The sequence below is a fragment of the Anser anser genome (assembly GCF_964211835.1).
Source record: "Anser anser genome assembly, chromosome: 2".
NCBI lineage: Eukaryota > Metazoa > Chordata > Aves > Anseriformes > Anatidae > Anser > Anser anser.
This window is the reverse complement of record NC_139721.1, coordinates 15,045,410-15,189,588: the sequence shown is the minus strand read 5'-3', so window position 1 is coordinate 15,189,588 and position 144,179 is coordinate 15,045,410. Positions and strand designations below refer to the sequence as shown.

At 41.3% G+C, this 144,179-nt stretch overlaps 1 protein-coding gene across 1 annotated transcript; it reads right to left on the bottom strand.

Annotated features, from left to right (window-relative positions):
- Window positions 1-50,610: 50,610 nt before the first annotated feature.
- EIF3H (eukaryotic translation initiation factor 3 subunit H) lies at window positions 50,611-136,136 on the bottom strand. Its single transcript, XM_083823822.1, has 8 exons — window positions 135,979-136,136; window positions 113,804-113,960; window positions 67,377-67,544; window positions 65,792-65,891; window positions 64,254-64,403; window positions 56,212-56,332; window positions 53,383-53,515; window positions 50,611-50,873 (listed from the first exon to the last, which is right to left on the bottom strand). Exons 1-8 carry the CDS (start codon window positions 136,096-136,098, stop codon window positions 50,776-50,778), a joined length of 1,047 nt encoding a protein of 348 aa, XP_083679948.1. The 5' UTR covers window positions 136,099-136,136; the 3' UTR covers window positions 50,611-50,775.
- Between the last annotated feature and the right edge of the window lie 8,043 nt (window positions 136,137-144,179).

Sequence of the window (144,179 nt, the reverse complement as noted above, 5' to 3'; positions counted from 1 at the left end):
CAAAGATTTTTTGCTGTGATGGTCTCAAGCAGAAGAGTCAAAGCCATGACTGTGGTCAAATCCAGTGTGCAGCGTTCAATGGGGGAAAAGAAGACAAAAAAATATCTTTTTTCCCTCATACCATGAGATTTTCTTCAGTCAGAAATGTCAGTAAACTATTTATTTGAAAGTAAATCCTTTCTTAGACACAGTACAAAATTTCTGTTAACACCTTCTCAAAAATCTGCCTCAAGTGTGTGCCTCTGAGCACCTTTCTAAGTGAATAACACTACTGCTTGTCAGCCGTTGCCAAAGGTGCCAGTGTCTGCATTGCAGCAGGTAAGGATCCGTCTTATTGATGTACTCATCAACATTTGGGGGGGAGCGGAGCATGTGTCCTGACATTTGCCTATACACATACTCTGGGAACTCCACCACCTCAAGCTTCTCTAACATTTCCTCCATGTTTTTCAGAGCCCCAGCTTTGCCCAGGACGGGATGTCCTGGACTGTTGTGGGACTTCCTGACCTCAGCTGGTTTCCACAAAGTGTCAGCAGTCAATGGAGTCAGTATTTCCACAGCAGAGCAGCACCAGCTTCTCAGCAAACACATCTGGTCCCATGCTTGTGGCAGTGGCAATGGTGTATGCTTCCAGAGAAGTTGCTTTCATCATTTCAAAGTTTTTCATCCATGTATCATAATAGATGTGTCTCCATTGCATGGCAGATGTTTTTCCCACTTTGTGTTGCAATCCTAGTTATCCAGCCCAACAGACCTGCTGGGACACAGCACATGTCTCTCTTTCCTTTCTCAGGCAGATGGGTTACCCTCCGATAGAGAGGTGGTGCTTTGCGCGATCCCATTGCAACATGCATGCCACCAGGGTGAGACTGGAGGGTGCAGCTGCACCCTGGACCTGGGAGATCAGACGTATCCATGCTATTTCCATGAGCCTAGAAGCGATGTCAACTGGGGATGTCTCAGTCACATCCAGTTCTGCACAGTAAAGAGAGAGAGAGGCAGAGAAAATTGCACAATGGCAAAGATGTCCCCAAGCACCCACAAACCCTTCATGCAACAGTACCTCCCATAAAGCAATATGCTATATACCAGAGCGTATGGCATCTAATATTGCCATGAAAGTCCCTGGAATATGGATATGTATTGTAGTCCATCTTCATTTAGTTTGCCAGTGATGAAGATGCACAGTGTCCTCACATATGCATGCTGACAGCTCAGTGCTAATGGCAGTGACACATTTTTGGATGAAATCGTGAGATATAAATGTATTCGAATTATCAGTTTTTACATCACACTGCCTTGAGCCTTGGGGATTCTGGGTGCATCTCTCCAGATTTCTTTAAGCTGAGAGGGGAGAGCTTCCCAGGCCCCTCTGTACCGTCTCAGTCCTACAGCCAGACGCAGACTGGCTCGACCCATGCTCCGTCCCACAGCTGCCCCAGTTACACCGCTAGGAACGACCATCTACCAGGAGGGAATTGCCAGAGCATGGCATGCACAAGCCATGCCTCCTGCATCTGGGGCGGTGGGAGCCAGTGCTGGGGAACGTACGTCTGGAAAGCAGGAGGGGTGCCTACATGGCACGGCGCAGCGCTGTGCAGGCAGCCCAGCGAGGTCCTACGCGTGTAAACTTAAACACATACCAGCAGTGGATGGCTTCAGAGAGCAATCACTTATTCTTTTGAAAGTACCCTACCAACTTGTTTTAATTGTGGAGAAATAATCAGAGGGAACGAGTTTGAGAGAGTTAGTCTATTAATCATTTATTGTGTTATTTTTATATGGCATTGTGCTGCTGCTATGATATGTTAAATATTGCAGCTTGATGTGTGGTCCCCAGGCCCAAGGAGTCCTATAAATTAGATGGATTTTTCTAAAGTTCTCTCAGTGAGAAAAGTTCCAGAAAAAGTGAGAATAGCTCCATATTGTTCTATCTCCTTAGATGCAAAATAACCCTGGTTGACTGTGTATTATCCTAACTACGCAATATTCCCATGGGAATTGTATCCACCGAAGTCCTCTTTTTTTTCTTTTTTTTTTTTTTAATTGCGTTTTGAGCAGGAAAACTAATCTGCATGGCTATTGTGAGGTACAGCATCAAAATAAAAGAAAAGCTTCTCAGGCCATTGGAAAAATCTGTTACAACCAGAGCAAAAATTAACTTTGTCTTTCCCAGAGTGAGGTCTGAGAAAAGCTAGTAATGTTCCTGGCCTCAACCTCCTTTATTAATGAGTTGGAATCAATGTCAGACAGCTTTTTTTTTTTTTTCCTACAAAACATACGAGTGGAGAATCCTTCATCCACCCAGGTGGGTCAGGAGAGCTCCAACCTTCTGTGCACTTCAGACATGTCATCTGAGGGACCCCAAGCCCTGCCATTGCTTTTGCAGAGCTTATAAACGTCTGACCTGCTGCATAGGTATCCATCTCCAGCCAAAGTCATGAAAGATCAAGTTTCCTCCTGTCCAATCTGGGGACTAATTTTGGCCCAAGGAAGCCATTCTCTGTGCAAAATGATTATGTCACTGTCCTGACAGCAGCAAATGCAGCTGTACGCCTGAAACAGCTGCTGCTGGAGTGGGGTGAAAAATAGGTTTGCTATTTGCTGAGAAACGGAGCTTTCCCCATGTCTTTTTCTCTTTAGTTTTTATCCAGAACAACATCAGGTCCCAATGTATTAACAAATCAAAACTGATTGCACTCAGCACCTCTCAGGAAAGCCCCAAGTTACAGGAAACACCCTTGGAAGGGATGTCAGAATTACCAAGCCTCATATGAACGGGTAATACTGGAACTTGCAAAAAGATTAACAAAAATCAGTTTCCGTATATAAAAATAAACCTGCTTCACTCCAGAGTCCATGAAAAAAAAAAAAAAAAAAAAGGTACATGGAACTCTGTATAAAGTTTGTAGGGTTTCCTGCCCTATAAATCAGTAATATATTTTTTTCTTAAAAATAAAAAAAAAAAAATGAAGGAAAAAATGAAAAAATAAAGAAAAGAAAAAGAAAAGAAAATCTGGGCTTGCAATCTTTATGCCAAGTTTCCACTCATACAATCGGAAGAATCAGAGTTTGAAGGAGTATAATGAAGTATAATTTGGTGCCGTAAATTATCAATATTAAAAATATTATGAGAAATAGCTGCTACAAATACTATCACAGGAATGGGATGATTCTAGTGGCTTTTTCTCTGGTAAATCTCTCGGTTGATTTACAGTGAAAGATTTGCCTGAAAATGGGCCGACACTGCAAGATTTTGATGGCTGCTTTTAGTTGTATGGAAAGAAAATGAATGAATATGATCCAACTTTCATCGAAGTCAATGGAAAACTCCTATTTGAGGAACAGGCTTACTGTGGCCAAAGAGTAAAGCCTAAAATCCATCAGTACAATCATTCAAAGAGCATCTTCAGCCAAATTGAATAGATGTAACTTGGGAAAAAACTTGGTTATTATTCTCTACAGAGGTGTGTCATGTTCTCATTAGTCAAAGTTTCAAGATGACCATAGTGGGTTTTTTTTGGATGAGACCACAATGGGTGCCTTTCAGTCACTTGAACCCATCTTGTGATGCTTGTTAAGGTCTGAATTGGAGCATCCCTGAGCACACCCACAAAAAATACTGTGCAGTGCTTCCTGATTGCTCCTCAGAAAATAAGTAAACAATAAATAAAAGGAAAAATAAAAAATCGTCTAGATTTACATGAGGGCATGTTCCTGACTGGAGCATTGCTATGCTATTAGACAAAACTGATATAATGGCTTGTGTGTACAGCAGAAGTTGTCACACTCGAGTCCCCCTGCCTGGCCTTGGAGCTGGCAGGATGCTTGCCAGCTCCATGCAGACACTGCACAGCCCCGTCAGTGCAGCATGGCTCTCCCGCTAATGTTTCCTGCCTCTCCACGGGGTTTAATGCACTACACACGAGGCAGATGCGCAGACTGCCTGGGTTCTGGCACTTAGCAGGGCTTGACATGCATTTTAACTTAACACATGACTCCCAGGGCAAGCAGAACATATGGCTTCCCAAGACGGGTTATATCTATCAACTCAGAGCATGGGTAGAGCAAGCTCAGGTCTTGCTGCATTAACTAGGCTGCAGGGCCAAGCCCATGAGGTAGTGAGGATTAAGGCTGTCTGAGCTGCTGCTTCAGCGCAAGCATTGCCATACTCTGCTAAAGGAAGGGACCATTGGAAACCTGGATACCTGCTCAGGTTTGCTTAGGTGTCTTGAGGTGGCTCTATTTGATGCTGGTTGGTGAAAAGCGTTAATTACCACCTAGAGTCAGAGTTGTCAAAGGCTTGTTCATTTCAGTCCTTCTTCCCTCTGCCACCCATGTGCTCCCCACACCTGGAGCTGAACAAAGAATGAATCGTAATTTCTAGTCTATGCTAGAAACGTGTTTCCCCTCTCAGAGGGCTGAGGACATATTCTTTCTTTATTGGTTCCCTTTGGTAGACAGAGGTTAGAGACATGGTAGGAAATTAAACCATGCCACGATGCATTCCTGGGTATACAACTCTGCCATTGCTGCTGTTGCTTTGCTGGAATGGTCTCTGGCATGGATACGGGCTGGGGCAAGGAGCATTTTCCCAAGCCATTCCTAGGCATGGTTCAGAGAGGCCAGAGATCAGGAGCCATTCTCAACTAGCAGTTTGCATTCAACCTTTCTGTTTTGGAGGCTACGAGCTGAAAGACATGGACAAAAGCCCCTTGTACCAGTTGGCATCTGAGAACAGTGCCAGAACTGTCTAATTTATTGTTGCAGATGTAGCCAGAGCATCCATGTGAAGTAGGGAAGCTAACTTTATAGCCATGCTGTTGTGCAGAAGGCAAATGAGGTTAGATAATGGAGGGCTACACTCAGATAGTTAGCAGTAGTGTTGACCTTTGGCAAGACAATTGCAGTAGCATCTCAAGTCAAAAGTGAAGTGATGTTCAGGTCTCTGCGCCCAGCTGTGCCAGATCCTAGCTCTCCATACTGGTGAGGGAGACAAACCTGCTCACCGCTCTCCGAATGGGGCTCTAGCTGTCTTGGGCAAAATGAAACGGAAAGTCTGCAAAAAATCTAGTGGAACCTGAACTCAGATCTTTTTTAAGACCTTTCTTCACTCTGGTGCTTGATGTACAACATCAACCACCCAAGACCTCAAACTCCCAGAGCGGCCCCACATCTGCAGGTTTTATTGACTACAGCTGCCTTTGTGAAAATCAGACTCCAATGCCCTACATGGAATTTGCCAAAAATAATGAAGAAAATGCTAGCAGCTACTTCCAAAAATTTGAGGGGAGACTTAAGTTCAACTTCCCACAGGAACTTTATGACAGAAACAGAGATAAAAGCTGCTTCTAGATCACAGCCAATTACCTTAACCACAAGACTATCCCACTTCTTCCTGCTTCATGCATGACACAGGTCTGCTTCGTTCTCTATCCATCACAGATACACTGGAAGAATCGGGGTTCTGTGGAAAAATGGAGTAAGATAAAATAAATAGAGTGCCACATCCTGTGTGTACTGAAGGTCAGGCAGTGAAAGGTCTGTAGTCAATGTATCAGCTTTGTCCGGCCTAGAGGAAAAGCCACGCAAAGTTTACATTTAATTAGCATGGCCTAATTCAGGCCAAGACAATACATCCTACCTCCACATGAAGAAATGGGATGAATTTAAGTCCATCTCTCCCAGTTCACGTTAACTACAGCATGACCACTTTTCTAATCCAGTCAGGGCTCCTGTTCCCTGCAAAGCAATGAAGGACTCTCTGCCTCTTGGTGCATGAGCCGCTCTCAATTTAATGCAAATAGAAACCGGCGGTATTAGAATAGAGTATTAGTACTGCTTCAGCAGAGCACGTCTGTCAGTTCTCCAGCTGCACTCATACTGATGCGCATGTTGATGGAAATGGAGATATTAATGTTGCAGACAATGAAAAGAGAAAAAAAGACAGTAGCAAAACAAAGCAAACAGGGATTATTGACTTAATTTTGACCTCAGTTTCACCTACAGAAAAAGAGTGATGCCAAAGCAGGTCGTTAGAGTTGCTACGGTGATGGAAGGCTATCACCAAAAGGCTCTGTTAAAAACACACCACTGCCCCAAGGTAAGGGCACCTTCTCCGCAATATTGTGCCTGCAATAAAATCTGAGCTGGGACATTCAGCAGATTAAACTGTCTATAATGCAATGTAGGGGGATTAGCCAGCATGGCCCTGCAGGTAGCCATGGGGTCAGTTATGCCCACAGGACTTTTCCCACCCCACTGCCACCTTTTGCAAGAGACCCCATGAACACACTGCTGGCACCCGTGTGTCTCCACTGCCGTGCCCAGCCAGGCCGTTGTTGCCCATGCAGGTGAGAAGGGACCGAGAGTTAGAGCAGCATAATCCCCAGAGGATCCCCAGTGTTGGCTCTGGGCCCTGTGGTTGGCTAGTCTACCACAATAAGCCCATACATATGCCCTGTGCCCTTCCTGATCTACCAGCCACAGCTGCATGGCACTGCTGAGAGCCCTGTCCCACCTCTTGCCTTCACACACACCATCAGGTCTTTAGCTCTGCACAGGAGCTACCTTGGGAGAAACATTGGATTAGCCCAGCTGAAGTCTGCAGCCAGCTGTTAATACGGCATTGGTATGAAAATAAATAAATAATCTGAGCTTGCATTAACCCACCTGTACACTCTGCAGGTGCTAAAAGGGACCAGAAACCTAGGACCTGCCTCACCTATGGCCAACATGTGCCAAGAACAGAAGGGCAGTGAGGGCTTTGACTTTGAGGGTATGTTTTAAAAACCAGTCACAGGTGACAGGCAGTTTACCTTTTGAGTGGCCTCCATACGATGGTTGGGTTATTGGCTGGGTTCTAGGAGCCCCTCCTCAAAAACACAGATGGAATTGCAGGCCTGATCTTCATCTATGCTTATATAAACATGAATACTTGTACATATATATTTGCATGTGTGAATGGCCTGCTAAGTCTGTACAATAGATATTTGGTAACCAAATTGTTTATACCTGAAGTGTTTTCACTGCTTTGGCTTCTCTGCTACACAGACCACACAACCTTCCAGGCTGGAACCTCTCTGGGGCACTGCTCCTTTACTTTAGCATCCTAGAGAGATAGGGATTTGCAACGTTTAGTAACATAAGCACAAGAAACAGCATTTTCTTTTGAGATCATACTTAGTTTCCTATCATATTTTGCATGAACAATGGGAAAAATTTAGAAGAAAAGCTGTTTCAGACAGATTTGTCAACCACACAAAGTTCAAAGCTCTAGTTATCTCTTGTATTAAAATGTTCTGTTGTTCCCTAAGGAAGAATTTTTCATTTCTGATAGGGCCCTTGTCAAATAAAAATTGCCAGTGAGGGTAAGCCTTTGAAAAAGTATGTTTTATTCATTAATTATTTTCTCTCATAACCTCTCTAAGGAAAATCAAAGAGAGAAAATCTGTGTTATGAAACTGCAATTTTGCTCTTTCTAACTAAAGTAAAAATGTTGTTACACAGCACATTTCTTCTTCCTACACCAAACCAGTCTTTATCTTGAAGGAAACAAAGTAACTCGTAGAAGATACCATGCCTCAAAACTATATTTTTCCAAAAGTATTTTCCTTATTTATCTGATTAAAGGATCATGTGTACAGTAATGCCTACCCCACGATTCACATTAAGTTAGTTTTAAAATAATTTGCCATTTACATATGTTTTCACTAGATTGAAAATTAAAAACCCACATTTTATGTAATTCCAGAAATAAACAATAGAAAGAGTCACATATATCTCCCGGGTTTAGTTCAGCAGGCCTCTGCTAGATCCTTGTGCCTCGGAAAGTGATATGTTTTCAATGGTGAAGGGTTAAAAGAGGATACCAAACTATCTTCTGGAAATCATTAACTTACAAAGCCCCAAGAAGATAAAAGTTTCCATTTTCTAAAATGTAAATCTAAAACATATTCATTAGTATTGCAAAACAAACATGCAAATCTTCACCACTTGAAAAGCTCAGCTAAATATGTACAAGGGCAATACCCAAAAATACATCTGGTCCTTGGTTAGAAAACTTGCCTTTTTGGTTTTATCTAAAGAGCTTGTCTGTCTTCCATGGTTGGCTTCTTGGATTATTGCAATTCATAATAAGCCTTTTAGCTAAGGATGAAATAAACAAAGATAAAGTCTACGTCCTAGTTTTAAATGGTCCAGATGGGATGATTTTTCCATATGTTTAGCACACCAAATGTTTATTAATCATTACGAGCAGAACTCAGAAAATTGCAACAGTTTATTAAAGAGGGCAGGGGATAACATTTACAGTTTGTATAATTTCTGCCCACCTTCCTAATCCTCCATTAGCGCGGGGTTTCACTTAGTACTCACTCAGGTTTGAGGGGGGGGTGAGCATGTGCGTGTGCGTGTGCAGTTGTTGTTACAAGGCAGGGAATTTCGGTTAACTGATCAAGAGAAGGTTTTGTGCCCTAATTTGGATACAATATCAGTCATGAGGAATGTGTTACATCATAACAATGACAGTGTGGGTAAAACTGGCAGTACTTGACTCGTTCCTCATCAGAGTGATTTACTTAGTGTCTGGCAATCTGTTTTTCACATGATGTTTGTTTCCCATAAACAGTTTCAACATGGGAGAGTATGGTGTCAAGATAACAGTCATATCATCCGTCATCGCAGAACATCTACGTGGGCTGCCAAGAAAATGAGACTCTTTTATCTCTGGCTTCTCTAAGTGCTTGCGTTTTAGCGATTGTTTCTCATAACGTGCTTGATTGTTTTCTGAAACCTGACCGTCAGCAGCTCCATTATGTTGTCACCTCAACCTAAAGTGAATTGAAGGCTCTCAAAGAAGCAGGGCTGCCCGGAGAAACCAGGGGAAGGCAGTGGAGGGAGTGTCTTCCAGAGGCACTGGGGAAGTGTTGCTTAGAAAGTAGCACAACAATAGAGAGGCTGGAAACAAAACCTCAGGCGGACAGTGAAGAATCTGTGAGAGGTGCATTGCACCACGCTGCTTCTCTGTGACCTTTTGAATCAAAACGTTTGGGGTATTAGTCAGATAGGATGTGAAATTTTCCATGGCATTAGGTATTCCTTGCACTTAAAAACATTCTACATTTGTTAGAAGCAGGATGAATGTGACTTTAAATAGCAAGTAGGCAGCTAACGACTGCATCTCAAGGCATGTTTTGATGGAACATAGCCATGACTTGAACTATAAACAAGACAAATTAAGGGCACAAGCCTACTATTTCAATGAAATAACTCACCCTTTTATTGGGAATAATTTACATAAGCTTTGAGGGAGATTTGTCTCATCCAAGCAGAACTGACACATAGCTAGATATAGAAGACGCAATGTGTACTTCTGGTTTTAAAGAAAGGTATGTTGATCCCTGCACAAGGCTATGAAAATGAGTCTCCTGAAAACAGAGAGATGTCAGTAAACTCAACACCTGATGAACACACATCCGTTCAGGACAATTAGCCTGCTCAGATCTCAGTTTCCGACTTAACAAAGGGAACCGCTGACTGAAAACGGGATTTCAGTGTTTCTGAAAACATTACTGCTTGTGGACCACATAGCCACTGTGGCCCAAGGCAGGAAGTGAACTGAGTCATATCCCTTTCAGTCCTTTTTCCTTAAGATGCTGATTTCCACTACACCTCTCTGCTGCAACAGTGGAACATGGCTGGCATGTCATTTTTAAGAAAGAGCAAGCCTTTAAAGCATCCAGTCATGTCCTGGCACCTGCAGGAGAGCTGGCTGGATAAGAACCTCTGAGTGGATCTTAATCTTGGCAAAAGAAAAAATAAAACTTTGGACAAAATCAGCGCAGCTCTGGTATGAAATCTCCACCCCATATGCCAGATGAAATGGAAAGTCCTCAGGACAGCCTATTCAGAATTGTCTGTTCAGGCCCGAGGAAAGCAGCAGCTGCAGTTGTCCAAAAGAGAAGCTTTTGGCTTGGCTTCTGATTCATTTCTATAACCTCTACTTCTGGGGCTTAGAAATATCTTGGCATCTTCTGGCTCCTCAATGTCCAAGAAGAACAGGACCTAATTTCCTATCCCAAAACATAGAACTGCTGATACAAATCTCAAGAAAAAAATTACTATCATCTCTGGCATTGAAGCCAGGGATGAAGTTCCTGTCAGCAAACAAAAATATGGCCATGATCGAGGTTTTCTCCAGGCCGTTATCTAACAATTGTATATAAATTATTGCATATAAATATTATGGTCAGCTTGCAAAACCCTCTGTTCTTTGACCCCTAGCATCAATATATGCAGACCCCAGATGACATGGCACCTCAGTGGGTGTGCTATGTTGAGGTCCTGCCACCAAAGGTAGGACCACAAAGGGTGCAAGTAGAGAAGAGTGAAAGCTCCAGAGCAGGCCTGGCCACTTCACCTGTCGGTGACTGGTGGCACAGCATTGCCACCCTGTGCACAAGCCTGCACCACTGTGAACATTTGGCATATTTGCTAGCAATTTACCAGTTTGTGCCTCCTGGGGCAGAGCTGGGCTGTTTGGGATGCAAGAGCTGCATGCTTTGCTGCTGCCACAGAGGAGGCAGAGGACCACATGCAGATCACCCCTTGCCCTACACTATCCTCATCCCACCATCCCCCTCATTCATCTCATGAGTTCTCCCACCTCCATCCTCACTCCAGTCATCCCTCACACCCTCAGCCCTAAAAGCTTTGGATCTTCATCTTCCTTTCTCTACCCCATAATTTTCCAACCCAGCTCTTGCACCAACCCCTTCATCTGTTCCTGTCCAAGAGGCTCAGTATTGCTCCACCTGGAGTTAAGGGCAGGTTGTTTTCTCCTTCTCATCCATATTAATCCTCGGTGCCAGCAGTAGGAAGAGCAAGGCCCAAGGGAGAATATCTCCATGTTTTCAGCTCCAAATATCACAGTAGCCCCTGGAGATAACAGGAGTAGTAGCTTGGGAAGTCCTACTCCATCCAGGAATGGAATATGCCCAATACATAATTTACATAGTGAAACAATCCTAGTTTGAAATTTCATTATAATCTACAAGGCCAAGTGCAACAACATTTGCAAAGAAGCCAAGATTCGAGTGAAACTGGACCAATTTACCATCTGGGGTGGAAAACTCATTTTTTTCTGCTGTTTTGCTCTGCATCGTGGGATTTCTTTGAAGCCAAAACAGAAGGTAAACTCATATGATAAGGACCCTCATCAGTTGAAACATAAGAAAAATTTGCATGATCTTATAGAGATTATCTACAGCTCAGTGTCTCTCTCCATTTCCGGAAAGAACTTTTGCAGTTGAAGACAGAATAGGTGAAGGCAGAGGAATGTATTAATTCTGACGTATTTTACAAAGAACTCATACATGGGATGCAGCAAACTGGCCACTGAGTAACATGTGTGCACAAAATTTTCATTAATAAAAGCAAAATGTTACAAAAGAACAGAATACCCAATCATTTGGGGATTTTGTCATTCCTTCCTGTGATTCTCTATAACAGCATGTTACAATTATTTGTCAAGACCTCCTAATTTTTCCCAGAGATGAAACCTCTGAGCCCCAGGCAAGTCTTGGCATTGCAGGCAGTGCAGAGATCCACCAAGCCTTTGGACGCGGTTGCCTCCTTACAATTTCACCTGGATGCCAGCAGAGAACCAGCTGCTGCTCTTCAGTCAGCCGTGAAAAACAGGAATGTCAGAGGAGCCACAGAGCCACCTTCCTCTCCGCACACCAGTCTTAAACTGAAATAGTTGTTTCCAGGGAAAGATGAAGAAATATCTCCAGCTGTTTCTGGTGAAAACTATCTCAAAGTAGTGATTTTGTAAGGCCCGTTTCCAGTCCCTGTTGCATAGTGTCACTAGTGCCGTCAGCCTGAGAGCTTATAAACCTTCAGTGAGGGCTCCCCAAAAGCACAATGTGAAAAGCCTTGTGCTTTTAATTCCTTTTATGTGATTTACAGTACTGCAAGCATGGTGCTTTCTGTTCACATTCCCCAGCCTTTCCCCACATGCAGGCGTGAGATGATCCCTGTGCCACGGGACTCCAGAAAAGCCAAGGATCAAATGCTGTGTAGACTTGACACGATGCTTCTTGTCTCTGTTGCCCCTCAGATCCTGATATGAATCGGGCATTTAAATCAACTGACGTGATACCCCCTATCCTGGGTGTGAATAATTTCATTGCCACTTAAACTCCCTGGCTATCAAAAATCTTGTATTCGCTCAAAAGTCCCGCTGCTTCAGGATCTCTGTGTGCCTTTTTCCTAACCCCAGCTAGCATCCCAAAATTGTCATCACCTGGGCTATGTCCCTTGCGGTGGCCAGTTTAATGGGAATGCTCTGAGCATACACCTGAGCTTGAGGCAGCATGCTGTTTTTGGCATCACACCAGAACAAAAGAGGAAGAGGAGAGTTGTGGAATTTTTTATTTTTTTTTCAATAACTGTCTTGTTAAAAGAGACCTGAGCTGCACAGAGGAACAAAAGCAGCTCAGGTTGAGCTGACTTGAGCCATCCGATTTTACATGCATCGAAGTGTTACTTTTTAATCAACAGCAAGGACTTATTCCCACATTGGGAACGATTTCACATAACCAAACCATACTCCTTCTGCCTCAGACTCACAACATACAAAAAATGTATCGCTGAAACAGAAGAATGACTAATACAGGGATGTAAGTAATTTGTGTGCAAATAGCATGCAAAGAGCAGGACTGAGACTGCGTCTGAAGCCAAGTGTTCCATAAGTCAAGTCATACGGAGTGGGAAGTGATAAAGGGTGTGACCCATGAGAGAAAAGTCTAAATTAATTAGGAGGATCTCCTGCTGAATGATATATTGAAGACTTGACATTTAAAAAGGGGGAATGATGTTTCAAGTTTCAAGTTCAGTGTTTCAAGTACCACTACTGTGCGAGGGGTGCTTGCAGCCTGTTTGCTCCGAACACACTTTTCGAACACCCATGTCAGATCAATCTCAGCTTTGATCATTTTTGCAGAAACACCCTTTTGCTTTATATCAAATTTGGAAATTGACAGTCTTGGCCTTCATTTCCTGGTATGAGTCTCCTGACGACAGACATCATCATGGCAACACCCCTGTCTTAATACTCCTGGGGCTGTGACTAACGAAATGGAGGAGAGTAATAGATTTTTTAGGCCAAATAAATTATTAAGATCACCTACCCTGACCTCCTCTGTGCTGCATGCCACAGAGTCCAAGCAGGGACTGAGCCCAGCACAAGAACATCTCTTTCGGAAGGAGTAAGTGGTGAGTTTCCACCAGAGATGCCCCAGCACTGGCCACGGAGGCACTTGGCCACGTTCCCTCCCCTGCAGTTGCCCCCAGGGACGTGGTGGGCAGGAGTTGGGAGCGGCTGCAAAGAGCAGCAGTGAAGCACCAGCGTCAGTGGGTGACACACATGTTGGTGCACAACAGGTTGGTTGGGATGTAGTTATTATCGGGCAATAAAGGCAGTCTCTGGTGAAAGGTCAGATGCTGTGGCTCTGCAGGACAGATGTCTTCCAAATGGTGCATCCACGTCAGATGTGCACCTCGGGTAATTGCAAATCTGTGATCCTTGAATGCTACAAATGGTGCTCGGAGCCCAGAGTTGCTCTGTGCCAGTAATGGGGGCTGACAAAGAAAATCTGGACTCAGGAAAGAAAATCACAGAGGAGAACCAAGAGAGATCCTTCTTTACTTACATTAATCCATGTTACAAGATGACATTATTATTTTTCATTCTTCAGAAAGACTTTTAGGATACAAACCTTAAAAAGAGAATCAAAGTCACCTATGACATGGTGGCCCTTAGTACAATACCCTCTTGTGTCCCAGAAACATTGCACGGCTTTTCTAACTGCTAATATTTCTCTTGAAGCACTGGAAATCATGAATGAAAAATGAGATGGAAGTATGAAACATTGTTGTCAGATGCGTGGTGTTTGCAGTCACATCTGATCCATTTGCTGAGCACAGACTGCCTGAACAGCTCTCAGCACTGGTAGGAGGTTGGACCTTTAGAGATGGCTGAAGATCTGCTTCTGGCACTGATTCCAGACACTGTGTATTGTACTGAGCAGGATACAGATCAGGATGCTGTAGGTGAAGGAGACTGTGATCTTTCCTAAGAGACTTGATCTGGATTTCAGGAAACCACCATCATCACTTTCCTTAAAAAATATATAAAAAGAAAAAGAAGGAAAAAACAAAAGTAAATACTAAAGGCTGTTTAAAACCCTAGTCATTACCAGAATAGAAGCATAATCTTTAAAATTACAAATATGTACATAATTGCTCAGACCTGATTATAGCTTTCTGTGTTTGCCTGGCTACAGATCTGACAACTCTGGGAGACCTTGGGCACTCAGATTGCTTTTTTTTTAATCAAATCACTGAGTTAAGTGTCTACATATAAACTCCTTGGAGCCTAAGTTTAGTGACCTATTTTTGAAAATCTTGTTCTATTTGCACCCAAACAAAATTACCATCAGTGTAGCAGTAAAAGCTGTTATAGTTGGCCCAAACAGAGAAAAACACGAATTCTCTTCACAGCTACTCAGTGGCGATGAACCGCCCCGAGCCGAGCAGCCTGTAGGAGATGCTCTTCTGAAGTCAGAGAGGCAGGCGTTTCCCTCATTTTGTTACTAACCAGCTGATGCTACCTTATGTGGGCTGGCTGCTGCCTCTTTTTCTTCCTCAGTGTGGCACCTACCATCTCTCTTTTCATGTCTTCAGCTATCGCCGGACTCGGAGCATCCTAAGGTGAGGTGGGATCTCCACCTGTGATCTTCAGATAAAAGTTCCTCAACAGAGGCGAAGAGGACCCCAGAGGCTTTCAGAGTCCTGGGCAGCTCATTACAAAAGTTTCTCTCTGCCCTCTCCAGGACTTTCCAGAGGGCTGCTCTGAAGGTGGCAGAGCCAGCATCTGCAGCCTCCCCAACCGCACGAGGTCCGGGGGTCCATGAGCTATTCCTGCTTAATCCTCACTGAAGGGGGAAGAACAATTTTAGTGCATAGTAAAGCATTTGTTTAATTCCTCTTAGGTGCATGGTGCATTTTAATGAATAAAATATTGGATTACCTCATATAAACAAAGTTTAACACGATCATGAATCGAGGCCTGAGAGTACTCTCTGCAAGCTCTGAAATTGCCTTTGGGAAACTGGCAATGTTTGGCATTTCCTGACTGTATATATTTTATGGAGTATATTATTCACAAACATAAAATGTGCATTAAATAAATGTAAAACTGTGTCCAAAGCAGTGGGGTCATTAAAGATCCCATGGCACTTTATACTTATTGTGGGTGTTAGCCCTGGTCTTCTGGCCAAAATCAATTTGGCCATTACAGGCTGTTTAACTAAATTCCCAAGCAGTTTCAGTCAGATGCCATATTCCTCACTTCCTCCTGAGACCATTGAGTAGCAGCATTGTGTGCTGCTCAACTGTTTCTGTGTTTCATCTTTTAAATTGCTGTAGTGACCATGTCAGAAATGGGTGCTTAAAAGCTAGGAAAGATTAGCGGACACTTGGAAGGTTTTATTTGTTTTGGGTGTGGCTTTTTTGTTTGTTTTTGTTTTTTAATTATTATTTATCTAGTTTAAAAGTAAAACCAAATAGAGTGAAGACATCCCCAAAATAAGGATCCAACTACTCTGCAGCCACATTGGAAAAATATGGTTACAAAATGTTCTTCAGCCTTGACCCAGTTACAACCTGAATTTAATTTGCTGCCTACATTGCCTATGGCTGTAATACATCTCAGGAGCATGTTATTCACATGATAGGGTCCAATCCAACACCCATTCCTTTCTGTGAGAGTCAGGCTGCCGCTGCTAATAAGGATGGCATAATTCTCTCCTCGTCGTTATGGCTGCTATCGTGTGCCAGAGTTTACATGTTCCCTTTAGGCACGTGCTTTTAAAGAAAGAGTTTATTGTGCACTTCAGTGGAATCTGGAGCTGAAGCACAGAAGCCATATGTCAGGGTCTAGCTGTTTTTATATGGAGGTTTGCCATAGTTACAGCTGTAGGTAATTATTACAAATAATAATGACTAACATTTATGTAACAGCTTTCTCCAAGCATCTCAAATCACTCAGTAAGCCTTATATATTGATTACAAATCCTGAGCCAAATTCTGCTTTCATTCATATATGTGCAACACTGATGGAAATCTCCACTGGGATTTATTTACGTAGCTGAGGGCAGAAGTTGGTCCTGTGCATACATGTATGTACGCGTGTAACATATAAATTGGTTCACTTACTGGCTGAAATTGGAGAACGATACATTTTAAGCAACATTCAGCAAAAGAAAAAACAAGTTGGTATTAATAAACATTTTCCATAGAAGAGTTTTCTTTCAAAAATTGGGCTTCGTTTTAATCAAAAATGTCACTGGGACAAATAAGCCAATCTACAAAGAAACCAGAAAAAGTTCAGCTTGCCTTCTTGAATTTTTCTGAAAAACGAAACATCTCCACCATACCAAAACAAGATATTTCCATATTACCGAAACAAAACACTTATACTATAATTCAAAAAAAAAAAAATCATTTCCTATTCTAACTTTTATATTTTCCCCTGAATAGATGACCTGTGAGAAAATGGAGAACTAACTTTCTCATTGACAACAAAAACAATCTAGAAGAGTAAAATTTCCCATGAAAAGAAATTCAGTTTTCCAACCAGACCTACTCAGCAAAGAGATCGGGACAAAGATAATGAGCCTGAAGCCTTTGTTCTCTGCTGTTTACATAACCCAGGAGGAATGGACAGAGAAGATTTTGCATCGTCTTTGAACTCCCCACCTCTTTTAACCTTAGTTTAGCAAAAGTTTGCACTTGCGGGTTGCTCTAATACCTGCTGGCTGGTAGGAGAGAGGAAAACCAACTGTTTTGAAGTGAAGCTCCTATACAGGAGAATTTTGGATGAGCAGAGCATAATCACCATAATTATGAGGTAATCAAGAAGCTGGAATAAGCAGTGCAGCTACTGAGAAAAGTCCAGCAGTGAAAATTTTCCCCAGCATTACAAGAGGCTTTCAGTTCCAGGATAAACCGGGGAGAAGAGAGTCAGGACCTGAATATATGACACTGTTTCCTCCCACATGTGTTTTTGGAGATTTCCCATAGATGCATTGAGCAGGCCCAAGTCTGCTTAATGGAAAGAAAAAGATGAGTGCTTGAGGCAACATGGCAGCAGACAAGCGTGACAAATCTCAAGATTCTGGACAGCTTCAGAAACCAAAACCAAACAACACAAATCTGCGAGACAAAAAGTGCAGAGTATTTACTCTGATACAATGATAAGAACATTTGGATTCCGAAACAACAGCCGCCTTCTGCAATATCTATTAAAATGAATGGCACTAAATTATTTATTTTAGAAATTAAAAAACACCCTAGTGAATTATTCATCTCTTTCTGTGACTTGAGAGGAGATGGTATGGTACAGCACAGCTTGTTATAATACACAGCAGCATTTTGATTTGCAGATTTAAAGAATTTCAGATTGCTTAGAGATACATGAGGCTCCATGGTGGTATGTAACATAATTTCTCACACAGTCTACCCATTGGAACAACTCTTGCCTTAGAGGAGGTAAGTGGTAATGTGAAACATGTTGTTTCCTATTGTGAAGTTTTAAAGAAATGCATTAACCACAAATACTTAGACTTTTCCCTTCATTAATATTGTAGTTCAATATATGCTACTAACGGGCAATTCTGGGACAGCTCAGACAGCCTGGCTGATACATAATAAAAACAAGGGCCCTTGCTAACTCAAGCATTGAAGTTTTTCAGCAGAATAATTCCAGTGATTTCAGAAGAATTCCTCCTCACTTACTGAGGTACATGTGACAAGAAAGTCAAGCTCAAAGCAATTGTATTGACAGTTTGACAAACCTCACTTTAATCTCCACAGAGAAACAAAATACTTGAGATTTCCATTTAAAACATATCTGTTTTGATGAAATATAAAAGAATATGCTTTAACAAGTTGCTGTACAATTTTCAGTCAACACAAAAGAACAGATCACATTTTAGAGAGGTATTGTGAAATATTTTTAATGAAACTTGCACAAAAGTCCTCCCTCTGAGAAAACTCAACCTACCAGACTAATACATCAATAGAAAAGGAAAATGAGACATGAAAACAAACTCTGGTTAGATGACGATAGGAAATGTTAGCTGGCCTAGAGGAAAGGAAAGGTTTGGAATTTAATGCAAAATTTAACTCTACATTTTACACAGGCAATTTTCAATGCTTCTTTAGTTGCAAACTCTACGGATGTGAAGAGTATTTGTTGAGGAGCTGGGTGTAAAATAAATGATTCTAGGAAAGCTCTCAAATGTTTGACAGGCCTGAAAAATCAAGTCAATTATTAAGGACTATAAAGAGAGGCCTATCTCCAAGTTTGATTTTTTTCCAACATCCTTGATCTCAAATCATCCATGAAAAAATAAATTTTCTTCCTGTAGCATTTTTGCTTGTCCAGCTAATGTCTGAGTCATCAGCTGCCTTTGTGATGGGAGAACATATGCAAGGAATTTTATGCTGCCATGTCCTCATTTGAGTTTTTTTCATGAAAGTAGTCTGCCATAGGAAGGGATGAGGTGGGAATGGTGCAGGGGTCTCAAGCCTTGTACTAATCATCTGCAAGAGCATGTCAGGTACTGATCTGGATCAGGACTTGCTGTCAGGTTGGGCTGAGCACCTTTGCTCCCACATGACCACCATGCACAGGGCAAAGACCCTTCATTCTGCAGAGCCTCAGATCCCCAGCCATGAAATGAAGATAGAAAACCTTCCCTTATTACTGGCCTAGTCCTCTCCTTCCAGTTTTAATATAAAATATTTTGTGGGAATTGATTCCTACAGAATAACTGAGCTGCACTTCACACAGTGAAGTCCCCAGTCTCCAGTGGTGCCTCTTGTAATACAAATAAACTATAGTGATAAATATGTCTCCTGAGGAACAAGTTTCCCTGAGCCAATGGAGCTCTGAGCAGCCCCTTAGGCAAATTCACCCTTTCATGCTTAGCATTTAAAACTCATTTTATGAGCTGGTTATAAGCTTATAATGTTTAATCTTTGCCTAATACTTTTTATGGGGTCCTTGTGGATGAAGGGTACACTTAGAGGAAAAGTCAGGCTATGTGAAAACTGCTGAATGCAAGAGCTAGGAGGACTGGTTAGATGAGAATTTGGGAATAATCCTGCAGGTCCTTAACACCAGAACTTGAAAATGAGGGAATTAAGACTTTTTATGGCTATTCTACATTTTTTTTCCAGCTCCTGTTTTGGGCCATGAATGTTTCCCTATAGCCAAGGCAGATATGCTAATGACTGGATGGTCCATTCAGGTATTATATTGTTTCATAATGAAAGCAACATTAACTTGCCTTATCGAAGCTTTAACTTTGTTAAGTAAGGATATTCAGCCCTTAAAACTCCCACTGACTGTTCCTAGAGGGACCCACACAGGAGGCTGACCTTTAGTCCTATTGCATCATTTGCAAGGTGACTGTGTTCACCTCTTTGTAGTGGCTGGTTCTCACGGGAAGCATCACTATAATGCTTACCCACTATGAAAAGCTACTTGTTTTAGCTCAAAGAAAAAAGTTTGTCCTTTCTGCAGTGGTGGGGTGCGACCCCGGCTCAGTCCCTACTGATGACCCACAGCAGGATCACTCCACTCATCTGCAGAAAGGTCCTTTCTTCCCCCCCCCACTCCCCCCATCCAGTCCTTTCTGGATTGCCTCTGTGAGCTTGTAATGGGTAAGACCCCCAGGAAAAAAGCAGAGCTCATGTTCTTACAAAAAGGAAGGCACTGCTGACTTCCAGAGACTTTGCATCACGGCCTCTGCACTCCTGCCCTTCACTTCTATTCATTGCTCCCTGTATGTAAATGCATTTGTTCCCGCATGCTGGGTGGCATACAGTGCATGCACCCATGGGCATCCTCTACACACCTTCACAGAAAAGCAATCACTTGCTGCTTTCTGCACCTACACAACCATCTTCCTGCAACACCACCTCTTCACAGCACTTTGTAAACACCAATAAATCCATGTGGCAGACTCTGCCAACCCACCAAAGACTGAGAGCTCACAAAACGGAGCTCTGTGAGATGAGCCTTCTCAGAGGACTCCAAGCCTTCTATAAATCCATTATCACCACCCAGGGAAAGCCCTCTGGCTTCTCCAGCATTACTCTGAGCTAACATCGGAGCCTGCAGTCCCAGCCACAGCTCTCACACATAAGGGGAACCAAGGCATTCAGCCACATGAACCCAAATCCCTCATCCATCAAGGCTTTCTGTTAAATGTTGCTGCTTCTGGTGATCACATAAACACTGCAAGACCCTCTACTCTTTGTTCTGTCCAAGTAGAGCCCACTGACAGAAAAGAAGAAAAAAAATATATATACATATACTTTTGGAAACACGAGCTGAATCTGGCTCTCTTTTATGGAAAACAACACATTTCAGTGCCTCTGGCTCTTCGTGTATCAAGCTCATCTAATGTTTTGATCACAAATATATATCTGCCTTCGTTTTTAACTCATTTATGCTGACTGCTCCCCATAGCCATTTGCAGCAGTGTGGAAGTGTCCATGTGAATAGGAAATCTTAACTTTTACTCTTACAGGTCTCAGTGTTCTCTTAGTTCACACCCAAATGACACCTGTGATGGACAAAAAAATGATGCACCAGCATAGGTCTGCTACAGTGACTGAGCAGAAAGCCTCTGGATACTCACTCAAGATGTCTACCTGGGTGAAAATAAGCAGGAATTACTTGGTAGATTCAGATCAAATGCTGCAAAAAATGCAGAGATTATTTACACAGCGAAGAAAAACTTTGGCTCATACAGTACTTTTAAGCAATTTTCCTCATACCATAGTCACAGGTTTGCAATAGACAGTAATTATTCCAGTCTTTAATACAGACTTTATTCCCCCTCCTTTTTCTCCTCCCACAGAGAAAAAAAATATATATAGGTAGTAATTTTCTTTCATTGGCCAACACATGGCTGTGTGTGAAGAATACTCTCTGGATATCCAGCACGATGTAGGCTTTGATGGATGGAAATAAAAGATCATTCTCTGCAAGCTGGAGCTGAAATGTTAGCCTTTGAGAGCAAAGGTTATTTTATCAGGAAATAAATCAGAGCCCTCTTTCATTACTGTTTTTTTCCGAGCTCATCTCAGTGATGACTAGGGTGTGTGTTCAGACCACAGGAATCTGAAGAACCACCCAGTCGCTTCATCAGTCCTAGAAGACGACAGGACTCAGAGTCAAAGCAGCACCATCCTGGATTTTTATTTTTTTTTCTCCTTCGGTCTTATTCCTGTTTGTTTGTTTGGATGTTCTCATTTATAGGCTGGTGGTTACAGTTCATTTTGTGGATCCCGAGCCAAGAAGTGCTGGGTTTTGCTCCCAGCAGCCGGTCCCCTGTGCCGCTGCGCCGCGAGATGCCATCCCGGAGCTCTTCCTGATGGGTCCCCAGGGAGCCACTGGCCCCCAGGCATCCGAGGCCCTTTCTGCAGATTAATATTCACGGCTCTCCAGTGCTTGTCTTCAAAGGAGAGGCTCTGCCCTATTGTCTGACACAGCTTCTCCCCTTGGCGTGCAGCTCGCTCATGTGTGACACAGAGATAGCGTGCAGGCCGCAGAGGTGGCTGCCCCACCAGCAGTAGGCCCTGGGGACGTGGCTTCGGAGCCTGCAGGCCCCCACAGAAGGAGAAGACATGCTTTAGGCCTTTCCTCCTCATGGGAGGAGGAAGGACACCAGTGGGAGAGGAAATGGGAAAGAGGGCACAGCAGGGAGACATCGCTCCCGGTCTGTGTGTCTAAAGCTGGGGAAAGGGAGGGCCCAAAGACAACAACGAGTGAGGAGAGGAAAAGGGAAGAGTGTGGGGAGGAACACATGGATGGCAGAGGTGCCACCACGACCAGCCAGCTCCTACACTGACGTCTCGGAGGGTGGTGGGACATTGGCACAAGCACCCTCTGGCAGCCAGCAGGACAAAACAGCACAGGGGTGGCCTTAGAGGGATAGGATCTGGGTACGTGAGCAAGCAAGGAGGGTAAATAAAGGGCTTGGCCAGGGAGCCAGGCCCATGCAGCTTCCACAGCCCGTGGCCTGTAGCGCTTTCCTACCTCAAAACCTGAAATAAACTTGGACACCACACCTTCAAGAAAAGATACAGCTATTTATAAACATTCCAGCTATGCCTTTGATGCTATTTCAAAACCCTAAGATATAATTTAGTTTAAAAAAAAAAAAAAAAAAAAAAAGAAAGTATGAGAGAAGAGGGGAAAAAAGAGTTTAAAAACAGCAATAAGGTCCTACCATCACATTTCACTGCTGACCTACAGGCCTCACTCAGCCCCAGTTTCTCAGCAATCAGATTTTTTAATTCACTGATTTATCGCTGAATTTTTATACAATTAAATGTGTATTTTTTCAACTATAAATTTTACACTTATCAGCTCTTAAACATGCATCCCCCTTGCCCTTTTGGGAAAGAGAATAGATATCACCATTTTACACATGGCAAAACTGAAGCATCAACACCCTAGATGACATGTCAAGTCTGCCAAGGCAAGCCAATGTCAGAGATAAGACAAGAGCACATGACTGCTTCATTTTCAGGTCTGATGCTAAATGTCAAGCTTTTCGTTTTAATCTATTTTACTGCAACCTGGCAATGATTGTAAGTCTGACTGGAGAAATAAGATCTTCAAATTGAATGTCTCTCAGTGAGCTCTCTGTGACTCCTACATTTATCTCACACCAATATCCTGCCAGAGATGGAGCTTTTGCCTGATCTTGACAAGACTGTAGATTAAATAATGTCTTAATTATCAGACATATCTATCTTTTTGTAGGTCTCCTTGTTACATCACAGAGGTCACAAAGGAGCTGCAACATCCAAGTTTTAGAAGTGCCATTTATCGAGATCCATGCAATGATATTAGCCACAAAAGAAGGCTCCTTTGGATGAGCTATGAAGAATTTGTGCTGGTGCAAATGGGTCATCACATTAGGACCTCTTCTGTTTACCCATATTTTGCACAGCTTGTAGACATTCTGTTTGGTAAAGTCCTCTGACTACCTCCTTATACACGAATACACATAGGAACTCATTAGCACCCTTCCTGTCATAAGCAATACTCGGTATTTGAAAGCTCTCTGAAGTGACACACTGCAGCTATCCAAATGTCATTAAAGAAAGGATAGCAACAACTTTGAAACTCACTGGCTTAAAAATTACAGAAGATGGATGCACATGCTCTGAGTATTCCCATCTGTCCTGAAAACTCTCTGATTAAATTTCTCTGGTGCAGCAAACAACCTGTTTGGGACAGATCTTCCCCAGCCTCTTTGGGTGAGGTGAGAGGAGAATCTGAACCAGCATGTCATTGTCCTGAGGAAACACATCAGATCTGGTACATTTTAGAAGATGGCATTTTAACCACAGCTTTGACCTTTTCTGGTCCTGGCCTTGTGCCTGCTATATCAATCACATGCTATGAGAACAGCAGCTGGGTTTATCACAGCATACATTTTCCTCTATCTAATTACAGTCCTGCAGCCTAAATTATCTGCACAGCTTTGTTTGAAGTTTATAATGCATGCTTTTGAGCGTCCCTTAAATTCCCGCCGGTCTTGGAAACCTTCCTCTGATTGCTCTGGAAGGCTTCTGGAGCACCCATGATACTGAGCAGGAAACAACAAAATCAGCATCCTCAGTGAAGTGTAAGAGATAGAGACTAATATGCCAAAACTCAGCAGTTGCATCTATGTGATGCATGTTACATTATGTTACATTTATACCCATTCACTCCAGAAGTACAGTCTCAACAATTCTTTTCCTTTAAGGCCTGTATACTGCACAGCTGATACAAAATATAATCTTCTAGGCATCAGAGCCCTGGGAAATGCAGATGTGGCTCCCCAGCTTCACAGAGGGTCCTCCATCCATCCCGTGCTCCTGCATGAGGCTGCCTCCGTACCTGCCAAGTTTAACATTTATGATAGACTGAGTGCATTTGTAACTGTGGGATGGAGGGGTGGGAAGAGACACCAAAATACACTGTGAGCAGACATCTCTTAAACACCATTTTCAAAATGCCTCAAGGATTATTCACCTCATTTTAAATACACACTGTATTTTAGACCTGCTTAAATATATCTTTCACTGAGGACTGGACAAGTTCCAACAAAGTCATCCATGTAGTTGAGGTAAATGATACGCAATTTATGACCGTCTGTTATTTTATTAAATAAGGAGGAAAAAAAAAACTGTCATTGATAGAAAAAAAAATCTTCCCAGAAGAAAACACGTATTTACTTAATATTATGGCTGCAATACAAGTAAAGAGAAGCCAAGAGATTCAAAGTGAAGGTTACCCTTTATGCTTTTGCCCCAGCAGCTATATGAGGTAAGAGCCGAGTGCCAGCCATAACTTGCATTTCTTGTCCAGTGCTGGTTAATGTACCAATTTGTTCATTATGGAAACAGGCTTCCTCTGTTCAGCCCAACCCTTTCCTGCTTTTGCATTGCCCACAATAAGCACCCAGCAGTATCATTTCCTGGCTCTTTTATCTATCACCCTTTTTAAGCATATTCCTGCAGATTTGGACAACTCTGGGCACCAGTTCCATCCCCTGACATCTCTGGACTCAGGTCCCTGGGCTCAGTGACCTTCTTAGTCCACAGTCCTGGCCCTACAGACATTAATGTGAAGCCCTACCCTGTCCTGAACCAGTGATGGGCTTTCCTGGCCATTTTACCTAGGGCCCAGCAGGAATGAGAGCAATATATGGCCATACTGGTGCCAGCACTACAGCATTTTTCCTGTTTGCTCTGATTTCTCTCTTCCCCCATAACCCAGATGAAGCTCAGGACTTCACTGGTCCTGCCCAACCTGAACACTTATCAAAGCAGCAGCTTGCAAGCCCCCATCCACGAACTCAACTATTATTTACCATAATATTTGATAGTATATGATATTGCATGTAATTAGCACCTGGGCCATGGACCAGGACCCTGCTGTGCTAGGTGCCATGCAACCTCTGAAATGGGGGATGATTCCTACTCTGACAAGCATACTGGGAGGAAAGGCTGGCCGTGCAGCTGCAAATTAACATTGCTCATTGCCCTCAACCAGTATCACCACATACCAGCAAATACCATTTCCCGATATATTTTCCAGAGCCCTGTCCAGGGAATTTGTTCTCACAGCAGCACAAGGGGAGGTGAGAAGGGTATGTGCAGGGGGTGAGAGGAGGTGCCCCCGTTAAGGGTTTGTGGGAGTAATGGCTTGCACTTGAATTCAGTGCATGCTGGCTGACAGGCAAGAGGATTAAAGGGTTGCATACCAAGTGGAATTAAGAAGTGCTAGTTTTCCTAGCTCCTATAATTTGTAAAGAACGGAAAGAAAAAAAAAAATCTCGTGGAATTAATCTATTTCTTATGCTCATTCCAGCTGTGTTTAATTTACCCTCTGCTATTTCTCCCCTCTGATCGAGGAATGCTGTATCCTTACATTCATATTTCCCCTCAAAATCCCCGCGTTGAGCAGAGCTTTTCTTAATTGCTTTAATATGCTGTGTTCTGGGACAGGAGAAGCTGATCCGGAGCGACAAGGTCTGCCTCTGCCCTGCTCCCTGGCCAGCACTGGGCTCCTCGTCCTCTCCCCTCGCCGTCCCGCTCGACATAGTGCTGCACGTGTGGAGAAGAAGCGATGCCCAACTCTTGACACGGCCACACCAAGCAGCCTGCAGCAAAGACAGAATGCTCCCCTCCGCCTGGCTCGCTTTTGCTCGTGGATTAAAAGGCAAGCGAGAGGCCTCCGGGCAGCCCACCACTGATGTAGCAACCTAAATGCCAGATGGACCAAGCCTGGAAGAGCAGGGATGGGGGCAATGCTGAGCCAGAGAGGCAAGGGAATTGCGAAAGAGAGAAGCCAGGGAAGAGGTTTTTTTTCATTTGTGTGTGTGTGTGTTCGCCATGACGCAGCTTGCAGTGGGTTTCTGGCTGGAGCCCCTCGGGTAAGCTGGGTTCTGCACCCTGCATGGCCTTGCATGTGTCCCAAGGGCTGCCAAAGGAGCATCAGTTGCAGCCCGAGCACTGGCCACTAGCACTGATGTCACAGGGAGACCTCCCTGCAAATCAAACAAGGCTCTGCCGCCATCGGTTAGTGCTAGGTGGAGAAATGAAGCTTGTATCCAAGCCCAGAAACAGGGCAAGGACAACTCCTCCACTGCTTCCATCAGCCAGCTGCCTACCAACCCATCCTGCAGATGGGGTTTTGCAAGTCCACTGCTCCCCAACAGCCCCCGCGTGCTGTCACCCATGGTTTGATTTTTTTTCTCATGGGCCAAACATCTGGCTGCGTAACAGGATCCTGTACCTCATCTGCTGTGTTACTCCCTCCAGCGGGATGGGGTGTCCGTGCAGGGGGGCACAGACCTCACCCAAGGACGAGCCACCAAGGGGTGATGTATCTGTCCCTCCCCATAATGACCGGGCTAAACATAACACAGCACTTTGCCAAAATAATCACTCCCACTGTAGCCACGCTCTCACAGTCTGTGCAAGTCATTAGGCCTAACTTATGTGGCAGAACTGCGCAGCAAAATGGGAATTGTGTAGCAATTTATGGGGGCTAGGATGAATATTCTGGCCAACAACTTCCTCCTCAGGAAGCTTCCCTGCAGATATTTCTCCCTCTGCCCCAGTTCTGTCCCTGCCTATGCTCCTATCCCTGCTCAGCCTTACTCGTGTGCCTCTTGCTAGAAGTCTGCAGAGAGAGGGGCTAGAGAGTCTGCAGGTTTTGGGGTACATTGCTCCCACATTTGGGAGCAGCTCCAGGGAAGCTTTGGGGCACAACATGTGGCATGACTCATTTATTTTTTTCCCCTTAGTTTCCCATTCTGGCCTATTCCAGAGAAAGCCGAACAACTGTAAATAGACCAAACTCTTGGAAGGGAAGAAAAATAAAGAAGAAAGGCAGGCGAGTGAGATGATGACGTGAAGTTATGCGGCGCAACCGGGAAGCTGACAAAGAGGTAAATTATGTGGCCTTCTGCAGGGACGGCTCAGAGCAGCGTGCACACAGCGCCCTGCCTTCAGCTTTGAGATGGCCAGCACGGAGGAGACCCGTTGTCTGCAGCGAGTTGGACTGTCTCCAGGATGCCAGGGGACACCGGCACCACCGTGCCCACTAACAGGCCGACCTGGGGTTTCCTCCTCTTGCAGCCACAGGTATGCTTCACCACCGTCTGGCTGGCTGCTGCTATTTATGCCACGATTTTCTAAAAATGTGCCTCGGCCTAGAAGCACAGACTGCTGCCAACCTCCTTCTTTAATAAAAGTAACAACAGCAAGGTATTGAAAATCACAGGGCATTTAGAAATATACAGACTCCTTTATGGGTGAAATAATCTAATAGACAAGCTGTTGTTAATTTACAGCCTCAATTTTCAGACACACTTCTTGAGTCAAAAGTACTTCCTGCTCCATAATTCCTACAGGGACACAGGTGGCCCAAATTGCAGTATACATCTACTGTACATTAAAATGTATTTCGGACTTAGCTTAAACATTTCTGAAATCTCAAGTTTATGTCTAGACTATTTTAATCAGCTAAATGTCATAATAAGCCATATGTTGGGCTTGATAGGTTACATATACCAGCCCCGCTCATAAAGTATCAAAAGGTGTTTTTAAAAAGGAGTCTGTGTTTGTTTTACCAGGAAAATGGTGCTTTTAGTCAGTCGTATCAAACCTACTGGCAAAGTGCATGGGCTCTGACGTAACTACTGGGAATGAGGGAGCCGGCGCGGCCGTGGCGCGGGGGAACAGAGATGGCTCAGTGCGTGCCACCGCTCTGCTGGCCAGAAGCCGCTTTCCACCACCCTCCAACAACGTTCCCTGGGCTGAAGCAGATGTCTGATGGCCGTGCAAGAGCGGAGGACACTGGCAGGTTCCTGAGCACCCTTCACATCAGGACTTCATGGTGCAGGAGAGGGCTTGCTGGGAGAGAGCAGCGCTGACACAGTCTCCGAGTTACACCAAGAGGGCTTTCGCCCAGAGAGCTCTGCCACCACCAAATTAAATTAAGTTAATTAAGCATAACAGTGCAAAATCAGTCATGCCTTTTCTGGTAGAAAATAGCAAAAATCAAAAGTCTCCCGAGCATTGTTAAGGCACAAGCCGAAACGCCCAGCCTGGGAAGCGCCCCGTGACCCAGGGACGCCTCGTGCCAGGAGGACGGTTCCCCACCTCGTCGGCTGAAAGGGATCCTCTGTTTGCTCCAAGCCACGGAGGGCCTATGGCACACAGACACGTAGCCTGGACTGCCTCCAGCAGCGAGCAGGGATATACATGCACATGAATTCATCACACTGTCGTACGAGATTATTTCCTTATGCAGAGCTGGCTCCCTTCTGGACGCAGAAATTCCCTCTGCTTCCAGCCACTGCCACCAGGAGGTCTTGCAGCCCCTACTCGGGCACCCTGGCCACCAGAAATACTTGGCAGCTGTGGCCTGCATCCTCCTCATCCCATTCCCTGGACAGTCTCAGCTCAGAGCACTTCTTACCTGAAAAACCACATGTGGCCCCAGAAGAAATACGTGCGCCTGGTCCAGTGTAGGAAGTCCCAGGAGTTTTACGGCCAGGCACTTACCCTTGGAAGCTCCCCAGAGACTCAAGGTACATATAGCAGAGCTTAAAGAGTGTTTTAATTATAGACTTTTCCTTAGGAAAAACAGTCCATTCAGCGCACAGGGATCCCCAGGGGCAACACTTGAACTGTGACTAAAAGTAGGTATCCTTCTGGTCACCGTATCGTAACTCCGTGGGATGAGCGATTTGAGGTACCAGTCAGAGTAACCCACAAGCTGTACTTTAATCCCCCCCCACAGCCCCCACTTCTTTGGCTCCTGGGTAATTTCACCAGTCCCTTTCCAAACGCTTTTATTCTTCCTCCTTTTAACAAGCCTCAAGGGCAGAGGGTGAGAGAGAAGCTGTCGGGCTCACACTCTGCAAATAAAGCATACTGCCTCTGCAGAGTGCGAAATACAGTCCAGCGAGGTGAAACCATGAAGCAGCACAGCCTGCCCATGGTATCAGGTAAGAATACTGGCTTTTTTAAAAATATATTTTCCTGTCAGTGTCTCCACCACAAAACATAAATCCTTACGTGATCCCTTTTTTTTTCAGGATCCCCCTGTTTGCCAGCAGTAAACATCTGAGAGCTGTTTTTATTTCCAAAGCAGTTTATTGCTGTGCAAATACCATAATTTTCAGTTTCTACAAACAAAGAGAGATCCTCATCCACCCAGTTCGTTACTATACTTGCTGGGCAGAGGGATGTAGTAAAAGTCATGATTCCCCTCTATTTCCAAACTGGAATTCCAGTTTTTAACTCTTTCCCTGCCTATGCAGGCTTACGGTTATTCTCCCTAAGCCTGACTAGTCTATTTGAACGCCAGTCTGAAAATCCATCCCGCGTTCCCCTTTTCCTGTTTACCATCTGCAGACACCAGGGGAAGGAGCAGCTAGACGGTTACTGACCTACATCATCAACCCACAGAAATTGATATGTCTTCACTGAAGGTGCCACGCTAAAGACATGAATTATCTGCGTTTATGGCCCTAAGCCCAAAACAACAATTCGTCCATGTTCAGGAGCCAAAAATGGCAACTTCACTTTCTTGGTTCCCAATTTCACGTGCACAGATCCAAGACTCTATTGCTGCAGTGTAGGTTGGCCCAGCATCTTCCAGTCTGTCTGTATATGCCTGGCCTTGAGGAGCAAGCTCATAACCCCAACAAGCATCCTAATGGTGTGTACCACAGCAGAAAGGGGCAAATCCAGATGGATTTGGGTGGCTTTCCAAGTAATTATTGGTAAAGATGGATCGGCTCCTGTAATGCAAGCAAATAGCATAATTCCACAATTCCAGATTACTTTGATTCCTAGTCTGGGTGACCACATACCAAGAAAGGAGAGCAGGAGGAATAAGTTGGGAAGAGGAAACTATCAAATGAATCAATTTTCTCAAACACATGGTTCGTCTGGGCTGGGGACTTCTACTTTACTGTAGAAGCAAAAGGCGATGTCAGAACAAGGATAAGGAAAGGGGTAGGGATCAAAATGCCATAATTTCATCAATAAATAGGGGCCAAATTCTGTTGTTATATCAGCGTATGTACTTAGCGGTGCCACCGCAGTCACTATGATTATGGGTGAGTTTTCAGTCCCTTCTACCTGCTAATGCTCTTTCTTGCTTAAACAGTTCACCGTGGCACAGAGGTGAAGGTTGGTCCAGGAGGGATCAAAACCACTTAATTAAGGCTTCTCAAATGCTTAACATAACAGTCTGCCAAAGCTCCTTATATATTAATTATGGAAATGAAGTGCTTAAGAGACCTCTGGGGGTGAATCCTGGCTATATCCATAACAAGGACCTAGCAAGAGTTTCCAGGTCCCAGGTCCAGATGTGTATCTCAGCCACAACCTTTTCTTTCTGCAGAAAGGAAATCCGGGTGTGGAGGCTGGGAACAGCAGTACCCCATCTCACCTAGCTGAAGGGAAAATCAATGCTGTGAGGTACCTGCTCTACCTGCCCAAATGCAACTCTGTGGGGAAACCAGACACTTGTTTAGAGAAACCCAGATCCATTTAGCTATACATCCATCTTTCCTGTCACTTAGATGTACCACTTTGCTTCCAGATGAAGGGATTTGAGCGCAGATGTTGCCTTGAAGATCAAACCTGGAGTGCGGTCTTGCACCTGAACAGACAAAGGACACTTCTCAGTTCAATCCTACAGCTACACTGAGACATTTTCTCCTTAAACATTTTAATGCACGTTCTTGACAGAAAATATTTTAATAAACAGATACATTTCTTTTATCATTGAAATGACCTACATGTTGTATTTGTTGGTTGGTTTGTTGTGGTTTTGTGCTTTTGGGTTGTTTTTCTTCAAATCAAATCCTTGTGCAAAGTATTCTCATTTTTAATTTATTTCTCATAACAAGCTTTTTTCTAAAAGTAGCTCTGCTTTCATTTTTTGAGGGTCTTTTGAGATTTCCTTTTTTAAACTTCCATCTAAGATGATATTTTTAACAAGCAGCAATTATAAAACACAATACCTGATAGCTTCCCAGACAGATAGATCACAAGAGAATGTAATTGGAGGTGGGTAGGAAATTACACTCCTACCATTCACAGATGCCTCTGTTCCTTAGACAGAGACATGTCTTCTGATCCTTGAGAGCTCTTTAATCTAACAAGCACACGGGGAAGAAAATATCCTGCTTATTTCAACGTTGAATGTTTTTGACTACGACTCTGTCAATCAGCACAACCCATTTCAATTAGGTTTTACATAGTGGATTTTGACAAATCACCGTCTGTTAGAACAAAGTTGCTATTGGAACACGTTGCTAAATGGTGTGATGCATTTTCCATTATTTATGCAGTCCTGACTCAAAGTCTCTATCTGTCTAAAATATGTGCTGCAGTTTCACCATAAATTGTTACGTTGGGAGCAGTTTTCATAGTACAAAATCTATGGCTTGTGCAATACTAGTCAAAACAGGAGTAAATATTGCAGGAAAAAAGCTTCAGCCCCCCACCCCCCAGCTCTGAAGCAACTTGGGACCACAAACAGCAACCATTTTGTGGTAAGTTTTATGTTCCTAAATATCAAGAAAGGACACGAGGCTGCTGCATCGTTCAGGCATTTCTGGACATGCTGAAGCCATGGCTGACCTGGGAGTAATCTCTAGAGTTTCTGGACAATTTCTTGCTCCAGAAACAACCTGTTAAGCCACACGATGAAAGGCAAGGCTCACCCCCCCACACACAGAAGAGCACTGGGGAGCCCCAGAGCCCCTGTCAGAGACAGGAGCCCCCACCCCGGCCTCCTCAGCCTGCCCCAGGAGAGCACCAGGCCCACAGACCAGGTGAGACCCAGCCCTTGGGGGACCCCCTGGGGGCCCTGCTGTGGGAGATGGGGCTTATTACGGGATACCAAGAAAGAGGATCCTGGGATTGAATGCAGTACTTATTATGGGATGCTTAGGGAAGGAATCAAAGGCTGGGAAAGGATTTGTGTGCCTGTGGAGAGCAGGCATTCAGTCTTGCTGGGGGACAGGGAGCCGCAGCAACCTCCCCTCTACGGGGCTACCGGTTTTGGCAACTTCTAGTGTAAGCTTTGTGGATATTTCCAGGCAAAGTTTGAAATTAAGCATCCATTAGTCTTAAATGAATTGTCAAATGTCAAACTGAAATAAAACATGAGCTGCAGTGACCATTAGCATAGGAAACAGGGGGAAAGTAAATAACAATACCAGATCCTCTCTGTAAAGCCACACCACCTCCGTTTCCAGCTCAGCCTTGAGCTCTTCTAGCAGCAACAAAGATAGCCGTGGTATGGAAAATGATGGAGGGAAAGCCAAAAAGCAGGGGAGGGGACATCCTGGGAGGTCTGACGGCTGTCAGCTCTGTCAGGGCAGAGGACAATTAGATCGATGTAAGGCATATTTGTAAAATACGTCCCGTCTGAGCAGACCAGCCTTACGAGGACCTGGCGCCCTCCCAAGCTGCTGACACCCGCTGACCCAGAACAGAGGCGATCAGGGAGCCCGACACGGGTCGGGTCGGATGGCAGCGCTCCTCCCGACGGCCCTCGTCACCAGCACCAAGCCCGTCCAAGAAGCAGCGTTTATAAAAACACCACTCACAAAATTAGAAGAAAAGGGGGAGGAGGAGGAGGAGGACTGACAACGTCAGTATAACAACAGGCAGCACTGCCAGCGCCGATCAGGAGCATTCTGCATTTGTCACGTTGGTTGGCTTGTTTGTCTTCATAATAATACCCTGTGGGTTTCTCCTTGTTCACCTTTTGGATCTTGTGCCTTGAAGTTTTTCTTTCAGGCTTTTCTTCAACAAACACTAAGTGATGCTTAGAAAATTACTTTCTTTAATACAAATTGAAACCTGAGATTTTTTTCTGTGCTCGCAGGAAATGACACTTAAAGAAAATAATCGGCACCAAGAGCCACGAAAAAATCATTGCACCACTGCTTTTCCACGCTGATAAGGTCACTACAGAAGAGTTCACATTTCTATGGGGCAGGTACATATGTTCCTCCTCCTCATCTTCTCCTTTGGCCAAAGAATATCCTAATTGCTCATCTGTGAGGGCAGATCTAGTTTTCCTTAGCTATGAGACAGGGTGTGAAGAGAGCAAAGAGGCCGAGCGTCTGCAGCAGCTCGGCTGCAAGTGGTGTACTTGGCAGGGCAGAAGGTATTGCTGCTCCTCGAGTAGACTTGCTGTTGCTATAACCAGGAATGGGCTGTGAAGTGCCTAAGGCAAAATAGCAGGATCCCTCTATTTTAAGGAATGCGTGTGTACACTGAGTATATAAACCAGATATGACATCCAAAGCGGCAGACAAAATTAAAAGAAAATGAAAAGAATGCTATTTATGACTGAAAAAATCACTTTAAGATTAGGAACAAGCAAAAGAGAGACAGAGAACTCTATAATCCTGTTGCCTTGTCTCTTCCAGTGTTTTGCAACAGCAACAAAAACAGCCACGACAACAGTGTTTAAAATGCAGCACATGCCCCAAATGTTTTTACAGTGGCTGTTCACAGGCAGGGTTAAGCTTTACTGCAGAGTAGCCAGATTTATCACTTCAGCCCGTTACCCACAAAACAAGCTGTATTTACCCAGAAGATCAAGCACTGCAGCCTATCAGTCACTTCTGAAAAAAACTGGCCTGAGCAAACAGGTTGAAAGCCCAGCTGCTAAACGTCACCTGCTCGCTAATTACCCTTTTCACACACAGTAATTGATTTGCCTTGTCATTATCATATCATTACCCGCCTTCCCTGGGCTCCTTGCACCGCCTGTTTCTCCGGGGACAGCCCCAGATGGAGGTGGAGGAGCAAGAAGCCGTGGCTGCTTGAGACCACCAGGGCTCAGCCTGAAACCATCCCGAGGGGTGGGTGACTCCTCACTGAGATAAGTATTAGCACAGCATGGGCTGGTGACCACCAAGAAGCTCCCACCGAGCCTCAATCATTTGACACAACAGAAATAGGTGTCCCCAGGAAGGACCCCAGCTGATTAGCACATGAGGCAGCAGCACACGGCTCTCTTCCTCAGGACAAAGTCCCACAGAGGTGCTTGCCAGCCTCCTGTGGGATTTTCAACTCGCCTAGGACTTCGTGCTTGTTGTGAAGCAGCGAGCTCAGTAAACCAAAACCACCCTGAGCTGGCCTTAAAGCTCCCCTGCAACTTTATTTCTATGTTCAGATGGGCTGAGAAGAGAGCATCCATCTTCCAATTTCCCATCTTCAGCCATTTTGAATCTGACCCTTATTATATTTTTAAAAGTTTAAAAAAAAAAAAAATCCTCCATTTAAAATACAGAGATTATTACAGATACTGGGAAGTCTCTAACATTTGACCTGAAATGCACACATTACATTAAACTCTTGGATGCAATGCCTGAACTAATGTAGATCATTGCAAAGAAATAACTGCTAAATTTAAGCCTCTACGAAGAAACTATTGAGTGAAGCTGGATAGTTGCAAAACAAGGCATGTAAGACTAGATAGGAACACAGATTCTACTTCAGTCATTTATCGGTATCAAAGTACTCGAGACAGGCGATTATTTCAGTGAATATATGTAACAGCACATAAATCCTTCATCTGTAATGCCTCCAGTGCAGCCCATGTGAGCTAATGAGAGTCATCCAGCCAGCACTGCTCCGTGGGGCCCATGGGCAACAGGCAATCCATAAGATACCAGAAGGTGGTCTGTGAACTGATTGCAGAAAAATAATTAAGAAACTAAACCAAAACACACACACACCATCCCACGCAGTTGGCAGGCACTTGTGTCAGTGCCTGCCCACAGGCACAGCTCGCTCTCTGGCTGCTTGTGCTCAGATCAAAAAGGCTTGTTGGTCCTTTGATTTTGAAAGATTGAGAAACACTCATTTAGCTTCTGTGAGAGAGGGCAGAGCTGTCACTTCAGCTCCCAAAGTCTGCATCTTCTCCCACTGCACGCTACTTCCTCCCCACTGTCCATCCCTCACGCAGAAGCTACCAGCAGGGATCTCCCTGGCTGGCAGCAGAAAAAAGGTTCAGGCTGGAAAATCTGCATCTTGAGTCAAACTCCCTTAAAAAACTCTTCCCCACCCTGCTCCCAAATCCTTTAGTGGGCAGCGTCAGTAGGGTTCAGGACCAGACTCCACTGAGCTGAGCAGCCCGATGGGCAGTGTTACTGCTCCAGAAGTGATGCTGCTGCGTTCACCTCCCGCAGGATCAGCCCAATCCCTGTCCTCTGCCTGGCGAGGAATGCCCTGGCTTCCCTGGGAAAACAGAGTTAAGAGCTGGGAGACTGCAGCCAGGGGCACCAGGCTTGTCCAGTAGTTAACTACGAGGTGAAAGGATCCCATTATGTATAAATTTGGCACGCTGACATCACCAAATGAAAACAAATATGCAGAAATTATAACATGTATTTTTAAATATTACAAACCCCAAGGGTTTTCCAGGGAACAATTACCGTGACCTACTGCAAGTTATTGGGCACGCATGTTTAGCTGATTGATAGATTTTATTAGTAAAGTAGAGTTTTCTGTTTCAAGATCTGTTCCAGTCTGCAGTTAGGGATGCGAGAATGTTGTTTCCTCCTGATAAAGAAGCCATCTCAGATATAAGAATGCAGGTCAGGGTAGTTGTTTTTAAAACAACCCTTTATTTGAAGAGATGTGCTTTTTTCCCCGATGCTTGTGTGCAGAACTAGGACCAGCAAGCTCCCTGTTTCTCCTTGTTTGGGGATAACACCAAAAATTGCCTGAAAGTTTTTCCTAAGAGCCAAGAAAGTCAGCCAGTAATCATGTGGGGCTGTGTGGCCAAAGGTACATAAACTGACTTCACATGGGACCCACAGTAGATCAGGTTGCATTGGGCGGAATGAAATAAAAAAAATCCCAGAAGTCTAGTTTCTTTGGAAACATACCAAAACTGTCTCGCTATACCAACCTGGCACATCATATGTAAGAAAGTGACTATTTCCTAGTACAGTATATGGGGTGTTTTATAGAAGTCAAAAAATCAGAATGGCCTTAGTTTGACATCGTAAACACAATATACCGTAATGTCATTGAGAGACTACTTGTTAACCTACTTGTCCCGAGATTAAATGCTGAAATGGAGCATACAGACCTACCTACAGTTTCCCTCTGAGCATAGACACGCCAGAAAAATCTCATTGCCATACAGCTTGGAAATAATTACAATAGCTATGTAACAGTAGAAACCACTTCTGTTTAATTCACCAATATTATTTACGTCTGCCCAGAGACTTTGCAGCGCTGGAAAGCAGCTCTATGAGAATGGCACCTTCCTATCCAGCAGATCTTCCCCCGATCTGCATCTCCTGCTTGCTCTGAGAGTCCTCCCCTCCCTGCAGAGCTGTACCCCCAGCTGGGGGGTGCTCCCCAAAGGGCCCTGGGTCAGGGCCCCACCACGACTGGTGTAGGGCAACCAGGGCTGCAGTGGGGCTGCTCGGCAGCTTGGATAGCATCAGGTGTGCAAAGCCCAGATCAGTATTTTTATTTGTCTTTCTCAAGACCAGGCCTGCAACGACAAGTCCGTAGGGGAAAGGGTTGCAGAGGATTAACAGGTGTCTCTTCCACGCAGCTGATATCGTTTTAGCTTTTGGTGAGAAGGAACTGAAACAATCTGCTGTGCGTGAGGTGCAGTTGTGTGCTTGGTGATGGGGCAGGAGGGGGAGAGCTGTCACTGAAGCCCACGAGCCAAGTCAAACTGCAACTGTTACTACATTCTTCATCTATTAATATGTTTATTAACATAAATCTAATCTGATGCAAGATTAGATTATCTTTTCTGACAAGCTGCATCACATATTAGAGCTAGAGCATCATTCTTACTAAATTAGATGTATCGCCTCCAAAGTAATTTATAGATCACCCACAGCCTTGGGGGCAGGGATTACTGCACTTTCAAGAATAAGAAACAGTGATAATTAAAAGGTGTTGCAGACAAAAAAAAACTAATATGATTTTATGCAAATCAAGGTTGTTGCATTTTTTTAAGTGAACTGGTATTTGTTAAGTTTATTTTCTCATAGATTATCTTGTAAACTTCCCTCACCCTCCCCCCCCCAAAAAAAAAAAATTAAATTAAATAAAACGTGATAGTTTCACCACCTCGTGCAAAATGCCTAGCCTTTCACAGCTCTAAAATATAAGACAAAGCAATGGCAGCTACATCTGATGACAGCAGCTCCAGCACTAAGAAAGCCAGGCAACCAGCTGACTCCCTAAGAAGCACAGGACGTGGACCCAGAAATTTCTGCCCACAGCTCCTTTAAGCCTTGCTTTCTAAATAACTTTCTGTGGCTGCATCCAAGCGATGGCAAATCCATCATGCCCGCAGGAGAGCTGCTCCCGCAGTCAGTGGCTAATAGATGAAGTGGCCTTACTTGCAGAAGCGATTCAGGCAACGAGGAGTCTCAACTCTGCTTACAACGTTCGCTCCTAAAGTCTGAAGGTATTTCCAAAAATGTGTCAGACATGAAGATTTAATTTTTCTCTCTATTTTTTTTACCTTGTATGGCTATTAACATGTAGCAATTAACTCGGCCGCGTTCTCGTTGCTGCTGACTATCCACAGTGAGTGTGACCGGGTCCAGCAGCTCGCTCTCGCTGCTGCATTCCTCAGCTGGACCAGATGTCAGCCCCTTCGTTTCGGAAGGGCTGAAAGCTGATTCCAGGAGAGAGAAAGTCCCCAGCCCTTTTTAACCTCTCCACGCCTGTCTTGCTTCTTTTTTGTTGCTTTCTTTTTCCTTCTCTTTTCATGAAAGGACAGCGCTGATGAGCCTAACCCAGTACAAGGGTATCCAAGTTATCTGCTTGCCATTAGGTATCCAGTGAGCAGCACTGAATTATTTATTCCAGCTTTCTAGGCAGGTGTGTGGCAAATTTCCATAGAGCTTTAATGGGAATCAGATTGCCAGCTTCAAACCCAAATTCTTCATCTGCACCACAGCATGACTGTGAAGTGTTGCTGAGCAAGGGCGGGGTGAGCAGCTATGTAGAAACAGACCGCGCGGTCACAGCTGGAAGAAGTATGTGGGTCTCACTTAATAAAACTCGATAGAAAATATTTGTAGCTATTCAAAAACATCGAGAAAGCCGGCAACGTGATACACTCCATGTAAGCAACATGAAGCTCTCATCAGGATGGGTGCATGCTGCACTTTGAAGGCTGATTATCAGTGGAGACTTGGTTTTCAGGGCAGGTATCGGCGCTCACGCACAGCACCTGCTGGTGGCACACAGCTGAGGGTGGCAATGCTCAGTGAGGACACTCCTTGCGTGCAGGGCCACGCATTCCCAAGTAGAAATTCAGAGTAGCACACATGGATGAAGAGATGGACTTGTCTGTACGTAACAGTGGAGCTCAGGGCACAAACATCTCATCCAAAAGTAGGTGCTGACACTGGTCCCCCAACCACCGCACACTTCTCTGCGCTGCCCAGACGATCGTGTCCAGCACAGGCAGCAGGAGCCAGTTGAGATGAATGTCACCGTGGGCCAGCGATCCACCAGAGCCCTTTGCAGGTGAGGAACTTCCAGGAAGCCTGTGTAGCCCCATCAACAAGCTCTCTGCAGTCACCAAACAGCAAGCCGGGTGGCACGGCAGCCACAACCTCGGTGGCACCAGCTTTGCAGGATCTGGTCCAGGATCAGGTGGCGGCTCCTGGCAGTGCTTCCCCACCAGGTCAGTTCCTAACAGTGGGACAGGTAGGATCAATGTTTAGCAAAGCTTCACGAGAAGCTATGGGATACACTCTCCATGGAGCACAGTACACACCTAAAAGCCTGGAAAAAAAATTAATTGCACAGAGAAACAATAGAATGCCTATATTTATTCCCTGCCAATGTGAAACATGGCTCAAAGCCAAATATTAAAAAAAAAAAAAAAAAAGCCTGATTTTTACCACCACTACAACTTTGTGCTGATTTGGTCAAAAATAAAAAGCCCTTGCAAACGACATAAAAACTGCACAGCTCTGGAACAACAAACCAGATGAGTGCGGAAGAACAGAAAGTTGGTACAAACCACAGTGTCTGAATTTGTTTCTTTTAATAGATAAATGTCTGTGATTATCGCAGAAGGGGTAGAGCCAGCAGTTTCACTGAAGGGTCCTCAGCTGAAGGGCCCTCACTCTCTCCCTAGGCTTGCACAAATTGAATGACTGCAAGGACGGCTCCTCTGCTCGCCATGCCAGCAGGGCACCGAGGGATGGCTGAGAAATGATGGTCTCAATTAGGGACGGGAAGAGGGAGCGCTGTGCTTGGATGCTGCCTGTGTTTGTGATGCTGGAGCTTGAGCAAGTGCCAGCGGTAGGCATACCTTTACCAGAGCAAGGCAGACAAATACATTTGGTACACCCGAAATCTCAAGGCTGTCTCAAATAACCAAGCCTGGAAAACAATTAAAAACACATCTAAGGTCACTGCGATGGGTTCAGCTGCCCAGGGTACCATGCACCCGCAGGTGAAACAGGTACTTGCAGGCAACCTGAATCTTAATTATCCACTTAAGTGATCAAGAAAACAAAATGGAAGTGGAAGGAACAGGGGGAAGAAGTTCCAGTTTGGTTATAATTTCAGTGCACAACACAGAGCTCAATAGCTGCTGCCATCTCATCTGGATCCATCTCCAAATGAGGTGTTTCAAACTGTGCTAAATACCTTTGTGAATTAACTCCACGAGTTACATATTGAAAATCGAATGTGAAAGTGAAGTGGAAACTGTGCAATGCTATTAAAGTTTATCAAGAGACTTGGACGTGCAAACAGAAGAGGCAGTCACCGGACAGCAGAGGATGGTGCAGGGGGATGCAATGAAAACGGGGCCTTGGTGGAGGGGTTGGGCTCTGGTTTGCAGACCTGACTTGCAGGGACACACATTGATTCTCCAGAAGAAGGTGTCTGTGAACAAATTCACTACAACCTGGGGAAAAGTTTCCTATTCCACCAATTTTATCTCCATTTAGCATTACCTCTGCTCAGATCTCTACTCTCTTCCCAGCTCACAAACACTGGCCAACTGCTTGCAGCAGACTGCTCATCACTGCCTCCAGTCTGCTCACATTTGTGATTTTCTACCCAATTTCAGCTTCCTTCATGCAGCACTCTTCCCCGCACAATAATAAGAAAGTCCACACTTGCATCTACCTTTCATGTCTTTCTCGTATACGGGCATTTCTTGAAGCCAGCAATAATTTGCCAGGGCGGGAATTAAGCTCTGCACCTCTCATCCTCCCATTTCCTCTCATCTACTTGAGGGTTTCTTAAACAACCCACCCTTTGCTTATCCTTTTAGCTAGCATCTTCCCACCCGTGTGTTTGAAACAGCCTGCCTGCAGGCTGGCTTCTTCACCCCCCCCTCTGCTGCCCCAGACACACTGCTCTGGCCGAAGCACAGGCACTCGCTACCCCGTCCTCCCTGCAGCCTCAGCACTCGCTGCTGAGAGCACGACAGTCATGAAAATCCAACTGCCTAAAGCAGATTTTTTATTTTTCCTTTAACACTTCCATGTCAGAAAAGACCAATACTCTCAAATGACCATTAACCTTGATACATCCCCCCCACCCCTACTTACAGTGTTCAGACTTCACTTAATTTCTTTGGCAAGCCAGGCTTTTTGAGACAAATTGTAACGGGCACAAAGCTTACTAACACCTGTACAAAGTCTTGGCTTGGGGATGGGAAATCTTCCTGTGAACACTCTGAACAAAATCAACTCTGCTGAAAAAAAAAAAAAAGGTCAAAACAAAAGTTGTTAGAACAAAACACCTCTTTTTTTTTTTTAATCCTTTGTTTGTGATAATTTAAAAAGACCCTGCTGTTCTTGTATATAACACCAATGGGATTCAGGGCAGAGAAGACCACAAGAAGATGACCAAGGGGTCCATCTTCACGAGTCTTAAGCCTAGTTTTGACACTCGAGAAACGTCTTCCCTTTTCAGTTCTGCCAGCCCCAGCCCTCTCCTGGCTTTCCCACCCTCACTCTCCCCCTGCTGTTACTGCAGAGCCTTTTCCCACTCCGCTATGTGCCACGGCAGCTCACTCCTTGGTGCACCCCTGCGCCTTCTCCAGCTCCAGCCCAGCTACTGCTGCACCCAGCGCCACTGCCCATGGGGAAGCACCGAGTACAGCTACGTCCCCAAGAGCAGTGGTAAATACTGCTGAGAAACAGCATAGCCTGGCAGCAACCTCCAGCACTCATAATCTCTCTGCATCATGCTCCCAATAACTCTCTGGAGATGGGTCCTGGCTGTTTTGACGTGCTGCACAATAGAGGTGGAGAAAAGTATGAGCGGTCATCTCAGGGCACAGCACAAAAGAGGCAGTTATAGTCTTGAGACGCGGAGGCTTTATTTAAAGGGACAAATAAAGTCATGAATTAAGGTATCCTGGTGGCAAAGGGGCTATTACACGTGAAATAAACAACTTTAATGAGGTTGTAACCCTAGATTTACGGTCTCATCTCCATACACAGAATTTCAGGTGCAGAACTCCATTAGCACTAATGGGATGTGCACAATTAAAGCCCCCCACAACAAGATGAGAATGCTGCTATTAAAATCAGCGATGAGCAAGCTCCAGAGAGGTTCTCCCATTTAGCTCGGCAGAGCGCTCCAGAACGGAGAGGCTCGTTTGTAGCGGGTCTGACTGCTTTGCAGGGTGGTCATTTCTGGGCTGTGAATTTTCTGCGTGACGGACACAAGCGTGTGGACACCCTGTCTGATTTGGATCAGTTGTTACCCCTGTCCCTCCCTATTTGCCGGGACGTCGGCTCTCCTCTGCTGGGACTGTGCTCCAGCTCTCCACGGTTAGCAAAACTCTTGAACTCAGTCTCTAGGCATAGATGGGGACAAACAAATGTCTAGTAGGTACAAAATACAAAACAATGCATCTCAGTATTTTAAATCCATAAATGTCTCCCCTCCACTTAGGGGTACCGCATATATTACTATGCCAGGGTGGCATTATGCTGGCTGAGACCCTGGGATGCAACTTGCTTACCCTCTATTTCACCAGGCAACGATCACCAGTTGAAAAGGGCAGCAGCTTACATTATCATGTTTTTTAGCAAGCAGTGCAGACAATATCCCTGAAATGGCTTTCTTGCCAGGGAATGGTAAAAGCTGTTTAAATCTGAATAACACTACGGCATATATGAGAGTGATGGAATAAGGTGCAGAGGCCGCAAGCAGAACTACAATGATAAAACATTAAATACTAATATGACTTTAGATATGATATTATGCTCTCCCGAGAGTTGTAATTTTTCAGATATATGAAGCATTCAGAAAAATGGAATTGAACCCTTCATCACACAGGTTTTTTTTCCTACAATATTAAAAATGTAATTTTACCACAAGCCATGGGGACTCCTGTGTTCTTAATATACTTAAAGATTTTTACAAGCTAATGTTAATACCAACTGAAGTGCCATATACATCCTCATTCTCACTTAGAATTAGTTTGAAAGTTGTTCACTTTAATTTTGCCCTGTAATGTTCGTATTCTTATATTGTTCACACTCACAAATTTCAGCAGTGCGAAATTCTGACATCATTCCTGAAAAGTCGGCGTTCACACAGAATCCAGCAGAGTTTTACCATCAGCGTTAGTGGCAGTAGGCTTAAGCCCAGAAGTCTTAAATCTGATAGACATTAAAGATGGAGAAAATTTACTGGTTAATCTAATTTAGCCAGCACAAGAACATTCTCTACAAAGCCAAGGTTATTAATGGCAGCACAAGTAGCCGCATTTATGCGGAGGCTACTTAACATTTTCCATTGTAATACTCTGTTTCAGGATAACTTTGAACAATTCAGGCTAAGCATTCCTGATGTTAGCTGTCTGACTAATGGGATCTTTTTTGGGAAGCTTTTGCTCAAGGGATTCAGCTATTTCCAAGACTGAGGTTACAGAAAAAAAAAAAAAAAAAGAAAAAAAATGGAGAAAACAAACTCCAGTTTCACATGAAAAGCTCTGGTGCTTCCATGAAGTGCAACAAGAGTTTGGGCAATCACGCTGCTGAAAATTCAAGCAATGACTGAGGTGTAAGGCTGAAAAAGCACAGGGCATGGCTGAAAATAAAGTGATGTGCTAATTGGAGAAAGAAGAGACATAAGAAATTAAAAGCAGGTGCTAGGAAGAGATTAGGCAGCATGACCTTGCATGGCCAGTAGGGTTGCAAGGCTAGGGGTGTCCACACCTACACGTGTTGGCCTCAGCACCACTTTGCTGCTCAGCAAGTAGCAAAGAAACCTTTAACACCTCCTCGCTGGCAGGTCCATACAGCATTGTGCTGCTGCTTTAGGTTCTTTAGCTCTAAGAGAGGATAACTGCGTGCCCAGGACAGCCTCAAAACAGAGCCAGCATGGCAGGCTACGTGGCTTTGTACAACAAAACGTGCTTTGCTAAACTTGGGAAATTTGAGCCCTCAAGAGATGGGAAAAATTTGAGTTGTCGGTACAATCTTCATCCAGTTACTCAGCACACAACCTTTTAATGGCATAATCGTGTATTATTTTCTCCATAGGATGTGACAATCAGGCAATTACACTTAAATTCACCAAATGATATCAAGGACATGCTGAGCACGGACTGGATCGAGCACATTAAGCACTTCAAGTGAATATGACAGGCATGGCATCAATCTTAAGGAGCTTACACTCTCAAAATACAAAAGAGCCAGAATCGGTTCTCAGTGCGCTGCAGGCCTGAAGAAGCACAGGGCCTGAAGGGCCCGCTCGGGACATTTACCCAGGTCTGCCGGATCCCGGCTCAGACACAGGGTTCCCCGCTAGGCTCATGCCTCCATTGTCAGGCAGGTGCAAGTTACGAAGCAGCCCGTATGTTTTGCATCAGGAAGAGGTGCTGTTTACATAAATTATTCACCTACTTCTACCAACACCATGACTTATGACACTCCAGTAATTAGCGACAAGTTCACAGCCACTGTCTGGGAGGTAGGCAGAGATGGTGACGAGGAAGGCTTGTGGCTACTAGGCCACAAGACAGGGACAAGCTTCTCTCCAGGAGTGGTGGTTTCCTCCTGTGGGACTGCTCAGCCCACGGCCCAAGTCCTCTTTTGCCCCCTGCGACAAGGGAAGCCCTCCTACTTTGGGTCAGAGAAAAGCAGATTCAGTTGTCCAAACACAGACAGCGGCAGCTGCACATGGAGTGGATGAGAAATTTCAGGTATATTCCCGACTACTACCACTTTAGTAATTTATTTTTAAAACAACATAAATGTACAAAAGAGGTTTCTTCTAATAATGTTGTGATTAAGAAACGCTATAGGATGTATATACATAATTTGTAGATGGCCACAACCCAGTCACTTCCTGAGTGTGTTACTGGTTTAGTGCCTGATCCAGAAGCCCCTTTTCTCCTCATTGATCCCCTTACTTCCCTTGCACAGACATATAAAGTTAAAATGTCTAAGGGCCCTTCCCACAAAGAAATTTTACCTTTCAGAGTGAGGATTCATTAAAGGCTTACGGAAACCAATTAGTGACCGAGAGAGCCTTTCCCTTGCAAGCAGCTGCTTGCACTGCAGTCTGTTATGCAGCCCCTGATGGATGCTGGTGCCCTGCGCGACCCCAGGTCCGTACGGCTTCCTCTGCTTTGTCCACCTCACACGTCCACCACGATACGTGTAGCTGCTGATATCAGCGCAAGTAAAGGCTTACGCCGAGCTTTTCCAAAGAAATAGTGCACATACAGTTATTCTGTCTGAACTCCGCTCCGACAACTTGTGAACTCATTGGCCAAATTCGGCTAAATCTGGACTCACACACGCTCCAGAGGGGGAGAAGCAGCAGCTCCTGGAGCGAGCTGCAGATAATGTGGCGGTCGTGTGTGGGAGTCATTGTGAACAGCTTTTTGTGGTTGGACTAGGAAGACCAAAAAGCCACAAGAAACCAAGTCCATGAATGCTTGTGCTCATATATATAACTGCAGAAAGTGCTCTTCTATAAACAGTAAGCTCTTATTTTTTTCCACTGATTGAAAGCCTAATAGCACTAGAAACCTAGATCGTCTTAGAACATGGCACCAGGAGTCACGTTAAAAATGATTAAATCAAATAAGACCTCGTGGTCCATATCAACAAGTTGTTAACATTTGCGGACCTCGTAATTGCTAATCCTTTTGGAAACGAGATTTTTCACAGCTAGTAACACTGGATGTGCCTGACTACAGTGTTAAATGTCATAGCGATTAATAGGACTGTGCTTTTTGCCTAAGGTAAACTAAAATAATCCATATGGAAGTGACACAGTTGGTCAAAAGCAGAAAGTGCTCAAGTGTTACAATCTGGTGTAGTACAGGCTAGCTTTGATCATCATATTGTTTACTTCTTGTCCTAAAATATATAAATTGGTCATTATTATTTAGACTATTTTGGGGCATATTTTTTACCACAGCTTGAAACAGGCAAGACTATTGCCACTGCTACATTCCAGTTACATATTTTCCTGCCTTATCTGCAATCTGCAAGCTAAAAACAAAATTGACTAACATTAAAAGCCAAGTGAAAGATTTGGGAAAAACAACAAAAAAAATGTGACAGACATCCTTCAGCAACTTGCTTTCAAATGTCAGGATAGGCAAGCACGCAAACACTGGCTGTGGTATGAGACCCCCGAATCTTTCCATCAGCTTTCTGACCTGTTGGGTACGACTCTCACTCCATCGGTTTTACTGAGACATTAAAATTGAAATCATACATTGCATTGCTCAAATCTGGATAAAAAGAGATCGGAAGCTTGATGAATCTATTCTGTATTTAAGGAACACCGCCCTCAGTAATGGTAACAGATTAATAAATTGATCATTTAAAACAGAATGGAGATCCTCATTGCACGCGGTCTTTTCATCTTATAAAGCTTTTGAGGTCTTTAGCTGTTTCTGCTGGATAAATACATTACTACCCTTCCTTGTTTATTTTACTGACACTCTAATGCCTTTTAATATCATTGTAAAATGGATCTGGCTATTTTTCCCACATATAAATGTTCTCTTTAATTGAAATAAGACATTAAGTTTTCTCTCACTAAGGAGCCTTTTGCCAAAGCTGTTTTTAAAGACATCTTCTACAGCTCTGCACAATTTGCTACTGCTCAGCATATGATGAGTTGTGTCAACAGCAATCTGTTCTGTCAATTATTAAAAGATCCAAAAAAAAAAAAAAAAAGGCCCAACTTTGTATAAACTGCCTTCCAGTTGTAAAGTTGGTATGAAGAGCTTTGAATCACTCACTCTGGACAAGTCCCAGGTGGCAGCACCACCATCTTCTGAGCAGTGCCAATACCTTTAGCCCCCTAACACCTGAAGACTAGGGTCATGAGAAAGCTGAACTCAGGAGCAGATCTGGCACCTGAGCATGAAAACTTCCACTGTGAATTTGATATGCTGCTCAAAAAAAAAAAAAATTAAATTTTTTAAAAAGTATCTTTCCAATTGCAGACAAAGCTTTCCAGAAGAATTCGGGCAAAAGTAAAGCACATAATGACAGCCATCAGTGGATTTAGAGCAGCATGCTCTTTTTACTTAAAAATCAACAAGCTGTGGGCAAAATCTAAAGAAAATTAAAAGCAAGTATAAAAGCTAAGGGAAGAAAATGCACAGGCATGGAAAATCACAAGGGACAGTATATCTTTCACCCCAGGGCTGGCAAACTGGCTGAGAAGCAGTTCTGCAGAGAGCAATTCAATTTCTCTCACTGCACACATTGCACATATTTACGCTGGTGATATTACATGCATCACCAGCTCCTAATGACTTCTTAACAGAGCACCAAGAGTTTTCTCAGTCCTTTGACTATCAAGTGAGAACCATTATATAGCCTCTTGCTACTTAAAGATGTGTCGGCTCGTCCTTGGTGATTTGTCATAGCAAAGTCATCAGAAGGCAAAAAAAAAAAAAAAAAAAAAAACAGGCAAGAATCACCGAGATTAATGAATGACTCCAGGCTCAGGAATTCACACAGCAAAAGGAGCATAAACAGAAAGATATCAGATGTTGTTTATATGTGTATTGGTCGCCGCTGCCAACCCCATCCAACATCTTTGCTTGTACAAAACGGGACATCTGCATCATCCAGTCCCCCTCCACTGCACACTCCATGCAGATGCAAACATCCCACAAACACTACCTCTTCTTCCCTGGCAGTACCTTATAGTCACACTGTTCAACTCTGCACAGAAGTCCTAATTTCAACAAGACGCAGAGAAGTAGAAATTCAGGTTCTAAAAAGTTTAACAATTTAGGGGAATATCGGGTGAAGGTAAGAAGAAAATGGACACGATAATGTATATAGAATAACTGGGGAAGCTGTGGTTTCCTCCGTGGGAGCAGTCTGCTGCAGAATACTTACAACTCAGATGGAAGTTGCTCCAAAAGGAGTGTGGAATAACTCGATGGAGTGTGGAATACTGCTTCATAACTTGATGTAGAGATAACAGCATGCCAACTATGTTTGGATTACAGAAAAGTTCTTCCCCATTTGGTTTCATTTTCCTTAAATATTAATGTTAGGGATTAGTCACTGATAACAACTGTGGAATTAACTAAGGAATTGCATGTATTTTCTTAGTTTACCAAAGGATGGTCCAAAGTGCAACATCCTTTCCTACTGCCTGTCCTGAAGATAATTTCAGAGCTGTCAGTATAATGAGACACATTTCAGAGCGTTAGAAAGACTCAGTGATTATCCTGTTCCACTCTGTGCTTGTGTAAGAGCAGAAGCACACAGTCCATTACGTGAGTCCTCAGGGATGGTGTTACCTCGAACTACAGGAACAGGAACTTGCTATTTATGCAACACCAAGCTGCACCCACCAGCAAAACCTTGGGGCCGAGGAGCACACCCCATAAGCAGTGATGTGACCGAGCTAGTGCTGCCACTAAGGCTGAAGGCACTTCCCACATAGGCTCAATTACGCACAATTAGTGCATCGTAACAGCAGCAGTGGGACTGAGGCAGTGAATGTCATGGTAAGATGGGAGATACACACGTAAAGATCCCAAATATCAGCCAACCAGAAGAAAGATGGCACGTTTTGTTTCCCACGTGCATATGCAGTACCTGAGGACAGGTGATGGAGATGGGACCTCCGGGCAGAGGCCTTGCTGGCCAGAACGATGATAGGTTCACTGATGGAAAAAAAAGTCAGTGCTGACAGTAAACAACTGTTACTGTCCCTGTGGAACTACCACGTGCAACACGGGGAAGCTCTCCCATACAGTTCCTCTCTATGTGACTCTATATGCATCGAAACCTATGAACATGTGAGCTACTTTATGCAACACAAAAAGATTTCGTACTGCAGCTCACTACAGATATCAGAATTCACCATCTTTTCATTATTAATGTTGCGAAATATAGGAAAAGAGAGCAGAGCAGGTACTCTGGGAAAAGAAAGCAGGTGGTTTTGTGTTGTTTTCCTTTTTTTTTTTAAAGCCTAAACTCTGTATGACTGGTAAAGAAAAAGAAGTTTTAACTTCTTTAAAAATGAATTTTAAAGATTTTAATGTCACTGCATATTTATTAGTATAAAGAAAAGCCTTCCACAGCCAAGGATGTGGAAAAATAGTGCTGTGATAATTAGAAATGGGAAGGACATGTCTTACAGAGAATGAGCTGTCAAGCTCACTTACTTTAGGTAGAGAGTGTGTAAGAGCCAAGTTCCAAGAATCCAGAGATTGTGGGGAAATCTGACACTGAAACCAGCATGGCGACACAGCCCTGTTTAATTCTTAACACCCACAACATTTATAGACTGACAGCTTCAATTGACTCCACCTCCCTGGCTCAGGTAGACTTCCCCTAATTTTTTTTTCACCATGACAAATGACCAAAGTATGATTCGGAAGTCAAACCATCTCCAAAAAACTACTTATGCTTTACTTGCTTTTGTATCTCATTTCCCTATCTGACTCAAATCCCTACCTTGAGAAGCCACAAGTCTCTACTTAAGTCTTCCATATTTCTTCATAGGCTTTAACTGACATCAAGCACACTCAGTTTAGCTATATTAAATTCACTCAGCTTGTTAGCCCCCCAACACAGCAAATTACTGCACTCTCTCACATTTTCATCCACAATCAAAGACCTGACTCAAACACACACTTTGTTTTTAACCTATACCAGGTACTTATTTTGCTAAAACCTTTTTTGCAGACCTTTTTAGTATGTATGTTACTGCTGCTTCCTTCTACAGACAGCCACTACAGAGCCAGTCCTTTATTCCCAGTTATCCAGAAGATAGTTTATTTCTGTCTCAGATGTCCCATTTTATTCTAATTACTTGCTCCTACTTCTCTTCCCTAGTATTTTTTGGTCCTTCAGAAAACTAGAAAATTAACGCTGTTTGAATATTATTTGTATAGGAAACAAAACAATCATGTGGCACTGCAGCAGGATGCTTAACAGATATTTGTTTTCAGATAAGTTTACTGTGTGAAAGTCAACACAAGGGTGCCCAAAGTTTCCAAGGCAAAAAAAAAAAAGAGACTGGAAATTTGCCAGATATTTGAGGGCTGAAAAAAATTTGCATACATATTTACATAAATACCACAATCGCTATAGTTAAGACTGACAAAAACAAGGTCCTACTCTAACCCCCAGTTTTCACACATTTCTGACTTTCCAAAACACTCACCTTGGAGGCTGAAATTTTCCATACTAGGTTTGTATTTAGAAGATGTTATTTACAAAAAAAATCCTTCAGCCATTTTCGGCTCTCAGAACTCATCACATCGTAACATGCAAGAACTTATTTTTTTCAAAATGACAGTAACATGAGCAATTTGCCACACATTAAACCCTTTAATCAATGTTCTTCTTAAAAAGTAAAGTAGCTTGAGTTCAGGAATAAATGCATGTGCAGAGGATCAAGTTAATGCAGAGTAGGTCTTGTGTCCTACTCCAGGTTACCTAGTTCTACAATTTCTTTCATGAAGACATCAGTAGCATATCACTGGATTTCAGTCCAGTTGGTGGTGTCAATGGAAATGGGAACACAGCCTAGCATGATATGGTGGGGATCAATCTCCACAGAATACTGATTTTCTATGCTTCAACTGTGAAGCCTATGAAATACTTGCAACATGGAAGATCCAATGCGCCAGACTGTCCAAACAGATTAAAATAAAAACAAGCAACTGTTCCAAGTGACTGGCTTATTATGGCTGTAAGTTCTCAATCAAAACTGGGAAAATTTAAATTTCTTCTGTGAAGTCAGCTATACTGAACGTTTGTAATAACTTGTTTTTATTTAAGATTCCAAGTTAAACCTGTATTATTTGCTATGACTAAACATGAATAACCGCCAAGTACTTAGCAAACCTGAGTGACCACAGAACATTCCAGTCCAATATGGCCAACAAATAAGGAAATACTAAAATATCATTAAAATTTGCCTTTTATTTTTCTTACAGGAGAGTTCTGCACAAACCAACGTGACTGTTTTACAAGACTTTTTTCCCAATATACCAAATTTTCAAAAGGATCATTAACAGCATAAAACTGTAAATAACTTCTTTCTGTTGAGAGTCATAGCAACTTTTCTTCAGTTGTTGTAATCTTGGAGAGCCTGAGCCATGAAAAGCTTGCCCAAGTTCTGTGCATTGAACTCCTTAATATTCTGACAGTAGGTATTAATTTGACCTGTCAAGAGGAAAGAAGAATAAACCTTTATCAGTCTTGAAATTCAGAAAGGACATCCTGGAACACAATTTTTAAAATGCACGCCCTCCCCCCCCCAGAAAGAAAACCAATGAATCATATAGGATTTACAAAGAGAAACAACCAAAAAAAGCTCAACTACTCTACATGTAGGAATTCACATTTTCAAAATTCCCAAATAGGTTTGGGAAAAATAATAAACTAAATTAGCAGACTAGGTAAACTGGTATACCCCCACCCCCCAATTTTCCTACAATTTTGTTATTTACAATTTCAGAAAAGACATATGACAATAAAATGAACAAACAATTTTTGCGGCTGTATTAGAAGCTTAATCACATTAACCAACTGTTCAACTTAGTTGCTCTAAAAGTACAATAAAGCTGATTTTCAGTTTTTTTTTTTTTCCTATGCATCTGCTGCCCTATTAAAATACTATAACAAATATTTTCCACTAGCAGATTGAAAGCTGTAGTACTCCTGTTTGGCATTTTGTTAGTCTTTTTTTTTCACCTAATATTTCCCTTTATTAGCTATTTAAAAAATCATCAGGGTATGGAGACTTGTCAGTGCTATACAAATCAAATGTGCCCATCAAAACATTTTTATACAAGAACTGCTACAAGTTATTTCCCTTGTTAGCTAGGAATAGCAAAACATGAAGCCAGTTTAATCAAAATTAAGACTCTTTAGAAGGCCAATAAACTCTCAATCTAATGCTCTATTTAAAAAGTTTTTTAATGCCTCAGAGACAAAAGAGCTAAGTTTTATTCTTTATCCACAAACTTTACTTCATCTGAATTGAAGTGGATCCTTTCAATTCTTCCCCTGACTACAGTAAAAGAACAAATGAAGCTTTGGCTGAAAACTGTTTTTTCTTTTTTTTTCCTTGAAGTATAATAGTTTTTAATTCCTTTTCTTATAGGAGATGATTCATCTTAAGCATATCAACACCACCATAACACACGTGTGCACACAAACTTTTTTTGCATATTCTAAGCTATGCTACAGCCAAGTGTGTAAATACATTACTGCTGCTAGGATTCATTTACTGTTAAAAACTATCAAGACAATAGTTTTTTGAAAGACTCTGGATAGAATAATAAATCAAGAACATTATTTCTTTTAAAAGCAGCACTTATTAGCAGTGTGAAAAAATACTAATCTAATTATTATTTTTTTAATGTCAAATTACTTACTCTTTCAGTACTCTAAACTACCAGGACTTCTATTTAATTTTCTCTCAGTGCAAAACAATGGTGATAACTATCTGATCTAAAATGCCTCCTGTAGTTTAAAGAAAGAAAATTGATTTCTCATGACATTTTCCAAACTTAGATTACTTAGCAGGACATCTAGGTTTTCTGCTCTGTTGCCATTGTGAGGTCCCAGCTATTTTTGCTTTTCCAGGAGGTAAGGGGCAGGCACAAAGTTTTGTAACGAACTGTGGCTACACAACGCAGCACACCAGAAAACTGAAGGAATTGGGGGGTGAGACAACCAAAAATATCGCTGCTTTGTTCTCATTTACATTTTCCTTCACCGTAAGGTGTGTAGAGATGGGGGATAGTTTCCCTAGAACTCTGTCCATAAAGATCAAAGAAATGAGCTCAATTCTATGGGAAATTAAAAATTCTCAGCTTTTGCAACAGCCAGTTCAACACCTAGGGATGTCCGCAGTAACTTAGGGCTGCAGAAAATGAGGCAGAGAAATGCTCTGCTCTGACTCAATAGTTCCAGCCCAAACAGCTTACTCCTGCCTCTCATCTGTACAGCCCCATAACTTCTGGAGTCGAGGGAGGAGCTGGGCTGAGCGCAGAGAGCAGCTTGACTGCAGCAGTCACTACACCCATTTGCGCAGAAAGCCAAGCTCCGTAGGGCATTTCTCTAGCTCTCCTTTCAAATCCCACTTCACCTTCTCAGAACGGAGCCAGGAAGAGGCTCTTGCTGTTGCTCCTGCCCTTTCCCAGCAACCCGTGAAGCACAGATGGTCAAGCAGGAGCTAGCTACAATAGCCGAGTAAGAAATAAAAGGAGCAAGTCTCCATACATCAAGTTTACAGCTTTACACAGCCATTCTGTTTAAACACGGTGGCCCACTTTTATAAAAACATGTATGTTCTTATCAGTACCTGTAACACGCCTCAGTTACTTCCCTAGACAGTTTTAAATTGTTCTGTGTGTGGAAGCTCACTTTCTAACAGAGGCAAGGACTGCCTAAATAAAGTTAGCAATAAAGTTGTTTTTCTTAGCTACTTTTTTTTTTTTTTTTTTGAATACTTCAGACACCAGGACTGTGGGTCAGTTTATTGAAACCACTGCCTTTGACCAAATGAAGGACAGTATTTGGAATGCTATCAACGCCAAATTATCACACCGTAACGTCAAAGGTAATGAACAATTAAGATGCCTTCTAGGGTAATAACTGCATTTTTCCCCAAGGTAACATTCATATATGAAAAGATGAGTCAAAGAGACTGCTGGGACATTACCTGCAATAAGGAGTGATTCCATTCTTGCAGGGGGCTGTGGTGGTTTAAAAAGTTTATTGATGTCCTCTTCAGGAAGAGGGGCTTCCCCTCGGCTTTGACGCTGTATATTTTCTTGCTGACGTCTCTGCTGGTACTGAAAATAAAGCAACAGAAACAGAATGCAACAGGACTTCCAATGCAACAGGACTTCCAAAGCACTGATAAGTATTTATTTTCAGATGCTTTTTGCCCAACTAGCAAGTATGTTTTGAAAATTGCACTTATCCATACAGGATAAAGAGTCATATGAAATTCAAATACCCCCTTATTTAAGAAACAAAATGACCAAATGAAAAAGTAGCCCAAGCTCTAAAAGGTAACCCCAAATGCAATTCATTTTATTTCAATTCACCGATATCAAAATTTTGGTTTGTTTTGTTTTGTTGTTTGTTTTTTTTTTCCCCCTCCCACCACTCTCAAGTCAGCACCTTAAAGAAATAAGGCACTAGAAAATTATGCAGTGTTGAAGTGGTATGGATTGTTTTTTAATGTTTTTCGTAGATGTAAATACTGTATCTGATGGAAAGATTTCAGCATACTAGATAAAACCTCCCCAAGCAAATAAAAAAAAGGAAAACAAGGTTAGACTATGAAGGTATAAGAAGCCATTACCTCCAATAGTTATATAAAGATAGAAATTCCCAATTTAATGCAAGTTAAAGGTCAAAACAATATTAATGTGAAAGGGGAAGAGAACTTGATTAAACAAGGTATTTAAAGCCAAAAAATATTAATTCTAAACTGAGAACAAAGTCGTGGCTGAAACAAAGTAAAATGGTTCATTCTTCCATTTGAGTTATTTAGATATTCTGCCACTTCCATGTCACTTCTTTGTAGGTTACCACAGGATATACTAAAGGAGCAGTTTTTAGAAATTAACCTGCTATTAAAAAATACTGAGAGTTGTTTTCAGCACTTCCCTTTTCCATGTAGATTATTCAAACAGTTTTTATGGCAGCTGATCATTTTTTAAGCTATTAGATAAACATTTATTCTTGCAGAAGAACATACGTTCAAAAACACGTATGTGAGATTTTGTACTGGATGTCAGAGCCAGGAATTAAAGTTGTAAGCTTTGTCCACCAGAGTCCTCATACTCAACACAAAAAAAATTCTTTAAAATAAACAAACCAAATTGTACAGGGTGTTTTCTCTCACTTACTTAAATGTATCTGTGCACAAGAGTTTTGAGAACAGTTCATACTTGGTGGCATACTGAAATGAAGTAATTTTTTTTCCAGTAGTAGTGACAAATACATGTTTTTGGACATTGTTAAAAATAAAATCTTAAATGCCCATATTTGTATGTGAATTTCATGCAGCTTCTTCTTTCTTTGCATTACCCCATTCACTTCTCAGCAGTCTGCCTATTATTCTCTATTGAAATGGCTTGCTCTTAATCACAATTGCTCCATTTTAAAAATGAAGTTAAGACCACTAACTATGCTGCAATGAGCCACTACTAAAGCAGTTATAGTTAGTAAAGAAACGAAATGGGACACCATGGAACCTACTTGGGTCTGCTTTTCCAAATAAATAGAACCTCTTGTTATTCACAAAGCCTTTGAAGTGTATGCCATCTTTCTACTCAAATTAGGCAGCAAAGGAAAATAAATTTTCTGAAGATAACATGCAGGAAGCTTCTATGTCCTCAGGAATCACAAAGCCAGGACAGACCACTGATCAAGCACTGCTTCCTTAAAATACTCCCTATTCAAGCTATATCTAAGTGAGAAAAGCCAATTTTGATTTAGTAGTCAGTGATGAAGCATTTCACATGAGCCATAGGTACTCTCTTTAATAATTAGCTACTTTCTACAGCAATACCTGCAATATTTTATCTGCAAACTGGCCTGCCCCACTTTCAGTTGGCCAATATTGAATCTTGTCATATCTCTGTCTGTTAGATTAAAGAGTTCAAATTTATTTTTCACGTAGGTACTTCTTGAATAAGCAGGTCACTTCGTAACTTCACTTATCACATGAAGCAAATTGCATTCATTAAGATCTGCTTTCAAGGCTTTTAAATCATTCCCACAGAGCTTTTTTCCAATTTACCAGCATTCTTCTATAATTAGGCACAGTATTGCTTTATCAAATGCAGCAACAGCAAATAAAGTAATAGAGTCTCAAAATCACAGTATGGTTGAAAGCTGGAAGAGACCTCAGGAGGTTATCTGGTCCAACCCTGCTGTTCAAGCAGGGCCACCTACAGCAGGTCTCCACACTCAGTATTCCCTAATCAGATTCTTTTGGATTTTAAACAACTCTTTTGGCATTAGGAATTAAAAGCCAACATCACCTAATCAGTATCACTGTCTACTGATACAAACACAACTGAAATGTCACTGCTGGTAAGAGGACAGTCCGCTGTCTTTTCAGTCTGGACTGTTTCTTTACTCCTAGATGCATGACCGTATGTGATGGTATTAAAACACAGAGTTTGCTTTAGAACACTTCACTTGAGATGAAAGAGCAGGAAGTACACTTACTAATCCACTAATCCTCATGTCCACAGCACATTTATCAATGATTTTGTTTATCGTACATCACTAACAAAAACGTAAAATAGCAAAGACAAGCCAGTCCACACCATGTGTCAGCAGAACTGAATCCATTTCATGATTCCCCACTGGCTCTAACATTTTATAACTGTATTTAATGGACACGTTTCTTAAAGAATTTTATCGTGCTTAGATCCAGATCCAAACCCATCTGTCTTGGATAATACCCCTCAAAATGATCTTTCATGGAAAAAGTCCTTTCATTCAGGTTTTCCCTGTTACCAACCTGGTGCTTCTGTTGCTGCTGCTTGCTTACATTCCTCAGGTAGGTATTGTATTTAACAATGTCCTGGCTCATCTCATCCACTCTGTCCATCAGCAGCTGCAGACTCTTCCCTAGGTGATTACTGAAATACAAAAAACATTCGTGAAAAACTGAATTCATTAAAAAACACAAAATATTGAAATTGAAAATTCATTTCAAGTCACTTGACAAGCTTTTCTGCACTAATGGCAAAGTTTGCACTTTTTTTTTTTAATTTTTTCAGTTCCTTGTTACATTTGTTCATATATACATATATATATGTATATATATGTATATATGTGTATATAAGATGATATCTTACCTGGCGTCTCCTCCTCTAGTGTCTTTGCCACATCGCAATTATCACTTTTAAATGTTTTGGTCTTTGCAATGAACCTCATAGTTATGAAAAGCCTTGCATGAATTCACTGATATTACAGATCCAGGTTAAATGTTTAAAAGAAAACATCTGACGCTTTTGTGGTGACATGCAACACTGAACGATGTTCCAGGAGATGTTTTGTTTCAAGTTCTTGTTAGTTTTTGTTTTTCTTTTCCCAATATTTCTGACCCGCAGCAGGGATAGTTAAATATTCTTCTGAGCTCTATCTCATTAACTAGACTATCAAACTACGCCTGGAAGTTCAGCAGACACTTGATTTTCGCTGTTGAGAGGGAGCGATGCATCCAGCCCAGCCAACTCCACATTCCATACCATAGGCAACATGGAAGCAGCTAGGCTGGGCGCGTCCAGTTCCAGTTATGCGATCTACAGCCTTGGCCAGACAAATGCAGTCTGTTAAACAACTTTTATTGTAACCATTTTTAGCAATTGATTCGGTATTTTGCAGGAACTTAAAGGTATAGCTTCCAAGTCTTAAGTTTTGGAACTTCTAAGGTTGGTGCCCATGGAGACAGTATTCATCCTAAATTGTGTTTACAGGGTAGTGCAGTAAAAAGAAGGATACTCGCTGCGCTGTATTGATCCCTCTGACCAGCAGCTAGCTTGTTGGCTCCAATCTAAGCCTTACCCAGTCCTACTTGGCTGAAGACCAAGGACTCAAACAGCTAAACTCCATTCTTCTCCTCCTCAACTGCAATCCGCTAGTATTCGTGGAGTTTCTTTCAAATAAAAACTGTTTGGTGCACTTCTATGTCAGAATCCTATCATTCAGTTGTTGCTTTTCCACATTATCTGAGACTTCTACAGCCTTTTACAATGCATTCCCACCATCCTATAGCCTAGGGACTGGGGAAACTCTAACTGGAAGAGCCAGTAGGAAATAAAGGCATAATGTGAAAAGGGAACCACACGTGCGATACTACACGCATCCCTTTTCAAGTGCAAATTACTCACCAAGTCCACAAAATTCACAGCTGTAGACAGACACTGGTAATGTACTGAGGCACTAGAGGATACCTGCTGAGAATATAGCTGAGGAAACTTATCATTATTACAAGTACTGGAAGAGCTATTTCACTAGCTGAGCTGCCTGCTCATCCAACGAAAGGCTGTATCAGTAATTTCCAAGTACAATTTATTTACAAGCCAGAGTTTTAAACCTCCACTTGACTACAGGGGCAGATGGTGACGAGGACTTCAGCAACACACAGCAGAAAGGCGCCACTATAATAATTATTTTTAAACTTCTTAGAGTACTTTTTCCTTTCAGTTCAACATTTCAAGTATTATGATATTTAGAACTGTGGAATATTGCCATGGCCATGGGTGTGCATATTTTCAGGTTTTTATAGAGTTTATATTATAGCGAGTTAGCGTAAGAACTGGATATTATCAGAAATGCCTATGCAGGTACACACGAATGGCCTTGTAGGGTATGCGGACATCAGGAATACATAATTATTTTACAGATAGTGTCCGTATGAAATATAGCTGGTTACAAAGAATGATTTTATGTGAATCTCTCTGGGACCAGCTTAGTACAGCAGAATACTGAAACAGGGGGTTATTGTTAGACATTGCAGTAATATAGTGTTTGCTCTCATTGCCAGGGAAACAAAAAGCTAAAAACAGATAACTTAAACAGATGTGAACTGAGACATGAAGTGATAAGTATGCTCCAAATACAGGACAAGCTTTTTCCTCAGTTCTCATGTGCTTGATACGATACCCTTTTTCATTCCATCTCTTAAAGAATATATAAAAGGAAATAGAAAGTAATTTGTAAAAATCTCTACGTACAATGTTTAGGTAAGTTTTATTTAGCAGAAGTTTATTCTGGTGAGATTTAGAAGGTTAAATTGCATTGCTCCAGCCCATAAAAAACTCACCATACACACAGAGCCCAAAAGCTCTTTTAGGCATCTCCTTACCTTCCGCACCCCTATAGAAAATCTCAAAAAAAAATCACACTACTCAGTACCTAAATGTCTCCTACACTTTAATGCAATAAAAACAAAAGCGCACATAACTGCTGCTTGCATAACCATAAAGACTCAACTTTCCTACAGGGCTCTGTGATAGTGAAAGGTAGACAACAGGTCTGCATGTGCATGTGACAAGTTGTTCTGACAGCACTGGTCATACAGAAACTGCATTTTCAATCGATGCAATTCAGTCAGCTGATTTAGTGAGCCTATTCCATCAAATTTAAATTTAGATTAGCAAGAAGTGACCAATAACAGACCTGTAAAGCTAAATAGCAGGTGCTGAGAAAACGATGTCCGTGCTATATGTGTTTCAGGTGGGATCACCTACCCTTGGCCACCTATCAAACTTCCAGAAATTATCATTTGATACTTATCTGTGTGGTTTGGACGACATCAAAAATGAGAAAAAGGCACGCACAGATACAAATTGTCAAAGGGAAGTCTTGCTCTTGTAGGCAAAACAGGCTAGAAAACATGGCCTGCAAAGTAATTGTTGGTGCTGTGCACCTCTGTAACAGCCTTATACTTCACAGGGTATTACCCCTCACCAAAAAGGGCCTTGACACATGAATTACTTCCAATTCCTTATTGAAGGATTATCGAAGGTCATATAATTCTGAGGGTGGGAAGTAGAAACCTGTCAATGTACTACCCTAATCCCTATGTAACAGTCACAGTTCTCGTTATTCTGGCTGATGAGCACTGCATTTGGCAGTGTTATGGTCCAGCTCCCACGGAAGAAGAAAACATCACCTACATATTAACTAAACTCGCGTATCACTCACTGCATGAGTGCATCCTGTTAGGATACAGATCTGGCAAAAAGACCTGACTGTAAGCTTCCCTCTGCGTGCGGGAATGCTCATACCACCAGAGCCTCCCTTTATGGATGCATTTTAAAGAGAGCAAAGGTGCGGTTTGCTCTTGCCAGCAAAGCCAGTTTAAGAGGTTCCAGCATCAGCATCTTCCTGCCTCTCCCTCTCCCTTTGCCCAAGGATTACAGCACTCTCAGCTGTATGGATTCAGCTGTTTGCGTGGGCACACTTTAAACTGTTTCAGTGAAGTAGTCTACTGTAAATGCAAAAACACCCTCTGTTGGGGCTTCAAAAAAAGAGAGAGAGTGAGAGAGACCGAGGGAAAGGCTGGAAGGGAAGAAGAGTGGGAGCCTGACTTTTTCCACCAGACTATTCCACAAAGCTATTTGTGCAGCCAAACTCCAAAACAGATGAGGGAATAAAAATCTTTGAGGGTGGGAGGGATGTAGAGATGAAATGGGGGTAGTGGGGAGGAATGATGCAAGCAGCTGGGGGCTGGAACCTCAACTGGCTCCGCTTCTGTAGGATTCATAGCGTGGAGCTACACATGAAGCCCACATTTCCCTCAGCATCTTTAATCGAGAAAGGACTTCAGATGTACTTGCTGAAGGTCTGAAACATCCAGAACGCAGCCCTCAAGTCAAACACCAAAGCTTAAAAAATAGGCAGCAATTCCCATCGTTTTCAGCTTCCCATGTCCTGCTCATCAGTTTTAGCTTTCTCTACACAGGGCCTGCGGGCCTCATACTTTGCACTTTTGGAGAAGCCCACCTACCTGCACTGGCCCCGGAGGGAGAAGAGGCACACGGCCTCTGGTATCAGTAACCATGCTGGTCCATGGGCCTAATTTTGGACTACGGAAATACTGAAGCTGGAGGTATCCAAATAAAGATGACCCTGCAAAACCACCCACAGTCACCCTAAAATAAAGTAGGTGAGAGGGTCCATTTATTTTGCTTGCACCCTGACTAAAGAAGACGAGAACAGGGAGCACCAAGAACATGCTGTGTCTGCTGCTCTCGTTTTCCTCTTTCCAGCAGTCGTGCTGAGGCTCCTCTCAGTCGCTGCTTTTTGGGAGAGGTGCCACCCTGCACAGCGTTTCTCCTCCTGGGAAGAGCTGCTTTGTGTGGATTAGAGAGGTACTGCTGGGGCAAAGCACATCTTTTTGATTAAATGTTTCTAAGGAACGTTCCCACCGCTTAGCAGAAGAACTTGTTTACATCTCGGCGCTTCAGCCTGAACGCAACCTGCGCTTTTTTTAAGAGGATTTTGTTTGAATGAGATATGTAAGTCAGGAGTCTCAAGCTCCATTCCCTTTTCTACTCCGACTTTGATGTGTGCCTTTGGGCAACACATTTACCCTCTCTGTGTCAGCTTCCCCCATCTGCAAATTAGAGATTTTCATAATTGTCTTAATAATCCGTTAAGCACACTGAGATTTCTGAATAAGCAGTACAATGTATAAAGGTTAATATCGCTTTTGAAAGCCAAAGTAACCCTCCTTATGTCACTTTTGCAAAAATACTGCATCTGATGTTTGAGAAATCTATCTGCCAAGGAGATGTTACTGCAGTAAATGTTCAGCACATGTTTGCTTCTACTGACGCACACTATTAGAAAAATTGCTTGAGACAAATTGAGATATTATAGAACAACCCTATTATGAAGCTAGACCACAAAAAAGCTTTTTTTAATTTAAACTAGATCATCAATAGAATAGGGAAGAGATGGATGAGAATGGGAAAGTTGGTTGTAATTATTTCTCTGAAGATCTGGAACATTATCTGACAGGATTTTAATTCTTGAGTCTCTATCAAAAGACTGGCAGTACTCCAAGGTCTTCAAGACATTTTGGTCCTTAAGGGTAGCAGGAGGATAACAGTTTGAGCAAAAGGCCTTTACTTGCTATTACTTGCTAGCTGTATGCTATTCTGCCTTTAACTTCTCTCCCTAGAATATTCCACTCAATTCACATTTCAGACGAGAAACACAGATTTATGCTTAAAAAGTAAACTACTACTACACAATTATCACAAATGTACTTCAAAAGGAAAAAGATATTAAGGTGCAGTCAAAGTACCTCAAATAGGTACAGCTTCAAACTCAGACAAGGTGGGTGGCTGAACACGTGAGAATCTTGATGAAACAAACACTCCAGAGGAGAATAACCATGGGTAAATAATTTCATTGCCAAAACCATTGCTTCAGAAGATTAAAAAAAGGTTCAAGGATGCTCCCAAAGGACCAAAAAAACCCACCGCAAACCCTAAAATAAAGTAGCCTTAAAGTTATTGCCAACTAAATCTACAGCGGCAGCAAAGTTCAGTGGGGAAGACCCGTACCAACATTAAAAAAAAAAGTTGATATCTGAGATGTTTCAGCCACAGCTATCTAAAGACAAAAATAAGGAAATACAAAATGAAAATAAGAACTCCAGAACAGCAGCGGTTTGAACTCCCCTACTTCAGGCAATATATTCTTTGATAGAGAAATCTTGGTAATTGAATTCAAGTAAAAACGAGTTAAATATTTAGGCAGGCAGTGTAAATCACCCTAACAAGAGTAAATGAGCATTAAAATGTTTCTAATTTGCCAGTTGAGTCATACCAATGTAAGATATCACTGAAGGTAACCTGCGTGGTAACTAAAACCAGCTATAAGGAATTTAAAAAAAAAAAAAAAGCACATACAATAGCCTCCAAACAAACCCACTGGTGTAATTCCCAAAGCTTTAGCCTGCTTCAAATCAAACTAAGCACCTTAAGCTCCTCCAATAGACCAGGTGAGCAAGAAAGGAATGCTGCCAGGAGAGTCAGTTCAAGAGACGTAATTCTGAAAACCGACGAATTTGTTGAGCTCCCCGTTATTAGGAAGTTCTAGACTTCAGCAAGCTGAAGAAATTACTGTCAGTATACGGGATAGTAACTGTGTAAATTCAGAGAAGCACAATGAATTGAAAAGGCACTTTCAACCAGGTTTATCAATAATCCATTTCCACGTGTGTCACTGTCAACAACAGTGTTGCGCTGGTCTAAGAAAACACCTATTGAAAAGAAACTTCGATTCAGTAAGAAAAAGCTCTCCTTTTTTCCGTGTTGAGAAGGATTCCTAAGCACAAATGATGGAGAGCTCCCTTTTTCTCTTGGGCTCACGTTTTTCTCTCTCTCATCTCTGCTGAGAGGATCAACACAAAAGCCTGTCTTGTACCTGGCTACAACTCAAACACTGTCATTCCAGAAAGAAAAGTAATCTGTACGGTTACTATCTTCTGACTTGAGTCAGGGTAGCAGTACAGCACAGCTCTACAAAAGATAAGCCGATGAAAAACTTCACCTGTGGTTTGTGATCTGTTCAAACTCGTTTCCATTTCCAGAATTGTGCTATGTGACTAGTAGCAGCCTGTGTTAGGACCCAGGTCGCTGGGAATCCCAACCCTTTTCCATTTCCTTTCCTGTTCCCAACAGGAACAAACCCCCAGAAGCAAACACGTCCAACACTGTCTTATCGTCTGGACACCTGGTGCATGCTCAGCATCGTCCTCCTTTTGACAGTAAAGTGGTAGATAGACCCTATTCGTCTCCCACATCTAGCACCCACCCTCTCCTCAAATGGCAAAAGCTTTGTGATCTTTGACAAAGCAAAGAGCCTGATAAAGTCTGGAAGTTGGGCAGCTTGGATATCTCAGCAAAAATACTTTTCCAATCAATTAATTCCAAGGTGCAAAGACACAATAACTGTACTGAACAAAATTTTTAATTAAATATCCTTTGTGACATTAGTAAATTCCCAGGCAGAGTTCAACCTTAGATCTGTTCTCTTGCCCAAGTTCTCTGAGAATCAGACACCTCAACACGTGCACGTAAGCTCTGGAAAAGAAAAGAGAGCGGAAGGCTGCTGCCTGAGTTAGCAGTATATAGGCTGCTAGTGATACCAAACCATTAACAACAGCCTCACGTGGTGAGGTTGCTCGTGTTCAGCTAATCTGGTTGGCAGAGTCAAGAGAGGAGATCAGAACCTTGACAGATAATATCTCAAGGTAAAAAGTGTTATGCTCCGAAAACATACTAGTGAATAAATCCAGTTTCTATGCAACAAGATACTGCATCATTTTGTGCATCGGGTTATTTTTATCAGCCCAATAATAACCAAATTAACAATACTGCATCACGTAAGATTTAAGTACCACCAAATTTCTGATCGTACTGCTGGAGGCCACGCCTACCTTGTTACCACAAATAGACTTTCAGAACAAAGTGTTACAGGAACAGGGTTATTCTTAGATAAAGTTATAAGAAGACCATTCTAAAAACCCTTAATTTCTGACACTATGAATGCTGGTCGTCATAAAAATCAATCTGAGCATGTTTGCCAGTTTTTCAGACAGATGATTTTTTTTAAGTGCATCCTGCAAACTAAAGTAGGACAAATGTGATATTTTTTTTTATTAAAATCATATACAGGATTACCTAAGAAATACTTCATAAATTAAAGAATATTTAACAGATTTATTTGCCTTAGTTTTCTGAATGCTGGTATTTTCTTGAAGTGAAGAAATATATACTACTGAGAGAAATACACAATTCAAGCAGTACAGGTAAATACAGATTGCAGACTGATTTTAGTCCTTGAATTTAATGCTATAGTTTTACCACGCAGCTTTTCCTTCAGCAAAAACATACGAAGGGTAAAGTCTTAACCCCATTAAAGTCAATGCAAAGCTTCCATGGACTGTAATGAGACTGGGATTTCACCCAAGGTGTTAAACTGTGGTTTGGGAAAGCGAATAAAAATACATCCATTATTGTAACAAGTACTTACCTGCTAGCCAGACTGAGCAATTCATGTCTATCGGCTACTGCGGATTTCTTTTCCAGTTCCCACAACATCACATTGATCAGGTATGAATTCTTAATTACAATGGGCACTTCTTCAAACATGTTTTCATAAGCAATATTTGCTTTTTTCAAGCTGTGAAACAAGTTAAAAATATTTATTAAAATAACCAGTAACTGCCTTGCTCATTTTGTTGAACTGTTGCTCCAGCTACATTAAATAGGCAATTTTGTTAAAACTCCCAATTTTCAGGGTTCCATAATCAAGCAAGAGTCGAGTCTTTTGGTAAGAGAAGATTTGCATGGCAAAACCTCACGTTTACAAAGACTAGGAAAAGCTGCTCTAGCAAAAATTCTCAGAAGTCAAGCAGCTGCTTTGCTCGCTAATACATTACTTACATGAAAAAGCCTCCAGCAAAAGACTGCACTGACAGGATTAACTCTGCCCCTTCCAAAATGCTTTTTTGATTTCCCTACCATCAGGGTTTCTTAAACAGAAGTGAACAGTTAGTTACCACATGACACTGAAATAGCTTTAAAGTTGTAACTACTACGATGTAAAACATTCTCCCCAATACCTAAATAATTAAGAATTTTACTGATCAAAATCAGATTGACAGAATAGTATGTTTTGGAACAATTAAATTCTATGATGGATATTAAAACATAACTTTGCAGAGTATTTTTTTTTTAAATACACATAAAATATTTTGATTCTTTTACAATAAAGTAGATACTGACAACCTTCCATACAATCTGGAAATAAAGGCATGATATATAAGTTTCTAAGCAAATATATCCTTAACTTCCGTGTATGCATAGGGAATTTTGAAACAAAAACATTTGCCCCCTTTTTTTCTTGACTAAGCACCAGATTTGTTTGTTCATTATGCAAATGTTATCTTTAGACATAGAACAATGAAATGATTTAGTTTCTCCTCAACAAATACAGTTTAACAAGTGCTTGGGCTTTTGCTGTTGAACACCAAGCTGTTTGGGGAAAAAGAAGGCAACTCAGTGCTACCTCTACTACAAGCAACTACTCTTTTGAAACAGAATAATTATCCTACTTTTATTCCAGAAGATTGTGTCCACGTGGGGGAGTTAATTTGGAATAAATATAGAAGACCAGCTATTCTGGAATACCTGTTCAATTTTCCTTCTGGAAAAAAAGAGCTCAAAGACAGACCAGCTACTTTATTTCCCTTATTCTTCCCCCCTCCCCAATATTTTTTTGACTCTGTTCCCATACACAGCTACCTTCACTGTGTTCCTTACAGCTGGCCCGCTGGCCATCTCCAAAATCAGTCCAAGTTCCCCCACTTCTGCCTTTATTTAAACGCCCAAAGATAGACCTTGTTCCTTCTTGGCACACTGTATCACTACACATAATCTATCCGGTTTCCCCAGCACACGCTATTACACGAGATTTTTAAAATACAGTATTTTATCACCCCACGTACCTTCCTGCCTACCAAATAATCCAGGTAAAACTATGAGAAAACATTCTTTTCAATTACTTACGCTTCTGGAGAGAAGTCTTTTTCCTTGCAAACTTCCATCAGCTTGGGAGTCAGCCTATACGCCTTTAGTGACAAAGACCCTTGGGCAGTCTTAATAGGATCTGTAATCAAAAATGGAGGAAGATTATTATAAACCCCAGACTGCTTTTTATTTCAGTATATGAATGACAAACAGGAGGCAAAAAAATCTAAATCTTATTTTAAAATTCAGACAACACAATGGAGACCATAGCCAAAGTAAGTGTATTGTACTGAAATGTAAAATACAGCTGAACTATATAAAATGAGGCTAATTAATAAACATAACTTGGTGAACACAGAGGGATATAGACCCATTCTACTCGTGACATTATTCCCCCATTAATGGTCTAATTCACATTTTCTTTTTCCTTCATGTGAACTATCTACATAACTCATGTAAGAGCTACCTCATTTAAATAAATATTTTTCCCTCTAGTTATTATTATGCAGTAAATCAAAATATTCGTTAAGCAACATTTTATAAAAAAAATATTTTAGATTTGCAATAAGCCAATTCAGATCAAGTTGCCCCGGTGCTTCACGCACAACAATGTAACCGGTATATAAAACGATTAATTTTGCCTTGACACACTATACGGAACTTAGGGGGAAATTTTCTAAACAAACTGTTACATTCCTAGGACAAAGAAGCTTAACACTTGCTGCATGATAATGGCTGAAGCATGCCAACATTAGAATAAAAGCTGTGTTAACATTCATGTTGTCTGAAACTTAACACAGTAAAACTTTTAGCAATCGGTGATAAAATGAAAACCAAAATAGACTGAAACAAGTGGAAAATTCATCAAGGTCTGATGATGCAATGTTTCCAGCCAATATAAGTATACTTTAACAACTTGTTCTTTACTGTAATCCAATTGTTAACATACTGAAACAATTTTGGGGCAGCTCATAAGATTGATCGTATTCATTAGTATTTTTTCTGACAGATACTCAGGACGTTACATTTACTTCTCAGCTGGAAACTATATGCAAGTCTGCCAGATATGGCAAACTGTGAGTGTTTGGGGAGGGGGAAGGCTATAAAGCTGTTAAATTGCCTACGGTTCTGATACAGCACAGAACATCTGGTCTGGAGAGCTTGAGGAAACACCATTAAATAGGCAGAAAAGAAAAAAATCTTTGTGCTAAGAAACAGTCCAGGTTTTGTATGCTTCTGTCAGAGGTATAAAAAAACTTGGCAATTCGTGTCATGATTGGTCAGTCACGTACAGAGCCAGACACGCTAGCAATCGGGGTTTGTTAGACATCTGGTCGAGTTCCACCAGCCCCTCCGACGAGGGAGGGGAGATGAAGGAATAAAAATGAAGCAGCTACTCCAGCATTCCAAAACGTACACATCAGGGCTCTGATAGCAAGAAAAATAAACAGAAAGAAGGAAACCCTGTCTAGACTTAGCTGCTGCTGAGGCTGCCGTAGACACAGGGTTGGTATTTACTTGAAAAGGCCTGCCAGGCTACTCTTACAGGCAAAAGACAGAATACAAAAATAGTAGTAATAATATTAAGAGGGGAAAAGAATAATAAAGGAAACCTCATACTAACCGTAAATGAGAACTACAGACTCCTCAATTGCGTGCTGGTAACTGAACTGGGAGTCCAGGAGGGCACGGGTGACAAAAGAGCCATAGTATGTGGACTGGTACCAGCCGACGTGAAGATGATCAATGTTTACGTGGCGAAGGCTTCGCATCATTTCCATCTGGTATTGAACTAGATTAAACAGAAAGCATGTTTGAAAAGTAAACTTACACAACCCGTACTATTTCTAGAGAGAGTTTAATATTAAATGACTGAACCGTATTTTTTTCTTTTTCATTGTTGCAACTGCATAGAAGTTTGTTTATTCACTACTGGACTATCTGCAGGAGAATCCAGAGCTTCCTCAGAGAGTAAGACTAGCCTAAGTAAGCAGACTTTTTCTTTTTTCAGCTGGACTTAATTGCTAACATGATCAACAAACTGTTACGTGTCATTTACAGTGTCTATTACCTTGCTCATTCATAAAAAAAATTCAGATACTGGGTTTCACTAAGCAGTAGCAATCTACCATTTTGTAAAAAAAAAAAATCATGAGTTAAGTTATAATACTGTCAGGAATTAGATAATTTTTAGAATCAAAAGGAAAATTGTTTAATGTATATAAGAAATAGGAGAGAACTCACTTGAGTCTTCACCATAACTGAGAACTACATTTTCAGTATTGTAGTTTGGGGCACCAGCTATAGTTGTCAGAGAGTTTTGATTCCATTTGTTCTTAAGTTCTTAACACTGTTTCTTCTTTTTATACACACACACAGTATATAAACCATACACATTTTAAACAGTAGAGAAAATTTGTTGATTTTTACACCAATAGCTGTAATATTTTATTGTACCGATGAATAAAATTCTGTTTCTATCACATGCCTCGTTAAAACAGATTGCCTTGATGGAAGAGCATTCTACGAAGCAACGCTTAAGATGATCCTAACAAGCAGATCCACACACCTTATCACTTACCAGACCTTTCAGACAGACACTGTGCCTGCTGACTATACATAAGGGAGCAGAATTCAGTGTGCCCATGCTCACAGCCAACTCCTACGAAATCAGATGCAATACTACACAATCCTGAAGTTTTGTCTGCAGCTGCAAATTCACAAATATAAAACCAACTCGATCCTGTGCATTTATTTTTGTTATTTTTTTCCCATGGCTTCTCCTTGCACAGATGAAAATATGATATTCATTATAAAAGAGAGCAACAACTTAATTAGAGGACAGAACGTGCTAAGTGTTCAGACCCCACTTCATATCATAACCAGCAGAAAAAACAATTATATTCTTTAAAGATATAAAGAGATTTTTCAAGAATGGACAAACATTTTCCAAACTATCATAGAAAATACAAACTAAATTCTGCAGCCTGCTAGCCCTTTTACATCTCCATATCTTGTTAATTGTATTTTTAAAGTAATCTACATACATTTACATGATCACTTCCAGACTTTTTCCATCAGCATATGTTGGTGCTTGCATTCTATTTCATAATCTTTTAGCATACATGACTTACAATTTGTGTTTCACCCGGGACACCAACGATAATCTAGCATCCCAAACTAACACGCAAACCCATCCAGGCTACAGTCTGAAACCCCACGTGCTGCATGCAGGGAAAAGGCCTGCACCTCTTGGCTGTCACCAAACCAAGGCACATGTAAGGATGCCACTACACTCCTCTGGACAGACAGCTAAGTAGTCTGAACTGATGAAAACAGCTATTCTAATGTCAGTATGAAAACCTTCCCCCTTGCCAGACTGAAATAAAATACATTTTAATCCCCCTTTCATCGCACAGCTTCCAGAAATACTAGCCACTTCCACGAATCCTCCTTACTCAGCAGCCTGTGCTGCTTCAGCAGGTAGTACCTCAAGACATTTCCCACTTTTCTCACAAAAGCAAAGCCAAGATCCAGCTTGTCAGAGCATCCCAGTCCTTAAATTTACGTTTTATTGTTTCCTGTTTTGCGTGTGCATCAGGGGTGGGGGTATTAAGTCTCTCCCTTTTAAAAATAAAACTTATTAAACACAAACTTTGCCCAGAACTATAAGATTACTGCAGGAACCATGACTTTGAATAGAAAAAGCACGATATTTTTAATAAATGTGGAAAATTCAGATAGAATAGGCTTCTTTGGTTAAAAAATGTTTTTTAAAGTTTCATCTGTGTAAAAAGCAAGTAAGACTTGCTTTTGACATTACTTGCTAGGACATGCTAAGACATGAAATTATGGTTAAATGCTTTCCAGCTAGATGAAATCATGAAAAGGAAAAAAAAAATAGGTATGGATTTTCAAAAGCAGTTGGGAGAGAGAAAACATTTTTTGAGAATTAAATTAAGTGTGGATTTTTAGACAGCTGAGTTATACTGCTCCTGGCAGTGGAGATTCTCTTGCAATTGAGGACACTAAGTACAGGTAGCCACACGGTGATGGAAAAAAGATATTTTACCTACAGATTCCTGTGAAATCATATGGTCGACCCATTCAGATCATTTCTCCCTTAAGAGATCTTAAGGAGATGCTGAAGACAGGGAACACCCTAAGAAAACATCCAAAACTTTAAAAACCTGAATGAGGCATATCACACTCTTAAAAGCATTCACTGAGAGGTAACCTGTAATTAACTTCCAGGACAGCTTCTTTTCTAAACGCAGTATAACCAGCAGCGTGTGACTGAACATAAGTTTGAGATATCACGTAGAAGAAAAAGGACTCGCTGAAAACCATCCAGATTCAAGTCAGCAATTCCTCCTCCGAAGACTGTTAGCAGTTAGATGATAATGAAGGCAATAGCGGAAAAATCTCAAAGAACCAATAAAGCATCAATAGCTAACATCTCTGCCTTGGGAAAACAACTGCAGAAATTAAAACATGATGCAGTCCCCACCAGAGAGAAATGGAAACTCTTTTAACCAAACATATATATTTTATAACACGTATTAGCTGCTAGATAGCTCCAACAAGCTGCCAACTTGCACAAATGGGTAACAGCCCCCAAGTTGCTTTTGTTGTTATCATCGCCACCTTTTCTTTACATTTTTTGCCCAATCTACAAAACATCATCTTTCTACCTACAAGTTAAGCCCAGCTTAGGCAAGAGCTTTTTTCCTATGTGGTCCCCATTCTGCTAGAACTGGAGAAAGTCAGGCACTCCACCAAGGAGTTCACTGGTTCAAAGCCCAGGATTTGGAAACGTGGGTACCCTCCTCCTTCCTTAACCACGCTGCAAAGGTGCCACCAAGACTGAGAACACCCAGAACTTACGTGAGCATGGAAAAGGGCTGGGGAATAGTCAATCAGACTAGAAGACTGTTTTCGTTTAAACAGTGAAACCTGTATTTTAAGGAAACTATCTGTTCAGAAGCTTTGTTATGATGAGGCAAGCTATCAGGCACGTTTGCACTTTTCTGTGCTTCCCGCATTGAGAACAGGAATACCGTAATACAGGACCCCACGTCCATCTCCTGAGCACCTGCAAGGGTGGGTTTTTTTCAACAGAATTGTTTTTTTTTTGTTTTGTTTTGTTTTTTTTTAATGATAGCAAAAAAGTATTCTTCCTCTAAAATTGCCTTCTTTTTTTTTTGCATATTTGCAAACAAATTTAACAGGTAGGCAGAAGGGAAGGAGAAAAATCAATGCAGCTAGTAAGCATTATTATAATTTATCTACAGCTGGAAAAGAAAGCACAAAACTGTACAGAATAGGTGCTTTACTTGAATCTGACTGCTACTTGTGTGAATTTGTACTAACGAAATCCCTTAACTGAACACAGAAACAGAAGAGACTATTGAAGTAGTTCAGTGGGTATTTTTTTTCCCTGATTTATACTAAGTTTTAACAAACCTGTTGTACAAAATTAAAGAAAATATTAAAATAACATCAACACTTTCTCCTTTTCCAAAAAATTCTGGCAACATTAGAAACTACCTAGGTTTTAACACAGAAGAGGTATATCCCCTATGTTAACAATAAGAAAATAACATACCCAAATTTATATAATAGAACAGACGAGGCCAAGAACTGAACACTGATGTGTTCATCAGTGATGTGGTGACCCATTTAACACTGGGGACAACTCAGCCATATTGCTTAAACACCTTAAAACATCCTCAGTCAATAATTTCACTGTCTGAAAACCTAAGTTCAGAATAGGCCAAATCAACTGAGATACTGAAAAAAAAAAACAGTCGATGTGGTGATTTTAAAATACAAACAAATTAAGGCATTGGAGTTCACAAACAATTGGCAAATTCACATCCTGCTTGAAGTAACAGTTTATTTCTAAAACTCTTCCAAAACAAGCGTTCTTGTAGCAGCCTGACACATGATGCAAGTTTATTCAACACTCTAAAATTGTATTATTTTAATGTCTTTATAAACGAATTATTAACATCCATATCTTAGGAAGTCACATAGCGATGTACAGGTTGCCAAAATTCAGTTCTGAAATAGGTATTGTTACTATCAACGAGATGCATTTCCAGCTGCCCATCTTCAGACTACTGGTAAAAACTAGATGTGCATATCTGACCAATGCATCTGACGGCACCTTAGACGTGTAGGACCTCAATTTCCAAAACCTATTTTAAGTTGTTACATCTTAAGAAGTCTGGTTTGAAAGGTGGCAACCAAGATGTCTCCCCAGAAGAGAACTTCGTACCAGTACCATGGGCTGCGGACTGGTTTGGCATTGCTGCTCATCCAGCTCTCTGCAGCACCCACTGAACACCCGTGGCATTACAAAAGAAACTAAAAACCTCTACTGTTACCATAACCTCCAGGCTGGATTTCACACTTTTGGCGTCTGTCTTGACTCATATTCAGCAAATTGGTGCTTCAGCTAGAAATTCAAGCAGCAAAAGTTACATGTGTCTTCACAAGGGCACGTCAAGTGATTTCAAGTGATTTCAAGAACAATTTTGAGACCTTTCCCACACCTTTCACCCCCAAGGGCCCCCTCAAAGACTGCCCTGACTACCTGAGGATGAATACTATTTCCTCGCAGAACCTTGGGCACTCAAAAGACAGATACACTGAAGTCTCTCAAAAGACACAGTAACCAGCTTCTGCACCAACACTTCTCTGAATTTAACCAACACGGGCATGGCCAATTTTGGTTATTCTGGTCAAGCTATACTGAAAACCAGCCAAAATACCCCTTTTGTAGCACCGCTTCTAACATGGCGAGTATTTTTCAGGCAATAATTTGTCTCTTTTGAAGTGCTACCATGTGGTAGCGAGCATTCTAAACAAGTGCTATACACTCCATGGTACTTTTTAGCAGCACAAAAAATTCTGTTTTTTCTATGCATATTAAGCTCTGCCAAACCACATGTATGCTTCAGACAGTATCTTCAATGACTAAAACAAGTTAGCAGATGCTAGTTCAAGGAACTAGCGTATGCATTTGAAAAGAAGGAAAATTGATTTATTTAATTTAATTAAGTGCAGAGAATTATGGAGACAACAGATTAATTCATTTCCCTCCACACATACAATCTCAATTAATTGTCTAAAAAACTAAGAATCACATGGACTGCCTCTATCGATAGCAACTCAAATTGTGAAAATACGAATATAAGCATCACAACAGCCAACTTATTCTGGTGAAAAAATAAAAAATAGGAGGGGTTGGCAAAGAGAAATAAGAAAACAAGAAAACGGTTAATTCCAGCGATGGCAATATTTCACCTGAAAAAGCCTTTAGATACCACTGAAACATATTTCTTAAGCTTAAGACTACAACACACATGTATGCATGTATTTGCAGATTTTTATCTATATCCAACCCCCAACTTTCTCCCAAGACAAATGCACAAGCTTAGTAACTCAACAATTCACCTATTCAGGGAGAAAAAAAAATTAAAAGTAAATATTGCCTTCCTCTATAATATTCATTTCCTCCTCTGAAATATCAAGTCGGTTACAAAACAGTACTCTATTTTATGCATTTTTGCTATAGCAGGCTGAAAGCACCTGATCTCCTCTAGACTTGGAAGCTAAGCAGACCAGGGCCTGTGAATAGCTGGATGGGAAAAAAATCACCTGAAAATAGGCAAAAGTCCAAGAGTCATAGTCAATCACAAGACCACAAAAACAAAAGTGAGTCAAAAGACTTAATTCAACTCCACTTCATTTGCCACATTCAGGGATTAAAGAAAGAAGGGCAGAATAAATTTGTCCAAAGTGAATTAAATTTTTCTTAAGGAATTGTTACATTTTAATAAGTTAGGAATTCTGGTGAAAAAACTGCATGCCCTTGGAAAAGCACAAATGTTTTAGTTTCTTTTTTTCTTCTATTTTAATAGAGACTATGGGATAAATTGAAACAAATCTGGAGCAATCACCTCCATTTATGACATTGATGCTGCTGCTGTATGAAGAGCAATCCCAGCTGTCTTCTATGAGTACATGATCATTTGCTAGTTTCTCAACACTTTTTAAGCCCGAAGACCTTCATTTTACGAGAAAGAAGGGGAGAGGAACAAAAGAGGGAAAACTAAATTAACTATTAATTGTGCAGGCTCAGCAAGCTCATTCATTTTTAATGCCGATCACAATTCAACCTTAGTTTTACCACAGCACTGAGCGATGTCAAATGAGAGCTGTGCAGAAAAAGTGTATGACAGCTAAAGGAGGTATCTTAACCTGTAGGTGAATGGCAACAAGGAACAGGAGCATGAAAATAAAACGTGTCTGGAGTGCTTCTAAGGGGAGACAGTCCCCCCGATGTAAGCACCTGCTTCTGGACCGCTGTTTATTACTGATGCAGACAGCAGTTGCCCACACACACTCTCCACCAGAATTGATGATGGGAGGCTTGGCAGTAACTGCACGTGCAGGGGTGGCTGTCCTGGAGCTCGGGACCACACCAAGAGAGGCAGTGATCGCCCAACCACTGGCTCGGTGCTCGACAGAGGCTGCTCCGAGACGTGGCCCAGCACAAGGTCGCGCTTCCTACCAGAGGAAGCAAGGCAGGAAGGGACAGCTGCCAGTGGTGGGAATGAAGAAGAATACGGACAAGTTTCCAGAGGAAAGGAGTAAAACAAGGGAATGGGGAACATGGGGATGTGCGTGACAGGACAACGTAAAGCAGCAAATGGAAGCACACCACTTCCTGCACATGTGCTGGCACTCGCCCAGTGCTCACTGACAGCAAGCTTGGGGCTTCACTCTAAGCGCATAACCACCGAGTAAGGAGGCAATCAAACCAATCAAGCTATCGTGTAATTTTATTAAAACGTAAGTGAATGCTCAGATAAGCCGTTGGAAAAGCTAACTAAATCTTACTGACTGCACAACTCCCTACACAACTCAAGGTAAAGGAAACCTGTGCTGTTTCTAAACAAACACACCTGAACCTCAAGAAGAGCCTAGAAGAGATGGGCAGGACCATCAAGATGACTTCCAAAATTGTCTTTTGAAGTTTGCAACAGTATTCCAAAGGATAAAAGCATAAGAATAACTTCCAGAAATACTAAAACACTTGAGTCTTCTAAAAAACATTTTTTAATGCGGAAATCCATTCTAAACTAACATTCTGAAGTTAAGTTGAAGTCAAGCAATACAAACGTCACTACTTTGTTAACAATGATCTTTAAGAAGGAATTGTCATAAGACAAATGGAACACATTGTGAATGTTTTCCACCATATATCTGGAGTAGTTTTCTTGACATTTATATAGAGAGCTACATCTTCACATACTGTACAAACACTCATCACTTAATCCTCAATCTCCTCCTATAAGGCAGGTAAACATTTTTGGTATCTAAAATTTCCATTTGGCTTACTACACTACTATTTTTGGCTGTTGGCTGGAGATGCATCTAGTCCAATATTGAAATCAATAAAAAAAGTTTCAATCAGCACTACATTGTCACAATAGCAGTAAATTATACTACTAAAAACTGCCATCTGGCCAACCTAATTGTTGCTTTCCTTGTAAAAGAGCAAGAAGATGCAATCTGATTTCCTAATAAAAATCAAATTCCTAGGGAAAGCATCAAATGTTTTCTATTAGGAAAGCATTCCCATCAACTTCAGCACCTTGAAGCCTTTACTTATACAATTTCAGTCTAGTGAATATGATTCTAGGTGCTAAAATTCAAAGTAAGATTAAAGGCACGAAAGGGAGCCAGTATGGTCAAAACCCAAGCTCAACTGTTTGGTACAGTAACTTATTTGACTGAGCACCTCCTTTACAAAATAAATTTTAAGAACAGCGTGGTTAAGAGGCCAAATTCCAAAGAAACTTCTTTAGTTTCTCTACTGGCCATTGATTTTTGCTTGTTTACTCACGCAAGGCTACGTTAACAGTCAAAAGAGCTCGCTCTTTACAAAATATTATCAACATACCTACCTCAGTGCTACAAGTTACAAAGCAATTACGCACACAATAAAACAAGAAAGTGTGGTGAGAATCTAACCCCTTTTCCAAATACCAAAAAGATTAACGGATACAATCCAATGTATTTTTATGAAATTTTCTATCACAAAACTGTTCTAAGATCTTATTAAATTATCTGGGAAAAAAATTGAAATGTTTTAAGACTAATGAATTACACGATAACTTTAACTTTTTTTTTTTTTAATTTAACACAGATTTTCACATTTGACAGTTTGAAAGCAAAATCAGGACAGACAGTGTAATGGAAACTACTCAGCAATCCGCTGCATTTTAAAAATCTGTGGTGTCATGCAGTATACATCACAAGAAGGACTGTCTCATTTCGTTAGTACCTTCTCAGTAAGTGAAGAAAATTGAAGGTGACTTCACATGAGAGGTTTTCAGCCTTTTAAACCTCCCCACCTCCCCTTGAAAAATAGAAAGATTTTCTGTTTTTGTAAAACTTGCTACTTTGTGAAAATTGTACCATTATGTGCTTGCATTGCAAAAAGCTGGGGGATGCGGGAAATAGGGGCATCTTCAACAGCCAGATCACCCATCTCATCTTACCCGGTACAGTGAAGCAAGGGGTTTTCGGCCGGCTGGGTATTAAGCATCCGCACATCTAGTTTTGAAGAATCTCTTGCACTGTTCTCACGTTTCAAGCTCACAAAATGTGGTCCAGGCACTGGGCAGACACCCCACTCACACAACAATTTTCATGGGTCGTTCTTACCGTAAAACAGGATTTATTAAAAAGAAAAACATTGCTACAGACTATTTCTTCAGTTGGAAATTACACAAGCTATTTGTTTTCTGTGACCTCCATCAGCCCATAATGCAGGGATAACACTGTTGAAACATTTGGCAGCAGAATCAGTCAAGAAAAGTTCTATTTTTTGGCAAAGCATAGGAAGAATGTGGTTGATACCCCCTTAAGCATGCCTTTTGAATCAAAATTACACAAGTATCTAGCTTTCAAATGTGTTAAGTGCATTTGGGAGGAAAAAAAAAAAAAAGAGACAAGCACGTCTTCAGCCTCAGGCTTAGAGCATCTTCCACTGGGGCCCATTCGCACAGAGCAGGATCCCACCACGTGCCAGAAGACCAGAAATAATAACCAGGTACTGCTCCTATCAGGAAGGATGGAGGGTCCCCACACAAATTCCCAGCAAAATTCACAATAGTTTTACAAAGCCTCCTAGTTTTATATGGTCCACTTGCTGTTACTTGCTGATAATACAGTGTTTCTTTCTTTTAAATCAATAGGTAGGAGCCCTGTACAATACCTCGATGAACAGAGTCACAAGGACATTCCAACATACCTCTTAAAACACCTGACACCCTGGTAACACATCCCATACAGCATGTAGCCATTCGGCTGTCCACCATGCATAGAAAGACCAAGACACCCCATTCAGATGATTAAGAGCCACAAAAGCACCAGCCAAGGGTACCTTAGTTTGGATCTACTAGCCAAGCCCTCAAACCACACGCAACACAACTGCCATCCACAGAAGGTACAAGTCATCCTGAATCCAAAAAAGATGCACAACCACCTCTCCACTATGAGACGTGTGGTCAGCCCCTCACTTTGTCAAGCACTGACTTTCAGATAAAAATTAATCAAGTCCTCTTGCCTGCCATTCCTGCCACAATAAGAACCTTTATTATTATTTACTTTGTACACAGAAAGGTCTGAGAGGGGCTGGTTCAGCTCTCAGACTACAGACCCAACAACTACCCAGGAGATGGATACATTCACCTACATCACTTATTATCGCTGGACAACTCTTTAAATCAAAGGGGAAAAAAATGCTGACTTTTACTATCATAATGCTAACACAAAAATATCTTAACATGTAGGTTTCTGGAAGGATAACTAACCAACCCCTCCAGCTAACTATTTCTACAGATGAAATGAAAGACTTGCGTTGCACATGTGGAGGCTGTGGATCCGTACTTAGCTGATGCCTAATGAGAGACAGAACTGAGAATAAGAAATAATTGCCTTTTTTTTAAAATCTATAAAATAAAATATTCGCAGGGAATATACATTACATTGGTACTTTATTGTAGCATGTTGGTTACCATGAGCTCTTTGCAATTCTCTTAAGATAGATTTTAGTTTGTGAAACACTACTAAGGGAACTGTTTGTAGGTGGGCTGAACAGTGGAAGACCCTGATTAACATCTAGGGAGGCTAAAAAATAAAATACTTTGGAGGACAAGTAGGTAGCGGACAGTGGTCCCAAAATTATGAAGGAATTTGCCTGGAAGTCTTCTACATAATTGCAGCTGGACAAGAAGACACTTTCACATCTCATGAAAACCTGTGCTTTTTCTTTTTTTTTTAATCAAGTCCTGCCTGCCAATGGCCATGGCACAATCATTTTGGAAGCTGCTGGCTGCACCAAGGAACAGCAGGTGAAATCAAGCTCCAATAGAGGCAATCCCTTCCTGCCTGTGGAAACCAACCTCCTCCAATTCCCAAAGCCAAATAATATTACGCAAATGTTGACATGATGGGCAAAAGCATCAGCAGTGAACTGGAGATGCAAAATGCCATTTAGTGACCATGGATGCTAGCAGGAAGCAAGAGCCTACGGTGATGAGAAAATAGGATATTCTTACCAGAAAGCTGTCATACAGAATGATGGCATCCACATTTATTTATTTTTAACACACTTCTAACATCATTGTTTAGCACTGATGGGATAAAGAAAAACAACGTGTTACAGAATTTTGGAGCTGATCAACTGAAGAAATGTTTTCTGCTTCATTAGGTGAAACCTTGACCTTATGCCAATTCCGACGCAGGGATGTTCAAGGAGAACACCACTGCTACGTCACTGTACTGTTTCCTTACATCACTGCTGCCACAACATCGTGCAACATTTAATTAGTGAATCGTCATTAAGTTACTTAACATTTTTAAAGTGTAAGCTTTGAGGCATAACAGTACAGATTTCTACTTACAACGTGGATGCCAAGGAAAGCCAGCAGGTAAAGTTTTGAAAGGCTTGGCAGCACTGGAGAACTACACCATTACGACACGAGAACCGTGGAAACCAATTTTTTCCAGCCCCTGCTGCCTTTCGACGAGAATGCTCTCTCCTTAATTGGGGCAGAGAAACACATTTTAGAATGCCACACTTGGGAGGGAAAAAAAAAAAGGAAGAGCCAGTCCTCGTTTTAACATGCAAAAATCACTGAAGTACTTAAATAAGCATTGTTGAGTCTTCAGAGGCTTTCCACACAGATGTGGAGAAAGTAAAACCTGGTATAACTAAATGATATTTCAACCAGCCACGACAGATCCAGCCCAACTGTGTCGATGCATTAACACTCTCCAAATCCCTGAACTATTTCTGTACCAGACTTCCAATCTTGTCTTGGACAATCCGAGTTGTTAACTGTTACAGGTCAAGTTTTCTTCCCAAGGAAATCAGATTTCTTATCACTTACTGCTTCCTTGTTTTCACTTGTGTGTGCATATACACGTGGACACACACAAGAGAGAGATGATGAAGGAAGGAAGGAGAGAGCGAATATACCAAAATACTGTTTTGACAAGCATTAAACCAAGAAACAAGATAAATACCATAGCAAATGTTAACGCACATGGTCATATTTTTGTAAGTGTGCAAAAATGGTGTTGTAAAGCAAGTAATTCAGCAACTACCTTATACCTTGAAGTAAACCGTAAGAATATGTCTATTACTACTACACTTAAGTTCAACAGTAAGTAATAAAAAGGGCACTGCCCAGTAACAAACAAGACAGAGACCTCACTGCAAGTGATCATTTGCAGCATTACAATGTTTGTCTCTACCAAAAGCAAACAAGAACAAAAACAGAAAAACTTACAATTTCACAGCATTGCTCGGATCATAAATGGACAGCTAGGACATTTAGACCAAGGCAACTCAATACTACAAGAAAACTCCACGTCACTGCATGGTATTGGTGTGTTGAGAAGCTTTAACACTGCAAGGTACCTACTGAGAGGCACTAATATTGGCGTTCCTTAGTCCTAAAGCCCAGGCTACCACCAGTAATACCCTATTTTTAGTGCAAATTCTTCAGTGTGTCCTCAAACAATGAATTCACGATGTTACAGACAACGCAGACAAGCTTCAAAAAGCCTTTTCCATAGCACAGCAAGAGGAACAATAAAAACAGGAGTGGCTAGATATTTGAGGTGAGAGACAGTCACGTCTTCTCACAAGCAGCCTTTGGCATCTGACAACTTGAGATCACACACTACAATCAAATGCAAAGATTACCAAATAATTTAAACAAAACTCAGACCCTCAAAAGCTTAAGAATCGTAAATTTAGAAAATAAAGCTCTTGGCTTTTAGACTGAGCTGTAAGACAAAGCTAGGGTGAATTTCTCCCCTTTCTAGGGTATGTAACATCATACAGCACAATTCTGCAAGCCAAAGCTAATATTTCAGCAACATAACACTTGCAACTTTTATATCTAAGTGTGGCTTGTTCTTTTAAAGTAGCCAAGAACTAAACTCACACCCTGTTTAAACAGGCAGAAGACATACTCTGTGCCAAGGAGGAAGTTATAAACTTAAAGTAGGTTTTGTACATGGGAAACAAGTTGGGAAGTACAAGGATGGATCCACAACTATCAGTTCTCTAATGAGTAAGAGAAAGCATGGTGAACCTTTGGAGCTGGAGGCAAGAGGCTGCTGTTCCATTACTTGCTCAGCTGACAGACACTGGACAAATCAATACCTTCCATTTGTGCTTCTCCTCTGAAGACTTTAAGCTCGAGACAGCATTCACCATTTACTCTGACAGCAGCCAAAGAGCGCAACACCCCAGTTAGAGGAAAAAATGAATCACTGCATCACCTGGTGGTTCCTCTACTTTCACGGGCTGCCAAAATGCCTTCATAACTAGAGAATACCTGGATTTTTTAAAAGTTCATCAAGATTAATACAGCCCAAACAGACCCGAGGTAAAAGGCAGAGGGGCTGTAACAAGCAGCACCAGACGTGCACGTGGGGAGGAATAATCCCAGGCACCAACACGTGTTGGGGTTGACCAGCTAGACAGCAGCTCTGCAGAAAAGTTCCTGTGGGACCTGGGCCAGCAGCGTGCCCTTGCAGCAAAGACGGCCAACAGTCTCCTAGGCTGCATCGGGCATCACAAGCAGGGCAAGAGAGGTGATCCTTCCCCTCTGCTCAGCTTGGTGAGGCCACCCCTGGAGTGCTGTGCCTAGTGCTGGGCTCCTCAGTGCGAGAGAGAGATGGACATATTGGAGAGAGTCCAACAAAAGGGCATGAAGATGATTAATGGACTGGAGGAAAGGCTGAGAGAGCTGGGACTGTTCGGCCTGGAAAAGTCCCAGGGGGATCTTATCAGTCTAAGTACTTAAGCAGGAAAGGGGCGAGGAGATAAAGAAGGGGAAAAAAAAAGACTTCTCAGTGGTGCCCACCATTAGGATCAGCGGTAAAGGGCACAGGAAATTCAACTTAAACAAAAGTCACTCTTCCTATTGTTAGGATGAGTGAATTGTGGAACAGACTGCTCCAAGAAGATGTGGAGTCTCCATTCTCAGAGATAATCAAAACCTGAGTGGACAAAACCCTGAGCAGCCTGCCCTAGCTGACTGTATTTTGAGCAGGGCGATGGGACCAAAGACCTCTGGACATCCCTTCCAACCCCAGCTGTTCAGTGGATCTGTGACTGGAAAGATGGCTTAGTAAGTTAGAACCTTGTTAAGAGGGAGAAGGAAAACGTGAAAAACACCAAACACTAATCCAAGTCACAAAATATCATTGTTTGATGTTTTTAAAAGGGACCAAGTTCACAAAAGTTCTGCTACGCACTAGAGAAAAATTATGGTGATCCAAGTTGTGTTTGAGTAAAATACAGGCTTTTAGAAACAAACAACCGTAGTGTGAAATTTCATCAAAGGAGACTTTTTCTGTTTCAAAAGCAGTTATTTTCATTCTGCATTCATCTTTTTGTTAGTTATTGAAAACGTTAAAAGCAATTATGCAGAGCACTATATAATTCTCAAAGGATTCAGCCTAAATACTTTTTCAAATGCAAACAAGACACTTGTTACAATAGGTACAAAATCTTTGGTTAACAGCCACATACTATATTTATTTTATTCACTCTCAATGAATGTCAAAAATGCAACAGAAATGGTTTCAAAAAATTAACATGGCTAAGACAGTCCAAAAATATTTTTTTCACAAACTGTGCTTAGATTTGCAACTGCAGTTCAATATGGTAGGCAAACACGAAAATACAGAACTGTCAGAGGACAGAAGGGAAACAAAGCCAAGGACTGAATAACAGTGAACTGCAATGTCAAGTGAACTTGAAAAGAAAGGCCTAGAGAATTCATTTTGTTCAACAGACAGGGAAAAACGGCAGAAAGAAATATGCTATAACAAATTAAAAAGCATCTCAATACACTGACCGTGAGCTCCGCTGGCTAAAATTGCATTTAAATCAAGAAACTTGAGGAAGACTGTTGCAGCCATCAACAGCAAAGTCAGTAAATCCCCTTGAAAAATATTATAGTCAGTCTAAAATCTAAACTGCTGAATACCCTTTCTCTGCAAAATATTACAAAGAAAGCTATATTCTGAAGTAATTCACTGAAAAATGAACATTTACATGTGTCACAGATATATACACATATCAGAAAGCAGCTCAGAATAAAGAAGTTTTATGAGGGGAACAGTGCTAACTGAAGGATCTGGAAAGGTGATAACTCAGTAAAAATAAGCTCAACTTCTGTTTAATTGAAATAATTATTTTAAAATTCCCGATTTGGTTTATTTTTATGTATCACAATCATAATACCCAGTGCTAGCAGGAAATATGCAAACTTCATCAGAAGTTTTCTTTGCCTCAGAGGAAGGCGATGTTTATATCGCTCTCAGTCTCCAAACACCTACTCAAAAACTGCAATTTGTGTTTCTAACACCTCCTCCGTATTTTATCATAAGAATATACCCAAGGGGACTGCCAAAAAAAGTCCTTCTTTCTGTAGGAAGACAGTGAGCCACCGCTCTGCTTGGTAGAGAGCACTGGTGCATACACAGAGACACAGAGTCACTCGCCATAAAACACCGTCTACATCACACCGGTCGCTGGCATGAGGAAGAGGGATTTTTTTTCCTGCCTGATAAGTCATATTTTCCAGTTACTGTTTGGTTTAAGAGTCTAAGACACTCTTCTGACAAATAATCCTCCTTGAGCTTTCACATGTAGGGTGGAGGGGTCGGGGAAACCACATCCCACCCTTTCGGCGGGTGGATGAGAAGGCCCCACGTGAAGATGCCACCAGGGCCTTGCGGGTTAGAAACATTCAGCCAACTGACAGAAAAACATCAGAAACTCAGGTGTGGGAGAGCTGAATCCACAGCAGCTTCACAAATTCAGGCTTCTATGAGTCTCTCAGCAACAGTAAATGGTTTCGTTTCCTCAATGGACAACCCTTCAGTGAGATTTTCAAACCAAACATTTACCTGTTCCACCACCTTCTTTTAAACCAGGAGCCAAGCCAAGTCTGTTCACTTTGGTTCTCCTTAGCCCCACACGTTCACACAGCAACAGAAGTCTATCCTCCTGGCTCACGTCCCTAGGGGTTACTTTGGAAGCGTGAGGAGGAACAGAGGAACCACCCCAGATTTCAATATACACCAAGAAGCTTTTCCAGCAGACATCTGAATTCTATGTTGGGATCAACTGCTGATCACACCGCACTGCCTCCGATTGCCAGCTGTTGTTTTAAAAGACAGCTATAAATATATTAATTACTCTCCCAATATTACTTTTCTAGGTGAGCAATTGCAGTGGTTACGGAGAGGTTTTGTAATTAAGTCCCAAAGGAGAGAGACATTTGCACGGTCACAAACGAGGGACCCACAAACAAGGGATCACAGGCATGGAGCAGTCTTTGTTAAGATCTGCTCCACGTTACACTGGAGTTCACAAACTCTTGATCCAAAGTGTTATAGAAATGACTGTCTTGTACTTCTCATTTCAAGGACGAGAGCAAAAAAGATCTGCTGTTTTCCAGTGGTGCATTTCAAGAGAAGAATTACACTTATGTTTGATTTCACAAACTGACAACATTTTATTACTATTTTTCTCCAGATCGTGTATAATATTCAGAAATTCAGATTATTTACTTGGTTCCTACTTACTTTTCAGTTGAAGTTGACTAATAATTCATTCTGCTTTTTCATTAAGTTTGTAAGTGGGGTATTTCTTTTACAGGGATCTAAAACAGCAATGAAAGTAAAGAGAGAAGGCAGAGAAAGTACCTGACGAGCAAAGCTCCTAAATGTGCTTGATTTTTATAGGCTCGCTGTCCCCTACAATTTTCACCAGTAAGACTTTCCAAAATTTGCTTTTGTTCTACCCTACTACTCCTGCCTTGCGGTTCAAGTGTTTCATTAAGAGACACCAAACAGACGGCAGCTTTAGGACAACCTTGTAACTCAGGGCAAGGATGGCACGTGGTTTAAGTACGTGAGCAGGCACAGGAACACTGAAGCTGAATTTCTGACCTCTTATTCTGCACTGAGACTGTGGCCATTGTGCAAAGACACAGAAATGTCCCAAAGACAAGTTTCCCTCCACAACCACCAACTGAATCGCCCTTCTCTATGGTGCCTCTTCTTGAAATTCAAAGTTATTACTGAAAACGCTGAGCTTTCTTCAACCTGAAGATTTTAAACTGTAGACAAATTTTAACAACAAATATTTGAAATATTAGAACGAGCTATTAATATAGAAATATAAAAGTAGACAATAAGCATTCACAAACAAAACCCGCTCAGTTTACGACTACATTTTCTTTACAAGCAAGCTTAGTGTAAAGAAAATTGGATCAATACATGAACTTATAAAGTACCTTATTGAAATATGGTTTAAAAGAAAAATATATTAAATATGAAACATCATAATGCTTCTGTAGGTTATAAAAGGGTTCCTTTATCTCCAATGCCCATAACATGTTTAAAATACATTCAGAATTTTGATTTCTCACAGTGTTTGATATAAAAAACAAACCAGAAGGTTGCCCTAAAGATAAATGAAACATCTGGTGAAACATGTAATAAGCTTCAGGCTCACATCTGCTACTGAAGTTAGTATTCCCGCACCATAGCTACAAGCTCTATGCAAAGCTCTATAAGAATAACTGAGAACAGGGAGGATTATAAGGAACACATTCCTCAATCTAAATTGATATTTCCTCTTCCATCTGAATCAACATTGTGCTTCCATATGTATGCATTAATGTCCAGCGCTAACCCTCAGCGGAAAATAATTCCTACAAGTAAAGTTCTCACTTAAAACCTACCCCAACACTTGATATCATAGGCAGTTTTAGCCAGTTTTTACTCGTATGCGGCTATCTAAGCGTATTTGTATTTATTTATATATGTAATTTTATCTAGGTGCAAATGTCGTTTTCTCTACTTTTCACTAGCCTTAGACCACAAGCAAGCATTCAACAGATAGTTCTTCCATACGCCACTACATTTGACAAAATTTACTTTCAAAAAGCAGGAGTACACAATAAAAGGCACTACTGTAATTATATAAAACCAAAGCCCCAAGGATTTTCAAACAGTATCTGATAAAACTGAATGTAAGATATTTCCTAAGAAATAAACTATGTGTAACTCGCATTCTTGTTTCTATAAGAAGGTTGCTCAATATTTATCTTTTTTTACCCATTCACTCCTAAACTTTCAATTTCTTCCATAAACAACCACAGCAAAATGTTTACATTTAATGCCAACATAAATTGCTTTGTATTTGTGACATTTTAAAAAGACCCTTTTGTGCCACGGAGAGTTTAGAAAAAGCCAGATATCTGCACAGCAGGGAAAAAACCCACTTACATTTTGCAACAGCTGTGAAAGATCAGTCCTCCGGAGTAACCGAAATCAACGGCAAACTGAGAAGTGTTTAGGAAATAAAATGTTTCCATCACCTCATACTATCATTCACTTCCATTAGTACTGATGAAAGAGAGACTGGATTTTACACAGTGTTATAAATGGTAGGAACATTACTGACAGTGGAAACAGAGCTTGGTCACTAAACAATTCTAACATCAAGCCTGGGACAAAAATCAGAAGAATAAATACTCTAGTGGGCATTTTGTTAGTCCAACTTAGACGATGAAGAAACAGTATCCAGACCCAAACTTATTTTTCCTGGATAAAAGTTTCATAGTAGAAATGAACGTGATTAAAATGTTTAATGCCATCACAGGAACACCAAAACTTTTCCACTGAACAGACCACACGTTAACACAAATTGTTGCAGTGAGCTCTCTCCATACAAGGCCCTCCTCTCCTACTTACCTTTGCATAACAGCCTGCATTATACTAATCGAGAAATTTTACATGTACTTAATGCAAGACAGGAGACAAAAACAAGGAACAGATGAATGTAACGTGATCAACTAGGGAAAACAGAGATTAAGAACTGGCCATGGAAGATATGTGGATAAGCCAGTAGTGTCATGACATAAATCACGCACGATACCAAGAATCTATCATGCAGAAATAGAGCTGTGATACCAAGCACACCAAATTATTAGGTGTTGATATTAGGCTCGTGTCCTGCTCCTTGACACCCTGCAGAAATGTGCTGAAAGGTTCCAGGAGAAGAATGGATAAAGAAAGGGACCACCTCTGACAAAGCAAGCCGGGGGGCAGGAGGAGGGCAGCTTGAGTTTATTTGGCTTTAAAAAAAAAGAAAAGCAAGATTCAACTTCTGTTCCAAATAACTATTGCAAATAGTCTACCTTGCAATGTATCTTTGAAACACTTTGAAGACAAGAGTGATGCAAAAGCTTTTTGTAACTAAGATCAGCTGTTAAAAAAACAGTACAAATGAGAAAAATGTTATTCTGACAAAGGCACCCCTATGAAATTGGTACGCTAGGGTCTATAAATCATTATCTGCTTACAGCGCCTTGTCCATGTAGAGCAGTTTGGAGGAATCTCATGGTAAGTATCATTTAAAGATCCATACTTGGCTAACCTGTCAGCGAGTTCAAATTTAGTTCTCTCCTTAACGACAAACATAACAACTGCTCAGGTTTTCTGCATGGTCTGACAGATGTGTCTCTGGCTGTGATATGATATTTTGCTCAAGCTTATTTCTGAACAATAGTGGTTAATGCATTATCTAGATATTTAGCTAAGAGAAAAACAAGTCACCCCAGTAACGTTCAGATCTCTCAATCATTTTATGATAAACTCCCCACTGTGTTAACAGACAACAAATAAATAAGCCAGGAACAAAACTGATATTGTTGCACGTTACGCTCAATCCTATTTACCACCAACTACTGCTGAAATGGGTGGTCCCTACTCATTCCGCCTCTTCCTCCAGCTACATGAGCTGCATCAACTTGTTGGATTCCTTCTCCAGCGGATCAACAAACTCATCTGAGTCAGTCTGTGGTCACGCAATCGCTCGATCCTACGCAAGGGAGGAGGCAGGAGCAGGCAGCCAAGTGCGCAGAGGAACGGCGGGGTTCCCACCCTCGGCTGGGAGATTAGATTGCACGTCCTGCGGAAGTTCACCTGCAGACAACAAATCACTCCTTCCAGAATAAGAAGCACTGGAACCAGAAACAACCTGATTTTATTTTTTTGGTATACATCAGACAAAACCCCTTGTCCTACTAAAATAACAAAGAAGGGGTAAATTACATGTTACGGTTAATTTACCATTCTCCAAACCATCCAATTTAATCAATACACCACTGCTTCCAGGCCGCAATATAAACGCCTCTGTTACCTAAGATTTGCTTTGCCAGGGAGTGAGCTCTGAATGACAGATGCTTGAATTACAAAATCTAACAGCCGAGAGACTGCTGTAAGAACACATCGAAATTAAACATTACCTACAAAAGTCTCCCTGTAACAACGGTCATTTGCTTCAGAAATGGCAGCGCAATAAAGTGATCTGCTTGTCTGGTAATATGAAGCTTAACAAGAACTATAACCAATTTGGGGAAGTCGCAACAAAAAAAATAGCATAATTATTTAAAGTAATCCAAAACTTACAGAATTAATCAGATAATATATACATACAGCCTTAATTTGTTTTGCACATGAGAAATTGAAAAAAGGATTGTAAAACTCAAAACAAAAGCCCTGTGACGTTAACTTAAAACTGTAATTCACTACAGTTTAAAATGTAAAGACAATTCTGTATTCAGTGCCCTACATACGGATACAGGATTTATGCGGCGAATTATTAAAAAGGAGTGTCAGAATTCTGAAGGAATAAATCTTTTCTATAAAAAGAAAAGTCTTCTGTGTAAAGAGTAAGCAATTGCTTTGTCAACTAAAACAGGTATTCCGGGGGTAGTGTGTATTAATACAGAAAGCGCTCTAATGAAAAAGGACAGCTCCAATACCACTTGAAATAGAAACCCATGCACTAAAAGACTTTGTTAGTTCTCCAGGTCTACAGCTTGGAAGTAGCATTTCTGTTTTGGGTGTTTTTATATAAATTAATAGGAAATAGTTGCTCTGAAAACTTAGGCAGCTAAGGAGAATTTCAGGGCTTCAAAACATTGACGCACCTTCCTTTAAGCCATTCTGCCTCTTCTCCTGATCCCCCAGTGCATCCAACCACTCCCCCCCAAACACAGTTTTGTGGTGCTGTCGGCAGGCCAAGTAGGATCAAATCGGGCAGAGAAAATAATGGTGCACATTGTATTTCACCCTATGACCAATCAAGAACTGCATGAAATAAGTCAGGACAGGAATCAAAGAAAACATCCTCCCCTTCTGCAGAAGCCGACATAGACAAGATGAATCACAAAGATGACTACTTAAACTGCAGCTGAATTGCATTTCTTGTGTTATTACAGATTTCTATCCTTGGGAGACTGGTAAAATAGCAAAAAAATTAAAAGGATCGAAGCATATATATAATTTTGCAGCAAATGCAGGATCAAGTAGCCAAATTGAGTTTGATGGTTTCAGATACGATCGTAACAGCATGAGATTTCCCAGAGCACCGGTTAACGCTCCGTGCCTTCCTAGAGATATGACATCTTCAAGCATCTTCCCACTGAACAAACACTACTTCACCAGCTCAGGCCTTATACCAACAGGCTGAATTACTTTTTCTCCTTTTCTCAAAGCCTCTCAATCCCCTCACAAAATAGCATAGCTGATAAAAATTAGCAAGCATATTTTCTTTTTCTTCCCAGTTGGCCTTCCTCCTCAATCTGATCTGCCCTACTGCTTTTCTTTGCAATCCAAGCAAGCTCTACTTTGCATGAAAACCCCTCACCTTGGAATACATCTGCCTTTATTGATACATAAATTATGTTTCAGTTTGTAATGAAAAGCCTAATCACAGATACAGTCTCCTGCATTTCACCAGAACAGTAAGTGTAGTTACAGTTTAAAAGGTGCTTGAAGAAGGATCTCACCAGGTCTTTTGCAAAATGATCAAACTGTGTCAGCTAAAACACAGGAAGAACTTGGTTAAAAGCTAGTACCTTATTTTAACACAAGTGTTACACTGAAAGTTTGTTATACTTTGAGAAATAATTCCTGCGTCTAGCGAAATACAGGGATATCTCACCTCACCTTCTCGTCGCCTGCAAGTTTCTGTGAAGGTGCAATGCCTTACAAGTTTGGAATGAAAAACGATCGCTTCCTTCAGCAATGCTGCGAACATTGAACTGGCTAGTTATGCACTGCATTAAATATTTATTTTTACTATTTGTTGCCCGACTGCATTCAGCGTTATGCCTTTATTAGGGTCAGATCAGATGCTCACGTTCTCAGTGTGGGACCAAGTTAGAGCTGAGACCTTCCCTGCCACCCAATGAACTACTCTGAGCTTCCCCCTCTCATACGTGAGGAGCAAGCCTAGGAAGATCTGTCTCCACAAATTAAATTTGGCCTCTAATATATTGTGGAAGAACATTCACAAGCTACTACCCCATCCTTTCTACTCTTTTGGAAACTTCTCCCTTTATCTGCAATTGCTCATCACTTCCATGGCAGCTGTAACTGCCACATGTCCAAAAGACTACAGGTACCAGGAAACCTACACATCACTTTAATGTAAATTTAAAGAACTCACAAAGCAGCCTATGTTATGTAGGAATCCTTCAGTTCACAGCATAAATGTTTAGTGTGACTAGATGAGGGTCAAATCAATTTGTCAGTGTCCCGTCCCTTAATTATATGAGGCTGGTAAAGTTTCCAAAACTGCATGGGCCATATTCTAAAAAGAAGCACCCAAAGCCCACTCCTCTCCCCCCCTCCCTGCCCCCCAAAAAACTACTTCAATCTGCTCACTGCAAGGACCAGTGCTGTTACCAGACTTAATTCATCTTTTGTGAAATTTTATATAAAATAACTTAAAATCCTTTTTTTCCCCTCCCATTAGTCGTAATTACATAAATATATAAAAAATAAACAAACTTAGGACTCATTAATTAACTGCACCTAGAAAAACAACATGTTAAAAAATTTAAGATTTCACTTTGTCCCCCTTCAGTTTCACACAGTAAGAACCACCAGCTTTATTTATTTTGGATTGACTTACAAACCATTATCCTTTAGCCGCTTGTAAGATTGCCTACTGTCTTCTAACAGCTATTAAGCCTCATTTTTTTCCAATAACAAATTATACAATCTATTAGCTGGTCAGCTGTTTTTCTTTCTTTTTCCAACTTCCTTGAAGGCCATCCAGGTATAGTAATATACAGCAATTTGTTTTCTTCTTACTTGTAAACTTTCATATCAAGTCAAATATTCCTACCAAAAACAGCGGGCAGACCAAAACTCAATGCTGTCCCCTCCTGTGTTCGGGTCTCATTCTCCAGTGGGTTTTACAGTGACATAGTTAAACATCTCAGACAAAATTTCTAAAAATCAAGTTGATTTGGGGGAAGGGCAGCAGTATTTACATGCCCAGTCTCCAGATAAATTATCTGTTTAAAATAAAAATCTGGCCCGAGGCATCAGACTACTACTAAGTATGGTGTGCCAAAAACACATACCACCATCTGATGGCACCTCAGACAGATTCATCTAATCATTAAATTCGTATGTATCCTGAAGTGACAATATTTTGTATAAACAGCTCTCTTGCTCAAGAAAATAATCTGGTTTTCTTGAGTAGAGGCAAACATCTTTCCTAGTACATAGACAAGTCACCTTCACTACCATCTATACGGAGTACAAAACCCTTTGTATTTCATGATAAACACACCTAAGGTACAAGCACACTGTCTTCTATGATGGATCACACAATGATAAAATGTTTTTAATTAAAAAAATCATGCAAAGCATGTTCCTCTGAAAGAATGGAGGGGGGAATGTAGTTCTTCACGTGAAAAACTACTTAATGCTCAAGAAATGAGGCGTTTCACAGCTATTATCTTCCCTTTTATAAAAGTAATACACGAAAAGAAAGATATGGTTTAATGTGAAGGGAGATTAGTCTATGAAAACCTGAAAAAAATCTTTAACAGAAGATGCACGCCAAAAATAGAAATAAGTTATTAAAAAAAGAAGTCACCAAATGTTCCAGAGCAGATGCCCACATTTTGATTTTGTAGTGTTTATGTAACTGAAGAATTAAAAATCAGATTAGGTGACACAAGGCAAAGGATTACTACCCTCTTCTCTCCCGAAGAGCAGATTATTGCAGGTTTATGGTGAAACGCGTTCATTGCTCTCAGATGGTCGGCAATTGTGTTACTGGGAGCCGCAGACAAGCCTCTATGAAACATCACGGCTGTGCTGTTGGCATGACTAAAGGAACACGTGTATTAGGTTTCTATACGAAAGTTCTCTCTTTACTTAGGTTAGCAGCAGGAGTTATTTTAAAGAATTACACATTTACCTCAGCGTCAAAAACTTGAGGGCCCACAGGGTCCCTCGCGGAGGTAAAATAATCACTTCCCATGCAGTTCATCAAATTTCTCAAATGTTGTTTTTATGCACCGAATTAAATCCCTCAATTTTTTACAATCTAGGAAATCAACTTACCTATTTTTAGCCTTTATCTTTACAAAGAGAGAGACTATGCTCAGAAGGACCATGCTCCAAAAGCCTAATACTTTGCCTGATAAATTCCACTTCCCGTAATCATTTCCCTCCCAGTAACCCCAAATTACAGCTCGCACCACAGTAAACACATTATTTCTCCACGTATAAATTCTCCTCTACTCATTGCTGTGATCTCTCTTTGCCAATTAAATTCCTATATTTCTTTCCATTGTCCCTGCTGCTTCAGCTTTGCCTGTCTACTTTCTTGGGCAACTCTGACTGAGTAAGCATAGAAGCAGTAAACCATCATCTGCATTTCCTCAAGTGCTGCTTCTTGGTATGTTCTGCCAGTCCTCCTTTGTCTTTCTATTTCCTGCTGGGTACCTGGGCTAATCCACTTAAGATTTTCTCCAAAAGCCAGCTGACGACATTCTTTTTCCTTCTATAAACTGTAGGTAAACACTGCCTAGTAGCCCATTTACTATTTCAAATTAATATCCTATCTGGCCTGTTCCAACAGCTTGGAACACATCCATTCCTCAGCAGGACGGGCTTCGTAATACCCATTGACTGCTACGGTACCAATTAATTCCTACATACTTTAAAGTCTTCGTGATATAACTTCCATTACCTGGCATCAAAATGAATTGTTATCGATAAAAATACGCACATCTATTTCTAGCAGAGATGCTTCTTAAAGAATGAAAATGTATTGATGCATTTTTAAAGTCTAAATTAATAGCGTATAATCTTCAAATCGATATCGAGCCACTGTGAGCATACTACTATTTTACTCTTCTTAGGGGTAAAATCTAATTAACTTGCACTAGAAGTAGCCGGTTCGGTGTTTGAAAAAAGCCACCCCCCACACGCACACGCTCCTCCAGGGCTGAATCATTAACTACAGAAAACTTCATTTCCAGCCCACTGCGAAGAGAAACAGCAAACGTGCATTTCAACTAGGTCAGATGGATTGTTCTCTGCAAAAAACAGTAAAACTACCTACAAAAAGCTACATTTTAATGGGCATTATTATTTTGTAAACACTTTTATAAAAGGGGCAAAGCGAATAAAACTGTTTTTCAAATGAGCCCTCCAAGCTTTCAAGTGAGATCTTCATTTATTTTTTTTTTTTCCTGTATCTTTTGAAAATAATTGTGTAAAGCATTTGGGAGGTCCTACTACTTAGCATGATACCAATTTAAAAGTAGGAAACAGCATATTCTTTTGTCAGATTCCAAATAAACTCGATGTCCAGGCCAGGAACAAAGAACCACCATGCTCTCAGATAACAATTTAATAAAATTTGTGGCATCTGAAGTAGCAATCTTTAACTCAGCATGATACTCACAGGCATCAAATTTAATAAAATGACCCCAATAAAAGTTAATCAGAAGTGTTTAAATGTATTGGCAATAAAACAAATTTTATGGCCAGTAGAGTCAGTTATCTTCTGTGTGACAAATTAACTGAGCACTGAAAATGGATGATGCATCAGTACCATTTTAGCAGTGAAAAATGCATGAACAGGGGAGAAAAACCCCAAGCAGAAGGAGCACATAAATGAATAAAAGTCCCACAATACCATATATTTTGTACTACACAGAAGAAAACAAACAAACAAAGGTGTTATTCTTCAGATGAAGACCATAACTTCACACCAACAGGCACTCCAATAACGCTTGCTCTTTAATTACATCCTGAATGCAGAAATACCACTATTAAGCACTAGAAAAAAACAGCTATGATCAAAAGGTCTGCAGGTATAATTACAAGACAAGGGATTAATTCTGCTCAGTTGTCACTCATGCAAATTTGAACACGTACCCGTACAAACCTCTAAAATGTGTAACACACCTAATGCGACCCTAATTAGCCTTCTTGGAGGTAGGACGATAAGCTGGAGTGAGCAGGTTAATATTACGTGTTTGCAGTACATCACAGGTATCAAAGCATCATTTTCAAAAATTTTGTCAGCAGATGCATCTAGCACAAAACCACTCAGCTAATTTTTTGAACTCTAAAGCTTTTGTTTACTCCCCAAAACCAATATATTACCTTCCCAATCACAATAGCCATCCTTGTACCACCTAAAAAGCTCCTAAAATTGTCTCTAGTAACAGAGACAAGCTCTGTAAATCTCATTTTTTCTTTTTGAAAAGATCTCTAAAAATAGTTAAATTATGTTCAGCTCCAGTTGCTCTTATTTCAAGGAGGAGTTACTGTATAACTTAACCAAGATGCAGATGAGAAAAGCAGAACAATTAAACAGTAGGTTTGGGATAAAAATACAAATAAGTCACACAAAAAAACTTTGTCCATATTGAATACTTGACCTTCTGATTCTGCCTTGCAACATGAGCTGCTTTACTACTTATTAAGTAGTCAAAAAAGAAATGTTCTCTCTTGTGAGGCAACAGCATCTGAAATGAATGATTAAAACCAATTATCAGTCTTGTCAAGTCCACAGTATCTTAAGGGAAAGTCCTGTTTTTTTGTCTCCAATGCCAAGATCAAAAATATGTGTTTTGCTTATTGAGCGCATGGCTCATACCAGCTTTCTTTCACCACCTCTCACTCCGTGTCTTAAAAATAGAAGAAAATCACTACTAACAAGAACTGGTACACGGAATAAGGAAATCACGTTCCACGGGGGGAGCGGGGCGAGTGCTCAGTTTTTATCCACGTGTGCTTCGAACCAAAATAAAAACTGTCCCCGCTCCAAACATTTTTAGGCACTCTTCTATCTTAAGCATTACTATACTCAGTCACGTTTCTAAAGATAGCACTCCGTACGTATTACAAAGGATGCAGCCTGTAGCACAGTTTCCCTACAAGACAAATTTAATTTTCATATTCCAACACCTCTTCAACTAAATACCCCATATATTATTTCCTGGCACGTAGTAACTTCTCCTTACTCCAGTCTTTATAACCAGTATAGAAGAGGAATTTTATACAACTGTGGCTAAAACAATTAAAAAGATAGCTCCGATTGTTTTATTCCTAAGGTGGAAAAGGCCAATTAGGAATAAACTAACTGCAAAAGTTGTTTTCTTTGGAGCACGGAGAGCTGCGTTCATATGAATTGCGCTGCCACGACTTGATGCCTGTAAGGTCTAGCAGAGACAAAGCCCTGCCTCAGCATCAGCCGCCAGACCCTCGCCCGCAGCCTGGCGAAGGAGCAGGGTAAATCAGGCACTGCTGTTTTCTGTTTTATCGTCTCTCAAAGTGGCAAGAACAAGGGGAAACAAACAGAGAGGCTCTGAGCCACCTGTATGCTGAGAACGGGAAGAAAGCAAAAAGATTCAAAGTCGTTTCATGCCAAAGCTCCGCTCTTCAGGGTCTCAGAAAGACTTTTTTAGTGAGCTGCAGTGCTTGTAACTCAGGGCTAAAAGCGCGCTTGGTTTCCCTTTCCAGCAGCTCCCTTAGTTGCCACCTGGAAGACCACAGTTCAAAGGAGCACAGAGGGGAAAAAAGCACAGAAAAGGAGCCCACACAGCCGAAGCGCTGGAGGAATAAGAAAGCGAGGGTAAGTTATTGCCTTTTGTTTAGGGAAATTAAACGCTGTGATGTTCGGCATTCCAGAATTAGCGAGAGAAAAACTTCACACGTTTCTCCCCCAACTACCCAGGCATCCCAAAGAAGTTACTTCAATTCTTCTATGCATCAGTTTTCTTTGACTGTAAACTAGTGATAGTTTACCTCACAGAGAGGTTATGAGGCAATTAACTGATCATAAAGCGTGCCAAGATCCTCAAATGAAAGGTGCTATGCAAGTGCAGGGTATTAATCTCACACTCTAGGTACAAATCATTCTCTTATCCCACCTTATACCTCGTGTTGGCAGCTTTACAACCATTTAAACTCTCTACTACACCGGCTGGCGAGGTGCCCCGCAGCAGACATCTTAGACACAGTGCACTTTTGTGGTTCGGCTACCTACCCTTTGCTGCATAAAAGAGGGCATTTGGTTCAAGAGATCTGCAGCTTCAGGTTGAATGCCCAAACATGCAGCCTGCAAGCCGCACACAGACATCAGGTTTTTGGCTGCAAGGCGAGGAGACCCATGAAACTTATGTCAGCTGCATGTAAGGGAGATGCTGCCAGGTACCATCCAGCTCGCATAGAAGCTGTAGCGTAGGGGGAGCACAAGAATCACTGGCCACCTTTGTAAGTTTAGCTTTTAATTGCGTACCTTTCGAGCTGCACGTTGGGTCTAGAACCAGTTTTAACACTTGCACTTTGTTCATCGTAATGCTTTTTAAATAATACGTTCGATGAAGACTTCCTTCTAAATTAATGAAACTATCTGAAGGTAGGAGCAGGCAAGAAGATAAACACTGGAAAACTCGCAGTCGAGATTCACCCGTGATACGGATCCAGCAGAGGCGGCCAAACGGACAGTGCAGCAAAGGGAGCTTTTATCAGCCTGGCCAACAGGTCAGAGTATCAGACAGAGAAAACGGTTTCAAAGGAGGAAGTGCAGGGAAAAAAAAGAGCAGCAGTGCAAGCGAGGGCAGATCTGCTCTGCGTTAAAGAGGACAAGCAGGGGGAAGGAAAGAGAAAGATCAAGGAGAGAGCAGAAAATAGTCGTTAATCAGCTATTACCCTCGTGCCATCATTCGGATGGGAGATGGGAGAGACTTCAGGAAAGAGGTGCCAGTAAAAATGAATTTAGCACAAAGTGGTATTCTGTAGAAAAGACAGAAGAAAAAGCAACTCACTTCAGGAAGTTAAAGAAAATGCAGCATTTTGTAAGGTTCCAGATATGATGGAAGAGCCACAGTTTCGGAGCCTGCATGTGTGGATGACACGATGACAAGGAAGCCGACTCAAAGACAGCCCGATTGGGCACTACCAAGGAAGTGCAAAACAAACCATGGTGATGATCAAAGTTCCACGACACCAGCTAAATACACTTTAGTTCTGCATGCACTAGAGCTTTGACTTCTGATTTAGTTGTATAAACAAAGACTTTTTTTTTTTTTCTTCCAACAGCTCAGAAACGCTTTGCCATTCCCCAGGCCTGAAGCAGAAGTCCATTTCCATTCTCTTCTTCCAAATCTCTTTTGAATATTTTTCCCTTTCCACGGAGCCAACAGCAACAGCGTTTTATAGATGTTCAGTGCGCTATACACCTTTCTGCCATGCAGAAACAAAAAGGAACACGCATATACATTTACAGAAGCCCTTACTGCAGAAGAAAAGTATTCTGCAAGAAAAATACCAACTGCAGTTCTGAGTATTTAATACATTTTTAATTAAAGGACTGCTGAAGTATTTAAAAACACCTGATCTATTATGTTGCTCATGTCACAATACATTAATTCTATTCCTACCTAACAAAAATGACCGTTTGTTAATTTGGAAGGCTTTGAATTGATTTATAGACAAAATACAATTAACATGAGTAAATAAATTTAATGAAAGCTTCAGTTATTCAACCATGCCTACAATTCTTTAAATATTTTAGCTGTTTCTTGACAAAACCAGGAAAGATGATTGTGTTTTATCATATGATCATTACCCTTCACGAGAGTGCAAGATATTTCATTCACTTAACGGTTTCCTGTCGCTTTCAAGAAATGGGGAAGGGCTTTTATCTGAGCCAAAGACCTGCAAGACTTTACTAGGAAAGGAAAGAAAGAAAAAGTCTACCTGAGTCGAAAGCCCAAAATTTGGCAGCATGCTTCCTACTAATGGCTTATACAAAAGTGTGCTGATACTACCACTATCCAGTAGATAACCTGTCCAGGTTTACAAGAAACAAATCTTTTAATCAGCTGGTTTCCGTAGCTAAATACACGCATGGCAGAAAGGCTTTGAATACAGCACAAGTCTGTGCCTCTTACGTAGCTGACTTAGGACAGTAAAAGAGGACGGGGGTGTATATTCATACTTGGCTTTGACATGAAGATGAAAGCAAACAGCGGCCAATTTTTATTTGCTCAATTTATTTATGTACATAGCGTTAAGCACTGTGTCATGTTTAAGCACTCAGAGAGAAGCACAGGCATTGCACAAGGTACTCGGAAGCCTCTCAAATGCACAGCTAGGTGCAGGTCCCACAGTCGGTCGTGGACCTCCCCAGGTTTACCTGGGATCTGCTGCCCGCGCCGCCTGCAGCACTTGCGAAGCGTAGGCAAGAGGATCTAGGGCCATCCGAGCCAGCCCAGCGCCTTCCGGGGACACGTGTTGAAAGAGATTTGCTGAAGCCTTGCAAGCAAGTCAAACTATAGTAAAGACATGAATTTCTAAAGAAAGGAGAAAGGAAATAAACAAGCTGGATGTAGGTACACACTGCACGTATATAAGCTGAAAATGCTGGGACTGCAGCATTGAATGCAAAAAAAGACACTCAAAATAATTTAAAAATTAGCCTCAAAACTAAACTTGCTCTGAAAGAAAAAACATGGATTAGTGAAACAGTTGCATATATTTAATGAACTTGAGTTTTACATTCAAATTACTAAACATGATAATGAAGAAATATTTTACAGGAAAAATACATAAAGATTTAACTTTTCTATGCAAACAGGCAACAGAAAAACAATACAGAATCTTTTTTTTTTTTAGTAAGGGGGGGAGAATTTACCATATTTCCCCCACTCACTCTAAAATAATCCTCCCCAAATGACCCATTATTTTCTCTTGTACTGTATCTCGAAGTCATTAGGACATTATACTCTATTTACCATGTCTGCATCAACTGCATTCCTCTGTGTCAAAAGGGAAAACCCTGCAATGTGTACAATTGAGTAAAACGCCAAATAAAAAGTGAAGCATTATTTCTTTGTATTATTCAGAGATAACTTGAAATATAGCTTGAGAAACTTTCACACTAAGTACAGTTTTCCATTTCACGACACCAAATATTTTCAGTGAAATCGAGCTACATTCCCATCACTTGCTGTACAAAGGAAGAGGAGCACACGGGGGTGGGAGGGTATGGAAAAGACTACCACACAAGCTGATCACGTTACAGATGTTAAAATGCATAGATTTGAGTAGTTTGAAAGTAATTTAAGATCTGTCAATTTCAGGATAAATCGAATAGAATAGCGAAACCATAGGGACAGAGCTACAAGTCGTTTGATACCTGTTTCGTCCCATTTTGGTACCACTAACTGTTATTTCTGGTGAGGGTTTGGCTAACTCACCCCTACCCACCTCCTTCAACCCCGCCGTTGTGTTGCACCGTCCGTACAGCATTCCTCCTGGTGACTCCCCTACCCCTCCCTTGACAAAAATTAAACCCACTGCTTTTTTTTTGTTGCCATCTTGGACATGCAAAAACTTATTTTTTTTCCTTTTGTAGAAACCTTTTCCTTACTGGAGCCAATCAAGTGTCCTTTCACTGTCTGCTGCAAAGATCCTAAAGACCCAAGAGAAACGAACCAAATCCCAGTTGAGAATTATTGTCATCCTTAGCATTAAACATTAGCTATCATCCTCTTAGCCTTTTTTTTTTTTTAGCAGTAACAGTGCTGAGTACCTGATTAACAATGCTACTTTTCTTGCTGAGTTTGAGTCTGAATAATATGCTTCAGTACCCATTACCAAACACACAGATGCTATCAGACAAGGTGGTTCTCAGAGCTCTGCCAGTCAGCAAAGCCTCAGAAAGTTACAGCCATCTAGGTGTTTAGTGCATAGTGAAGGTTTTATTTTATCTCCCTAAAACTACATCAAAAAAAAAAAACATTTTAAGAGAAAGGATAAAGACAGGTATTTCCCATATTCAAGTTGGGAAACCGGATCGGTTTTTATGAATTTGTTACCAAATGGATTTAAGGATCCTTTCCTTCATGTTAGACATACAAATAAACAAAGGGAAAGCACAAGGATCATGCCTGCATCACAGGGAGCGCAGACCTGGGAACCAAAAGCTGGACCAGGACCCTTGGCATGACGGGGAGCTGCACAACGGCTGTCTCGAGCTGAAGCCCTGCAGCGACACTTGTTGGTCACCCCAGCCCCTAAGGAATGCACCCTGCAGCATGCCAACACACAAACACCGCTACGGCTGGCCAGGCTAAGCCCTCCACCCAGGTGGCAGCACAACCACCCAGGAGGTGCAAACTCCCGTCTGCTCGCAGCCCACGCGAGCTCTGAGGGCTTGTTAGGATGCTCTTCGTGGCACGATGCAGATGTGGCCCATCTGAAAGTCATCTGCCGCTCCACTTTCCGATCCCAAGTTTCACCCAACAGGTGGCTTTGTTCTGAGGTGGGCACATTGAACTAGCATCTTTCCACACCAATTTCTGATCTGCGTAGCGTCTCGCTTTTTCTGATCCTTCTTCCTTTTGTGTGAGATTAAAATCGAAATCACAGCAGCAACAAGGAACATTGGCAATATAAATGGACAACTCCAAATAAAGTTGTGAGCAAAGCATCAAGTAGGCCGTAAAACCCAGGTGGCTCCAGCTTATCACCCACCGTATTCCTAATTTCAGTTGGTCCATTTAGTAGATTTCCAGGTGTCAACACGAGGTTTGCTGCCAATTCCTTCATTTCTGGCTCTGATTATGTATCTGGTGTCTTTTGATAAGAAGGTCTCAAAAAAAGACTTATTTTAAAAGTCAGGCTTTTTGCCACAGTTGGCAAAATGACAGAAATCGATGTGGCTTTGTATTATTCACTATCTACATAAAACTAAGCTAATTCCAAAAGACGTACCAAATGACTCACGTTTGCCATAGTTTTTGACGAGCCACTGTGCTTGTCCTGGGAAGTCCCAAAAAAATAATGGGAACTGTGAGACTTAACTTGTAAGTTTCATTTAAAACACTTGGTATTTTTTCTAACTTTTTTTTTTTTTAAGGTTTTTAACAGGAGGCGTATAACCTCTGACAGCAAGCACACAAAAGAAATGGGACAATCTGAAATTTATTCATTTTTAGCTCTGTGCTTTATGCATCCAAATACATTGATTAACTTTTCACTTGGAACATCATTACAAGAAAAGTGGCTTGGAAGGTTCAAACAGCACAGACTGAAGCCCTAAGTAACACGAGCCCGTTTTCAAATGTCATTTTGAAAAGCGAAACCAAAAGATCAAATTTCTACATTTGAGGATGGAGGGACTTTTTGCTTTTAATTCTGCATAATTGTATCAAAGTAAAATTTTACAAAGAACTCCCTCATCCCTCACCCTGCAATTCATTATTTCAAGTAGTGTCTTGCTTTCCTCCCCCCCCCTTCCACGCACATTTTAATTTCTGACCCACTATTTCTATTCCTTTTCAAACAAGACAGCGGGTAAAATTTTAGCATGGAAATCGGGTTTAGAAGTCTAACATTTTTTAAAATGCTGTGCCATTTAGCCTTCTAAACCCCCCCATATACCTGTCAATACTACTGAAATTTCTGTTTCCGAACGAGCCAGTTACAGACAGGCCAGTATTCCACCAGGAGACCTGGCCACCTCCACTCCCGTGTCATTTCTAAACAGTTTGAGCACGTATGTGTTTGTACAACGTTCAGGACACCCGGAGCCAGCAGATGCCTCCAGGCACGAGCACACTAAAGCATTAATCATGCTGCGCTTCCCAGCTTGAGCTCCACGGCTTTCAGGACGGGAGCTGTAACCTTCTTCCAGTTTACATCTGCACGCTTCTCCTCGCTCCCACTCCTCAGCACTCCCCTTACCTTTAGCACTTGGTGCTTACTGAAAACGATCTTTATATGCCCAATTCTAGGTTCTGTAAGGCTGATCAACCCCTAACACATCCGTAACAGTCTCCTTCAATGTCTCCTTCCACCAGCAGCGTACCACCTCATGATTGTTTTTAACACTGTACTCTTTTAACAGAAATAAGCCTATGAAAAAAATAACACAAAGATGATAAAATTTGAGGGAGGCGTTTCGTTCCTACTTCACTTCCAAATTACTCTTCCTATTTCTGAGGAGAATTGTTGTATTTGGTCTAGTTCCCCTGTTCCTGAACGCTTGGTGCTGTAATCTTGTCTTTCTTGCACATGATGGAAGCTATGTAACTAGATAGCAAGACATCAAGTCCAGAAAATCATCCCCAGCATGATGACAGAAGAAATTAAAAAAGCCTTGCCCTTGTAAGCTTTAGTTACTCCTCGTAGGACTGAAGAATATGTTTTTCCAACCAGATGAACCACTTGGCTCAGAGGACGGAGACCTTCAGAATTTTATGAGCAAAAAAGACCTCCATTTTTAAGAGCGCTCGTTGTTTCACTGTACGAGGAAGGCTTTCGAGCCTCTGTGTGTACCAGGAGTGGCACCCAGTGTCCAAACTGCATTCTTACAACAGCGTCTTCAATTTCCTTTTCAAACCGTCTTCCCTCACTCCTTTCTCCCCGACTGCAGCCACAGAAAATCAGCAGCTCTGTGAAACGCACGGCTTAAGCATAAAGCGTACTTTAACTAAAGCAGTTTACACGAAGCTTTTACCAAACTGCTTTTAATCAACAGCGCATAGATGAATCAAATTTTAAACTATTTCATACAGAGAATAACTATCAAGTCTGGTAAAATTATTTAATTAAGCTATGTAGCTACAGATTTCGACTTGGAATAAAATCAACATTTGCCTACACCATGGTCTTTCAAGTATACTCAGCAAGTGACTGAACAGTCACAAGCTGATTTATTCCCGATCGCTGTTACTACTTTAATAGCCCAAACCAATTTTATTAAACATGTCTTGTTAAAGCAGAACTAAAAATCACCTAAGGAACTATAAAAAAGTACTTTCATGTTTTGCAGCTATGTGGGATTTTAAAAGATGACCTGTTGTGCTTGGCTAAGACAACCGATTAAAAATGAGCGTGACAAATCCAGCAAATGAAGTCCTTTTGTTTCCTCCCAAAATCAGAGGGATAAGACTTAAAAAGAGATTCAACACCTGAAGCAAGCTGTAAAGAAAGCTTCCCCCAGCTTGCTGTAAAAGCCCTGATTTCTACTTTTGTTCCTGCACTATCACAAACAGTTGAGAGTTACAAAAACTGGATTAAGATAAAACACTCAATGATTAGAATGATTATCCTAAAGCATCAGACATTAATTTATCAGTAGATAAATCCAAAGTACAGAGCAATGCAAACCACTAAAAATCAAGATTTCTGCATGAAAAAACATGGTGGGAAGATCTATTTCCATTTACACGGGGAAGTCAAATTGCAAGTACCTTTCAGGAATTTTGCCAGCCTTTCAGCTGGTCACTTTTCCTGTTTCGCTGATATTAAAACCTAAAACACAGAAGCCTTCCATAACCTCCCCCCCAAACAACTCGGCTTTGCATTGCCCATCTCACTATTTGTCTTGCGCGTGCAAGTTGGAGGAATATTACATGCACCTCTTCAGAAGTCAAATGCCTTGCAGCTGAGTGCAATTCTGGCTTCATGCAAATGTAAGATTAGATCTCAGTTACAGCACAAAGATCTCCAAACCAGCTTTCCCTTCTAAATCAAAGGCACTGAATTGGCACAATATAACAGGTTATCAAGAACCCTAAAGTCCCGAAGTTCAGTGTCTGTTCTGCTTCCCTACCTTACCCCTCTAATTTCTCTCCTGCATAAACGTAGGCTATAAAAGCTCCAAGATATATCAGGAGTTACTTATTTATATATATACACACACAGACTGAAAGAAGAGAGCATTCAAATCTGTGGCTTTATTTCCACATTAAGATTTACTTTGTTTCTGTAAGACTTCCACTTGCAAACCAAACACACACACACACAGAGTAAATATCTCTCTGTTAGGTGCCTAATATGGCCAGGGAAACCATTTTGATTATTCTGCGCCCGTTTATGCATTGTCCTCCAAAACAATAAGATAGAACAGCAAGAAACTAGCAATTAAGAGAGTCTGAATGCACATCGGGAATCACTAAAATCCACACCAGCCAAGTCAGGAACAATATGACTGATGAATAGGCCATATTATATTAGGATTGTTAGCAAGTGTTAAAAAATTATCCTTAGCAGATGTCCCTTATGACCTAAATATATCACACAAAGAACATGCCTTTTTTTTCCCTAAAAAAAAGTTTTAAGAAATCTTTCCATTTCTATTATTGAATAAAGCTCCACAATGCTGCATGTCGGCTATAAATATCTGCATTGAGGATATCATACCAGACCTACAAAAACGTACGAGTATTTTACTGAAGAGTAAACAATCTATTTTAATGTGGATTTTTCTACTGCATGAATTTATGCTGAACTCAGGCATGTAATCCAATAAAAGAAATCAAACTGTGTATTCAGCAAACAGTGAAACAAAAGACAAGCTGCATACTATAGAAACTTCTCAACCAATACACCACAAACCAAAATAAAGCAAATGTCTTTATGTTTGATGGGCAGGAACAATCTTATCTCCAATAAGGATAATTTTGTACGTACAGCTGATGAGAAGTTATATACATTTAACATTAACTATTACATCTGCAGCTATGCACCCCCAGGTCATTCTCAGTACAGTTTTTAAAGTTTTTACGTCCCTAATTTTGCCATTATAAAGACTCTGCATATTGACTCACCAGACTACAGCAAAAAGATTTGCTCATTTGAGCTCTTCCAGTTTCCTCCACATATTTTTGATTGCACCACTGGATTTAATAGAATTTATTAATCACAAATAATGATAAAATATAGATCTATGCTCTGAGGATTTTTCTCCTTTCTATCAAAGGCTGATATTTCTCTAGAAAATCATTTACGTTTAGTAATCTTTGAATCGATTTCTTTTCAAGTCCAGTGCGTCAGCAGGTTTCCTGTTAGGAAGACGGATTTCAACCAAGTCTATTGCTCAAGGATTCAATTCAAGATTTGGTACTGAACCTTGGGCCAGTAACACGTCTTAGTCTATTAATAAAATAAATACTAACACTATACACAAAAAAAAAAGGCATGACTTGGGTTTAATGCAGTTTATACCTTGACAACATATGATTGTTGTTTTTTTTTCTAGAAAAGAATAACACTACTTAATTTTTCTAGATTATGCAGTTGTGGAAAATCCATAAAACATTATTAACCAAGAAAGAACAACTCTTCTGATGCCATTTCCTGCTCACTAAAACATCCTTGCTGATCTTTAAAAAATTATGATAATTCTGTTGCAATGCAAGATAAAAAGTACATTCCTCAGGGAAAAAAAAGTTACAGAATAATGAAATTCATATAAAAAGCTACTATTCTGACAGCCCCTGAACTGGAGGGATTCACGTTGTTTCTGTTCACACCTGAGTGCTGTTCCTAGCCTCACCATTTGGCAACCTCTCAGCACCCGCGGGGTTCAAGCACAGCCACCCACCATCACCCGCCAGCCCCTGAGAGCAGGAGAGGGAAGCACCGCTGCGTGCACTCCTACCTGCCTGGAGGGACCGCTGCCAGTTTAAGCTGTTGCAAGAAGCAACTGTCAGATCATAAAAAAAAAAGAGTTTCATGCAATTTTTGCAAGAAATTCGCTGTTCAATGTGCTTTTCCAATTTTTTGTATTATGCAAATTATGTCCCAAACAACACTCCTGTTTTCAGGAGAAAGCATCTATTTTAGGTAGTAACTTAAGAACACCAGCACTAGTGCCTGGCCACAAAACAGAAAATGCATCTGATAGTGAAGATACCTAAAAAAAAAAAAAAAAAAAGATCTTTTGTTATATATTTACTACTAATAATTATTTCAACCCATTTTCATTATTTTTTAACCAAGATTTCTTGCTTTGAATGGTTGCTCAGTAGAACTACCTGCATTTCCTTTATTTTGACTCTTGGAATAAGAACCTGACACGTGGGCTTTGTGCCATTTGCTGTGCTTTTCTTCAGCTCCCTCAGGTTTATTACAGCATTCTTTGGGGAAGGAAACGGCTAAATACTTGCATTAGCAGAAAAGGAAAGGGGAGGGGGGAATGGAAAGAGGCAAGAAGGTGTTAAAAGATCATTCTCTTCCTTTTGGTCCAGACACACTGGGAGAAGTGTTACCAAAAGAACAAATGAGCTGAGAGTCAAAATAACCAGCCAAAGGCACATGGGAACACAGGGACCATGAAAAAAATCCATCTCTTAAGAAAGGACCTGCTGGAGACCAAAACAAACTGTGCACAAAGTAGATATAGCGCAATCCAGGCAGTCAAACTGAATGGAAATTTCCACTCCTGGAGCGCGTTGTCTAAGACCAAAGATTCATAATCACAGATGAAGCAGAAAGTTTTACCACAACGGACACCGCTGTCTTCACATAGTCTGGGTGTCCTTCCAGATGAAGCTCTGTTTCCACCAAACACACAGGTAGCCTAAAACTGCTGCTTTCCTAACTTTTCGGCACCCAGGAAGGCGCCTACCCCTGTCTGATAGTTGAATACAAGCCGGGCTACCAGGATGTCTATACGTTCTAGCAACTGCCTGAAAAAAATCTTCTCCTAAAAACCAAATGGCTATATCCAGACTTCTTTTTCATGGTACAGCAAAATTCAAATGCTTGGTAAGAAAAAAAAAAAAAAAAAACTAGTAAGTGTCACCTTTGCCATATGTTCGGAGTAATATTGTTTCATAAATGGATCTGTACTAAAGCAGCTACAAGAATTAGCCGGGACTCTGCTTTCAGTAGAAACTAACACAGTAGGTATTCTTTACCACAGTATTTCAACAAATTAATGATAAAATATAAACATGAGGTCATTTGTATCTGGGTGATATGAGGTGTGGAAGAATATATGATGTTTTCATATTAAGTTTGTATATACCCAAAACTGAACAACTAATACATCAAATGAATTTGTAAAAATCAAATAACCTTCACACGCTTTGTAACTCACCAAAAAGGAGTTGAAAAAACCTTCTGAATACTCAGGGAAAATAACCTGTATGTTTTTTCTCTCCTAACAAACAAGGAGCATAAGGCTGAATATTTTCATATGACTAACATAAAATTCATAAACTAATACCTGAAATTAAAAAAAAATATATTAAAAATCTAAATATACTTTTCCTATTTGCTTATCCTCTTCTGTACAATTTGATTTCTTTAGTCAGAGTTGAGCCTATTGCATTAGCAAGAAAAATCAAATTCAGAATAAGTCATTTGCAGTATTTTACCTAAATTGAAGAGAATAAGAAAGAGAAATTGGGCTTTCATATTGCTGACTACATCAAAATTACTGTATTCCTGCAAGTGTTGAAGCTATATGAAATATCCGTCTAGCAAACTAAACAATTGTATATCGTGACTATAAATAAAGAACACAGTTAAGAGTAAACAAAGCATGAAGAAAAATCTTTTGACTTCAAGTTCAAAACTTGCATGTAGAGAAATACTTGAACGCAGAATTTAGGTGGATACAAATCTTCCAGCTCATTTTAGTGCTGCTAAAAGACAGCTGCCTGCAGCAAGCTACTAACAAATTATTTGCTTAAAAGAGATGCTTCTCTAACCTCCTTTTTAGGACTACCAAACGAGCATTCGAAAGCATAATTTTCAGTAAGTTTCAGCGTAACTACAAGCAGCTAGAAGTTTTTTAGGGGTGGTAGTAATATCCACCGCGTATGTGGCTTGCAGAAATCAAACAAACTGACTGAAGCTGTCAGGACGTCGGCAGCGGTAAGGTTTGCATGTTTAAACTCACTCAAGAAAAAGTGTCACGCAGTACGTTTGTGTAAAATCAGATAAAGGATAGCACGGCACGTCTGTGTTTAAAGGCAAAATTGCACTGCCTCCTTTTGCAGGGAGATCTTAATGGAAGCGGATTGAAATATAATTTTAACATCTGTCGCTTTAAAGAGCGAAATGATTTCTGTGTTTTGATACAAAGTTAGATGTTGAACAGAAGGATTTATGTGCTGCTGAAGTATAAAACAGTTTTAAAAAATCAATTTGCAGCCCCAGAAGGGCGACAAACACAGCGTTTCGGGGAGCAAGCCCAAGAACGGCCCCGTCTCAGGGGACACAGCCCCAGCAGCGGGGAAGGCGGCGGAGGCCCCGCGGGGCCGCCGCTCTCCTCTGCGGGCACCTCCGCGGGGGCGCACGAGAAAGGGAAAGGAAGGGAAGGGGGGGGAAGGGAAAGGAGGGGAAGGAAGAGGGAGAGAAAGGAGGGGAAGGGAAGGGAAGAGAAGGGAAGTGAAGGGGCGGCCGCCGCGCTGCAGCCCCTTCGGCCGCGGCCCCGACACGAGGCGGGCTCGCAGCGCCCCCTGGCGGCGGCTCCCCTCAGGCAGGGAGCGCGCAGCAACACCGGCCCCTCGTCCGTCAAGCGGCCCCTCCACCTTCTGTCATAACCGCCTCAGCTCCTCACTAATCCTCACCAAGCCCACAAACCACTTCATGGTTCTGAACATCCAAATAATAAAGAAAAAAAATTCCAACTTGCAGTTCAATACCCTTTTTACATAGAGCACAAACTGAACGTTCATAAATGCACGCGCAAACCTGATGTGCCCTTGCCAGCACTTAGCAACTGAAAATTCAATGTTTACCTGGTGTAGCTTTCTTCACAAAATACTATTGGTACTTACAGAAAAACATGGCTGAAGAATTGAGGTAAACAGACAAACAGAACCAGAACAAATGTGATTTAGGAGCTTTGGGGTCATCTGTCCTGACCCTAGTAAAATAACATTTAAATTTCATATATTCAGTCATGGATTTCTGTTTTTTATTATCGTTCTCTTTTCTTATAAGAAAAGGAAAAATATGAATGACCCTTTCTATTTTGGCCAACTGTTATACCTAGTTGCAGAAATTTTGTCTGCTAAGTTATACCCGCCTATTCGGAACAGCTATGGCATGTTCAAGTTCGGTCCTGCCAATAAGGACAGACACAAGACAAAAAGTCAGTCCACAACGATATTTTCTTTGAGTAATACTATTAGATTTAAAATGGGAATAACCAGAAGTTGTTTTCACAAATAAAACTGACAAAATCTAGCCTTGACTGAAGCCTTTACAGAAAGGATCAACACAGCTAGCTGGCTATGACTTAATGACATGAGTTTTACAGCATTAGTTGCAAAAGAAATCATCCTTCACATCACCCATCAGGTCCCTATAGGTATATACGTACTATTTGGGAGATTCTGGCTTGACAATATGGAGGTTTCAAGCAGCTTAGCGGTTCATATTACCTCTCCAATTGTACTCACAAAACTGTTTGTGGAGCTACACTATTAACTTAGTAAAAAATACAACCTTAGAAAATGGTAGCCTTTTTTTTGTTAAGACAGTTTTTAAAAACCTGTGCCAGTCCACCGAACACCACCATATCTGCACACTGACAGAGTACTCTGGAAAGTGTAAGAACTCTCACAGCTTTCATCTTGAAGTCCCTATAGTATCAAACCACAGGCTTAACTTCAAGAAATAAAACATCAAGCACAAGTCCTCCAACAAGGCAGGAAGGACCTTAATACAGAGAACACTTACTTCAGTCTCACCATAGTAGGCAACAATTCAGAAGCACCCATTCAGTCCATCATTTTATCTTAAATTAGCTTTTCTAAAGCCGTGTTTCTTTTAGCTATGTAAAGTCCTCTGCTTCCACAAGGATCACGTTATTGCAGGTCACTGCGCTGGCAACACTGGAGATAAGGCTCAGCAGTATAAACTGCTGATACCATTGTCCGATTAAAAACCCTGAAAAAAACTCTGTATGGGAGATACACGTTTCTCTATATGCAACTGTATTCATTTGAGGCTAAATAAAAGCCATAAAAAGGAAATAGTGCAACATTTCCACAAAACACTCACTATATTATTTTTAGTTGTTACAGAGTGATGATACAACTAAATACAACCTACAGCACAGACTAGATAAATACAAGTATTAGAATCTTTGCATACTTCTACTATGAAAACTGACAAACAAAATTAGCCTTCTCAGGTAAGGATGTAATCATGGGAGTGGAGAAGGCATTACCTTTTCATCTATGGCATTTCACAAGGACTATGATGAAAACCTTGTATAGTTATAAAATGAGATGAATTTATAACCTTCTAGAACTTTTTTTGATTTATAATTATACAACTGTCTTGAAGTTGCTATTGGCACAATTACCATAGCACTTCCTTTAAAAGTTAAGATAAATTAAGGTAGTAAAATGTATCTGGTTGAAATAAAATCTGTTTCAAACTACCTTATCAAAATAATGTCTAAAAATTTATAGTGAATTACAAGATGTATGCTACATCATTTTCTTGTTCAATGCTACTCATTAAGTAGCTCTTCTTCCTGTTTAAAGAAAATTTATACTCCTTGCATGAAAAGCAAGAGTTAATAACACTGACTGAACATAACATGCCCCTTAGAGACACAATTTGTAGTCAAGAACAGTATGTATTTTCTTCCTAAGAAATAAATCTCTCATGCATTACACCTTTTGTGTAGACCTTAACCGAAAGAAAAGCAGAACTTCACTCAGACAAAAGCTTTCAAGTGCCCTAAAGTGAAAGTAGTTCTCAGAAAACTAAAGAATCACAAAGACGTGCTTGGGTACTGCATCATTTCACTGAAGTGCTTTCACCAAAAATTAGAGCAGAAATCTGATGTTCTCTAAACAGTTGAATCAGCGAGGGGGAAATCACACAAACGTATGTATCTTTTCAAGCTTAAGAGATCTCTGTTTTGAGAAATCGTTTCAATAGCTGTGAGCATTTAAGCACATTAGGAATCAGGAAAAACTTACTTGTAAGTAAATGTCTGAACAGGAGTCTAGAGTACAGCCCCAAAATATGAAAAACTTTGTGCTGAAGCATATTTTGCTGAGGACTCAACAACGTAGACCAGTTCTGCAATTTTCCTCCATTAGTTCACACATCATCAACTGAACTTCACATACAGCTTTCTAACACAGGTTGTTGGGCTGAAATTCTCACCAAAAAATATTATGCTACAGCAGGCCATTGTAAGTGTTTAAGACTTCCCTGACAGAAAAATCTAGCAAAAAAAAATTATACTTTGTAAAAAAGAATCTCAGGAAGATGACACTACAAGTGAAACTTTTTACAATGAGAAATACCTGTGGATTCATAAGTGTTAGACAACCATTCCATATTCATAAGAAATAAAGCCAAAAAAAAAAAACCTCTCCTGTTTTCTGCAGTTTCCAGAATCAGACCAAGCTGCTCTGCAGAATCTTCTTACACCAAAAGTGGTTGTTTTGTTGTTTTTTTAAATCCAAAATTTCATTTTTGAAGGAAATTTGTTGAGGCAAATAATCAAAACTTAGTATCAGCTCAGGTATTAGCCATAAAAGACAAAATGGCACCATTTTTGAAAAACATATTTGAAGAAATAGATTTCTAACTGTTGTTAGTAACAGCCATCTTCTTCTAACTGACTCTTAAATATTATATATTTAAGTACCTCCTTCAAGTTTAAGTTAAGGGCATTTTCTTAGCATCCTCATAAATGTGCTTTATACTAGGTTTCCTAATGATCATCTCAACACCAAAAGGTAAACGAGTATTTTTCAGGTGACACATTCCTAGAGCTCCTGCAGAATGACACAGAAGAAAAATTTTGGTGCATTAATTCAGTTCTCACCACTGAAGACTAGGAGTTTGCCAACACATACCTGCACCCTCATTGCTCCTCCTGCAGGAGGTCAGCTAGGGTAACACGGCCCTTCAACCTATGCTACAGTCCCTGCATTAATACAAGATCAAGTACGGCTGAAGACTGCCAAGATATGTGTTTCTCAGGCCCAGAAACATACTCTCAATAGGATTGTTTCTATTCCAGTATCTTAAATAAAGGAAAAGAGAAAATTCAAAAGATATGCTAAGCAAGAGGGAAGGGCAATATAACATTATTCAGACTGAAGAGAATAAAAAGTTGAGCACCTTCCTGTGTGATGGGGCACTAAAGTGCAAGGATTCTTCTTCTTTCCCTTGGTATCTCTGGCCCTAAATTTGTGCAGACATATAAAGCCTGTCGCGGCACTGATTTAACTTACAAGTCTTGAGGGGAGGGAGGTGCTTGTTTGGTTTGGATTTGAACATCCTGAATTTCAAGGTTCTGGCAGATAACAAGAGATTTTCCTGCTAGGAAATTTGCACCTGAAAAAAATAATCTTTTGATCTGGCAGGATGCTTGAATAAGAAAACATAACTTCAGGGAAAACAAACAAGGCATATTTACAAAACATCGCTGTTTTTCCACATTGGCAAGACAGAAGACAACTATATTGAGGCTAAAAAGGAACCAAATGCTCAACTGGTTACCTCAAGAGCCATTTTCTTTTGGTTTTCATCTTCCCCAGCCTCTACTACATGGGCCAAAGGGCTGAACAGGCCCTAAGTAAAGGGAATGCAGATTGAACAACAGTGATGTGTGAATGGTAAGGTCTGTTTAAGTATTTTACCAAGTAGGCAGAGAACTTCTCTGTACCCTTATAGGGTTCAGCACAGGCAAGCCCCACGGATGTGGCTGCAAATTCCCTACTGCTGTCAGACACATGTATCAGCATTACTGTGATAGCTGCATTTCCTATGCTGGCTCGAGTCTGCTTTTCTTCCCTGTGCCTGTAGCATGGGAACAGAAGTCTGCCAAGCGAAGGCATCCAGGTGAGGGAAGCTCCACAAGCACTGCCTTTTGCACTTTACTTTATGCCAGGATCATTGCCTACTTACACGATCATAGAATCACTTAGGTTGGAAAAGACCTCCAAGATCATCAAGTCCTACTTGTTGAGAAGAGAAAGACTCGTAATGAGAGTCACTTTCTTTTTTTCCCAAGCAGGAACAGCTGAACCTTGCAGGCAAGATCACAGGCAGTTTCCAGTATGGCAGTCATCTTACAGTGAGATTAATCCATCTCAGAAACTAATTATTTCACTCCTTGCTCATCTATCAGCTACACGGAAACAATTCAGCCTTTTTTTTTTTCTTCAGGAAAAAAACTGAAGCACAGTCTGCAATTAAAAATTTAGCTTACTATAGCTCTTCAAAGGCTTGGAGAAGAGAGAAATAATCTTTAAAACATCTTTTAGGCTTTAATATAGTTCTGAGTCTCGCAACGTATTACTCTAGAACAATTAATATTTCCTTGTTTTGTTATTCTTGAAGTTGTGAGTTGTACAATCTCACAACAAAAGCAATATACAGCTAACAAACCTTACCAAGCTGCAGGTTTTAAAACAATCTCTGTTTTAAAGGTAGAGTCTCAGATTCTTTTGAAATAAGATATTAATTTAATAATATCTAATCTTATTACAAGCAAGAAAAAGCAGTTTATACTTTAAGTAATCTTGCTCAAACTGAATTACCAAAATTAGATAGAATCAAGCTTCCAACCACAACTACTTTTGATTATATTGCCTCTTTAGTTACTTTTGAAGTCAAACTAAGCTCTAACAAAGAAGCATTTCTACATAGTATCATTAGATATGCACACACAAAGATTAGAATTTTAAGCCTCTGAAATTTACTTTATAAATTTTATATCATTCTCTGTCAAGTCAACTATATCAACATACTTTGACAATAAGAAAACATTGCTGGGCCAGCAGGGAAACACTGAGCCAGATGTAAACCACTGATGTTACTTCTAGGTCACTTGGAGAAGCAAAAATCACACAGATTTTAACCAGTGCTTCTTAAACTTACCAAACCCTGCTCTCCAGGCTTTCAGTGAGTACTTAATACATACAAATAAATCCATAGGCAGGAAATCTACATTCATACATGCATGTATGTGTGTATAAACACAAACACGCAGATATTTCCATGAAAAGACGTAAAGCCTGTATAAATTCTATACTGGAAACTAATGTGATTTCCTGTGTGACAGTCTTACCCTAAAATTTGTGTGTGTATATATAATACAGTAGCACTATCAATTTCCTTATACTGCAGCTGGACATGTAGGATGGGATTTGAAATTTATACCTCAAGTCAGACAAAAACACTGATCACATACAAGCTTCTAGTTGCTGAAGAAAAAGAAATTGTTATTTCGCACATGTGAATTTTTTTTTACCTCAAGTTTTGCAAAACTGTAACCATTACCTTCATCAAAGTCTGCATCATCTTCTGTATGCTGAGGAAAAGGGAAGCAATTTGTGATTTCAAGTCTGTCATCCACCACAAGACCCAGCAGCACTCCCTGGACCACTTCGTTCCCCTGTCCTTCTTCCTGGTAATGTTTAATGATCTTTAACACAACCTAAAAACACAAAGACAAGAAAATCATAATACGTAACCATTTTTTCCACCAACAATTTTTAAATTCCAAATAGAAAGTCTTAAGTGTTGCGTAAATTGGAGCTGCACACCAAGTAAGCTACTGGCTAAAGTAGCAGCAACTTCAATACAGGTTAAAGAACAGCCATTCTAAAATTACAGAGGAATTTAAAAGACCATTAAATGAACAGTCAAAATGCAGTTCTAAACCAATTTTCTGAAACACCTTCTAAAATGAAATATTGATTTTTGGGGGGGTTGAACTTTACTTTCTTGCTGTATCTGTTAAAAGCTGCTTGCAGGGGCAATAAGCTCCCTCCTGAGGGAAACACGGCACAGGAAACACCATCAAAACACCTTGATATTAATTATGTAGAAACTGGTAGGAAATTTTTGAAAGGCAGAAAACGCAAGTTTTCAGATTACATCTTATTACAATTTTACTTCAGATGCTCAAGTAATTTGTATTTGGTAAACTATGCATTTTACAGGATATTTAATAATGAATGATAAAAGAAAATAGGAACACAAATTACTTATATTTTTAATAATGTATTTCTCACTTCCTTCCCTAAATTTGAACTCTATGATGAATGATTCCCAGGAGATGATACTGTAAATTGGAACAGTATGAACAATCATCACTCCAAAATAGTCATTTGCTAGAAATGCTTTACACGAGTAAAATTTTGTTTAACAAGAACTAGAACAAGATAAGATACACTAACCACAAAAAACAGACTTGAAAAACATAAACTTATACTTGGTCCAGCACAAGTGGATTTTATTTCATTATATCCTAATCCATCCAAGCAAAACACACCAGAAAATGTCTGATGACCACATTGTTGTTATACTACTGCTATAATGTCCATTGGTAAACCCCCTCATATAATGGGCTTCAGCTCAATCAATTTGAGAACAGATTTCGTGCAAATAGTGGTATTTACCTATGGGGAGAGCTCATATTTACTTACCAGGAATATATATTTGTCCCTATATATTTTTCTCTAGCTTTTTACTTAGTTGTTTAGCATAACTACATCACAATTTTAAAAACACCCTTAATGAACTTAGAGCACCACGGTATGGGTTAAATGGAAGATCAAAAGTGATTAGAAAAAATCCTTTACAAATAGATTTCCTTCTTGGGGCAAAATTGGAAGTGAAATAGAATTTAAAAACGCTGAAAAAAAGAGCAGCAAACAAGAGCTAAATTATCTCAACCTACCAAATGCCTTGTATCACTGAGCTGACATATAAAAAATACTCAACTTGTATTTAGCATAGATTAGCTAAGAAACCTTAGCTAACCAGATACCTTATATTTGCCACAAGCTCGGTCTTCCACAGTCAAGGAATCCATAACAAAATATAATCCATAACTAGACTATTAATTAATTACAACATAGCATGATGCTCTCTATTTACTGAATAACTATTTTCAATAACTTTATAACCCTGTAAGCTTCATGTTTTCCACTGATTTTCTCTTCATTCGTTCTCGAGTTTTCTATGCGCATTGACTGGCCCCATTACTATAATTCCTGTTTTCCCACTGATTCTGCTCCAGAAGCATTACATGATGTCAATTTTATCACAGCATTTCTGATAATAATTGCTCACAGAAAGCAGCAGCAAATTAAAAGCGCGTGGGCTGCCACCGAGTATCAATGATTTTTCAGGAAGATAAAACCAGGCATTCAAACGCTAGCCAAGTGCTCCCATACACAATAAAGCTGTTACCTAAGTCAGCAGTTTTCCATCTTCAACCTGAAGACCACAGCAGAGATACAGACCCCAATTTAGGCTCATCCAGGCAGATACAGACCCCAAATTAGGCTCACTTACAGGGTTGTTTTCTAAAGGAGTCTACGAAAGGTAGCAAAAAAGTAGCTCATGAGCTCACTTCTCTGGATTTCACACCCGTTAACAAGCTGCAGAAGTTACGGTTTATGGCTGCCCTGGAAAATACATTAGCTACTGAAATCATTTATGAAACGATAAATGATCGTGAAGTCTGAGAAATGCACCCGATGACACATCATCCTTGTTTTCATTTTGCTCTTTGTTCTGGAGAGTTTCAGTTAGCACATAACACACAAGCCTTTAGTAGAGCATGCTCTTAAACTTGGATTGAAAAACCTGCCATTAAAATACTACCATATGACCGATGTGGAAACATGCACTGAAATGTTTCAGTCCTAAGAACAGCCCTCCAAACGCAAAGTTTGCTAACCCAGAGCTGATCACTGTACAAGCAGCAATGCCACGATCTGAATGCACAAACAAATGCCTCAAACTGAGTCAACCTCAAAGAATGCTAACTCGTACCTAGATATTTCCCAAAAAGATGTTATGCTTATAAAGCATCAGAACAGAAACAGAATGGTTTGACTGGTCTGGAAAGAAGTGCACTAAGTAATACAACACACTGAACTACAAATCAGTTCTTCCAAATGACACAAATATCCCAAAGAAATCCAAGTGAACACCAGTATCAGCCATCACTCATCCAATGCTGATTCACCTTCCAAATACTATTTATATATATTCATCCAGTAAGACATGCTGCCTCTTTGTACAATCTGTTTTAAATACCCTTAGACCCACCACTGCTTTGCCACGGCCACATGAAACGAACGGCAACCAAGCCACATCTCTTACTGTCTTTGCATCGCAGCTACAGTACGTGCAGGGCCAACCAGGAACGGCGAAGTACTCACGTAAAAAACATATCAATTAATTTGACTTATTATGAAAATACATATATTTTAAAAAATTCAACTGATACCTCTGAACATACAAGTCAATCACGTGCACAACTTAGCAAATGTGATTAGCATGTAAGAAATATTTAGGCACACACTGGCTCTTTAGAAGAGGTTATACAAATAACTACTAAATAATATTCCAAAGTCCTCCCTGCCTTATAAAGTTAGTCTTCAAAAATACCAAAGCAACTCAATCACTTGGAGCAGCCAACTTGACAGATTTTAAGTCATTAATCCTTAATTAACCAAAGAGAAACATGCTTGCAATTCAGCAGCGCTTCTAATCTTCAAAGCACTGCTCAACCATTAAAAATGAAGTCATACAACAGAAAAAAAAAAATCTGAAACTATTAAAACACTTAAAGACGCATATTTTAGCTGTATGATGCCAAATTTTAACTTTGGATATAATCCGATAACACAGCTGTTAATTTCAGAAGTTTGTATCTTAATGCAGAAATTACTATAACACAAACTGTCAACCAAAACATCTTAAACTCTTGTGGAGATCCTAGGAGCCTTCAGTTGTAATGACAAATATGCTAAGATGCCCATCTTTGTATTTCTCCAAAAAGAGAAAACACCAAATCAAAGTGCTGAAGGTCGATACATGGATTCGATGTGGCAACTGTCAGATTCCCAATACCTTTGCTGTGCTTTGCCTTACAAATACACAACAAGAGATAGGACTACAGGAAATGGCCTCGAGTTGCACCAGGGGAGGGTTAGGCTGGATATTAGGAAAAATTTCTTCACTGAAAGGGTTGTGAGGCACTGGAACAGGCTGCCCAGGGAATTAGCTGAGTTACCATCCTTGGAGATCTTCAAAAGACGTGTGGATGCGGTGCTGAAGGACATGGTTTAGTGGTAGACCTGGCAGTGCTAGTTTAACAGTTGGACTTGGTGATCATAGAATCATTAGGGTTGGAAAAGACCTCCAAGATCATCTGGTCCAACCATTATCCTACTACCAATGTCACCCACTAAACCACGTCCCTAAGCACCATTTTATAAAATCAAACAAAATAGAGCTTCTGGACACATGATGAAACAAGCTGATTTACATTCTTAAATCAAGTATTTAAACCTTCTTGAGTGCTTAACAGTGTTTCCCACCCAAGAAAGCTTTATCAGCACAACCACTAGCACCAGTTGCAAGTATCTGGGAAGGGGATGGCAAGAGAGTGTAAATAACAATTTATTACTTAGCTGTTTTCAAATCAGCCATAACTGAGGGGGTCATCAAGTACAGACGGTCCCACAACATGTCCATCCTCTCAACATTTAACACTAGGGAAACTCCAATTAGCATTTAGCCTGGCAAAAAAAGCCGTGCAAGGTTTTATTGCTAATAGTGGCTGAGTTACTGTGAATGCATTCTATCACAGTCCTGCAGCCTTCCCCATGGTAATTCTTAAACCTCAAACCACAGACCTTTACACTTAAACAGTACAAAACAGGAATGGCAATTTGACTTAAACTCCTAGTCTGGAAAAATTCAAGAGAGCAAAATTATCAAGGTATTTTTGTAACTGGATAGGTCTGAACTAACAAAACTAACAACTCATGCAGTTGAGTTTCAACTGTCCTAAACTCAAAGATGTTTGTGATGCTGTGAGGCTAAAATTTAGACACCTACCTAACACCTGTTAAATGAATTTATAACACCTCTGGAAAAGAGTTAATTGATGTGTTAAATAATGTCCACATGGAGACATACCAAGCTGTACGTACCCCTAGCTTCGTGGCCCTGCCTGCTTTTTCTGTACACGCCACACCAAAAGCAAATCCACAATCCGGGTTTTGCTGAAACCAAGTAGCTACTCAGAAATGAAGTTTAATTAAGCAGTTCTGAAAGTCCTCAGGTAAGCATGGAATGGCATTGTCTTTAACAAAGACCTGGAGGGTTCAGGGGGTGGGTATAAAGAGAAAACTAGAGGAAGATACAGTGAAACACGAGCAGCATTATCAGTTTTGAAGAGCTCCATGAGGCTTTTACCCAGGCTATGTGAGTGCTTATCCTACACTTACAAAGTAGAAGTTCTGGAAGGTGACCAAGCTGAAACTTGCCTTGAGCTGATTAGTCTCCTGGCTGTAGCACTGCTTGATAAGACAGTAACAAACTCTCACAACTTTCCTGCCAGGAGAAAAATTCTGAAGAAATTAAGGATACCACTGCAACGGCTAAGAGTTAAAAAAAAAATACATGTCTAACACACATACTACCCTCCTGGATGGTTAAGGTGACGGATCTTTACGTGCATACACCAAAAACTAACTTAATTTGTGCAGTCCACATAAACTTTTCCTAGAAGGCATGGACACACCATGTCAAAAGCACGGCTCAACAGGTTGATGTCCTGACCTTTTAGTTGCTGTACATGAATCTTCGCAACATGAGATTGCTACTACAAAGTACTGCCATCAGGTGAACTCAACGTGAGATGAAACTAAATTTTCCACACAATAATGTTGAAAAATATGTTAATTTGTATTGACAATCAAACCTTGAATTCACTTAAGTGCATATTCTAGACCATTTGTAGAGTTTTTGATTAATTTTTTTAATTATCTTATTCTATAGTGCAGATTTTTTCAGCATTTCCAACATGAAACATTGGAAACCACCTACTCTGCCATCTTAATGTTGGAATAAAAAGCTCCTACAACAGTTAGACCACAATTTTAACTCAGAAGAAGCAAAAAATAAAATAAAAATTATGTGAATAGACTGTACAAAATCTAAGACCAAAAGGACAAGACTTAGCAGACCTGAAAACCAAGGCAGCTTTAAAACAAAATTATTTCTGAATTGCTGTTCAGCAACAAGTTCAGATATAATGAGATCAACCCTTCCTGTTCTGTACAGTGAAGCATAATAGCTGTCCTTTGGATCGAAGGACTCAAAAAGACCACATTTTACCCTTATCTTAACTGACTAAAGCCTTAATACCAACATTTACAAAGCCTTTGAAAATGCAATTCTTGGAATCGTAAGCTTGCATTTTCTGTCACTCAGCAGCTAATAAATACCAGATGTTAAAGCCTCATTTCTGAACTTGACAGAAACTTGGTGCTTGAAACCAGTAATTCCACAGGAGGCAGAGCAAAGCCATGCGTGCCATTTCAAACCATCGCAGTCAGGTGCAAATATCAAAATCTCCTTTTTGATGTGAGACTGGAAGTTTCCTGGAGCTGAGCCTGAATTCCGCTGCTACGAACAATGCGCGTTGATCAGAGGTGGCCCTCAAGCAGGGGATACCACGTGTGTTTTCATACTAAAATTATGAATTACAGAACTCTGTAGGTTTTGCCTCACACAGGTCCTCAGCGCCAAGTCATCTGATGGGAAACCGGATGGAAAAATACTGGATCTTGAACTGTAGGTTTTGAAAAAATACCTTAAATGTTCCTGTACTGTTTGAATACTCCTGGGTACTAGGAAATGTATGAAGAGCATCCGAAACTTTTTATTCCCTGGGCGCATTATTACATCAGTTGGTACCACATCACCTGCTTAGTTTATAAACCTCAAGATCTCAGAAGATTTAACTACAGAAGGGCATCAGTAGTCTTCAAAAAGGAGTACACCTTCGGAATAATCCACGCATTGGGCCGAAGAAAACTACCTCAATCATAATGGATTATTGATTTGACATCAGTTATTTTGAGTCACTTCTGCTTCATTTATGAACCATAGCACCGGGGAATTATAGAGCACCCGAGGAATCTAGATGACTTTCCTTATCATCTCCTGCCTCATATAGTGCTTAAAGCATCTAACAACACTTTCCTGTGGGTTTGTTTGCTGTGGGGTTTGTTTTCACTTGTTTGTTTTTCTTTTATTTCTCCCTCAACAGGACAAAAAAGGCGATTACATCCATACACAGCATTAAGTGAGAAAAACATACCTTGCCCCTTTCTCAGTAAGTGGCTGAATCAAAGCACAACTCAGAGGCAGTGGCAGTTCAAGGACATTATCACTCCTTCCTCTGCATTAACTGGTTATGTGAACTTCTTGGGGCATAGACGGAAAATTGTATCTTATTTACCCTGAAGCTCACTCTAGAAAAAGTAGGCATTCTGTGTTTGTTTTTGTTTTTTTCTTCACTTTCTGTACATGCTGTAAGGACTTTGTGCCACTGTAGTGGGTTTACATGGCAAGGTTTTGGTAGCAGGGGTCCATAGTGGTGATTTCTGTGAGAAGGATCTAGAAGCTGCCCTGTGTTTGGTAAGGGCCCCACTGCTGACCAGAGCCAAGCCAGTAAGTGATGTTGTTTTGAGCCTCTGTGAGAGCACATTTAAGACAGGGAAAAAAAAAAACTGCGCCACACAGCAGCTGGGAGAGTGAGAGGAGTGAGGAACAGCCTTGCAGGCACCAAGGTCAGTGAAGAAGGAGGGGGAGAGGTGCTCCAGGCGCCGGAGCAGAAGTCCCCTGCGGCCTGTGGTGAGGACCATGGTGAAGCAGGCTGTCCCCCTGCAGCCCATGGAGTACCACGGTGGAGCAGGTTCCACGCTGCAGCCCGTGGAGGAGACCACGGTGGAGCAGGTGGACCTGCACCGACGGAGGCTGCGGCCTGTGGAAGACCCCTGCCGGAGCAGATTCCGGGCCGGAGCTGCAGCCTGTGGAGAGGAGCCCACGCAGGAGCAGGTGAGCTGGCAGGAGCTGCTGCCCATGGGGGATCCAGGTTGGAGCAGTTTGCTCCTGAGGGATGGACCCCATGGGACAGACCCATATCTGGAGCAGTTCTTGAAGAGCTGCTGCCTGTGGGCAGCCCACGCTGGATCAGTTCACCAAGGACTGCATCCCATGGGAGAGACCCCACAGCACAGGGGACGAGAGTGACCAAGAAGGATCAGTGGAGAAGCAGCGCTATAGACTGACCATAACCCCCATGTCCCCATGTCGCTTGGGGGGAAGGAGGTGGAAGAGGATGGATGGGGGGAAGGTGCTTTTGGTTTCTTTCCTTTGTTTCTCACTTCTCTAGCTTGTTAGTAATACACAATAAATCTTACTATCTCCCTATGCTGAGTCTGTTTTGCCCATCACAATAATAACTGTGCGATCTCGTCCTTATCTCAACCCTTGAGCCCCTTTCATCGTATTTTGTCCCCATTCCTCTTTGAGGAGGGGGAGTGAGAGAGCAGCTGTGGTGGAGCTCGGCCACTCACCCGAGTAAAACCACCACAGCCACAGATTAAATACCTCACAGCAACACACTGCACCAGGTCTGGCTGGGACGTTAACTTTCCCAGCAGCAGCCCATACGGTGCTCGGTGCTGTGCTCTGCACTTGCAGCTAGAACAGCACTGGTATCACACCAGGGTTGTGTCTGCTGCTGAGCAGTGCTGGCACTGCATCAGGACTCCCTCCAGCCCCCCCAGAGCCAGCAGGCTGGGGGTGGGCAAGAGGTGGGGAGGGGACATCGCCAGGGCAGCTGACCTAACCCAACCAAAGGGATATTCCATGCCATGTGGTGTCACACTCAGCAATAGAAGGTGGGAACCGGGAAAGAGAGAGGAGGCTCTCATTATGAAACCGTCTGTCCTCCCAAACAACTGCTGTGTGTATTAAGGCCCTGCTTCAGGGACAAACATCACTCGTTGATAGGAAGTAGAGAATTATTTTTTTCTGTGTTTCCACATGACCTTTGCTTGTTTTCTCCCTCTTCCTTTTCCATTTAAATAAATTATCCTTATCTCAACCCATGAGACTTTTTTTCTTTCCAGCATACTTTCTTCTCCTCTTCTTTGTCTGAGGAGGGGCAGTGAGAGGGCAGCTGTGGTGGAGTTCAGCTGCCCAGCTGGGTAAAACCAGCACACACATTCACTGAAGACCACAAGGTTCAACTACTGCCAGGCAATGCCCCAAATAAAACACTTAATAAGCATCCCCTCTTCTAGTTGTTTTATTTCTCCATTTAGGAGGAACTAATTCCAAACTGCTGCAGTACAGCAGCTCGGGAATTTCCCTGCAAGCAAGAGGGGAAACCCACCCCAACAAAACCAGGTCTTCCTCTACAGCAGGTACAGCCTGCCTGCACCTTCCCACCTCCAGCCTCCCGAAGGTGGTGGCCATTCACACAGAGCAAGTCGGGCTCACTGCAGGCACTGCCAGGTGAACTGACACCCACTTACTGGCAGCACACCCACCCGCTGCTCACACATGTTAGCTTCTCATTCAGTTACTCACTCTTCAGAAACTGTAGGGATTTAAGACTAAAAAGCCTATAAAAAAAGCTGCTTCAAATTATAAAAATAAGCGATTCTATTCAAAACCAGACGTATAACATGAAACAAAACATTAGTTAGCATCTAGAAGTAAATCTGGTAAATATCTAAAATGTAAAATGAAAAAAATTGCTACTGACATAAACAGGTAGGTGGAATTTGGCTTGAAGAACTGAAATAGTACAGACACGAAGTCTGCTTCTGTACAAATACAACATGAGAAGGGGAGATCGCTGGGTAGAAGCTTGTCGGTTTGTCATATGATGTGGCTTTTTTCAGCTCTCTCAGGAACTTGAGTTAATCAGCTAATGTCTTGTAGGCACCACGAAAGAGCTGTTTAAGTCATTCACTTACGTTCAAGTGAGCTGCTTGTTCCTGCAAGGGGAGGAAGTTAAACAAACTGCAACACACCAAATGAGACAGTCATTAGACAGTGGAGAAAATAATAGTATAGTATTATCTACTATAATAGTAGAAACACAAAAATACCAAATGTAAATCAAGGCATCTTTTAATTAATAGACCGGCCTCTTCCTGACTTTTTTGTCCTGCCACATTTTCATTTATCCTTTTTGACTGCACAATGGTGCGGCTTAACGACCATCCCCGTGGTTATGCACAGCCCATTAGTATACTTTAATTATTGCCTCAGCATCAGTAAAAATGCACCATTACATCTGTGCATTCAAACTCTCCACCGCCCTGTTCACACGCTAGTGTAAGGCGTTTCTCTGCAATGCAAAGTTTCATAACAAATTTCACAGTACATGGATCCAGCCTCATTTCCATGGAAACCACCGGGGCCATGGGCACTGCAGAATAACTTTCTTGTAGAAACATTTCTCTAACACAGCCCCAGGATTTCAATCGTGCGAGCAGCAGGGCATTAGATGTTATTACCACGCTGTTAGGAGGCAGCGAGAGGGCTGTAATAAGATAAACGGCCCAAATCCTACTAGTTACAAGTGGGACAGAGCGCTTCACCAGCACTACTTAGTGCATTATTTCTCCCATTTCACAAGATTCGCAGGACTCTAATCTTTCGAAAGCTGAAAATTTAGCATTTTAGGTAACTTTTCTAAACTGCCACCACAGTTTAGACTCATTATTTTTAATGAATTCAATACACAACCCTCATTTTTAGGGTGAGAGTTGATGAACACGCTCCTGTAGAGCACACACAGAAATAGTAAAGGCAGGCACAGTTTCAAGGCTTTCTGCTGGATACACCAGAGCCTTACGCTTATATTTCACCATACAAGCAATACATATATATTCTGTGTATTAGTAAACTGCCATTGTTGAATTATTAGAGTGTTTATTGAACTAGCAGTGCATTTGCAAGCAGGTTTACTCTTGAGCATCAACTTCCAGCAGTTTCCCATTAAAAGATTTAAAGATGACAGCCACAAGCAGCAGCAGCCAATTTTTTTAATCAGTATTTTCAATCAAACTGTGCAAAACTATTATGATTTTGAAGCTGAAGAGAAACTGCGAGAAAGCCATCCTTACCTATTTGGCCTTCAAGAACTAGTGGAATAGGGCAGAGCTTGACTGGGGGCGAGCATGCTGGTTTTCACCACCAAATGATCCTTTGCAAAGTCCTTCATAACGGGCTCAACACAACTGGAATACACGTACTGTTTGGTAGTGTCTTAAAACACATGACCTCCACGTGCATTCAACAGATGCTTTCAAGTAGCCAGTAAAATCCCTACTGGACATGACTTGTATGACAATTTAATCATTTATAACCTTTTGTGCGACGTATTTTCCAAATCCAAGCACTTACCCTTTTGGGCAAATGCTTGGTTATGTACTAAAGGACTGAGATAGAAAAAGATTGTCCTAGTAACAGGTAGCACAATCCTGAGAACAGAGACTGGACTGGGTCTCAGCTTTCCTGCGGACTTAAAACACAGAAGTGCAGGAAGAAAAAAGCCACCAAGAGTGAGCTATTGTTGGTAACCTTCAGCTTCCCCATCATTCAGAGAGACTTGCTTTTGTACCTCTGTCTGAATAAGGATGTGTGAAAACCACTTCCGAAGGAGCTCATTTCTAATAATAGCTAATATTATTAATATTAGCAGTGAGATTAAGCACCATTCTCATTTTCTCACCAGGAGAAAATACGGATAAGGTAGTATGGCCTCTTGTATTATCCCCAAACTGTGATATGATAGCTGAAGTAAACACTCTGTATGCCACCTTAAAATAATTTTAAAAGCTTTAAGACTGCTGATTTTCAGCATCAATAATGTAACAAAAAAATAATTGAGTGCTAAGTGGTCAGAACTCAGCCCTATGTTAACAAAGGAGGTTGCTTATTGTCCTCAGATCTGCACATATAAAGAACATTGACAAAAAGCAACTTATACCTCCAACAAAGATCCTGAACACCAAACAGGCACGTGCTTAACACAAAAAAATATATACATACGTGTCTATTACATACCACACAGATACAGGGCTCCCTGGAACAGGAAAGACAGCAGACAGCAAAGCAGGCTATAATGTTTAAGCAGAACAAGAGCAGAAATTGACAAGCTTTATCTGCTCAAAGCAGCATCCCAACCCTCCTTTTCCAGTAAAGGACCAAAAATTTATAACAAAATTAGCCTATTGTTGCATATACATGGCAAAATTCAGGTGCATCTTCAATCTCCAGTGAACAACAAGTCTTTCTTTATTAACTTTAAAATTAGATTTAGCCATAAAAATGAATAAAATGCTTATCTGAAACAAGCATACACACACACACACACGTAATTCGAGAGTTTTCCTACGCTTATTCCTAAATAATCTTGTGCATGCATGTTACACAAGACATTATCAAGGTTAAATAACTTCTATTGTTTTTGTTTTGCATTCTTGATTTTGGATTATTGAATAATCCTACAAGATACTAACAAGACAACTACACAAGCATGAAATTTTCCAATTACACATAAATATATTTACTTTCCATTAAAACGATACCATGTAACACGCAGTAACAATTGAACTGCTAAGCACTGTTGTTAAAGCAGATATGACATCTGTAATCTTAACACTTCCTGAAGATTTAAAAAAACAGCATGCTCAAACTGTGCCATCATTGAGAATACATTTTGAGCATGCATGTAAACAAGGAAAAATAATATGCACAGGAATCATATCTAAAAAACATCTGTGGCAAAGAAAGATTAATAGGAAAGAAGCCAGCAACAATAAACTGAAAATACATTATCTTTTTTCAAAGACCAGAAAAACAAAATGACTTTTTCCTCTTCTTCCAAGATCTCTCAGAAAGTCTGTAAGATTTGTTTAAAGTGTAGAAGAAAGAATCCTATTACATAATAAGGCATAAAAGGCGTTCATTTTATACATACCACAAAAGGCCTTTCAGCATCTCTATCTGCTGCCAATGGCCTGCTGGATCTTAGATGTTACCCTGAACTATACGACACTGCATGACAACTGCAAAGATCTAATTTTATGACAATAAAATGAAAACCAAAGGAACATGTTTAACAATATTTCAGTGTGCAAGAGGGCAACGTACTGCCTCAGCAACAAACCCAGCTACTGTCTCCTCTCCAGTCTTAGGCATCTCAGTCAAAACTAACACCTAAAATAAGACACAAAGGTAACGCTTACTAGCTCTTTTGTTTCTGATGTTTTCTGCTGTAACATTCCCATCATTAAAACACAGTGAATTATTTGAAAGATATTTGGTGGCAATATTCTCCTTAATATTAAAACAGCCCACTAGGTACCAAAAGAGCACATTACACTGTTTTCAAGAGCTATGCATACACAAGTACAAGGCAAGAGAGGAGACTGATATGCACATAGCAGGAGCAGCAAATAACAAGGAGTTTGACTGTAAATGACAGTAGCACAGAGGGCAACATATTATTTCTCCTTGTACGCAGGAAAAAAAAAGGCTGTTTTGAAATTATATTTTCCCCTTCAAGTCTGAAGCCTAGCACTGCTCAACACATTTAAACCACCTCCACGTTTAGATTAACTCCTTTTGTCAGCACACCAGTTTCACAGCATGAAGTGATACCAGATGTTTTAGTTCTAAATGCCTCACTAGAGTATACTTACCATGACATTTAGGAGATGCTGAGTGCTCCAATGCGTTCTTACAAATCATTTAAAGTTTGTGCTTTGTTAGCAAGTATACCTGTTAGCCATTGAGAAGAGACACTGAAATTTTAATCCTCAAACCACCTCAATGTAGGTGCTTTAGCCATTTTTAATTAAGAAATCTCAAAGAGGATAAAGTCTATATTTAGGAGTGAAATTGACAGCAAGAGCAACAGTTTAGAATAAATAGAAAAAAAGTCTCTTCCACACTAGAAGAAACCACTCAGACCAAGGACTGGAGGAACACTAGGTTAGCTAAACAACAACAACAAAAAAAGAAGATTGTTTGTTTTAAATAGAAACATGCCAACATAAAAAGGGGAATAAAGAACACAGATAATACTCTTGGCACACTTCATTCAACTCTCTACCACTTTGATTTATACGGCTGTTACTGTGGTAACAGACAAAGCTAGCTATTGTGGTTTCACACTGGTAGGCAGCCAAGCACCACGCAGCCGCTCTCTCACTCCCTCTCCTCAGAAGGACAGCGAGAAAATACAACAAAAAACTCATGGGCTGGGACAGGAGATCACTCACCAATTACCATCATGGCTGAAACAGACTCAGCGTAAGGGAGATTAATTTGATTTATTGCCAATTAATAACAGACTAGAGCAGGGAAAATTAAAAGCAGACTAAAAACACCTTCCCCCTTGCCCCCCATTCATCATCTTCTACCTCCCCCTCAGTGGTGCAAGGGAATGGGGGCTGCGGTCAGTCCCTGACACTTCACCTCCTCCGCTCCCTCACGGTCCCTCTCTGCCCCTGCTCCCCCCCACGGGATGCCGTCCTGCCCGAACTGAGCCTGTGGGGGCTGCCCACAGGCAGCAGCTCTTCAACATCTGCTCCCACACGGCTCCGTCCCACGGGGTCCACCCCCCAGGAGCAAACTGCTCCAGCACGGGTCCCCCACGGGCGGCAGCTCCCCCCAGCCCCCCTGCTCCTGCGTGGGCTCCTCTCCACGGGCTGCAGCTCCGGCCCGGGGCCTGCTCCTGCGGGGGCTCTCCATGGGCCGCAGCCTCCTCCAGGCCACATCCACCTGCTCCACCGGGGGCTCCTCCACGGGCTGCAGCGTGGAGATCTGCTCCGTGTGGGACCCGTGGGCTGCAGGGGGACAGCCTGCTCCACCAGGGGCCTCTCCACAGGCCGCAGGGGAACTGCTGCTGCGTGCCTGGAGCACCTCCTGCCCTCCTGCTGCACTCACCTTGGGGGCTGCAGGGCTGCTTCTCACTCCTTGCTCTCCCAGCTGCGCAGCCACAGCAGTTTTTTCCCTTACTTCAATCTGCTGTCCCAGAGGCACAAACAACATCACTTACTGTCTTGGCTCTGGCCAGCAGCAGGTCCTGTTGCAGCTGGCTCTGCTCTGACATGGGGCAGCTGCTGGGCTCCGCTCACAGAGCCCACCCCTGCCGCCCTCTGCTACCTTGCCGTGTAAACCCAGCATATTGGCTCTTAAGGCCAACAGGTCAGACACTGTGGAATGTTTTCCACGGAGTGCTACCAAAGTGTCACCAACAAACTTAGCCAGCTAGAGAACAAAAGGGTGAGGAAATAAGCCTCCAAATTTCACTGGCACTTCCACTAAGCCTGAAAAAATTGAAGGTATATTCCAATGAGGTTCTTTCTGACTTGGTAGCACACATCAGTACTTTCCCTTCTGAATGGGAGCACTGCTTATACGTCAGCAGTTCCCCTCTGGGTTATAGTCATGCAATTCATCATAACTGAATATTAATACAAAGTATGTGTATATATAATATGGAGATACGTAAAATCACCCAACCAATACCAAATGTCTGCATGTTCTCCACCATTCATGTTTCCAGGAAGACATCCAGCTAGTGTTCAGTTCACACATTAACTCTGTCTCTATCTGATCTACATTTTAAGGTAAACAGGTCAAGGGAAAATCCAAGAGACCAAACTTCAATTTAAAATACCATTTGGACTTCTTTGGAAGGACATAGAAAAGGAAATGCAGCCTGAAGGACACGTGGTCCTAAAATTCCATTCTATAGCTGTGCAACGTCAAGGAGCTGTACAGAGAGCAGCAAGCAGAGCACACAGCCTGGGCATTTTTACAAAGTCTTTAAGCAGGATAAGGAGAAAGGAAGAAACCAGAAGGGAAACTGGAAAAGCACAGTCTTCAAAACTTAAGAAAACGTCAAAGATTTTTAAGGCAATTCAATACAGGCTTCATTTATTATCAATTTTAAATGAAACATACTCAAATGCTATGGAAGTGTCTTGCTTTCCTTCTGAGCATCTCAAAAGCTCTCATTTAAAAAGTGCTTGAAGATAAGTCTCAAAAACTAATTTCCAGTGAATACGTGATCTTGTGTTTTCAGTTACCGTGATCAGACAAATCATCTTCAAGAGGCCCTTACCCCAGAAGCTATCTAGGCCTTCCTTATCAGCAGCTGGGAACGTGATCCTGTTTGTCATATACTTTCTGGACAAAAATGGCTGCTAATAAGAAAACAATGTACAAGCAGCTTAAATACCATGACTGCGAGTAAAGTAACTATGGAAAAAGAGCTCAATAATTTTAGTTTTATTTTCTTTACGGCAGACTCGCAAGCTTTTATGTAGATTAGAAGATAAAAACAACAAACAAAGCTCTTCATACCACAGACAATACTAACCATTAAGCACGCTACATCACCAAATCAGGGATAATGTAATGAAGCTTAAAGTAACAATCTTGGAGTAAATCACTCAAATCTTGCATCTACACTATAGCCACACTAGTGCAAATACAAAGCCTACAAGTATGTCTAGACAATGGTTAGAAGTTACGTTTTGGCCAATGTGTGTTTGTATTTTGTTTAACTAGACAAGGGTATCTTAAGGTTTAGCTTGAGTTCTATGCAAATTTTAAAAAACTGCCTCAATACATACTCAGAGAATTAAGTAGATGGAGTGTTACCTGACACTGGAACATCATCTGGAGTATTACTAGTGCCTCTACACTTCATCTCCGAGTTTGATGGCCTAAAGATTCAGGCATGCCTCACCTGCTGCTATCCACAAAGGCTTCTGCCGAAAGCTCTGGCAATACTCACTAACCCCAGACTAGCGATTTGTTACTAGTATTAAGGTTTTCCGCATTAACAGCTACGAAGATAAAGGAACAGAATCCTACAGTAGTTTCGAGAAGTCTATATAAGTTTTACTACTTCCTACAACATGTAAAATTTATGTACAATGGCCATAAATGTGAAAATGACTCCTACACAATGGTTTAATAAAAAAGGAAATATCATTCCTTTTAATGAAGTAATAAGAGCAACTAGCATTTTAATGCATTATCGTGGTGTTATGGTTGTAATTACATTGCTACACAAGAGCAATAAACGAGAAAGCCTTATTGTCCAGTCAACAATATCCTTCGAAAGTATTTCAGAATAGTTTTTGAATGAATATGTACATTCGATAGAGGTTAGAAATAGATTTAAAAGTCATATATTGGTGTTTAAGGATTTAGTTGGTTGAGAAGCTGTTTTTCTGCAAAAACGATCTCTGCTGTTTTTCATTTTATGTTTATTCCTGGAATATCCTCGCATAACACAGGATACACAAAAAATGAAACAGCTTCCCAATAACAACATATTTCTGTGTGACCACTCTGAAGGTAAACGTGATAAATAAAAAGCACTTAGCTGGTCTGGCAGCCAGGACACTTGCCTTACTGAAAGATGCCCATTGCCCAACCCACAACTGTTATTTTTGCAGAAGGCGGCTTCCACGTGCCCATTATCCCCATACTACTGGTCAGACATGGCCCACAGCCCACCACAGAGCAACTACGTTGTTTAATATTAGTTCGATTTATACATGACATCAGCTTTCGTGCTTATCTAGCAAAAATGTTATTCATCCTACCTGATCTCACGTCTCCAAGTGACACAGCAGCTCGTCCCTGTTTTTACAGCTTTACACCTTGCCTGACACTACCACTGGAATTGTGAGATGTGCAAAAATGCACAGAGGAGGCCCTTGGTGCAATCTTAGTTGAACAGGATTAGAAGTTTCACTAAAAAAAGCATTCTAGAAAAGTCTCCAAACCTCGGTGGAAGTTCGGGATCTCTTATTAAAGCTACGGCACTTCATGAAAAATTTAAAAACTGGACAATCTGTAAGCTTTTTTCACGGAATGCCTGAAAGTTTCATTTTGTGTAAGCTTACCCAAGAGTGCAAGTTCACAAGATGAGGCTATGAAGCAATGGGAAACCAGCACGCAAACGAAGAAACACAGGGTCACCCAACAGCCTGCTACCAGCAGGAAAGCAATGTTATGCTGAGCCTGAATAATATTAACATGCATATGACAACTTTGTTGAAAACAAAACAAAAAACAGGAATATTGCAAAAGCAAATGCTGAAGAGTTACCACAAACTTGAAACAAGGTTCCCCTGCAGTGATATGCCCTCCCTCCACCGCAGTGATGTGCCCAAGTGGAACACAGGGCTTCGTAACGACAAACAGACTTGCTCCAGTTGCTCTCACGGTCACAGTGCAGTTGTTTTAGTGCCAGAGTTTGTCCTCTTCGCCTCATTTACTCACTTTGCTGTGTGAGATAAAGGATGCAAAGACCCTACAGAGCAAACAGCTGGCACTTGCACAGTTAAAGGCTATATTCTAGTGCACATGTAAAAGACCACAAATAAAAACCACAAGAGCAAAACACTCATTCCGAGAAAGACGTGGAGTTTAAGAGATAACGAATCCAGCAAATGCAGTTCTTCACAATATTTGTTATGATGGCTCTTATTTAAATATCAAGAAAAAACAAAGTACTACCTTGATCATTAACCCAGCGGGCACAACAGTAACACAGCATTTCCTTGTCAACCTCTCTCATTTCAAATTTTCACCTGAAGACAGTAACAGCATTCCAAAGAAACCAACATCCCGTAAGTGTTCTTATACACCTGAAACCCTGCACAACACAGGAGTGTTTCATGGTATGGCCCTAACACTGAACACGAACAGAATTGCGCCACGGAGATAATTTACCAAAAAGTCAGATCCCAAATGAGCACAGGACTTAACAAAGGAAGAAGAGGAAAGATGACATTTGTTAGCATTAAGGAAACAAACGTGAAGATTTGGAAAAAATCAGAATCATTTAGGTTGGAAATGACCTTCAGGACCATCAAGTCCAACCATCACATAACACTACAAGTCCACCACTAAACCACACACCTAAGCACCACATCCACACATCTCTTATGCAGGTCACTTAATTGCACAGGTGAGTAATCGTAAAACTGCCAGGTCTATTCAGCTAGCCCCAAAACCTCTTTCAGTAAAGGAATCAGTATTACCAATATTCCAAAATTCATCAGCTTACAGCTTGAAGTTTACTGCACCTCATGGAAACCAAGAATATCAGGTCAGTGAGCCAAATCAGATTAATTACAGCAGCTGAACTCCAAAAATTCAGATCAGTACCCTCAAAGAATTTTAACGACTGCAATAAACAGAAGTCCAACAACACCTCTTCAGGGAAAAAAAAGCAAATTATGGCATTGCTTTACATTTATTTCAGATAGCATGTAATAATGACTACACCTCTGGGGTCAAATCATGAGTGACACCTGAGGTCTTTGCTACAAAGAGCCATCCACCCATGGAACTGAAAAGCTAGCAAGCTTATAAGCATGGGAGAAATACAAGTTCCCAAGGTGAGTCACAACCTTCTCTACACTACACCCATAAATTCTGTCAGAAATACTCAAGGGTTCAAGCTCAAATATGGTGCTCATGTACCTGGATGCCATTATCTACACAAAAATTCAGAGGCCTCCAGCAAATGTATTAAGCTACACAACACATCAGTTGGATTTGTTTCTGCTTCCCCATCCAGCAGGGAAAAAAGGGGTGGACAATCTGTTGAACACAAGCAATTGGGAAGAAAGCCTTTGTCCTTTTCTTCCACGCATCCCTCCCTCCCTCCCTCATGCACTCCCCAGGTCTGTGCTTCCCTTCCTCCTCCACGCACGAAGCTTAGAAAAAGCACGTTATAATCCCTGCTTTCCATGAACTGGCGAGCAGAGACAACACTGAATTATCTACAAGGGGCGAGACATCCTAGGTGTCTGGTCACAACCGCACCTCTTTCCATCTCTAAGCAATGCCCCTGCCGTTAAAGGGGGTTACAACCAGCTGTGAAAGCAGCTGGACAGCTAGAAGTGGCTGCCTGAGCAACCACCAGGCAGGTGACTGCACAAGTGCCAGAGCTAATCATAAATCTAGGCAATTTTTAGTCTTCACAGGTCTGAGTTCCGTTTAACATCCCGTTCTCAAGTGGCAAAAGGTGATAATGAGGTGACCTTAACTCTGTCACAAAGAAAAACTAAACCAAGTCTGCTCAAGGTAATAAAACAGAATAAAATACTTTAGAACTCATCTTGCAGGAGAGTAGCTAGTCATATGTAAGTATCATTTGACAATTGAGTTCTCAGCTCTACTAGCAAAAAAGAGTACAGACTTGTGCTCTTCTCCTTCCTGTCAAGTTGTGAAGGCTGGAAAATTACGTTCACATTTCATTTCAGAAGCACTTTATAAAAAAAGCACTCAGGTGCTTCATTCAAGTTATCAAGTGTCTATAACGTGACACCTACCTGAATCTTCCTAAACTTTTGCACTATTATTTTGTGGAGCACGCTAATAAAGTGCTAACATTTTTTAAAGTTACATGGACTTAGCCCATCTTAAAAGTCAGAATTTCATTGTTAGCTTTTACTTCCGCCGTGACAGTGGTTTTTAATTTACTCTTGCACTACCTGGAACAAAATTGCACTTGATCTAAATCCAAATGGCACCACTGCATAATAGAATAAGGAAATAATCAGATTAAAATGAGAAAGAAGTTAACGACAAAATGCTCTACTTGCGCCTAATTTAAGAGGAAGCCAGAAAAGTGGTTTTGCTGTGTGATTATGTATTATGTTTTTTATGTATTATGTTTTAAGGTAACACGCTGACATTTAGAACTTCTCCAGTACTAATACTCTTTTCTTTTACTTCACTGTTCCCCTGAAATCCTACTTTCTGAAAGTACTTTTGTATTCTCACACATACAAGAGACTGAAGTGTCTTCCATTTTATATTAGCAAATCCAAACCAACCTGCGTGGTGTGCCTTTGCTTTCAAAGCAGCTCCATCTGACAGCATTACTGGTGTCATCGCCAGGAGATGCGGCACCAGCGGAGGGAAATAGATCGCTGACTGCCTGACTCCCACCAACTCATCCCCAGTTTTGGCACGTAATTACTCTGGTCAAGGCTAATTAAGCGCCATTAGTTTGTGAGAGCACAGTTGAGACATTTAAATCAGTTGGAGGCTAGCAAAGTTTTAGCAGAATTTGAGTAGAACAATCTGAGGACTTGCAAAGGGAGCCGCTTCAGTTACAAGGCAAGCAAATTTATGCTTCCCTTCACCCCAGGCATCACAGCAGGTTGTGAATCTCACTGTTACCATCCCGAGAGCTCTGTGTAAGATCCATTGAGATCATCTGCAGGTGGAAGGGTGAAAGCTTTCCAGTGCTCCCAGTAAGCCACCTTCACCTCTAGACAGGAGACACCACCACAGTGTATCTGAGTAACAAACGAGGACAAGATTAAAAAAGAAAGCAAAAAGCGTTCATGAACATGTGCTGGACAGTCAGAAGTTGACCACCAGGGCCACTCACAGCTCATTTGAGCAAATAGTAGTTCACGAAGCAGATTACACACGTGAGAGAGAACAGTTTTGAAACATCTGTTCTCTTTAGTTGAGATAGAGTCAAAAGAAGTCAACTTTAACAGTTATTATTAAACCCAAAATTGACTTTTAAAAAGTTTCTACACTCACAGAAATGGAATTAAAGGTGCCAACCTGTGTTCTGCTTTTTTTTCCCCTCTAATGTTCCCTCAGACGTGTTATCAAAAAGCTACACACACACACTGGAGTCCGTCTGGTCCTAGCCTGCTAAGAACAGCAGCAGCCCACTGTCAGTTGCTGATTTTAGGACTAAACATAACAGCTGGTCAGTATTGGCTACCCCTTTGGATAAGCCACGTGCACCAATGCTGTAAACAACTGGACACTGTACTGCAGAAATACTTTCAGCCATTACTTCAAATGGCATCTTTCAATCATAAGGACCTGTACAGAGAAATAAATTATTATTCATCTTCCCAAACGTTTATTAAACTGTAACTCTGGGATAACAAGGGGGTCTATCCCTAATTAATGCCCAGCAGGCTTTTCAATGCTTGCCCCAAAATGATGCACTGCTCTCATTACTGTTATACCAACCCTCATTTGTGCTTCGCCTACACACTGCTCCAGTGACACCTGGCAAAAATAACGAAGAAACAAACATTTATGCTCTTAAATGTTCCAGTAATTATTTTTTCTCCCCACTCCGTGATATTTCAGAGTACTGCCAACTGCAGAGATAGGAACCGACACAGAGTGCCAGCAGCAAAACTGAGAACCAACTTTAGCAGACATTTCTGCTTAAGGCCTGTGTGGTCAACTCTACTAAGCAGTTTCACCAGAATAACTTCACTCTGACATTTTACGTCGTACTAACAAAACACGGTAAGCTGTGGCCAGCCTGCCAAAGAAGATTAAAGGCACAACGGGTGAAGAAACCCCCCACATGCTCACCACCTCCCACACCTTCCCGCAGCGCTGGGTACGAAAGGAGGAAGCACAAAACGAGGGCTCTGGCGCAGAGGAGGGGAAGGGAGAAAGGCAAAAGGTGACAGCCGTGAAGGCGCCGCTGCCCTCCAGGAACGAGCCCGGCCCGCGAAGCTGCCGCCGCCGCTGCCCCCAGGGCCCCCGGAGCGGGCACTCACCAGCCCGTCGATCTGCACTTGCTTCACGGCCGCGTCCCCGGCAGCGGCGGCCTTGCCTTTGCCCTTGGCGGCGCCGAAGCCGCCGCCGGCCGCGCCGGAGCCTTCCTTGCGTGCCGCCATCTTCGCCCAGCCCCGGCCGGAAAGAGAAAAGCGAAACGCCGGAAGCGGGGCTTTAAGCCGCGGCGGTGCGCCGCGAAAAGGCTCCGGGCGGAAACACCTCTGGGGCGGGGGAGCGGGGCGCGCATGCGCGGTGTGGGAGGGCGCCGGGCTTCAGGGGTGCCCCGCCGCCATTTTGTGTCCCCCGGGCGGCGGGGGGCAGATGCAGGGGGGGGGCGCGTCGCCGCTCGGCTTTGGGCACCCGCCGGGCTCCGGGGATCCTCTGTGGGCACCCGGGCGGCTCGCAGCGCACCCCCGTGGGCAGCTCGGGGGCTAGGGGCGGCGTGGAGGCATCCCTGTGGTCCTGGCTGGGCAGGGGCTGCGCTGAGGGGGAAAGTGTGCAGCTAACGAGCTCGCTTGGTACGGGGGGGAAGCACCTCCAGGAGAAAAGGGGTTTGGTAGCGTAGGATTTTAGCTTTAAAAGCAGTAGAGTACTGTGAAGGTACTTGAATAGCTATCTTGAGGCTGAATAACAACCCATGTTCTGAGGCAGGATACAAAAACATGACATTACATACAAAGCCCTGGAATATCAATGTCTCACGTTAGTCTCAAGAGGGGGTTTAAGTGATACATTAGAAGTCAAATGCTGATTTTGATTTGCTTCCCCTCCCCCCCCCCCCCCTTTTAACTACTCCAAGCCCCGCATTCAGTTGAAAAATTAAATTGTCTGAGAAAGGTAGGCGTACCAAGCACCCCAACGCTCTCCAGATGCTCTGCCAAGTACGTAACCTCATAAAAACCCACCGTGAACCATTTCAATAGTGTGATTGACACTAACTTCTAACTGGGGAAGGGGAACATACCAACGCCAATACCAAAATTATCTGTATTTTCCGGCAGACAGGCCCAGCACTTGTCTGTTCCAATAAAATGGACTTAGCATCACAGAGAATGCTCCCTACCAGCTGCCTGCATGAGGGCTAGAACAGATTCAAGCAAAGAATCTTGTCTAATAAACATACCCATCGGGGAAATCAAAACTTAAATGCCACCGATATCACTGACAAGATCTGTATTGACTATAACAACAGACGTAGATGCCTGGCTTAGCCATGAACACCTCACAATAGATGGCTGAAGATTGGTGAGATGAAGCCCACTTCAGACTTCCCATTGGGGGATATCCATTAAGTGGAGTTTGAGCGTGAAGTTTAGAATTTGCAGCATCAAGGAGGTCAAATGTGCCCCAAAGAGACCGAAGTGTGCATGTGCAGCAGGATTAGGGTGCTGTTCTGAAAAAAAAATCCTTCGCACAAGGGCTGATGCAATACCAACACGGAGTTTCACAGTGGTGTTCCGTGGCCAATGAGCTCAACCATCGTGTAGGTGTTGCAAATTGGAGTCCTACCCTTAGCAGCTTTCCATGACTGTTGCACACCCACTGGCATTGCCTTTTGAAGTTTTTCTAGAGAACAAAGTCGCTTGATTCAATATTAATACTTCACGGTGCTGTTATATATGCATGCATATCCAGATTTAATTTACAAATATGATCAAATAGCTTTAATTAAAGAAAACTAAGATTAAGAAGCAACATTACGGTAATGTAGTGGTTCTCAGCTCCAGCCTTCGGACTCCTGGAGATCTGTGGGCTACTTCAAAGATGTTGGTGAAAGGTATTTACAAAGAAAAAACACGCAAATGCTTTTTATCGGTATATCGGTAAACACACAGTGCTTTACCACCGGCAAATTCCTAGGGATCTGAAAAGGAAATGAAAACCCCTTGTATAACATAAATGTGACTCATTATTCATGCCTATCAGTTTTTAAACAAAAAGTCCACATAATTAAAAAAAATAGTATCTACAGCACAGAACATCAGCATGTTCAAAGCCGTTGCTGTGGGCACATAAAATAGCCGTATTCCATGGACTTGCACAGGGCTCTCATTATTTAGTGCACTGCCAGAACAGTTCAGTCAATTTGGTTAATTATGATTAACATGAAAAATGAAACAAAAATATCAACTTCCTACTATATAGAACTCATCACGTCACTGGAGGCAAGAGGTCATAGAAAATTTCACCATTTAAAATACTCATTTTTTGAAAAAGAGGACATAAAAAGGATGTCAAACTGAAAAAAAAAAAAATGAGTAGCATCGCCCAAGCTACTCAGGAAAACCACAAACATAAGACTTCCATCACAAAATAGTTTAGAAAACTCAAGCGGTGCCCAAACTCCATTAGTCGTTTTTAAATGATAGTCTTAAGTCAGAAGGCAGATGGAACCAAACAAAGCCCTTTTATTCCTCACTCCTGCCTAAGTAAGACCCTTGATATAAGTCAGATGTGTCATCTCCCTCCACGGCCTCGCTGCACCGTATCAGTGCAATGAGCAGAAGGAGCGCTGCTAAATGGAAATTATCTGATTAAGGCTTCAAAGATGTAATCCCTTCCAAATCGTCAGACTGACTTTACCTTAAGGGCTAAAGCAACTTGAATTACTTTTGTACATGCTGCAGGCTAAGACCATCCACATGAATAGTTACCAGAGATCGGCTAACCTGCAATGACTTGTTACCAGTTGGTTAATGAGTTGTGTCTGAATTCTGTGTTGTTTTTTTCCTCCCTACCCTCAGCAATTCCAAATATTTCTGAGCATAATGAATGCCTTAATTTCATTATCACAAAGTGTACAGGAATACAAAAGAATCACTTAGGATACGCAGATAGCAGTCTGTACTTGCATTGAGACACAACAGCACCCCAAATACAAAGCGGCATTAATAGCTCCAATTGCCTAAAACAACATTAATTATCTACAAACAGAAACTGTGTGCATTAAAGTAATCTCCACAGCTCGGTGGCAACAGATTCTCCTAACACCGAGTTAAAATTGCCTTGTAATGTCTTGTACCCCCACAGAAGTTTCCAGTTCAGTTATCTGGAGGAGATGAGGTATTCGGGCCTCTTCTTTTAAGCGCGGTGGAATGCCGGCACCTGGCACATCCGCGCAGACTGCTGCCCCTTTTCAATGTGCCGTTACATGTAACACCGACTCTGCCTTAGGTCGCGCGCACATCGCTTGAAAGAGAAGTCAGCACCTAACATCTTCCCTTTGTGGAGCGGGGTTTGTATCTGGGAGCGCTGCAGCGAACGTAAGGCTGCCCTTCCTTAATGGCTACGTACAAGGGCACAGCTTAATCTGCGTAACTCTGCCCGTGCTAAACGGCACGGTCTCTTCGTTCCTTTTGAAATCCCTTTTGTATTCACAGCCTGCCTTTTGATACTACCCTCTCAGTCACACACCACTCTCATATCCCATAGGATACCCACCCAGCCTCTCGCTCCCCTCTGCCACGGGTTGGGAGAAAATGGACAGACAGCAGCAAGACTTCTGAATCGAGTTTCAGGAGCTGTGACTGAAACGGGGCAGGCAAGATCTCTTAAATGCTCATTCTTTTCTTCCTTTATTTACAGACAAAAGGGGTCAGAAGAAGACAGGGCGGTGGCCTGGGCTCTCCAGTGGTCGCGGCTTTGCCAAGCGCACGCACTGCCCGTCCATTAACCGCAGCTGTGCTCAGAAGCACGGAGCGCCACGTGCAGGCAGTTTCAAACACCCACGGCTCCTGGAAGCTGAGCCGTGTATAAACCCTCCGTAATTCACGGTTTTCAGCCACTTGTGTTCTGCCGACCTCAGCATTTCCGTTCTGAGGAAATGTTCCCTGGCACACCAACTCCAGGGTGACAAAGGCTCTCGCTGATAAATCAGGTAGCGCTCTCCACCCCCTTTGTTCAGATATAAATCCCTTCACCGAAGTCAGGCCCTTTGCATACTTACGTCTGCAGCATCTACAACGGCCTGTTCCACTGATAAATAATAATCTTCTGAAGGGTCAGGTATTCATCCAGCGCTTACTGCTGCCCACAGAGGAGCTCAATGTGAAAATTTAACATCACGGTATATAACTGCATGGGCATTTTGTCCCAAAGAATAATATTTCTAAATACTAGGACTTGTCATGGGGCTGATTGTGATTTTAGATATTATTGGTGCCAATACTGAAATCCATTCCATACTTTTTTTCTAAGTTTCTCCGAGAGAATCAAAGTGAAGAAATTGGTTTTATTGGATTTTTTATTTGAAATAAGAAATGGAAAGTAATAAGGTTCAGCAGTGATAGAACAATGGTGAAGGTGGGAGCTACAGCCACATGGAAACCCCTGGAGACAAACTTCAAATGCAATAAAGGAACTCCAGGGCCAGAATGTGAGCTTTGAAAATTCAATTTCTTTTCAAGAAGAATGGAGGTTTCAGAGGTCATACGTGGTTTCAGCCATGCTCTTAAACAGATAACCTTTTAGCCTTTTTTTGAATAAATGTAAAAGCATTACAGTTAAATAAAAATAATAATGGAGCAGCTATTCTGGGCAGTAGCATAATAAGATATTTCTGCCCATGAAGGAAACATTTTAAAAATATGAGCTCTTCTTTTGGAACACTTTTTTTCACTGCTCAACTTTTTCTCTGCTTTTTTTCAATAACTGTTTTCCAATAACTCTTTTCAGTTACCTTCTATTCTTATCCACTCTTTTCACATTCAAGGTGTTTATAGCTACTTTGTATTATTACTAACGGACCATCACTATAGCGCCTCAAAACCTTTACCATACAACTAACAGAAACAAAAAATGACACAGAAACTAACAATAAAATTACCTAATTGAAAATCTAGCTGATGAAAAAGACTAAGACATTTTAACTGATAATTTTGGGCCTGCAAAGCAAAGAAAATAGTTATTTGCACAAAATTATTGGAAGTTTCTAAGCAGATACAAACTCTTAGTGTAGTAGAAGGTTCAAGTTAGAAGATTATTTAAGTATGAATAATATGTATCATTTATCTCCACATTTAAAGATTCCATTTCTCTGTTTCTATTTCTACCTGAAATCAATGAAAGGGTGAAAAGATATGTTCAATATCTCATGCAGCAGAATTGAATTCTCTCAGACAAATCAGAATGTTGGCCATAAAATTATTTTCTCATCTCAAGTAAGAAATTAAAGAAATTAACCACGTAATTTTACTTTTGATGTCAATTTGTTTAGCCTTATCTTTGTAATCAACTAATGTACCTTCTGATTGTTGATGACACGCATGCTATCACATGCAGAAGATAAGAAACTTCAAGAAGAACAGGAAATCAGGAAACAAATGGAAGTAAGCATATAAAAAATATTAAATGTTTTATGTCTTCCAACTTCCTCCAGTCTCCAAAGTACAACAGTGCAGCCGTCCAAAAGAACTAAAGTGGACCAGATATATTTGTTTTCTATCACAAAAACTGAAAGAGGGAGAGGGATGCTCTGCTCAAAATGAAACAATGGGTACTTTCATAGGCACAACAGGAGACAAAACGTAAAGCAGCATAAAGACGTTCTTCCCCTCCATCTACCTTTCACATCAGCTGCCACACAGTGTTAAATGCCAGTCTTGTGTACTCCACAGACTTCCTGTTTTTCTAAATTATGGCACTTTGATATCAAACTTTAGCTCAAGTCCATCTACAAGCTCTGCAAATGCAGAGGGAGTGGTGCTGCAATGTCATGCATGGAGCAGAATGGCAACTAACGAGTGCACGTCTTGATGAACACTGCAGGAGGAAAGGCTGCTCTCAGTGGATGCCCCTGTGTGTACTTGCAGGAGCATGAAAACTTTTGTATGTACATGTACATCTTAACAAGCTCCGTCAACCAAAAATGCTGCATAACCTAAGTGATGTGTATTAGTGTATCTATTCTGAAAGATAAAAGATTTAGTTAGCTGATGTAACCCATTTTGTTTAGCACCCATAGAAATTTAGCTTACGGTCAAAAAGAGAGAGAGAGAGATAAAAAGGTTGGGATGACATTTGAGAAACTGTCAAGAATTCCACTGATTATTTTCAGCCCTCTAATTTCTTTCTGCTCCAGTAGGAAAGCTAAAGTTTCCTGTGAAATCGTTGTTCTCCAGAGCATTCTCCACATATTTGCTATAAGAAGCCACTTAAAAGCCCACATAGATGTCCGCTGTACTCTTTTTCTTACCCATGGAAGCCACCAGTATGTAGTGAAACTGAATATCCTAACCTCCACATTAAATGTGTCCTTTTTATGACATACAATTTACAAGATCGTTAATGTGGGATGTACTGTGATGGGTAGTTAGGGTATTTAAGCCAGAAGTAATTTCCAATTGAGGAGTACAGTAACAGTAGGACCAGAAGGGTTCTGAAAGCTTTATCACATGGAAAATTCTCATCTGCTGAGTTCATACCAATCCATAAAGAAAACGCAGGGATTGTCACAGCCATGTTTATTATAAATCCAGATGCTGCATTCCCAAGAGATAATAGAAAAATAGGTACTGTAAAAGATGAATGTACATGATGAAGGGTAAAATTCAAAAGCTCAAAACCAGCCCCAAGGTGATGAAAGGAGCGGCCAGCAATGAATAATAAACATTCTGACAAATAATAATTTAGTATATTAAATGCTGCTGAATCTTCTTCTGTGGCCTATTTATACCTCAGAAAAAAATCTAAAATACCCCTAGGAAAGTATTTTCAGACATATTCCAACCAGGCTTTACTGTCGTGTGTTTATTTATGATAGTTTTGATTCCAAATGTTGTAAAGGAAAACCCTACCCCTTTCATTTTTGTAAATCAGTTCATTTTTCATATTTAAGTATGTCTGGTGCTAGGACTTATTGCAGATAACCACAGAGCACAACATGTGCCCAAAGGCAACACATTCAGATTAAAAAGGTCTGACACAGGACAAGTTTGGGAGAATCAGGAGTTGAGATCTTTTTTCTTGCCAAGCTACAAGCATTTGCCAAGTGTCAGCTATTAAGGCAAATCTTTGTTATTAGGCCTACATCAAAGCTTTTTTGATAAAGAACAGCTAAAGAACAGCTATAGCTTCAAGTAATCCACACGTCACAGCAATTTTCTGTTACTTAATTCTACTCTTGCCTTACCTCGTATCTCAAAACAAGAGCTGAACTCTATGCCAAGAGACGGTCCTCTCTGCAAAGAGCTAATGCTCTTCTGGTGCAAGTCTTTGTGTGTGCAAGCAGAGAAGCCCAATTTCCTCTGAAGGGCGACTTATCCTTGCTCAGGTTTGGGAAGTTCAGTATGAAGCTCTGCTCACGCTTTCGATATAAATGTCTCCTTCTCTAGTGTGACAGCTCATTTTCATAAATGCTGTATATTCATAAATACTTATTTTCATAAATACTTACCCATAGGGTATTAATATTATTGCAAGTATTCTGGCAGCAGTCAGGGACCCGCGTTTCAGACAAAGAAGTTCCACACTTCAAATACTGTTTTCTGTCTTTCAAAAACAGTTCCTGCAAGTTAACAAAGCTTACAAAGGCTACAAAGTGCTTCAGCACTTTCCACTCTCTTCACCTTCTTTTCCACAATGATACTCCTGGAAGGCAGTCCACTGTTAATGCCAGTTCTTCGATAAAATGCTCACTTTAAAATAAATATGTAAGTAAGTAAGTAAATAAATAAACAAATAAATCTCTTAGTCTTACAGTGGTGCAGACAGATATTTGATGAAACTTCTCAACTATACAATAGCAAGTAATTTCAAAGAGGTATCTTCCTCTAAGCTTTACGACAAGTTTTGTTGTGCTACAGACAGCCTCTGTAAGAGTATGTGGAATATGAATGTGAGCATTTGGTTCACTAAACAATGTGGTTAAGGACAATTCAGTACAAAAGAAATAAATAACAATTTAAGTGGCATGTTACACACACAGAGATGCACAGAAATTACCAACTGAGCAGGTGGTAACAAAGACAAGAGTGAAGAACAGCACTCTTTAGGGACAAACTGATGGCCAGTAAAGGAACACCCCAAAAGCATCAGCCTTTGTCATTGATAAAAATGGGAAAACATCATTATCTCAAGAATTAAAAAGTATTTGAGGGGGCATATGGGACTGTGCAAAACTTTTTATGAGGTATCAGCAGGGGCTTGTGAGATGATGTAAAATTTACAGTGGGGTGTTCACAGAAATGGCCAAAAGGCAGGGAAA

Bases quoted from the DNA above. Each gene is read 5' to 3' on its own strand.
- EIF3H (XM_083823822.1), bottom strand. From the start codon at position 136,098: ATGGCGGCACGCAAGGAAGGCTCCGGCGCGGCCGGCGGCGGCTTCGGC. The intron at 65,892-67,376 runs GTTAGTATGAGG...TTTTGATTACAG, and splicing joins GTCTGTAGTTCTCATTTACG to ATCCTATTAAGACTGCCCAA. The intron at 64,404-65,791 runs GTAAGTAATTGA...CTTGTTTCACAG, and splicing joins AAAGACTTCTCTCCAGAAGC to CTTGAAAAAAGCAAATATTG.